The following is a 144179-nucleotide window of genomic DNA, read 5'->3' on the forward strand; positions in this document are numbered from 1 at the left end:
TCAAATGTTATGTTTATTTTCTACTTAAGAAGTAAGGTAGGGGCAGCTAGGTGGTGCAGTGGATAGAGCACTGGCCCTGGAGTCAGGAGTACCTGAGTTCAAATCCAGCCTCAGACACTTAACACTTACTAGTTGTGTGACCCTGGGCAAGTCACTTAACCCCAATTGCCTCACTAAAAAAAAAAAAAGTAAGGTGCCACCTCCTAGGGAAAGTCCTGATCCCTCTGTTTGCTAGAAGGGTATCTGAGTAGTGCAGTAGATAAAATGCTGGCCCCAGAGTCAGGAACACCTGAATTCAAATCTGGCCTTGGACACTAGCTGTGTGACCCTGGGCAAGTCACTTAACTCTACCTCAGTTTCTCATTTGTAAAATGAACTAGAGAAGGAAATGGCAAACCATTCCAGTATCTTTGCCAACAAAACCCCAAAAAGGGTCATAAAGAGTTAGACATGACTGAAAACAACTGAACAACAACAAACACTAGTTTTTTTTCTCTCCAAATCATCTTGAATTTACCTACCTGCGTAAATAAGCTAATCAAACAACAAGTATTTATTAAGTGCCTACTATGTGCTAGATAGACACTGGGGAAACAACAATAAGTGTCAGTTCCTGCCCCCAAGGAGCTTACATTCTATCCCCCCCCAACACAAACTTAAATTACAAAGTAAAAAAAAAAATTAACAGAATGTACCATAGTCTCTGTTGGGAGTGAGAAGGGAAGAATCAGAAGAGGTTTTGTGTGTAGTAAAATGTAAGCTCCATGAGGACAGACCATATGAGTTTCCCCAAGAGTTTTTCTTTTCTGGTCTTTCTATCCTTAATGCCTGGCATTGTGCACTGTACATAGTAGGTGCTTAATAAATCATTGCATTGAACTGAAATATAAAAGAGGACTGATGGCAAACAACATCTATCATAGGACCAGACTTACTTAGTTGAGTTCTAGTCTTGTGGGTTATATCTTCCAACAAATCTGCCCTTTCTGATCTCTGACCCTTGTTTCCCTTATTTCCTCCTTCATAGTTGTCTCCTAGATGTTCTAGTTTCCCTGGTCCACCACAGTGTCTGGGATGCTGATCCCCTAAACTCTTCACTTTGATCTATTTGCTTGTGAATCTTATGGTAGAGTCAACTTCTTCCTGACTCACTTCCAGGTCAGGAGAATGGGGTTAAAAGTCCCAACTCTGCCAGTAAGTAGCTATGTGAGTCACTTAACCATATCTGTTTCTTCATCCGAGAAATGAAGAGGTCGAATCAGATCACTTCTAAATCTCCCTTCAATGGCAACATTTCATGAGTCAATGGCTGCATATGAATTCAGTCAGCCTCTGGAAGCGGCTGAAGGGCTGCTGTAAGGGATGGCATGAGCAAAGTAGTGGAAGCGAGGAAACACAAGATGTGGGCAGGGAGGAGTGAATCCTCCGTTTTGTCTGGATTGTAGATTAAGTGGGACCTAATACCAAATGGAGATAGAGTACCAAAATTCATAATAAAGGTCTGTTAGACTGAATTAAATCAAGGTGTTCTCTCAAACTCGAACACTTCTCTTTATACTTTGATTTCCACAGAACAATGTTGAGGACTGAGTGATCCAACCAGATTTAGTGAATATAGCAGAATCCTCATGTTTATCTCTCTTGGCCTTGAAAGTCCCAGATGTCTCCCTGCAGCTGTGACAACAGCCACTAGATTTTCAAAACTCTGTAGCGGATGGGGAAACCACAACCTGTGTGGTTCCTCTGCTTGGGGCCCCTCATCCCCATCATTCTTGCTGAGCAAGCAAGAAGGCCGTTTCCCTGCCTCACCTCTTTCCTCTCAGTGGCACTTTGCCCTCTCTTTAGCAGGCCTTCCAGTTATCTGGGCCTTTTCACAAAGGGAAGTGGGTGCATGGTAGTGGGGCCTTATCACTATGCCCTACTTTTATATTTACTAAGTTTCCCCATGGACTCTGGAACTCTGCTAAGAGCTCTTTGCTCCTCCCAATTCCTCTCAGCTGTGATAAGTAGAATTATTGAATGTTAGAGCGGGAAGGAGCCTAAGAGACTGTCCAGTCAAAGGATCATAAGCTGATATAGGGCTGATAAGGACCTACAAGATCATTTACTTGTAAAACTATAGATTCCTATGATTTCCAGAACTGAAAGGAGTCTCAAAGGACATTTAGCTCAATCTTTCCTTGTATAAGAATTCTCTCCATTATACGGCTGACAAATGGTTATTGAATATTCTTTGAAGGATTCTAGTTGGGGGGAACTTACAATTTTTCAGGAGTATTCCCTAGCCAATTTTGGGTAGTTCTAAATATTAGTAAGCTTTCATTATTTTAACCCTAAATCTGCTTTTCTCCTAATTTCTCCCACTATTCCTCATTCTGCCACATGGTACTAAGCATAACAAGTCAATATGTCTTCTGTATGGCAACCCTTCAAATACTTTTTTTGGTTTGTTTTTGTTTTTGTGGGGCAATGAGGGTTAAGTGACTTGCCCAGGGTCACACAGCTAGTAAGTGTCATGTGTGTGAGTCTGGATTTGAACTCAGGTCCTCCTGAATCCAGGGCCTGTGCTTTATCCACTGCACCACCTACCTGCCCCACCCTTCAAATACTTTCAAATAGATATAATTTCTCTGTTCCATCCCCTTTGTTCCAAGTATTCTTTTCTCCTGGTTAAATGTCTCTGTTTTCTTCAACTGATGCTTATGTATCATGATCTCCAAGTACTTAACCATCCTGGTTAACCTCCATGGACACTCACTATCTATATTTTTCCTAAAATTTGGTTCCCAGAACTGAATATGATGCTCTTGATATGATCCGACCAGTACTTTCTGTTCCTTAATTCTGGATATTAGGCCTCTCTGAATGTAGCCCAAGAACACAGTGGCTTTTCTAGCTACTATATCACAACATTGATTTTTTATTGAATTTGTCTGTCAATAAAACATTTTTTTAAAAAAAATTCAATTTAGTCTTGTCCCCTTTTATTGGAAGAGAAACTGAGTCCAAGAAAGGTGAAGTGATTTGTGAGGGTCAAATGTCTGAGGCCGGATTTGAACTCAGGTCCTCCTGACTCCAGGACTAGTGCTCTATCCGATGCACCACCCAGCTGCTCCCTTTTTGTTTTGTTTTGCTTTGTTTTTTACTGGATCTGGATCTTTTAAATTCAAATTTATTGTTCTTCCTGCTAATTATTGGGGCAGCTAGGTGAAATAGTGGATGGAATTAGGAAGACTCACATTCATGAGTTCAAATTTGGCCTCAGGCCCTAACTAGCTGTGTAATCTTGTGTTTAAGGTTGTTTGTCTCATTTTAAAAGGAGCTAGAGAAGGAAATGGTCTAAAAATATTTTTGCCTAAAAAACTCCTAAACTGGTCATGAAGAGTTCAATACAACTGAAATAACTCACTAACAAGTACTGGTCAGGGGTTCTTAATCTATTTTTTCCCCATCAAAAACTGCTTTTCAGTGTGGTGAAGCCAATGGAATCCTCGTCATAAAATGTTTTGAAATGCATAACAAAATACATAGGACAATCAAATAAAACAATTATGTTGAAACATAGTTATCGATGTAATAAAATTTAAAAAAAATGTTTCACAGATCCTAGGTTAAGAAACCTTGGGCTTAGAACAAACTGCTTTGATTTAAAATCCTATCAATTTTTAGATGAGAAAACTGAGACTCTTAGAGGTGATTTTCTTCTTCCATAATGTTAGTGCTGTAAAGGGAATTTAGAAAACATCTAGCCTAATCCTTTTATTTTACAGATGAAGGACTTAAAGCCTTGAGAGGTGAGGTGACTTGTCTAAGGTCATCCAGGTAATAATGGAGTTGTAAGCAGACACCTGTCCTTCAGAATTTCATTTTTTTTAAAAGGTTTTTTATTGATGGATATCATTTTTTCAGATGAACATCGTTTTCCCCCAAATCCCTCCTTTTTCCCCTCCCAAAGAACTACCTTATATAACAAATAGTAATTTTTAAGGCAAAAAGAAAAGAAAAAGGAGAAAACACCAGCAACAGATGAATATTTTTCCATCTTTGCAGTTTTATTAATTTTTTTAATTTATGAAAGAAAACAAGCATTTCCATAAAATAGAATAAAAAAAAGATGATTGCATATGAAACTGCAAATCTATTATGAATTTGTTATTCTTTTTAAATATATAATAAAGTTACCATGTAATTTTTTTTCCTTTTTTCTTATTCCCCCATCCCGAGATGGCTACCATTCGACACAATTATATATATATATATATATATATGTGTGTGTGTGTGTGTGTGTATGTATATATCACATATATACATATGTGTGTATGTACATATATATACATACATAAATATATACATACTGTTTAAAATCTAAATTGTGTGGTGACCTTAAATTAGAAGCTTTAGCACTAGTCTTTGGGCATTAGGCATTTATTAAAACATACAGGTATTCACGTGGAGTTCAGAAAGTCAAGAAAAGGCCTATCTAGTCTAGAGTTCCAGCTTGGTTGGGTTCTTCCTCAAGTCATCCGCCATGAGCCTGCTTCAACCACCAACTCCCCCAAACTGAGTGTGGAAGCTTTTTTTATTGGTCCAGAGCATAGGAGGTCCTCACACACTGCTTCAAGCTGATTGGCTAGCGTCATCCAAATCCATTGGTTCACTGGACTTGAAGGCAGTCTTGAGTTAAATTCAAAGTTTTTAGCTTCTGAGAACAATAACTTCTTAAGGGCTAGCCAGATGTGCTTACAATCTAGTTAACTTGAAATAGGCTAATCAGCAGTCAATCACTCTCACTTAATTCAATCAGTTTAGATTAATCTCCAGGTGGGCCTTTGAGTACCTGCTAAATCCCATTATTTCATGACAATACACACATATATGTAAAATCACTCTATATATGCTTCTATTTATCAGTTTTTTCTCTGGATGGAGAAAAATTCAGGGATGGTTTAGTATGAAAAACACTATTAACATAATTGATCATATCAATAATAAGAGTAAAAATCATATGATTACTTCAATAGATTAATATTCTTTTTTTTTCTTTGTGCAGGGCATTGAGGATTAAGTGACTTTCCCAGGGGCACACAGCTAGTATGTGTCAAGTGGCTGAGGCCAGATTTAAACTCAGGTTCTCCTGAATCCAGGGCCTGTGCCTTATCCACTGCACCACCTAGCTGCCCTCCATTATTATTCTTTTAATGGTTCTTTAGCCTCTGGACATCCTATGGGGGCTGGGCTCCATAAATAGTCATGGAGCTCCTAGGAACATGCAACCCAAATCTATTTCTCTGTTCTAGGGTGTAAAAAAATATTAACTATAAATAATCTGAAAAATTATAACTATAGGCCATAGGAAAAATTATAATTATAGCTGAAAAATTATAATTGGGCCATAAGTCCCTTAATGGTCGCCATTCAATGTTAAAATTATATTAACTGTTGGGCCTAATCTGTGGACTCCTGGCTGGTTAATCTGACTGCTTTTAATTTAGTATGGGCCATTTATAAATTCCCCACTGCTTCTTCTAAATTAACAAGAAACAAGATTAAACAGCCTCCTTAATTAGAGCAAATGGGTTTATTTATGAGAATAAATGTAAGAGATAAGGGTAAAGAAATGCAAAGTATACGACCTGAAACACTTTCTCTCTGTCCTGTGCTTCTCCCCTTTCACTGTGTCCCCCCTGCTTCACTGTAGCAACCCTCTTCTATCATCCTCCCTGACTGTCTAACTACCCTGTATATAAAAGGCCTCTCTCCTTGGGAACCCCAGGGCCAAGCCTGCCCCCCCCCACCAAGGTAATTGGTTAGCCGCCTTAGGCCATGGCCAGGGTCTTAAGGGACACATGTCTAGCTCTCCTGGACTGGGTGAAGCAAGCTCCAGCGTCCCTGAGGCCTCCCTTGAGGGCCCGGGTTTTCCTTCCAGGTGTTTAGCCAGCTCAGAGGCACTTGCAGCTGAAATGGAGGGGGAGATGTGGCTCACACACACAAAAAAAACCCCTGAGGGCCTAAGGCTTTTTAATCTCAGCCCAAAGGCAGGGTCCCCAAATCACAATAAATTCCTACAAGGGAGATATATTGGCCCTACTTCTTAAACCCTCAAATGCAGGAAGAGTAAACATCTCTGAGACTCACTTGTAGTTTCTAAGAAGTAAATAATATTGCCCTACCTTTCTTATCGGATAGTTTTAAAAAGAAAATGAAATGTTTATAGGTGAATGCCTTTCGTTAAACATAATAAACGCAAGGGATTGTTATTATAGTTTTATTGTTCATTCCCTAAATATATTACTATCTTTCTCATTTTGTTTAATAGAGTTCACAGAAAGAATTATAGGACAAGGCACTTTCCTATTATTATTCTTATATGTTTAATATCCTGCAAGTAAGGTATTATGCAGGTAGATTTAATAATTGCTTTTTTTGGGGGGAAATGAATAAATGTATTGGGATGTCAGCTCCTTTCTGTAAATTCTGGTAGTAATGACTTTGTCTTGTGTCTTCGTTACAATCTTTCGGCATAGGAGACTGGAAAGGTGTTATCCAACTATAGAGAGGAAAGAGTACCCAGGAGAAGAGGCTGATCAAAAGTATTGGTCTGCAGAAAAGTCAAGAAGTATGAGGATTGAGAGAAGACCATGGCAATTAAGGGATCATTGGTAACTTTGGGTAGTGCAATTTCTCTTGAGTGATGAAGCCAGAAGCTTAAGGTTGCAGAGGGTTTAGAAGAGAGTGAAAGAAAATGAATTGGAGGCAATAAGTTTAGAAGCTTTTTTCAAGGAATTTGAGAAAGGCTGAAATTTAGAATGAACTTTAGCTGACGTGCATATTGGCTCAAGCGAGGGTTTTTCAGGATAAAGGAGATGGGCATATTTGACGGTAGCAGGGAAGGAACCAGGATACAATGAGATATTGAAGATCAGAAAAGGGTAGGGTGGGAATAATCTGCTGAATAATGCAAAAGGGGCTAGAATCCAGAGTGTAAGTAGAAGTGTTGGTTTTAGTGAGAATAAATTCCATCCCTTTATTAAAGACTGGATTAAAGTAGGAGATAGTAGGGGGAATTACATGAAGGAGCCATTAATTGAGGAGAAAAGGGGGAGCTTGGAACAAATGGCCCTAGAGTATATTAATTCATTCAGCTTCATTCAGTGCCTGTGAATACAACTGAAAGAGGTGGATTAAAGGAGAAATCCAGAGTTCGATTTAAATGATGTGTGAGTCTTGTGTATGGGTGGTTGTGGGCAGTAATTTTGGTTGTAAGAATTCCCTTGTAATATGTTTATGGAATGTTTATGGAAAGTTTACTGAATTCTCCTGGATATTTTGGACTTGTATTTTTCAATATAGAGATTGATCATCTTTTCATTTGTAAAAAAGAGCAAGCTTTTGGGATATCATTCTTACCATCTGATCATATCTTTTTAGGCATCTGGGAGATATTGAACTTTTTCAGCCTTTGGTAATTTATTGTTTATTTTCTTCCATTTGTTTGCATAATATGCTTCCATCAGTTACCCAAGGGTCCTTAGGGATAACCTTTTTGAAATTTCTTGTGACAATGACCTGATCCTGAATTACTATCATAAACACATCCATTTCTGGACTTCATTGTCAACACAATGTTGGTTGAGTTCAAAGGATTGTCATTTCCCTTTTGATTGACTTGGATCCTTGCCATTTCACAGGTTCTGTATAAACTGCTTTTATGTATATTTGACAAATTCAGTGCCATCTTCCTATTGTGAATCTTTATTATTACTTTGTGAATTAAGGTTGATTTGTTTTAACAGTATTTCTATACCTTTTAACATATTTATTATGTATTATGAAATACCTATGAGTCATTTTTTTCTTTTCTGACAGTGAGCTGCTAATCTTTCTGTAGATATCTTGGGGTGATGAATTCCATATTTCATTAACATTGTATAGTTCTTTGGGCACTTTCCAGATCTACTTATTTACATGTTTTCATGCTAAAATTACACAGTAAGACTGGTATAACAGAGGTGTTTACTGTTCTTTTTTTTTCCCAGGGCAATGAGGGTTAAGTGACTTGCCCAGGGTCACACAGCTAGTAAGTGTCAAGTGTGTGAGGCCGAATTTGAACTCAGGTCCTCCTGAATCCAGGGCCAGTGCTTTATCCACTGGACCACCTATGTTTACTGTTCTAAATGTATTGTCATTATTCTTTGACTTCAATGTGCTAAGTCTCTTATCATGCACAGCTTCAGCTTTCTTCTTGATAGTCCCATGATCAATGTGTTTTGCCAGGGTTTTTTGTAAGTATTGCCACAATCCACTGGTTCAATTTGACCTCCAGATTCAAGTTTAAAGCCTTATTTGTAACTCATTAAGAATTTTAAACTTATTGAATCTGTCATTTTGATATCTAGAGATATAAAATAGATATATCAGGAGACTGTGAACTCCTTCAGAACACATCGTAGGCATTTAATAAATACTTTTTGACTTGATGTCACTGGCAAAAATCTCCACGAGATAAATGTTTAATGTGTTGAAATCACCTAGTGTTCATCAAATGATACATATAATGCATTGGTACCAGTCCCCTTTGATTTGGAAACCATGCTAAATTCTATTCAAAAGTTGGGATAATGAATTCAAAGGTAGGCAAAACCACGACAGGCTTAAATGATTTTCCTGGAAGATTCCACACTCTATATCAATTATTCTTGATAATATTATGTTGGTTGAATCTTCTAAGTAGAGAACAGTTTTACACAAGCTGATTAGAGTATTAATAATAACATCGCGCCCACTTAAAATAGATTTTGCTCTTTGGTTTATTGTGTACACTGAAAGTACAGAAAAGCCACTTGGTTCAGAAGATGAAGAGGGAATCTTTCTCTATTCAAGTAGATGACTAAGCCATGAGTATAGAACTGAGACAAAATCTTTGTGCTACTCAATAAAGGTAATAAAAATGTTACAATGCTTTCAGGATTTGAGTTCAATAATCATCAATTCAACATTGAATTGTTTTTTGCATTCCAGGGACTTTTTTTTGGCATATTCATTTTAGTGCTCAACCAATATGTTGCTTTCTTATATCTATAGATTTTTGAGTAATAATAATTGTGAATACTTTCTGGAAAGTACACAAACACCCAATTGGTCTAGTTTTTAGGGATCATTGCTATTCTCATCTTCAGTAATAATTATGTGACTGAATAATTATTCAGTTAAGGAATGTGGGATCAAGTTTTAGTGACACAAGAAGCTGGTAAAATGCTTTTTAAGCAATTCACACACAATTGTGAGGCATCTAAGCAAATAATTAAAGGACATTACCCAACTCTCCTATTTTCATTTTTTTTTTTTACCCCAGAGAAGTGAGAGTTTTAGTCACATCCTTTGATGTAACTTCTGTTGTTTGTTATGTTGACAGAACACAAGCTTTCTGTTTCATGTTTGATCCAACCTACAGTTTTGTTGTGTTGGACTTCTTTTAACCATATAGATGGCCAGTAATTTTCTACATCTTCATTCATAGGTACCCTTTCTTCTCTAATTGCTTTTTGCTTTTTATGCTTCTATGGTATGGTTTTCGATGGTAATATTTTTCTTTATGCTGCTTTGACTCCTCTTATTGTTTTAAACTTTTATTTTTCATTTTAATTATTGATTGAGAAAATAAATGGTTTATGATATAACTTACATTCTGGATTGCATCCTCCATTTTTATTTTTCTTTTGGTCTCTGATCATGTGAAAAATTCAATTTTTCTACTGCATACAAGTTAGATATTGATGTCATCTCCTGATGCCTTTCACAGGTCCTCAATAGTTTTCTCAAGTTGTGTCTCTGATGGTAATGTTTCACTCTCATTCCTAGAAGTAACCCTAGATAGCTTGACTATTAGCATCATGGCAATGGCTGCAGTACATACTGTCATATGCAGGTCCCGACATGATTTTATACTCTCTCATAAATATAGTGTGAGAATTCATTCATTTCATGATGGTTATAGCAGATATAAACATTGCATTTAAAAATATTCCTTTTTTTGGGCATAGTTCAAAAACTAGCTGGATTTATGTCATTAAACTAAAACCGAGCTCTTTAACATTGCATTCCAAAAATGTTAATTCCTTTATGAAATTATTTGAAACACAGGTATTCTTTTTGCCTTCTGTTTCACCATTAGGTATCACTTCTGGAGTTAGTATTAGGTGGAGATTTTCCATGCCTTCAGGACCTTGAGCTTTTCCCTCTTTGGATTTAAGAAACCCCTTATTTCCTGCTCTTGTTCCACCTAATGTGGGTTTAGAAATGATGTCACTTCTATAATTGCCCTACATCGATAGGAAATGTGAAACTTGAAGCAGAGAACATAATTGATAAAAATCTGTATGAAGTTTCTGTCTATAACTGGCAAGAACTGTTTATTTTGTTATGATAAGGTACTGGCACCTAATAAAAGATTTCCTATCTTCAGTACATTTCACACACACTCATGGCTTGCTCCACATAGCGGTCAGTGTCGTATTCACCAAGACATTTCCACAAAGTCAGGTATTGATATCTCTCATTTGTTTGGATATATCTTTCCTTCTTTTGGCACTAGAACAAGAAAGAGTCCCATTTAATTTGCTGTCTTCGATGTTATGCTGATTATCATGATGGCTTGTGGTAGGGCTGCCTGACAATCTTATGCCATTTCATCTACTTTTTAGATTCATAAGAACAGTTAAACCAACAGAGGCAATAGCCCAACAAGTGGGATTATCAGAACCCAATTGTCTGATATTTCAAGATTTCTTACAGGTCTTCACAACTACTATAGAGGTCTTGGGGCTCAGAGAACCTGCTATCCATTAGCCTGTCTGACATTCACATACTTTGACATTCTTCTCCCCCAAGACCTGCAGTGTGTTGAACCTAGAAGATATTATTGTTGTTATTGTGGCTGTTGTTTTATTTTCATCTTCTTTAATGGGAATCAGAAAGAGTCAGCCCTAGGACAAATTGCTATCCTGACATCATTCTATTTTTTTGAACAGACTATCTCACAGATGAGTACTTTCATAATGGAATAAAATCATTAGGCCCTTATAAACTCTTCTGCTTCTGTCAACAAATATGTATTATAGTCACTTATTCTCTGCTATTTTGCTGCCTACTATTGGCTGAGCTAATGTTGATGAGCTCATATTTGAGTCTTTTCTTGGGTCTTTGCCATTTTTTGGAGGGTTCATCAGGTTAACAAACAGCACAGTGCCTAGCACATAGTAGGTATTTCATAAAAGTTCATTGACCATCTGATTATGTATTGGCATAGTTCAGAAATTAATTAGTTTCTATGATTAATTAGCATTAATTAGCTTCTATGATTGCCTGGTAAAGTGATATCTGTTTGTTCCAAAAATATGTCTGAAGGTTTTTGACCTGTTCTTCATATTCTCTAAAAATGTCTATCAATACCCTCCTTTTTGGTGAGCAAATATTTATCTTATTGTGGTTGCCTTAGAAATGTGGACTCTGTGTTTTCTTAATATTTTATAAATTTTTTTAGGATAATTTCCAAATTTATTAGTCCATTTTACACTCCTGATTATATATGTGAAGTTGATTATTCATTGAGTATTAATTATTTTAAATACATTTTCTTATTCAACTTTGATTTCAAGATGCCATCAAGTTTCTTATATTCAACAACTGTCTTCACATATATTTTGCCCAGAAGAAATCAAGTTATTTATAGATACCGCCTTCATCCATGGGTTCAATGTGACCTTGAATTCAAGTTTAAAGCCTTAGGTCTCCATCTTTCCTTAGTGTATGTTAGGGGCCTTATAGTAAATTCCAAATGACTTTTAAAGTTAATTGGAAAAATTCCAAAAGATACAAAACTTTTTTTATGGTGTTTTTTTCTTCACATTGGAGCCATAAGATTAAGATGGTGTATTCATTTCATTTCCTCTTTACTTTGGAAGCCATATTTAGTTCTATTTAGGAGAGATGATAGTGGATTTAAGGATAGGAAGAACCACAATATGCTTAAACTGTATCCCTGAAAAATATCACATTTTATATGAATTATCATTATTATTATTTTTGGTGGGGCAATAAGGGTTAAGTGACTTGCCCAGTGTCACACAGCTAGTAAGTGTCATGAATCTGAGGTCAAATTTGAACTCAAGTCCTCCTGAATCCAAGGCTGGTGCTTTATCCACTGTGCCACCTAGCTGCTCCCTATATGAATTATTCTTCACATTTTTGTGTTAGTGAAATAGTTTTTCCTACAGACATCAAATAATCTATTTTTCTCTTTCTACTTGGGCACATTTTATATATTTATGGTATATGAATAAATCATGAGTGAGGAACTGAATCAAAGGCTTTGTGATAATCAATAAAAGCAGTATAAATATAGCTGCTTTTGGGTAGCTTGTTCAATAATTACTGAATTAATGAATTGTTCTTTATACTGCTGGAACTACTTGCCATACCTTTCCCCCTCCTCAGCTAATATATTGTTTTATTTTAAATGTTTATTGTTTATAATGCTATGAATGAAACGACAATATATCTCATGTATATCACATACAATAATATTACTTATAATAATGGCAATAAAATATCATTTTTCTCTTGTATCCTTCATAGCACCTGGAATGATACTCACAACACTGAGTGAATTTCTAGATTAATTCTCTAAAATGTACATTTTCTTGTAGAATGACAGTGGTCAGCACATTGTAGATTCAAGTGTTTATTAGTGAATGGACAAAATACCTAAGGAGTCACTGTATGGATTAGCAGTACATATATGATAGCAAAATGCCACATGAAAAATGAAATCATTCATGTGATTGTAGAAGCATTACATCTTTTTTTTGGTAGTTTAGTTTTTATTTTATAATCATAAACTTTGTTTAGCCAACTTGTGGAAGGAAAAGGGAAATAAAATCCAAAGAGAATTGCAGCAAGTGAGAGCACAAGGATTATTAGGTATAAGAGTAGATGGGGTTCAGGGGTGCTCTCTCCAGCTACAGAGGAATGGTTGGATGGTTAAGACAAAAAACAAAACAAAAGAACCTATTAGAGTTGTCCACAGTCAGCAATGGTGATCTTCTTGCCATCCCGAGAACCAAAACGCTCCATGGCTTCCACAATATTCATGCCTTCTTTCACTTGGTGGAAGACAACATGCTTGCCATCGAACCAATCAGTCTTAGCAGTACAGATGAAAAACTGGGAGTCATTTGTTTCGGGTCCAGCATTTGTCATGGGCAAGATGCCAGGACCAGCATGCTTCAGGATGAAGTTCTCATCAGCAAATTTCTCCCCATAGATGGACTTGCCACCAGTGCCTTTATGGCGTGTGAAGTCACCACCCTGGCGCATGAACCCAGGAATGATTCTATGAAAGCAGAATCCCTTGTAACCAAATCCCTTCTCTCCGGTGCTCAGAGCACGGAAGTTTTCTGCTGTCTTTGGAGCCTTGTCTGCAAAGAGCTCGAAAGTAACCCGGCCCAGGGGCTCGTTATCCACGGGATTGGCCATGGCCACAGAAGCCTGGGCTGGGGGCGACTGTGGAGGCAGAGGCGGCAGGGATCAGCGTCCCTCAGGCGGAACCAAGACGAGGACTCCCCGTGGCGGTGTCTGCAAAGCGAAGCATTAAATCTTGAAATTCAATGAGACCTCAGAGCTCATTAAGTTTTAGCCATATTAACATCATAAATCACGTCTTCAACATCCTCAATGAGTAGTTGTCCATCCTCTGTTTTATGATACCAAGTGGAGAACTTACTTTCTGGCTTGAAGTTGCCCATGCCACTTTTTTTCTTTTCCTTTTCTTTTTCTTTTTCTTTTTATTGGGGGGTGAGGCAATTGGGGTTAAGTGACTTGTCCAGGGTCACACATCTAGTAAATGTCTGAGGCCAGATTTGAATTCAGGTACTCCTGAATCCAGGGCTGGTGCTCTATCCACTGCACCACCCTAGCTTCCTGCCCATGCCACTTTTGAAAAGCTTGGCTCCTCAGGATTTTTTCTTTTCTTTTTTTTTTTTTTTTTAGTCTATTGAACTTAGACTGATCTTCCTATTCTTGTTTCTGCTCTTCCTTGTTCATAAAATTGTGCTTCCCAGATTTAGAGCTGGATCTAATCCCTCAACCCCCCAAATTTGCAGATAAGAAAGCTGAGAACTAAAGGGGGTGAAGGTAAGGTCTTAATAAAGGCCACACAGGTATTAATTGGCAGAGCCTGGATTTAAGCACAGGTTCTTTGGTTCCGAATTCAGTATTTTTTCTACTAGATAGTATGTCCTGTAGTTAAGATATTTGGGCAACTAATGTCTCCTTTTGATTAGGTTGATAGGTAGATACAACTTGTATCAATAATGTCTGATATTGGGTGAATTGTTGTTTTCTGGTTAGATATGAAAAAGAAATATTGACTTGGTATATAGGAGAGAGTTTCTAAAAGGAAATAAAAATGAATGACCACATATCTAGGGCTTTGTACATAGGATTGATGCTTTGAGTAAGGCTTGGGATAGATGACCTATAGGAGATGTATAGTTCATATAGGATCACCATATTAAGATTGGGAAAGGTACAGCTAGGTGGCACAGTGGATAAAGCACTGGCCCTGGATTCAGGAGGACCTGAGTTCAAATCCAGCCTCAGACACTTGACACTTACTAGCTGTGTGACCCTGGGCAAGTCACTTAACCCTCATTGTCTGGCCAAAAAAAACAACCAAACAAAAAAAAAGATTGGGAAAGGAACTTGGAGATCAGTTTGCCTATTCCTCCCATTTTACAAATGTGGAAACTAAGGTCTCTAGAGGAGAAGTGATTCCCTTACAGGTAGTAAATATCAGAGTCAAGATATAATTAGCAGTTTTAGCTGTACAATTTTGTGACTCTGTGAATAAGGGAGGGAGCAAAGGTCGAAGTCCTAGCAGAATAAAGAGCGAAGGATTTGGTAAATAATTTTATTGTGTCATGATGAGTAGCATGGGAAAAATACTACCCTGATTAGAGATCTGATTCAAGTTTCATGTCTTTATTTTCCCATAGTTTTATAAAACATATTACAGATAATGTTCCTCAGATACGTATGTTTGTTGAGAAGCATCTGTGGAGAGAACTCAGGAGGATGGAATCTATGTGTAGCTGTTTTGCCCCCAGTCAGTGGGTTATCAGTGTCTGGAGGAAACCCACAATAACAGGGCCTCTTCACTCATATATGGTGCTATTTGGAGCCGATAACCCCATTGGCTGTTTGACTGCACAAATGACAGATGAAACCTCTGATAATTTCTGAAAAGGGAATTGGGGTTTCTAATGGCCTTCAACTCAAAGCTGTTGTTAGTATTTGTATCTATGTATTTGTTTCCCAGAATGTAATTTTCACTCATTACCCCAAGTGAAGTCTGTTGGAATCTGAAATCATAGACAGAGGAGGTCAGGTGGGCCATGAAAGTGGTTCTCTATATGCTGGGACTTGGGCCTCTTCTTCTTGCTCTCTGCACGGTTCCTGTTGGTAAGTATCTTCTTCATGGAGCATCTTGTTTATAGCTCTTGAATCCCCTTATTGTGTATTTTTATGTTTTATAGTTATTTGTGAATGGGGTGTGTCTTCTTTATTGTATATCTTTCTCAGACCTCCACCCCTCCACCTAATGTTATTTGGTGGTAAATATCTAATTCATGTTTGTTGAATTGAATGGAATCCATTGGTTCCAGTTTCATTTCCAGCATTCTTGTTGAGATCCAAAGGATGTCTTGAAGTCATCTAGGCTTTATTTAATGCAGTCTCTGAACACATCCTTCATTTTCTTGCTTCTGGGTCTTTGATCTTGGAGTTTCTTCATATGAGACTTATACCAAGGTTTTTCATTGCTTCATATGTATTTTCTTTATTTCCTCACATTCTTCTTGTTACTCATAATTGGAAAACATTTCCTTACATTAATACACCACAACTTATTCAGTCTCTTGCCTACTCTTGGATATAAAGTATTTCTAGTCTTTCACCATTAAAAATAAACTCTGTAATATATATATATATATATATATACATACATATACTTTTTCATGATATATTTAGAATCAAATCCCACATTAATTTCTATGATCATAAACTTTTACAGTTGAAATAGGTCATAAGACATAATCTAATCTAAGTATACTTTACGGAAAAGGAAACTAGAGCCCAAAGGAGTTAAATGACTTGCCCAAGGTTTTGTAGGTAGTAAGTGATGGAGGTGGGATTTGAACCCAGGGTTTTTGACTACAAAGTATCTATTATACTACATGGCTTCGTGATTCTAATTGTACTTTTCCACATTGTGCTTTACAAAGTTAATATTTGTTTCATCAGCAATATTATAGAATAACCATGTCCCCATAGCTCCACCTACATTGGATTTTATATGTTTTTAATTTGCTCTTTTGGCTAAATTAATGAAATATAATAACTTACTAAAGTCTTATTTCAGTGTTTCATGATGGCTTGGAGGTGAATCTAAGTTCTTGAAGGTTATGCTAGTGGATTTCACTTTGGCAGATTCCACCAAGACCTTTAATGTTGGTCAGATGGTAGGCAATATGTATGTTGATTATCTGAGGATCAGAATAACTAAGTTCTGAGAGGATTATTACCAGTTAGCCTACAGAGTTATATATTTTTTCCATAACAGCCTCTTAAGAAAATTGACTCGATATCGAAAAGTTGTATTCTTTTTCAGGGAAAGGAAATCCTTGATTCTTTAAGTACTGAAATGGAAGGTGGCATCTTAGGATTGCCCTAATTTTTTTTCTGATTATCAGAGAATTTAAAAATCTTTTAAAGTATTAATTAACAATTTGTACTTCATTCAAAAATTATTTATATCCCTTGACCATTTTTTCCTTTGTAGGGCATGGGAGTAGCAGAGTGAGTCCACGCCTTTAAATATTTTGCCAGATGCCTCATGCCAGACCACTGAATATTTACCCCAGTCTGTTTTTTTCCTTTTTATTTTAAACATTTGCTTTTTGTCATGGAAAATTCCGTCTTTCTAAAAATCAAATAGCTATTTTGTTATCAATAATCTCTTCCTTTGTTTAAAGACAAAGTTTCCACACAATTAATTCAAATATATTATTCTTTTTAGGCTATTGTTTTATATTTAGATCATTGGTTGAGTTTGAATTTGTTGTAACCTACAGTGTGAAATATAGATTTAAACCTACATTTTACCATAGAGCTGCCCAATTTTCTCCTAATTCCATTTCTCATGGTGTTGTATTCATGAATTTATCAGCCTTTAGTTTCCTATACCTTAATGTCTATTGATATGCTTTGTATTCTGTTGGGCTAGTTCTCTATTTTTTCCCTGTATAAGAAAAAAATTAAAAATGTGCTGCTTTATGATAACATTTGGAAATCTGGTCCTTTAATTATATTCTTCAGAATTCTTTTTCATATTCTTTCTATTTTTTCTTTTGATTTTAGTTATGATATTTTCCAATTGAATAAAATAGTCTATTGGTATTTCAATAGGCATTCCATTAAATTCATCAATTAACTTGGTGAGTATTAACATTTCCCACCCATTATCTGCTTGATCTAACTATTCCCTCAATTTGTTGTTATTTCTCATTTTTTGCTGCAATTGTTTGTGAATTGTTTTTGTAGAAGTCTTGTATATCTCTTGATAAGCTAATACTTAAATATTAGATTCATTTTATTGTTTTTGAAAATAGTAATACTCTAGAGATTTTTCATTGTTTTTTGATGGAAATACAGAAGATTTTACATTTGTATCAATTTGCTTATATATAAATAAGTTTTTATTAAATGTCTTGAGTTTTCCAGTTATAGATCCATATTTAAGTGTATAATTTATCTTCATTGTCCATGTTTATTGCTTTAACTTCCTCTCATTCCTATGCTGATGTCACTTTGACCACTTCTCGTATCGGTGACAATAATGGATACTCCTACTTTAAATTTAATTTTAGTAAAAATGTTTCTGATATATCTCACTTTTAAGTAACATTAGCTCATGGCTTCAGATGTATACTTTTTATATTAAGGAGAGCTCTTTTCCCCCTATTTTTAAAAACATAAATGAACATATTTTATCAAGAACTTTTGTTATATCTAATAATATTTCATGTGGTCTGTTTTTCTTTTTGTTGAGGTTTGTTATATTGTTTCTTTTTCTGATTTTAAATAAAACCCTTCCTAGTGCTTACAAAGTGCTTGGGACTTAATAAATGTTTTTTGACTGACTGATGCTTACATTACTTTTTCATAATTAGTATTTTAAGGAGTTTTGAGTCCAACTTTATATTATTTATAAGCATTTTATTTAATATTTTTGCATCATTTAGGGATCAAAATTCTATTCACTTTTTTTAGTGAGGCAATTGGGGTTAAGTGACTTGCCCAGGGTCACACAGCTAGTAAGTGTTAAGTGTCTGAGGCCGGATTTGAACTTAGGTACTCCTGACTCTAGGGCTGGTGCTCTATACACTGCACCATCTAACTGCCCCTATATTCACTTTTTGAAAGAATTAGGTTGTTCCACCATCATTCCTTGTTTTTAAAAGGTCTCTACTGCATAGATATTAAGTGCTTTTCCATCATGACACGGTGGAAGGTGTGCCACATTTTGCCTCAGAGAATCTGAGTTTCAATACAAGATATGCTACTTGCTCCCTATGTGACCTTTGGCAGCTCATTTTTTCCATTGCTTGGCAAAGCACCTGACACATAGTAAGGACTTCTTGTTGTTCCATCATTTTCAGTCATGTCTGACTCTCCGTGATCCCATTTGGGGTTTGGGGCAAAGATACTGGAGTGATTTGCCATATACTTCTCCAGTTCATTTGACAGATGAGGAAACTGAGGCAAACTGTTAAATGACTTGACCAGGGAAACACAGCTTCTAAATTTGAGGCTAGATTTCAATTCATTCCTGACTCCAGGGTGGGCACTCTATCCACTTCACCACTTAGCTGCCATAAGTAAGGGCTTATCAAGTGCTTACCAAGTGATTGATTAAAACGAATAGAATCCATTTTTTGATCTATCTGACCTGAGAGGATTTTCACAGGGTTTATCTTAGATGTCCTGTTATTTCTCCTTCTGAAACTGGTCTATTTATATTTTCTATTTCTTGGTTTTTTAACTTTTAACAATAACCTGTAAAGGAGCAATCATTTCTTTTAGATTCTAAAATTTAGTAGTGCAAAACCTAAGAAGAAATCTTTGATAACCTTTTTTTTTTTAAATGAGTTTTGCCCTTGTGATAATAACTTTCTCATTCCCGACCCTGGTAACATGGACTTTATTTACTTTTGACTAGGTTTGCTTACCAGATCTTGCTTTTATTTACCACTTCAATTGTCTTCTTAATTTAAGTCTTATTAGTCTCAGCTGTTATCTGAGGCTGAAGCAGCTAGGTGGCACAGTGGATGGAATGCTGAATTTGGCATTAGACACTAGCTGTGTGACCCTGGGCAAGTCGTTTAACATTCTGCCTGCCTCAGTTATTTTATTTGTAAAATGGGAATAACAGTAGCCTTAGCACCTAGGGTTATGATGAGATAATACTTGTTAAATACTTTGTCAATCTTTTTTTTTTTTTTTTTTTTTTTTGCTTTTTTAGTGAGGCAATTGGGGTTAAGTGACTTGCCCAGGGTCACACAGCTAGTAAGTATGTGTTAAGTGTCTGAGGCCGGATTTGAACTCAGGTACTCCTGACTTCAGGGCCGGTGCTCTATCCACTGCACCACCTAGCTGCCCCATACTTTGTCAATCTTAAAGTGAATATAAAAATGTTAGCCATTATGATTATTATTTTCATCTTTTTTCTTTTTTCTGTTGCTTATTTTCTTAATTTTTTAAAATGAAAAATTAAGTTACTATTTAAAAAAATAATATAGGATTATCTGTTGTAAAGTTACCTCTAAGTACTGCTTTCAGTTCATCTGACAGATTTGGAAACGTAGCAAACCTATTTTCATTGTCTTTGAATTAATCTTTTATATTTATAATCTAGTTTTTTTTACCCACGAGTTACTTAAATAACTGTTCTTTTGATTTTCACATGGGATTCTTTTATTTATGATATTATTATTTAGTGCTAACTTGATTGATTTATAAAACTAGCATACAAAATCTGTTTTTTTTGTATTTACCTAGGTCTTTATGACCAAGCATGGGATTATTTCTGTGTACATTTCATATATCCTTGAAAAATGTATATTTGCTTTTTTTACATTATGTTTTTTCTTTTATCCATCAGATCTATTAAATACTTTTTAAAAGCTTTGTAATTTCTCTCATTTATCTTTTTTTGGATATATCTTATGTGTCAGTTTCCCACTAATATTGCTTTTGATATAATTAGTTTTGGAAGTGTTTGAGTTTTTTACTGGTTAATCTAACTATAGAATTGTTAGTTGCATATTTTGATACTCCAATGGATCCATAATCTTATCACTATGGGCACTAACTCCATTTGTGGGCACTATGGGCATTCCTTCTGCATCTGTGATACATATCACAACAGCCTGGTTATTATACAAAGCTCTTGTCTATGCCACAGATGATATTTCCAACCCAGTGTCCTAGGAGCTTATCTCGAATTCTTTTGACATCATAAGGATGCTAAAAGAGTACATGAACTATATTATATGATGGCCTCATTTTCTTTTTTCATGGCACATTTCTTTAATGACATCCTTTATACCACTTTCTTTCATAATTTTTGAAATATTTTGCAGAAATTAGAGGACCTGGCTTACCATCCTTGGTTTGCCATTTTCTGCCTCTGTGAACTGGATCTTTGTGAGTCTCAATTTATAAATTAAGGGGACTGAACTAGGTGGCCTTTTAAGGGGCCTTCTAGTTCTAAATATAAAGCACTTTATTTATTTATTTACTTATTAATTCATTCATCTGTCTATCCATCATCTATCTATCTATCTATCTATCTATCTATCTATCTATCTATCTATCTATCTATCTATCTATCTATCTATCTATCTATCTGTCGCAGGGCAATGAGGGTTAAGTGACTTTCCCAGGGTCACACAGCTAGTAAGTGTCAAGCATCTGAGGTCAGATTTGAATTCAGGTCCTCCTGAATCCAGGGCCAATGCTTTATCCACTGTGCCACCTTGGTGTCCCCAATATAAAACACTTTAAAGTTAATCTGTACTTCCTTCTACCTTTTCCTTCCTGCCGCTGAGCAAATAAAAAAAATAATGCCCTCAATATAGAACTTCATTTTCCAACAAAACAAATTTTCATATTAGTTATATATGAAAATGTTTATCTCTTTTGGTATTTAACGCTCATCACCTCTGTCTAGAGGTGAGTAGCATTTTCAACATCATTCTTTTGGACTCATGGTTTATCAATTGCATTGATATTATCTTTAAAAATTGTTTTTCTCTATATGTTATCATGTGAATTGTTCTCCTGGGTGTTCTCTCTTTGCTCTGCCTAATTTCATTGAGATCTTACCAATTTGTTCTGAAATTTATAACTTTCTGGTAATATTTTCAAATTGTTTTCTAGAATGACCAAATCAATTCACAGTTTTATCAATAGTGTACTAGTGTACATGTTTTGCTACAACTCCTTCAATATTTGTCATTCTACTCTTATAATCTTTGACAGTCTGGTGAGTCTGAGGTAGAATATGAAAGTTCTTTATTTTGAATTTCTCCAATTATTAGTGATTTAGAGCATTTTAAAAATGATTGTTGATAGTTTGGATCTTTTCATTTGAAAAATTCTTGTTCTTGATATTATCACATTGACTCTTGGGGACTACTGCTTTCCTTTCTAAATGATTGTGAAATATCCCCTTAGTAATACAGACTAGAAATTTGCCAGGAAATAAAATCAAGTTCATTGGTCTATAAGCTAAACATTTCACCTTTTTCCATTTTCTGAAATGTAAAATAGCATTTTCCCATTTCAAATACTGTGGCACATTATATTCTTCATGATTTTTAAAAAAATCATTGACATTTGCTCATAATCACCTCTGCCAAAAGCTATAGAAAAAGATACGGGTAAAATTTATCTTTTTGTCACTAATAATATTTTAAAAATCATCTCAGAATGGCAACCAATTGATTGGATTTATAACACAGAAACTCTAAAAATCTGCACAAAATAAAATAAATAAAATATGGTCCAGAAGCCAATAGCCTGACACAGTATACTGTATAATAATTTTTTTTAAACCAAAACAAATATTTCTCCATATTGATCATTTTCCCCTTACTATGTTTCTGGATCTTAGAATCTTTAATTTCTAGCTTCAGTTCTTTATAGGATATTAAAAAAACTACATACTTTTATTTTCTCATCATTTTTGATCATCATTGATTATTGCTGCCATTCTTTAAGTGTCTCTATTATCTATTAAGGGTTTCTCTCAGGATATCTCATACCATCCTTTCTCCTTCTTCATTGTTACTGATGCTTTAACTGTCCTCACTTCATAATATTTTTATTATATTGTATTAGTAATCTTTGTCTATTTTCCTACTTTGTGATTTTTAATGATCATTTTTGGCTTTATTTTATTTTTCTTCTATTTGGCTTTAAAAAAATAGAATAAGAGATGACTGACTTCTATAGTCTCTCAATCCAACTTTGTGCAGGCTCCAATTCATTTTACAGATGTGGTAACTGAGGTTTAGAGAAGTTGTGACTTCTTCTAGGTTATACATTCAATAGGTGACAGAAACTCACACTCTTGATTCTTTTTTTTGGGGGGGGAGTGAGGCAATTGGGGTTAAGTGACGTGCCCAGGTTCACACAGCTAGTGTTAAGTGTCTGAGGCTGGATTTGAACTCAGGTACTCCTGAATCCAGTGCCGGTGCTTTATCCACTGCGTCATCTAGCTGCCCCCCACACTCTTGATTCTAAGCTAAATTTTCTTTCCTTCTTTTTTTTCATACTTTTCCCACCTTTATCATGTGATGAGTTGATGCTGCTCTAGGGACATGGCTCTGTTTTAACAGAAGTATTATAATTTGGGAAGGTCAAAGGGAAAATTCCAGAAAAGATGATTTTACAACAGATTTTTCATGCAATGGATATTTTATTCTAATTAATGTCTGTTTATTTCCAAAAGGGGAAGCTGTGGTGGAATTGAAACTGGCATTCAGGCCAAACCCCTGTGATGGTGTAGTGCTGATTAAACACCAAGAGTCTTGGGGTTTTGTGTGTAATGAAGTCTGGACTCTGGCGGAGGCCTCTGTGATCTGTCGGCAGTTGGGCTGTGGGAGTGCAATCGGCGCTCCCAAGTATGTCCCCTTGCCTGGAGAGAGCCTTAGGCCGTGGCTCCACGGAGTTTCCTGTAAAGGCAATGAGTCAACTTTCTGGGAGTGTGATCTTGGGGAATGGAGTCGGAAAAATTGTTCCCATGAATGGGTTGTCGTAGTTCTCTGTTCAAGTAAGTCTGCATGGCATTCATTTTTGTAAGAAGAAAAATTCCTTGGGTTAAAAAAAAATTCAATCTAATTCTTGAATTGTGTCTGTCTGTCCAGCTATCATCTATCTACCTATGATTTATCAGTAAGCCATTTTTACCACTTGGTTGTGGTACATGAAAAATCCAGTGGGGACTATCCCTAAAGAAAAAGAAACTGAAAGTCCTACGATCCACTTGCTCATCAGTCGAAATCAGATCATCCTTTCTCTTGATCCCAGTGAATGTGGTGGGAGTAGGAGTTAAGGATAGGTACGAAAAGAGTAGGCTCAGAAACAGTGAAGTTGAACAAGCAGAGGTCATGTGATAGGAATGAGGTAGATCCTTGTACTGAATAAGTATTTGTTAAATGAATAAATACATGAAGGAAGTAATGAACAAATAGATGAGTCAAGTAATGACCTTTGACACCATTTAAATAGAAATTCTCCATAAAGCCCTTTACCTCTCTGGCTCCCACCATCCCCCTACACAAAAGCAGAAACCACAGTAATAAATCAATTTGCACAATGTAGTTTGGGGTATGCCAGCACCACCTATTGCCTAAAAGTGACCTATCATTGAACCACTCAACTAGGTTCTTTTCAGAATCTCTTGATGGATGCTGAAGATGTTAGCATAAGAGGTTCTGTGAAGGTTGGGTTCCTAACTAATTATTTGACCAAAGCAGGTAAATGCAGAGGCCCAAAATATTGACAGAGCATGGTTTTAGACTAGAAAATTGCTCTGTGCTGTCTGTTCTCTCTTACCTGGACTGGTGTTTTTATAGATGGAACCTTTCGGGAAATCAGACTGCTGAAGGGGAACAGTCCCTGTGCCGGGCTTCCAGAGATAAGAAACGAGAAGGGAATAGATCGATTGTGTGGCCTCCACATGGAAGAGGCTACTGTGTTTTGCCAGGAGCTGGGATGTGGCCCAGCTGTTCAAGCTCCCAGAGAAGGTTTGGGTGTTACCCATAAATTCATGACTTGCAAAGGGACAGAGCCAACAATTCGAAATTGTAGGTTGAATAATAAGTTCCGGAGCGGCTGCCAGCTCCAGCTGGATTCTGAAGTGATCTGTGCAGGTAAGTTCAACCATTTATTCTCAGGGATTGTTCTCCTCCTCTCCCATTATGAAATGTGGTTCTATCAGTGTATGTCATTTAAGAAGAACAGAATAAACAAAAGGAAAAGAATAATAGAATAGCCTTTTATATTACAATTCTATAGTCGTGTTAGGAGATCTTGTTGCAGTTGTTTGTCCTTTCTTCTTGAAGACGACTGAGGACATCATGAGGGCAATGTCTTGACTTGTATATGAATTGGATTTGTGAGGAAGTCTCATTTTTCTCCTCCAGAGTCATTAAGTCCACTGTGAAGGAAAAGCACAGGATGATTGCCTTGTTAGGAAATCTATGAACCTAATCAAAACATGGTGACACATTTGGGTGAGGATCAATGGAAGGAAGATAGGAAAGTGACACTGTGCATTGCAGACCACCTGGACAGAAAGTGGAAATAGATGCAGACTTCAGGAAACAGTTCACGCACTTGGCACACAGAAGTGCGATTTTACATATATATATGTATATACTCATACATATACACATATTTATATACATATGTGTACATATATACATGTGTATGCATGTGTATGTATATTACACACACTTACATATATACACACAAACCTACACACATATTTGTATATATATGATAGTAATGAAAGACCGTTTTTTTCAGTATCTATTCAAACTTTCTTCTCTAGGCAGATGAACTAATACATTTTTAAGTTACTTTAATGACACAGTTATTTAATTCTCCAAAAGATGGAGACAATGACAAAGGAAATGATTATTATGGATCCAATTCTGATCAACAAAGGTGAATTAGCTGTGTCCAGTGAGTTCAAGTTGCCAAGATCAGATGAACTTGATCCCCCTTTACTTTTGGGCAGTGCTAATGGTTTAAGTGGTTTCTTTTTTACATCAGGCTGAGATCTATTCTCTGCATCTTCTGCTCATTGCTCCTCATCTGCTGCCTGGGACCAAGTAGAAGGCAAAGCCTCCCTGCTCCCAACATCCCCCCTGGCTCTTCAAATATTGGAACAGGACCATCATTTCCCACAGGGCTGGAATCCCTATTTTCTTCAAGTAGTCCCTGTATTTTCAAACAATAGAAGTTTCTGGTTCCCTCACCATTTTGGTCAACTTTATCTAAATCGTTCCAGTTTCTTAATAGATTTGGAAGAAGGAACAGTAAAGATTACAGTAATTCTGTCTTCCTCGCCTTTCTGTGGGGCACTTTGCATCTCACCTTTCTCCCGTTGTCGTTCTATTTTCTTTTATACTTTGAATATAAACTTTATTGACTTTTTAGAGTAGATAGTGCTGAATGACTGTACTCAAAAGGTCTGGCTATTCCTACAGTGCCTTGAACATACATAACAGGTGCTTAGTAGATGTTTGCTGAATTGAATCAAAAGAGGGAGAGACATAAATACGCCTATGGAAGCCCTCATATGCCAGGCACTGTGCTAAGAACTCTTTTGTTTGTTTTAAAGCAATAATATATAATTTGATCTTCACAATAACTTTGCCGGGTAGTAAATCCTCATTATATACTTGAGGAAACTAAGGCAAATAAAAGTTAAATGACTTGTCCAAGGTCATACAGTCAATGAGTGTATAAAATGCTGATTCTCTGTCCAGAACACACAGAAATCCGGCTTGTTGGAGGCGAACATCCCTGTGCAGGGCGCCTGGAGGTGAGACGAGGTCTGAAGTGGGGCACGGTCTGCGACTCGGACCTTGACCTCCAAACAGCCCACGTGGTCTGTCGGGAGTTAAAGTGTGGGGCAGCCGCTTCTACCCCGGGAGGAGCCCACTTTGGAGAGGGCTCTGGCGAGGTGTGGAGGGAAGTCTTCCAGTGTGTAGGGAACGAGTCCTTGCTGTTTCATTGTCCCCGGGGGGCCCGGCAGAAGGAGCTATGCGCACACAGTCGGGATGCTGGCATCAGGTGCTCAGGTGAGGCGACTCTCCGGGTTTACGACAGAAAAGCCCGCTTCTCGTCTGTTTATGCGATGTCTTCTTGCACTGGCCTTTGTATTTGTATTGTTTTCGGATTGTATCTGCACTTTGTCACCACCGCAAACTTCTTTAGCACTTCGCTTAACTGGGGCTGGGAGAGTGGACAGTGTGTTGGACTTCGAATCCCAAAGACCTCAGTTCAAATCCTGCCTCAGGCACTTCCTAGCGATGCAAGTTTACGCAAGTCTTCGTGGTTGTCATAGTTGTTTGTCCTTCGTTCTGAAAGAGGACTGTGACATTGGGTGATGTCTTGACGTGCAGTGAATTGGATTTAAGTGAGGCAAGGAAAGTCACCAGCCTCACTCTGACTTCCAGAGCCATCTGGGTCCAGTGGCAAGACATATATCAAGATGACTGGAGATGGCCCTGGATGTTTGAAGCAATCGGGGTTAAATGACTTGCACAGGGTCACACAGCTAATAGTATCAAGTGTTTGAGGCTGGATTTGAACTCGGGTCCTCCTGACTCGAGGGCCAGTGTGCCACATAGCTGCCCTTTTAGGGAAGTCACTTACATGTCAAAGCCCCAGTTCCCTCATCTGTAAAATGAAGACGATAATAACTCATACCCCTCAGGGTTATTGTGAGGATCAGGTGGGGTAACATATATAAAGTGCTTTGAAAACCTTTAAACACTATATAAATGCTAACTATGAAAACGAAATTATATAAGCACCATATAAATGTTATTGTTGATTATTGAACAAGGCTTCCGTGCAAGGCTTTGCACTATGTTCTGAGGATCAGTCTCCTGCCAGCTCCCTTATAGTATAGACCAGGGTTTCTTAAACTTTTTTTTTTTTGGTGAGGCAATTGGGGTTAAGTGACTTGCCCAGGGTCACACAGCCAGTAAGTGTTAAGTGTCTGAGGCTGGATTTGAACTCAGGTCCTCCTGACTCCAGGGCGGGTGCACCACCTAGCTGCCCCTTTTCTTAATCTTTTTCCACTTTTAGTCTATACTCCAGTTTCTTAAACTTTTTCCACCCTTTTTACCAGAGAAACTTTTAGGTGACCCCTGGTATATAGTTATATAAAATAGGTATACATAACCTTTTAGTGTTGCCACTTTTTTCATGACCACCACATTCAGTTACAGAACCTCATATGGGATCATGGCCCACAGTTTAAGAAGCTGGGATATAGACTAAAATATTTAACAAGAGGCAGTGAATGAGAAGCAAAGTTGGATTCAGGAACACCTGGTTTCCAGTTTTGTCTTTGGCACTTGATAGTAGAATGATCATGGGTTAATCACCTAACCCCTTGGTGTCCCAGGAAATGCTAACTATATATAAAGTACAGCCATGGCCAAGATGTATCCTCTGAAGGAAGCTGAGCTGCTTCTACTGGCGGGATCTTAGGTCCAAACTCCCTCAGTATAATGCAATGCCTTTTGTGGAATGCATATCTACTAAATAGAAATGAATTAAGTATGCTTTGTACATTTTAGAAGCTTAAGAAATATTCACTGGACATAATTGTTGAGGGAATGAAATAGCTTTGCAAGTAAGTTCAAAGAATCAAAACAATCAACCACTCCATCAATAAAAAAAACATTAAGTTGTTTCCCATCTAGGTATTGTGTTAAGTGCTTGGTATACAAACAAAGGTGAAAAAAAAAACAACAACATTCCCTAGCCTTCCAGGGTTCATAATCTGAGGGAGATATTTAAATTAAATGTAATTCCGTCCTTTTCTTGTGAGTACTGGTCTGAGCAGTGTATGTATGCCCATTTCCAAGATTTTGTTAAGAAAACCAATTTTGTTGCTCTTGATACCTCTAGGCAGGAGCATTGGGAGAAATAATAACGAATGTTAGCATTTATAAAAAGGTTTGCAAAAGGCTTTCTGACTCTGTCTACAATTGATTTAAGGATTAGAGAATGGAAAAAAGTCAGACTCTTGGTTTTTTTTAAAACTAACAAACATATATTATTTCTTTTCTTTCTTTTTTTTTGTGAGGCAATTGGGGTTAAGTGACTTGCCCAGGGTCACACAGCCAGTAAGTGTTATGTGTCTGAGGCCGAATTTGAACTCAGGTCCTCCTGACTCCAGGGCCAGTGCTCTATCCACTGCACCATCTAGCTGCCCCCAAGCATATAGTCTTTATATAGGTTTTTTTTAAAAAACAGGACAGAAATCTGTTGATGTCTTCTCCCTTTTCTATCTTTTAGCTAACAGTTACATGGAGCTTTTGTAAAACACTTTTACAACAACTACACAGAGAGGTAAATGCTGTCATTATCCCCATTTTACAAATGAAGAAACTGAAGCAGAGTTAAGTTGCTTGCTCTGGGTCACAAAACTAGTAAGCATCTAAAGCTGAATTTGAACTCAGATCTTTCTGACAGCAGATCTATTGCTCTATGCACTATACCACCAGTGTTACTGTTTAAGATAAAATATGCCTAGGGTTAATCAATATATTTTAAAACTCCTTTGTTAATCCTGCCCTCAATCGGCCTGTCCCGAGCAAAAAGTCTAATTCTTTTGTCCCAACAACTTTACTACTGACATTCATCAGATAAATTCCCCAGAGCTCACTTGATATTTAGGTTAGGGTGAGTAAATTCCTTTTAATTCTCATGCCCCAGGTATCTAATGTCAAGGCTATGCATATCTTTTAGCTTCATTTGCAACAGCACTGGAATGTTGAAGTGGAACTAGCTCCTTTCCTAAGTTCACTATCTCTCTAACATTTTCTTCTTTCATAATGTTTTTGGCTTTTTCCTTGCCCTTTTCTTCCCTTTCCCACTCTTCCCATATGAGGAAAGAGGAATGGGTAGAATCCCCAGTGCCCCAATCTCTGTATCTCTTTTAGATACAAGTTTAGGGATTATATTCTATTCTTTTGGGGCCACAGGAATACCTACACAGATTTTCCTGTTTCTGAGTCTATAAAATGTTTTACCACCTCTCATTTTCTATATTAGCCCCTTCAAATTGGCTTATATCAAACATTCAAACCAATACCGGTATGCCAGTGTTTAAAATCTGGGTACATAGAAATTTAGAATTACAACACAAATAAATTTGGTTGATTCACTTTACTGAACATTTGTTGCTTTGTGAAAACATTTACCATAAGATTCCTCTGAGTAGAATGATTCCCACAATGCATTTAAAATATACTTCAATTTTCCAAAATCTACACGCATATCTTTGCAGTGTCACACCTGTTGCACAGATCAAGATTTACCTGTGTTTTGAAAATAAAGCAATGAACAAATTTCAATTTGAAACATACTTGGTTCTATTTGCTCTTTTCCAGAAATAATTCTCTGATGCTTAGGGGAGGGCATCATTCCTGTAATCCTGTAGTGCCCTGACTAGAGTAGAGGATTGATAAATGCAACTTGTCTAGTGATATCGAATAAAATTGTATGTCATATTTTCTATTTATTTAATGTGTGCTGTCTTTGGATTATAAACCCAAATATATCTGTAACATTTGTGTTTAGTATAGATTTAGGATGTTTTCTGTGGTTAGTAGGTATTGATATTTCACCATGTCAGAAATGTAGTCCTCTGATGAAGTTTAACCAGCTGTTGACATCTCTTGCCACTTGTGGCCATGATCCCCCTAAGAAAAGTCCCCTTTTTATTTTCCCAGAATACAGGTTGGTGAATGGCAGCAACAGATGTTTAGGGAGAGTGGAACTCCAGATACAGGAGGTCTGGGCCCCCCTTTGTGCCACTCATTGGGATTTGCGAGATGCCACTGTCCTCTGTCACCAGCTCGATTGTGGCTATGCCATAGCAGCCCCAGGAGGAGGTTACTTCGGTGAAGGAGATGGTCTGATCTTGCCTGATCAATTTCACTGCACAGGGACAGAGCCCTATTTGTGGAACTGTCCAGTGAGCACACTGGGGGCATCCCCATGTGCCTCGGGGAATGTGGCCGGGGCCATCTGCTCAGGTGAGTGCCAAGGCAGAGACAGAGACAGACGATGGGTTCCTGATTGGGCAAATTGACAAGGCGATGGAATCAGCAGATAGGTGTCTGTCTATAGGGAAGTGAAGAGGCAGTGATGTGTGGTCCAGAGAGCACTGGATTTGCAATCAAAAGACCAGGATTTGAATTTTGACTCTAGCCCCTGGGTGACCATGGGCAAGTCTTTCCTAATCAAAGTGATTGAGTTGGAAGGGTTCTTGGAGGCCATCTTATCCAAAGCACAATAGACAAACATTATAGCTTAGCTCCAATGTGCCTTTGTTTGTATATCTCCAGTGGGGAATGGGAGGAGGTTCATACTGCCTCACAGGATAGCCCATCCCTTTTGGAATAGTTCTAATCATTAGGAAGCCTTTCCTTCTCTTTAAAACAATGGCTCCTAGTTCTGTCCTCTCATCTCCAAAGAGGGGGAGATAACTTCTAAAAATACTAGGTACTAACAAGGGATGTATTATTTTGGGGAGGCCGGGCAATGAGGGTTAAGCGACTTGCCCAAGGTCACACAGCTAGTAAATGTCAAATGTCTGAGGCCACATTTGAACTCAGGTCCTCCTGAATCCAGGGCCGATGCTTTATACACTGTGCCACCTAGCTGCCCCCCGACATACATTGTTAATGGGAGGTACCATACAGACATATATACTTACTGTCATACCTACACACACACACACACACACACACACACACACACACACACACACACACACACATTCCCCTATTAGAATGTGAACTTCTTGCTGCCAGAGGTTGTTTTTTCACCTTACTTCATATCCTCAGCACTTCACACAGTGCCTGGATTATAATGAGCCCTTAATAAATGTTTGTTAACTGAAAAAGAGGAATCCAAAACCTTTTCCCATAAGACAGCCTTTAAATGCTTGAAGATAACTGCCATGTCTCCCTTGAGCCTTCTTTTCTGCAGACTAACCATCTTTCTTTAATTTCTTCAACTGAGCCCCATGGGTGTGATGGATTCCAGTATCTTTGACATCTTGTTTGTCCTTCTCTTTAGGCTCGACAGCTTATCAATATTCTTCCTAAAAAAGTGTCACCCACTCAGAACTGAACACTCCAGACATGGGGGATAATGGCCAAGTATAATGGGATTAGGATTTTCTTATTTCTGCAAGCTAGGCCTCTTTGAATTTAAGCCAAGGTCATTGCCTTTTACAAAATTTGGCTGTCCAATTACATTGTTGAGTCATATTGAACTGTCAGTTCACTTAGACTCTCATGTTTTTAAAGATAAGCTTCCATGCAACCATTCTTCCCCCCTCTTGTATTTGTAGGGCCAATTTTGGGAACTCAGGTGTAATTCTTTTGTGTGTAGGCCAATGGGGCTTAAGTGAATTTCCCAAGGTCACACAGCTAGTAAGTGTCAAGTGTCTGAGTCTGGCTTTGAACTCAGGTCCTCCTGAATCCAGGGTCAGTGCTTTATCCACTGTGCCACCTAGCTACCCCGAGGGTGTAATTCTTTACATGTATCAGAAGAAACCAAGAACTAGTCCTCAAGTAGACACAAAAAAGACAATTTTGTTATTTGTACCATTAAATTTAATATCCACTTAAAAAACTTAAAACTATGTAAAAGAGTTCTAGTTTAATATAAAATCCTCTTATTTTGTTTTTTGTATATTAAGATATTTGAGTTTATTAAATTCATGATAAAAGTATAAATTAAAACGCTTTTCACATATTAAATTTCACCTCATTGGATTTGGTCCAATGTTCTGGCCTCTCAAGGTCCTTACTGTCTTCTACATTTTGTTAACGATTCCTCCCAGTTTTGTGTTATATATAGATTCGATAAGCATGCCATCTATACTTTCATTCAAGATATTGATAAAAAATGTTATACAATTCAGAGTCAAGCACTATTTGGAATCTAATTCATACAAACTAGGATTTCAGGAAATCTTTTCTTTTGTCCTCTTTTTATTTTGCAATAGTATTCTGCTACATTTGTATTCCACAATTTGTTCAGCTATTTACAAATGTCCGAGTCAATCTAAGTTATTCCCTTTGATTCTGGTTATTTGTTGAGTTTCCGAATGGTACTTGTTTCTCCTTATTAGAATGCCAGAACTATATGTATGCATGTATATATGTATTTGTGTGTATATATATTTATATATACATACATACATACATATATATATACATATATATATATATATACATATATATATATATATATATATACATACAACTCTTTCCAATTACTCAAATATATTTACCTTTCTAGGTTTTCTCAACTCTTGTGTTTCTATTTCAAAGTTTCTACTCAGCTCTGGTCTTTGCATAAGAAATGTTTGAAAGTCTTTTTTCCATTAAAGGTCCACCATTTCCTCCCTGTAGGGTTAAACTTAACTTTAGAGGGTAAGTTATATTTGATTGTAATGCCATCTCTTTTGTAATATTGTATTTCTAGTCTTCTTTTCATTTATAGCTGCCAGGTCTTGTATAATGCTGAGCAGAATTCCTTGGTACATGAATAACTTCTTTCCGGTTGAGAAACACACACACACACACACACACACACACACACACACACACACACACACACACACAGAGAGAGAGAGAGAGAGAGAGAGAGAGAGAGAGAGAGAGAGAGAGAGAGAGAGAGAGAGAAGGAACTTTGGATTTTGACGATGACATTCCTGGAATCTTTCCTTTGGGAGTTTTTTCCAGTAGATGATCAGTACATTCTTTCCATTTTCACTTTGCTGAGTGGTTCTAACAGATCTGGGTTGGGTAGTTTTTATTTATGAATTCCTTAAATATAGTCCAGTCTTTTTTAAAAACCCATGGTTTTTTGAGGAAGTCTAAAGATTCTTAAATGATTTCTCCTTGACTTTTTCCATGTCTGTTGTTGTGATATCATATATTTCAGAGCTTCTTCCATTTAAAAATTTTTTTCTAATATTTCTTGTCTCATGAAGTAATAGCTTTCTATTTGATTTGTTTTAGTTTTCAGGCAGTCCATTTTTGAGTAATGTTTACCTTTTTCTCTATTATGCTGTTTACTCTCTTTCCAATCATTCATTCAATTATTTATTTATTAATTCTTTTCTTCTAGGTACCATACTGTCCTTGTGGGAAATCTGTTATTTCCTTTGAGTTTCTGTTTGTGGTTATTTTGTCTTTTTTGAAGATCTCTAAATTTGGCACTGGTTTCTGTTCTCTTTGATTTATTTTTCTCTCCTTCTTTGCTTCCTGAATCGGGGCTTTGTCCTAGGGGTCAGACTCTGTCCCTTGCTATACTTTTGGGTGTGGTGATCAGCCCTGATAGTCTTTCCCTGGGTTCTTGTGCTGAACTCCATCTCTGGATTTTTGAGATTCAGAACACTATATACTCAGGACTTTTTGTGACATCTCAGGACAGATTATTATTGACTTCATTGTCCCTGAGCCTTGGGTGTCTGGGTCAGAGGCCTGTAGTGCTGTGTTGGTTTTTGCCTACCACTTGTCCCTGGGACTTCCACAGTCCCAGCCTGGGGCTTTCTGACCATTCTGGGACTTTCTTAGGGGGAGCCCTCTCCTCTTGTTGCTTCTGGACACAGAGCCTTGGAAGCTACTTTGGTTCCTTGCCAGTCTCTGATTGGATTTGTAGGCTCTGCTGTGTTGACATTGACTTTTTGGCAGCTCATTCCTATTTTCTGTTGGGTTCTGGCTGATCTCTTATGCAGTTCTGAAGTGGGAAAAATCACTGTAGATTTTCACTGAATTTCTTGATTATTATTTGGTCTGATGGGAACTTGAGGGTTTTGCTGAAATAGGCATGTGGGAGTGGGGATGGTCTGCCTCTTGTTCAAGCAGCGTCTTGACTGGATGCCTCTCCCTGCTTCCATCCCCTCACCCCAGTGCCCTTTCTACCTCAGTGGGCTAAATTTGGTTACAGTATTTTTTGTCTAGCCAAGTTCATTGACACTGAGGTTAAGGCTCCTTAGCCAGTGTCTATATGAGTAACGCAAAAAGGAGAATTATCCAAAGGATATCCTGGAGTATGTGTCTCTTCTCTTTTGACTCCAACTCATTGTGCTCCCACCTACTACTTTCTACATTCCACACCTCTTATGATCCTAAGCAGTATTCTAATAAATCGGTACCTTCAGTCAAAACAGGTTAATTTGCTTCTTATTCTCCAGGAATGTCTTTCCCTTCCCCTTAAACCCAAACAACAAATTGAAATTCAAATATTTGCTTCATTTTTTCCCTCTCCCTGAACTTAGATTCTCTACGTTTGAGGGACGGACAGAGTCGTTGTGATGGGAGATTGGAGATTTTTCAGCACGGAGTTTGGGGCCCAGTCCTGGGTGATGCTTGGGACCTTAATGGTACCCACGTGTTGTGTAGGCAGCTCCAATGTGGAAAGGCAGAGAGAGTCTATACCTCTCTTGTCTCAGACCTAGGGGTTGGCCCTGTGCATCTGAGCAGGTTGAAGTGTGTGGGCAATGAGACCCAGCTGAGCCAGTGTAACATCTCCATGTCTGCCTTGGCTCCAGTGGGGATCACTCAGGATGTTGGTGTCATCTGCTCAGGTGAGTACCTGCCCAATCCTTCAGAATCCTTTCTGGTCTCCCATTTTCATGCTTAGTTATGGACCTTGTCCCTCAGGGAGTAGAAGGATCCGCCTGGTGAACGGCACTGGTCGCTGTGCTGGGAGAGTGGAGATCTACCACAATGGCAGCTGGGGCACAGTGTGTGATGATGCCTGGGACCTCTCTGATGCCAGTGTGGTCTGCAGACAGCTGGACTGTGGTGTGGCCCTCAGTGCCATGGGGTCTGCTCACTATGGGGCAGGCACTGGGCCCATCTGGCTGGATGATCTGAGCTGCTCTGGAAATGAGTCTGAACTCTGGAAGTGCCCATCCCAAGGCTGGGGCCAGCATGACTGCAGACACAAGGAGGATGCTGGTGTTCTCTGCTCAGGTCAGTTCCATGGCTCTATTGCCCCTTAATCTTCAATTATTCAATTCCTTCTTTGGCTATTTCTTTCAAGGACTGAAAAGGTCTCCTTGCTATCAATAACACAAGAAGAAGGCATTTCCCTTGGAACTTAGACCCCTAAGTGTAGGGAATTGAGGATATAAACAAGATTAGAAGTTTGTAGTTCTTGTTGCTCTTCAATCATGTTTTACTCTTTGTGATTTCATTTGGGGTTTTCTTTTTTTTTTTTTTTTAAGTGAGGCCACTGGGGTTAAGTGACTTGCCCATGGTCACACAGCTAGTAAGTGTTAAGTGTCTAAGGCCGGATTCGAACTCAGGTACTCCTCACTCCAGGGCCGGTGCTCTATCCACTGGGCCACCTAGCTGCCCCATCATTTGGGGTTTTCTTGGCAAAGATATCAGAGTGCTTTGCCATTTCCTTCTCCAGCTCATTTGACAAATGAGGAAACTGAGACAAACAGGGTGAAGTGACCCACTCAGGGTCACGTAGCTGGTAAGTATCGGGACTGTATTTGAACTCAGGAAGATGAGTCTTCCTAACTTCAGGCCTGGCACTCTATCCACTACACCACCTAGCTGCCCAAGACTAGAAATACCTTGTTTCAAGTTGACTTTTCAACTCTCAATTAAGTTTACTTAAAATAGAACATTTATCTTGACATGCTGCCTATTTTCCTAAGGAATCTATCTGGAAAGGGATTTTAGATGAATGAAATGTTTATTTCTTGGTATTTCTGAAGACACTGAAAAACACGTTTTTCATATACTTCCACACCTATAGGAATGAAGACATTAATTTTATGAACTTATAGGACTTATCCCTTGAGAGCTTCTCATTACCTTTGTACTAAAGGCTTCTGGCTCTGACTTGTTCATAATTCAGAATGGTTCAAGCACACCCCAAGAGAGGAGTAACATAGAATAGGGGAAAGATTATTGAATCTGGAGTCACAGGACCTGAGTTCAAATCCTGGAATTGCCACTTAGTAGATGAGTAATCTTGGACAATTTCTCTCAGCCTCAGTTTTCTCATCTATAAAAATGAGGGAATTAGACTATTTAACCTCTAAGAATCATCCCAGGTGTAGATAAAATATCCTATGAAAAAGAGTTTTATCACAATTTCACTGCTGCCAATGGCCACTTTGCCAATTATTGCCATCAAAAATTATTCTGCAAGTTTTTCATGTATGGGCACCTTGCAAAAAGATATTACTAGATGAAGTTCCTGCCTTCCATTAACTTTTAGTCTTAACACATTTTTGATACTTTAAGTAAGGGATTTAACTGTGATTTGTGGATCACACTTCCAATCACTCATCTCTGTAGTTCCAATGCATAGCCTAAGTTTCAAGGATATTCAAAGAAAATCACACAAGATGATGTCCACTTGAAAATTCTGCTAGTCACTACTTCATTTCCAAACCACAGACTGAATCACAAGTGGAAGCCACTGGATCAAACGATTAGGAGTTAGAAACAGGGGTGTTTTGGTCAGTGTTTAACCACTGGCTCTCAAAATAACCAAAAAAAAAAGAAGAAAGAAAATCTATGCATGACACACTTTTATGTTTAATTTGCAATATTAACATTTTCTTCATCACTTTTTAAAGTATAGATGATAAAGAAACCAATAACGCAAGCTCTGGTTTATAATGTTTGCTGATTTCTACATGTAATAACAATCACTTTTCTCAAGCCAATTCAAGCTGGCTTTGGCACACACTTGGTTGGAAGGGACCTTAGAGATCATTTAAGTTCAGAGTTTCCTCACCTCAGGTCTTGATAATAGTTTTCTAATGTAATTCACTGTCTTGGAAATGCTATGTGTTTTATTTTTCTGCATTTAAAAACATTACTCTAAGTCCATGGGTTTCACCAGACATTCCCAAATGGTCATGTGGCACAAAAGGGGTTAAGATCACCTGATCTAGTCAAATTTTATCTTTTACCAGGTGTGAGTGTTGAAGTCAAATAAGTATAAATGACTTTCCAAAGACTTGACAGATGAGAAAAACCTTTGTTGTTCCTCTGCTTTCCTCTGTCATCTGTGAAATTCTCCATTGTAGACTAAAATTGGGGCTTTTTTGTTTGGCAACTTCCATAGTTTGCTTCTTTACCTGAACTTGGTTTTTAATAAGGGAAGAAGTGTGGTTTTGCTGTTGCTATTGTTGTTGCTATTGTTTTTCATTAGTTTCAGTTGTGCTCAACTGACCCCATTTGGGGTTTTCTTGGCAAAGATACTGGAATGGTTTGCCATTTCCTTCTCCAGCTCATTTTGCAGATGAGGAAACTGAGGTAAAAAAGGTTAAATGACTTACCCAGGGTCACACAGGCCAGATTAGAGTCAGGAAAATGAGTCTTCCAGACTTCAGGCATTCTCTAGCCACTTTACTACCTAGCTTCAGTGTGGTTTAGCACTTACTTAACTTGGGAGTCAGGGGACTTACGTTCTGGTCCCAGCACTAGGTTTATTGATTTTTTGGGGGGGTCTTGGGCTTTAGGTTCTACATTTGTTTTTTGTTTTAAAGATGATGAATGGGGGCAGTTAGGTGGCACAGGGGTTAAGGCACCAGCCCTGGATTCAGGAGGATCTTAGTTCAAATCTGACTTCAAACACTTGACACTTACTAGCTGTGTGACTCTGGGCAAGTCATTTAACCCTCATTGCCCTGCAAAACAAACAAATAAATAAAATAAAGATGATGGACTACATTTCTTTTTTGGCTTTATAATTTTGTGAACTATGAATTTATGATGATATAAAATAGTCCAGGACTGATTTATGTTTTTCTTTTAGACTTTACAGCCATGAGGCTGGTCAGTGAAGCCCACAACTGTGCTGGGTGGCTGGAAGTTTTCTACAATGGAACATGGGGAACTGTGTGTAGCAATTCCCTGAAGGAACTCTCCCTGGCAATTATATGCAAGCATTTGGAGTGTGGAAAACAGGGTTGGCTGGAGAATAAGCAAATGCCTGGCAGGGGCTCAGGAGTTAGCTGGCTGGACAAAATCGAATGCCGCAGCTTGCGTACTAACTCCTTGTGGCAGTGCCCGTCAGCCCCCTGGCATCCACATTCATGTTCCCGAGGAGATGAGGCCTGGATTACCTGTGAAGGTCTGATTTCTAATCCCTTTGAATTCTAATGCTGGAGGCTTGGGTCGCCTCAGTTTCTGATTTTCTTTGTATACCCGAGAAGTTGCTAAAACTGACTGGTCATAGGTCATAGTAGATTAAAGGGACCTGAGATGTGACTCTCCAATCCCTTTTCCCAAAGTCCTGACAAATCATCACCCAGTCTGTGCTTGAAGACCTCGAGTGATAGCTAATTCTCTGTGTGTCATTGAGTCCATTCCAGTGTTGGATAATCCTAACTGTTAGGAAGTCTTCTTATGCTATTGAGGTAACACCTGTTTCTCGGAAACTGCTACCCATTCTCCTAGTGTTGCCTTCTGAGGTTAAATAATTTAAAGCTAATTCCTCTGCCATAAGATAGCCTTTAAATTACCTATTTTTCCTTCCCCATCCCTTTGATCCCTTCACTCTACTGATCACCTCTCTCAATATATGCCCTGGCTTCTTAACACCCCCTCCTAAAATGTGGAGCCCAGAACACAATACTTCAAATATGGTTTGACCACAGCAGATACAGTGAGGACATTCACCTCTTTATTCTGTTAAAGATGATGTATTTGTCACTGTGGCTCTCAGAATGCAGCTTAAAATTGCATTACTTTTTAATTAATTTTTTTTTTGCCCCATGGCCTCAGATGATTATTTCCCACCCTTCTTTTTGAGAACTTTAAAGATATTATTTTTAACGTATGTAAAATAGTTATTCCCTGTGAGAATATTTTAAATGACTAGCTGGGCCTAATTTTGGGGGGACTAAACTGTGGTTGACTAATCTGGGGACTGTTGACTATTTGGCTATCTGACTGCTATTAATTTAATGTGGGCCATTTATAAAGTTCCACCACACTGCTCCACTCCCAAATTGATAAGCAAAATATTAAGAAGCCTCTTAACTAAATAATCAAAGCAGAGTTTATTTATGAGATGCTATTTAAAATTAAGAATACAGGGAAATAAAATGTACAACCTGACTGCATTGAGGCACTTCTCTTTCCACTGTCTCTTTGGAACTTCTTGAATACAATAGGGGCTGTAGTCGCTGCACTCAGTCCTTTATTCTAACTCCAAGCCCCTTTCACTTTGTAAATCCCCCTGCTTCTAACTTTCCTCTCCTTACTGCCACCGCTGAACCCCTGTGTTTCTCTCTCACCGACCTTCTGTCTGTCTGTCTGCTCTGTCAGTCTGCCCTCTGCCGCCTTTGCCGCCCCTCTAATCTTGTCCACCTTTCTTAATCTTGTCCGCTGGCCTTTCCTCCTTGCTCCTAGTCCTGCATTACTCTTCGTCTCTTCCCCATCTCCTTGTCCGAACGTCTTCTCAGCCTCTCTCGTCTGTCCATGTCCCTTTCTAATCTTGTCAACTTCCACTTGACCTCTTCTCCACCTCATCTCGTCCATCCAAACCCCTTCTCAGCCTCTCTCATCCTCCCCCTTCTCAGCCTCTCTCGTCAGTCCGAACCCCCTGCTGTCTAACTCCCAGGTCTATATATACCTTTTCTTCTCTCCACTCAAATCTCGGGGCTTCCTGCGCCCACACCAAGCTAATCTGCCAGTCAGGGTTGCAACTGGGGCTGAGGGGGGCGGTGCGCTTGAGCCTCATGTCCCTCAGCACAGGCTATCCAGGATCTTTTGGATAGCTCCGCTCAGGTCGGAGGGGGCTGGGGGCTTTTTTTCCCCCAGCTGTCTGACTTGGCGTCTTGTACAGCCCATGGGGCTTTTGGGCTCAGCTGAAGCAGAGGGGGAGGGACACCAGCACCTCCCACACAGAAGAGACCCTGAGGGCCTAAGGCTTTCTAATCTCAACCTAAAGGTAGGGTCCCCAAATCAAAATAAATTTCCACATCCCATAACATAATATAATAAAAGATTATTGTACATGAAACGGCAAATCTACTATGTGCAACATGCTATTCCTTTCAAATATAAAACAAAATTTTTATGTAAATTTCTTTTTTTCCCTTTTTCTCCCCCACTCTTAGAGATGGCTACTATTAGACACAAATAGGTATATATATATATATATATATATATATATTTTTTTTTGCGGGGCAATGGGGGTTAAGTGACTTGCCCAGGGTCACACAGCTAGTAAGTATCAAGTGTCAGAGGCTGGATTTGAACTCAGGTACTCCTGAATCCAGGGCCGGTGCTTTATCCACTGCGCCACCTAGCTGCCCCCAACAAATAGGTATATTTTAAATAAAATTATTCTACACATACTTCTATTTATCAATTCTTTCTTTGGATGCTGATAGCATCTTTCATCATATGTCCTTTATACTTAATTTGGGTATTTATAGGATGCCTTTTTTTTTTCTTCTTTTTTTGGTGAGGCAATTGGGGTTAAGTGACTTGCCCAGGGTCACACAGCTAGTACGTGTCAAGTGTCTGAGGCCGGATTTGAACTCAGGTCCTCCTGAATCCAGGGCTGGTGCTTTATCCATTGCATCATCTAGCTGCCCCGAATTAATAGACAAAACAACTTATTTGCTCAAAGTCATTCTTAATACAGTGTTCTCTTAGTTCTGCCCATTTTACTCTTCACTATTTTATGCCAGTCTTTCTATGTTTTCCTAAAACCATTGAGCTCATCAGTTCTTATAACACAGTCATATGTCACAACTTGGTCATCCATTCCCCAATTGAGGCATGCCTGCAATTTCCAGTTCTTTGCCACCACAAAGAGAGTGGCTATAATCATTTTAGAACAGATAGGTTCTCTGCCTTATTCCATAATCATCTTAGAGCTAATAGTATTGTTGGGTCAAAGAGTATATAGGCCATTTACTAACTCTTTGGGCATAATTCCAGATTGTGCTCCAAAATGGTTGGATCATTTTGCAATTCCACCAACAATGAATTAGTGTCCCAATTTTTCAACATCCTCCCCAACTTTTGTCACTTTTCTCTTCTATCATTTTAGCCAATATGACAGGTATAAAATGATATCTCAAGGTTGTTTTAATCTGTATTTTTCTACTCAATAATGATTTAAAACATTTTTAATTGTTTTGATTTCTTTATTGGAAAGCTGATTATTCAAATCCTTTGACCATTTATCAATTAGGGTATGACTTGTATTTTTATAGATTTGAAAAAGTTCTTTATATATTCTAGATATGAAATCTTTAGCCGATGAACTATAATTCCCCCCCAATTTTCTGCTTTCCTTCAAATCTAATAAAAATGACAATTTTACCCAGACTAATTTATATATTCAATGCCATTCCAATTAAATTACCAAAAATTTTACTGAATTAGAAAAAGTAATAACAAAATTCATTTGGAAAAACAAAAAGTCAAGAATATCAAAGGAAATAATAAAAAATGCAAAGGAAGGAGGCTTAGCAGTATCAGATCTTAAACTATATTATAAGGCAGTGATTTTCAAAACTATCTGGTACTGGCTAGAAAATAGACAGGTAGATTAATGGAATAGAATATATATATAATTTACAGCAGCAAATAAACATATTAAACTTGTATTTGACCACGTATAAAGACTTAAGATACTGGGAAAAGTATTCATTGGTAAAAAATGTGGTAAAAGTATAAAGCAGTATGGCAGAAACTAGGCATGTACCAATATTTCACACCCTTTACCAAGATAAGGTCAAAATGGATATATGACCTAGATATAAAGAGAGATTTTATAAGGAAATTAGAAAAACATGGAACATATTACTTATCAGACTTATGGATAGGTGAAAAATTTATGAATAAATACGAGATATCAAAGTTAGGTGTGGAATAGATAATTTTGATGACATTAAAAAGTTTTTGTACAAATAAAACAATTATGGCCAAGATTGGAAGGAAAACTAACCCCCTTTTGAGATTTTAGTTAAGCAATCCTATTCTTCACCATAGTAGGAATAACTCATTCTTTCTATACTACAATATCATTTATTCAGATATTTCCGCATACTTTATCCCTATAGGATGGACAAAGAAGACACCAGAGGTTCCAGGTGAGAGATTCAACTGTTCAGCTGACCAGGACTGCTCAGGTATCTGTTTGGTCACTTTGTTTGGTGACACTAAGGAGAGGCTGGGTCTGTCTGCTGGTTTGCCTCTCTCAGTAACAGCCAGTGGCTGTCTGTCTGCCTTTTAGGGGCTCTTGTTCCCTCAGTAACACCAGTGACTAATTTTCAGGAACGAACAGGCTGCGTGTCAGGGATGGAGAGGACAGCTGTTCTGGGCGAGTGGAAGTCTGGCATGGCGGCTCCTGGGGAACAGTGTGTGATGATTCCTGGGACCTGGAAGATGCTGAGGTTGTGTGCAGGCAGCTGGGCTGTGGCCCAGCTGTATCAGCTTTGGGAGAGGCTGCCTTTGGACCAGGGACAGGGACTGTTTGGCTGGATGAGGTGCAGTGTAAGGGGAGTGAACTGTCCCTATGGGACTGTCCTGCAGAGCTCTGGGGACGCAGTGACTGTGGCCACAAAGAAGATGCTGGTGTTAATTGCTCTGGTGAGTGGCACACCCTTAGTAGAGTGTGGGCCACATAGAGGGAGACTATCCCAGTGTGGATGTGGCTATCACTAACCATGTTGGGGACTATGAACTCTAGGGCAAAAAGTACAAGTAAGGAATAGCATGAATTGTATCATTAATGCCAAAGTTTGGATGGTGCAGAAGACTAGAGCAGCTTTCCGTATGATTCCTTCCTTAACTTTTTTTCTTTGATATAATTTTTATCTCTTTCTGCAGGTAGGAGAGAGAAGACAATATTACTGCCTGGAAGAGGTGAGCCTCCCCTTTGTAGCTCCAGTTTTCCTATTTGTTCTGTCCGTAAAGTAGGTGTTGGAGTATGAGCCAGAAGACCCGGATCCCACTTCCTACTCCAACATCTATACCTCAGTTTCCTCATCTCTACCATGAAGAAAAGATTACTTGCATGTCATCTCAGGGTTGTTACTGTGTGTGTGTGTGTGTGTGTGTGTGTGGAAGAGGGACATTTTGAAAATTATAAATGACTTAAAATGTGAGTGTGATACATATTCAAGCTAGTATTGCCAAGAGAACTTTTCTGAATCGGTGAACCAGCAGGACAACAACATACTGGGGACATCTGGAGAGAGCCAGCCTTGTAACACTGATTTCCTCAAAGAGAGTAGGAAAACAGCTGAGGATGTATGGGCCTGTGAGTGTGAGGAGGAGGAAGAACAAACTCACCTCATGGATTTTCTGGAATCTCTACTTTCTGTTAAGGTTCCCTGCCACCAGCCCAAGAAGGGGATAATATACTAAGGATCATCTGTTTTGTCCTTGGAACCCTTCTCTGCCTCGTCTTAATGCTCCTGGGAGCCCAGATGTGGAACAAGAAAGGGTTTTGCCAGGGTAAGTGGTTGGAGGGTACAGGCTATATTCGAGAATATCGATTAGTGAGAAAAAGGCTTCTAATGAAGAAATGTCTGGAATATTTGGGTATTGCTCCATTGTGTTTTAGAAGAACAACCTTCTGATGGCCCAGGGCTCCTGCTCAGAACCTTTGATCAAGGGTGTGAAGCATTTGAAACCGACATTATTGACTCTCTCTAGCCTGTGACTATTTCTCTTGGGAACAGCTGTGATTGCCTTAGAAGCCTGTGAAAGTGTGGTTTCTATTTCTTGGACTATGGCAGATACTGGGGCAATACACTCATGCCTCTGTTTTTTTTTTTGTAGGGCAATGAGGGTTAAGTGACTTGCCCAGGGTCACACAGCTAGTAAGTGTCAAGTGTCTGAGGCTGGATTTGAACTCAGGTCCCCCTGAATTCAGCGCCAGTACTTTATCCACTGTGCCACCTAGCTGCCCCTCTTTTTATGCCTCTGCTCTTGCATTAAGCCTTCTTTGCCTTGACAATATTTGCTTTAAAGTGAGAAGGATTGCTTATTATTTGGGGATATGTGGATGTCAATGGGTGTCTTGCTAAGTGCCATGAGCATGGTATATTTTTACTACCTTCTTTCACGACTTTTCTTGGAGGAGTAGGCTTAGATTTAGTTTCTCCTTGTATCCTTTGGGCTGGTTGAGCATGAACATCCCTTGCCTTGATAAGACCCCTTTTGTCCTCTATGTGCCATAGATCTCATCATTTAATGCTGTTTTAAGTGTGGTACTATGTTCAGTTCAATAATTCGACTAACACTTATTATGTGTCTAATAAATGCCAAGAACTATTAGGAACTGGGGCCGACTGGGGGAGAAAAGATTTAAATGAAGGCAGTCCCTGCCCTCAGGAAGTTTATATTCCACTGGGGAGAAACCATATATACAACTTGGATTAGCAGGATTCCATTAGATTAGGACACAGGTAGCTACATTGAACAGCTAACATCACTCAATCAACAAACATTGACTACTTTTGATAGCTAGTGCTTATAATGCACACACACACACACACACACACACACACATATATAACTTTTAGATTTGCAAAGCACTTCAAAATTTGTTTAATTTGATAATAATAACTAACATTTATATAGCACTTAATTATGTGCTAAGCACTTTATAATTTTCATCTCATTTTCTCCTCACAATACCCTTTGGGGGTAGGGACTGTTATTATCCTGATTTTATAGATGAGGAATCTGAGACATTCAGGGTAAGTGACTTACCCAGGGTTACACAGATAGTAAGTATCTGAGGTCATATTTGAATTAACATCTTCCTGATTCCAGGAAGAAATTGGGGAATAAACATAGGTAAAGTAGAGCAAATTTATCTCTATTTGCAATTTATGGATTATTTAGAGAATTTCTGGCCTTCAATAATAAAAAATAATAGCTTTTGTAAAGTACTAAGTTAAAAAACAAATTTACAAAATCAGATGCTTTTTTAAACTATTACTAATAGAACCCAATACGAATGGAAGAAAAAAAAGAATTGTGTTCAAAATATTTGGGTGTTTAACCAACCAAGAGATATTCAAGATTTTTATAACTCTGAATCCTTCTTTGTTTTGTTTTGTTTTTTTTTATGTGAGGCAATGGGGGTTAAGTGACTTGCCCAGGGTCACACAGCTAGTAAGTGTCAAGTGTCTGAGACAGGATTTGAACTCAGGTCCTCTTGAATCCAGGGCCAGTGCTTTATCCACTGCGCCACCTAGCCGCCCCCTCTGAATCCTTCTTTATAGAAATAAAGGAAGACTTAAATCTCAGGGGAAATATTTGGGCTCATTGCTTGTCCATTTTAGTAGAGTAATAATTACTATTATATATGTACATATATATTATATATGCACATGTATATATAACAAATCAAATTATAGAATGTTGAAGAGTTACTTTATTGAACTAGAAAAAATGATGTGAAATTCATTAGAAGAATAAAAGGTCAACATTTTTAAGTGAAATAAGGCCATCATTAACTGATGCATTGTGAGTACTAGTTTCCATATGGATAAAATGAAGGGGTTTGATTCAACAATATAGGCTCCTTCTAGCTCAATAGCCCATCATCCTTTGATAACTTGTCGACTGTTTCAAATATGGAAGAAAATATAGTGAATCTCTACATGATAATAACTGGACTGTCATCCAGTGGTTGAGAAAATCCTTGATGATGAGACAACTATTAAGTAGCTGCTTAACTCGGTTTGTATCTTATTAATTTCTATAACATCTCTGCACATTTGATATATGTATATAATTAAAGATAATATATTATGGATTAAGTAACAGGTTAATTTATATTTTGTTGATCTTTAAAATATGTATGTACATTTGGAAAAGAATTATATATATATTTATACATATATATGAAAAGCATTCAATCTATTGACAGCATTTACTTATCTTTTACATTCACTCTTGATGTATACATTGATGGAGCTAAATAAAGATCAAAAGGATAATTCTTGGTATGGTTCTGGATTCCAGGTCCCCTGAAATCACTCCTAGGAGTCAGTGGCTCATTGATTCAGAGATACTGAATGTATTTTGAATAGTATATTCTTTTCAAAGTGATCCCTCTGCAGAATGTATGCTCATAGTCTTTATTCTTCATGCAGAGCATTGATGTCACTCTCCACAATCAGAAGAGGAATTAGAATGTCTGATACAACCTGTAGATATTGTGGAACATACATTTCTTATGTTGCAGGTGGTCTCAATCAATAGAACTTTCTCTCAGGGTACCGTTCCCTTCATTAGGTGTAGTTCCTGGAGAGCACTGGTAGGGGGAGCTTAAGAACCAGACATGGCAGAAAGCTTTGTTAGTCAAATTTGAGATAATTCTCATTTGAGTCTGATAACTTTAGCAATATAAAAGTCTTACTTACGGTAGTGTCCTGGTTCTTTCTTGCTACCCAAATACAGGCAGAGAGGAGCAGACCAGGAATCTCTAGTCTCTGAGGTAGCAAAGGCAAGACAGGCCTCCTCAGGGCAATTCCAGATTAATATGCCACAAAGGAAGACACAAAAACTCATAGAGCAGGTCAAGAAGGGAAGAGTCTTAACACAACACAAGTGGAGAATACCTTGGATCACAAGATCTTATACAATTATACATCTTCTCATGAAAGAATTAATGCTTGGCAAACAGAGGTTGAGAAAAATGTCTAGAGATCACATCACCTACATCAGAGGGGAATTTAATGATGGTTTTACTTTTTGTCGTTCAGTCATTTGAGTCATGTCCACTCTTTATAAACCCATTTGAGTTTTCTTGGCAGAGATACTGGAGTGGTTTGTCATTTCCTTCTCCAGATCATTTTACAGATAAGGAAAATGAAGTAAACAGGGTTGAGTGACTTATCCAAGGTCACACATCTAGTAAGTGCCTGAGGCCAAGTTTAAACTCATGAAAAAGAGTCTTCCCAACTCCAGGTCTGGTACTCTAACTGCACAACCTAGCTGGACAACAGCTATTGAAAAGTTACTTCAGCTTTGCTATCTAAATGTTTACATTATTGTAATCCTTGTTTTTCTGTTTTGGGCAGCTACCTCCCATACATTGTGAATGCATGGTGAATGTGACTTTGGCTCAGTGCAGATAGCCTGATTTACTTCCTGTCTGTCTCATGGCAGTAAGGAATTCAAGTCATTAGCACCCTGCCTCTGTATTAAGTACTAGTTCTCTAATTTCAGTTACATGAGAGGATTCAGTTTCACCATGTAGGGTCTTATGTATATGAATATAAATGCAAATAGAATTGTGAATATTCAGCATGCATTTTATATCAAGACATCCACCAATTAGCACCAATAAAATACTACAATTTTAGTTCCTTCAAAATCTAAATCTTTCTTTGTTTGTTTTGTTTTTGTAAGGCAATTGGGGTTAAGTGACTTGCCCAGGGTCACACAGCTAGTTAAGTGTCAAGTGTCTGAGACTAGATTTGAACTCAGGTACTCCTGAATCCAGGGCTGGTGATTTATCCACTGAGCCATCTAGCTGCCCCTCAAAATCTAAATCTTAAGGAAAGTAATGGTCAGGAGGAATTTTGTTATGGTATATAACTGAGCACTGCAATCTTTATGTTGCACAACTCACTTTTATCTAGGATCCTCTTTCTGGTGTGGTTTATCATAGAAACATAATAGTATCATATTCTGTTTCTCTAAGAATCCCAAGAATGGGGTTTACTAAAGTAAAATTCTTCACCACAATCTCTAAACAGATATCTCCTCCAAGGTCTTGTAGAATGGATACAATTGCTCACCAAAAATATTTGGGAGTGGATTTATACTGCTTGCAATATCTATCATGGTCCTAGGTGGCACTGGGGATTGAGTGCTGTGCCTGGAATCTGGAAGACATGAGTTCAAATTCGGCCACAGATGATTAGTAGCTGTGCAACCCAGGGCAAGTCACTTTAATCTGTGTACCTCAGTTTCCTCAACTATAAAATAAGGATAATGACACCATCTACCTTGAAGAGTTGCTGTGAGGATCAAATGAGATAGAATTTGTAAATCACTTAGCATGCTTCTTCCCTTCTCACTATTCTCATTTTAGAGAATTTTTGTCTGTAATTGCAGAACCACTTTTGGGAAAAATGCAGGAGGTCCCAAATTGCCATATTTTAGGAGGTAGCACACTCTGAACTAAAATCAATCTAGAAAGAGTGTGATCAGGATGGAGAAAAGGGCTGGAAACTATGCCTTATGAAGGATGATTGAAAGAATTGAGTTGTTTACCCTGGAGAAGACAGGAATTATGAGAAACATCATAGCTGCCTTCAAATATTTGAAGAACTATCCTTTGGAAGCAGGACTGTATCTATTTCCTTTTTGCTTCTGGAGAAGAATAGGACCAATCAGTGAAAATTGAAGGGAAATGGATTTCAGTTTAACACACTGGAAAACTTTCTATCAGTAGAGGTGACCAAAAGTAGAATGGATCACCTTATGAGGGAATTAATTCTGTGCTAGTACAAGTGAACAAGTAATACTGATTCTATAGTATCTACTATATGCCAGATACCATGTTAAACACTTTACAGATATTATTTGTGTGATCCTCATAACAGTCCTGGGAGTTAGGTGTTCATATTATCCCCATTTTACAGTTAAAGAAACTGAGGCAAATGGGGATTGACTTGCTGAAGTTCCCAGAGCCAGCAAGTGTCTGATGCTGGACATGAAATCAGTTCTTCTTGATTTCAAGTCCAGTGCTTTATTCACTGTGCCACATAGCTGCATTGTAATCAAGTGAAAGTTGGGTGACTGGAGAAGGTATTCCTGTATTTGCTGGAGTTATTAACCTGAGGTCCATGAATTTTTTCTTTTCTATTCTGCCAACTGTAATTCAGTATATTTGGTTTCTTTTATAATCCTGCATATTTTATTTTATGAATTTAAAAACATTTGTCTGAGAAAGGCATCCATAGGCTTCTTCAGACTACTAACAGCTTCCATGACACATCCAAAGTTAAGAACCCTTCTTCTTTGAGTGGTAGATTGCACCAGCTGTACCTCTAGTCCCTTCTAAAATTTATGTTTCTGATGAATATAGCCTACCTCATTAGGTTATAAGAAGTTTCTTGTAGAGTAGGGTCATAGTATATCATGAGACATTGTTGACTCATTCTTATACTGAACAGCAAGGATAGGCTTAACCTGGAGAAAAAGAATTTTTATTGACATGAGAAATAATTTTTTTGCCTAACAAATCAATGAATTCAGAACAGAATAGTTGTAGAAATCATCTTAAAAATTTAATACGTGGTGAAAGCCAATTCATTTTAGATGCTTTATGGAGATTATCTCCCAAACCATAAGGTCTTTAATACCTCTCACTCATGTCATTTTTTTCCAGTTTGCAGGACAAGTCAGAATCTTCTTACTGATGGCATCTATGAGGACCTTGCTAATCCTACAGTGGGGGAGAAATATGAAGAGGTGGAAGAGAAAGATATCAGTCTGTCAGAAGAGTATGATGATATTAGAGAAAGTGAGGAACATTTGACTGAGAAAGAGGATGATGGAGAAGAGGAAGAGGAAGAGGAGAAAGTTGCTACTTCCTCAGGTCTTCACATTCATTTCTTATTTCCATTTCCCTTTCTTGCATGTGTAAGGAAGTTTTGTTACTTGATTACATGAATAGACAGTGGGGAAACCATGGACTCATTCTTTTAATAGTCAAAATTTCCCTTGCCAGCTATTTTAAGGATGTCCTTTTTTTTTTTTGGTGAGGCAATTGGGGTTAAGTGACTTGCCAAGGGTCACACAGCTAGTAAGTGTTAAGTGTTTGAAGTTGGATTTGAACTCCGTTACTCCTGAATCCAGGGCCAGTGCTCTATCCACTGTGCCAGTTAGCTGCCCCTTAAGGATGTCCTATTACTACAAACATTTTAGTAAAGGATGAATTTGGAGGGCTTTTATTTTGTTTGTTTGTTTTTTGGTGAGGCAATTGGGGTTAAGTGACTTGCCCAGGGTCACACAGCTAGTAAGTGTTAAGTGTCTGAGACAGGATTTGAACTCAGATACTCCTGACTCCAGGGTCGGTGCTTGGAGGGCTTTTTAAATGACCACATATTTGTTCATATTTCCATGGTCTTCTCATTTTTGCATGAAAACCAACTTTCTTATTTACAATGCAACACTTTGGAGTTAATTATTTTTTCCTCAGATAATATGATCTTCCACTCATTTTATCTTTTAAGTAAGGAGAGACCAAAAATTACCACCTAATCAGACAACCAACCTTGCGTGCTTATTCAGTTTTCTGAAGGTGAGAGAAATCAATGATAAAGGATAACAATATGCTTGGAAAGTTTGAACTCATAGCAATGTCCCTACCTTCAGGATTAATCCTCATATTAAAGGAACATTTCACACTGATACAAAAGGCATATTCAATATGTCTTCTGAGAACAAGTGCACAGGCAAGAAGGATATGATCACCATCACAAATGACAAAGGTCATCTGAGGAAAGAAGACATTGAGTGTATGGTTTAAGAAGCTGAGAAATATAAGGATGAAGACAAGAATCAGGGAGAGAAGCTGCCTTCCCAGAATTCACTTGAATCTTATGCTTTCCACATGAAAGCTATAGTAAAGGATGAGAAACTTCAAGGTAAAACTAATGATGAAGACAAACAGATGACCCTTGACAAATGTAATGAAACAATCAACTGCACTAGATAAATAGCAGACTTTTCAAAAAGAATAATTTGAGTGTCAGCAGAAAGAATTGGAGAAAGGTCAAGAACCCATTATTACTAAGATGTTCCAGAATTCAGGGGGCATGATTGGTGGGTTCCCAAGTGATGGAGCAAGTCCTCCAAGAGGTATTTCTCCAGGTCCCACCTTTGAAGAGGTTGACTAAATATACCAGAAGAAAGAACATTCCACACAGATTTCCAAAAAAGTTGTGTCCTGTGCCAAAGTTTCACTAAAATATCTCTTCCCTATATCCCATTCTCTTTTGATGATCCTATCAATTATCCCTGACAGTGGTAATTAGAGGGAGAAGCAGGTACGGGTTAGCAAAGACTAGAAAAGCATATCTAGAAGGGAAATAAAGCAGAGTAAAAAGAGAAGGATGGAGGGAAAGGATATAGGTGTCACAAAAATGGAATGGGGACATTTAGAAGTGGGTTATTGAGAGGAAGGAGAGAAAGATGGGTGAATAGAGGAGAAAGAATAAAAGAACAGAGAAAGGAAAAGAAGGAAATGAGGAAAGGAAAGGAAGAGAATGAAGAACAAAAGCATTAACATGCAAGTTCTGGAAATCATGAAGTCATGGAAAAAACCAATGTGGAGCAGAGGGATTGCCTGGAAAAAAGGAAATATGTGTAATATACTTGAATACATATATATATATATATATATATTATATATATATATATATATATATATATGAATCTATGCATATTTGTGAAACACCAATAAGTGATCAAAAGTAATTTTTCCAGCCTAGGAATATTAAAAATTCATAATCATATTTGGTTTAGTATACTTGGAAAATGTGGGATATTTATACTTGAGTCTTTCCATGCAAATCTTCTTTCTATTATACCAAAGCTTCTGAAAAGCTTTTCAAAGCAAATTCTGTTCTTATTCTGGAATAGTTTTGTCTTTTCCTGGTGTGGTACTAATATTTGATTGGAACCAAGGGATTATTGACTACCTAGAAGAATAGAGGCAGTTTCCTCTTCTTAGGTATTCTCATTGTGAAGAGTATCATAGAGTAATCAACCTCTCTCTCAAATTTTAGACTGGACACCTCATCCTATGAACACCAGTCAACTTCTTGTTGTGGAAGAAAGTGAGGAATCTTTGCCTCCTGGATATGATGATGTTGAACTGGATATTTTAGGGATGTCATTGCACAAAGAGACTTTTAAATAAAACATCTCATGAGACTATAAATATATTTCCCCCCTTCCTTGGATCTGGCACTTCAGGGAACATTGACATTGTTTCTATTTCTAATTTGCCTAAAATTGTCTTTAGCACCTAGTTTTTCTTTCCTATCAAATGAAGCCTGAATTGTATAAGTAATTATTGGCATCATGGGGATTGGAAAGGATTGACAATTGACTTGACTTTGCTCTTGGAGACATTTTAACTCCTAAAACAGTATCCTACACACAGCATTTTACTTATGAAAAAAGTTGAAACCCAGAGAAATTTAGCAATATGTCACAGGTCACACTGCTAGTGATTGTCTGGGCTGGGGTTTGAACCGAGGCATTCCTCATTTGAAATCTCATGTTCCATTCACCACTCTATGTTTTTTTGATAATGACTGAGATGAGCAATATCTTTTAAAAAACATATTTCCACATTAGTCATATTGTGAGAGAAGAATCAGAAAAAAAGGAAAAAAAAACCTCAAGAAAGAAGAAACAGCAACAACAAAAAACAGTAACAAAAGTGAAAATAGTATGCTTCAGCCTGCATTCAGACTCCACAGTTCTTTTTCTGAACGTGGAGAACATTTTCCATCATGAGTCTTTTGGCATTGTCTTAGATCATTGTTTTGCTGAGAAGAGCTAGGTCTATCACAGTTTATCATTACACAATGTTGTGGATACTGTGTACAATGTTCTTGTGGTTCTGCTCATTTCACCCAGCATCAATTCATGTAAGTCTTTCCAGGCTTTTCTGAAATCCACCTGCAATGAGCAATATCTTAACCAAGTAAAGTAAATACACTATACAATGCCCAGGATAGCCAGTAGGACATAAGCTTCTTAAGGACAGAGACTCTTTCATTTTTGCCTTTGTATCTCCAGATGCTTGCACTGTATCTTGCATATGTCTTCTTAATAAATAACTATAAAAATAATTTTTTCTCTTATTTTTAGTGGGGTATAAACATGATAATGAGAGTTTGGTTTCAACAAAAAAGACAATGGGATAGGTGAGAACATCTAGTTGGGTATTAAACATGACAATAAGAAATTTTGGTTTTTAGGGGGCTGCTAGGTGGTGCAGTGGATAAAGCACCAGTCTTGGATTCAGGAGGACCTGAGTTCAAATCTGGTCTCAGACACTTGACACTTACTAGCTGTGTGACCTTGGGCAAGTCACTTAACCCTCATTGCCCTGAAAAAAAAAAAGTTTGGTTTTAATGAAAAGGAAGGATAGCTGAGAATATCTGAAACCCATATGGAAGCAAAATCTTGTTCACAATTTTAAAGGTATTCTAGGGGGTTAATGGAATGTGTTTTTGAGATTTACACAGATACAATTATTTGTCATCTTGGTGTCTTACTGGGTTGAAGTACATCAAATCTGAATGTCAATCTTGTCCTCAATCACTTATTCTCTATTCTTCCAAATAAACTCAAAGACTGATTAGATGTTATCTAATCAAATGAATGAACACCGATTAAGTGAAAAAAAAGAAGCATTGCTTCATAAACTCAGGCTGAATAGTTTCACTATTAATAACTTTTTAAAATAGGATAATGCCAAATTGCTTCCCAGAATATTTGGACTGATTTACAACTCATATTAGTGAATCACTGATACTTATGAATGAATTGATAAAAATCTTAAAGGGCCATTGTCTTGATGGCCTGTATCTACCTGATTAAAAAAAAAAAAGATGGTGTGCCTTTATCTCACCCTGGCCCATAGTACAGTAGTCACTCATGGGTTGATCCCATTCTGATCCACATGGGAAACACTGTTTTTCACTTGGGCTGGCTCACCCCTTCTTAGATATCCTGATAGACTCCTGCCAACCATTTTAATGCTGAACTCAGTGTAGACACCCAACTAATTTAGCCCACTCTACCTCAAAACTCCTTAGTTTAGGAAATCCATCAGCCTCAGCCTCTCCAGTTGCTATGATAACAGTTGTATGCCACCATACCTAGTTTAGTGTTTACATGGTACCAAGTATCCAGATGGAAATACAAAAACCTTAATTATATAATAGAATCTCAGGGATGGGAGGGGACTCCATTACATAAAGAAATAATGAATCCACTCTAAAGTTCTTTCATAGGCAGTCAGCATCTATTTGAAGATCTACAGTTATAGGGAGTTCACTACCTCTCAAAGGCTCAGTCCATTTGAATTTTGGACAAATACATTTGTAAGTAGATTTTTTTCCTTCTATTGAACTCAAAGCTGTTTGTGACTTAGATATTTCCAATTATGCAGTGTTCTGAAGATAAAACATTTGAGTGCTAAAATACCTCATTTTTCCTACATATTTTCTGATAAGTAAGTACAACTCATACGTCTGCTATTGGGGGATTGTGTATTTTCTGTTGAGATATGAAGAAGAAAATTTTATAGGTAGGGTCAAAAGGGAAAATGTTCTTGAAATAAATGGGTAACCCCTTGTCTAGGGTATTGCAGATGGGATTAATGTTTTGTTAAGGTGACCATTTGGGTCATAAAGGATCACAGGACATGGATTAGGATGGACTATAGAGATCATTGAATGAAACTTAGTCATTAAAAAATGAAGAAACATACTCAGAGAGGTGAAGGTCACAGAGGCAGCATTATAGCCAAGATATAATTTTTTAGTTTCTTCTGACCAATGTCTATGATTCTATGACTTTATTAGTAAGGGGAATGGAAAACTAAGATAGCAACCTGGTGAAAGCTTAAAAAAAAGAAAAAAAGGAGGCATTGGTTATTTTTGTCATGACTGGCAGCACTTACAAATTACTACCATGACTAGTAACTAATTCAAAGGAGAATAAATCCTATGGTCCCTGCTCTGTGGAGTTATATGCTTTTATTTTCTTGGGGAATTTTTGCCATTGTACATTGTTAATGTTGTTCATAGAAGACATGTTTGTGGAGAAGCATAGTTTGAGACCCAAACACAACTAAATGACTGAACAGCAATATACAGTGAATTAGTGTTAGAATAAATACTTGAACTCCAAGTTCTGTGTTTGCTTCACATGAAGGGCTGATGCAGGTATGAGGATGTGTCTATACTCTGGTGGAATATTTGGTGTTAATTCAGTTGTAAGGGAGATTCTAGAAAATAATTTACATAAGAATGGTGTCTACCTTCCCTCCTCTAATTAATGTCCATTAACTTTCAGAAGGTGAAGCTACAGAAGAATTGAAACAGTATATGGACCAAATCCCTGTGTTGGAGTGGTAATGGTTAAGCATCAGGACTCATGGGGGTTGGTGTGCAATGAAGTCTGGACTTTGGCAGAGGTATCTGTGATCTGTCACCAGGTCAGATTTGGAGATGGAGTTGGGTCTCCAAAGTATGTCCCCTTACCTGGAGAAGCTCTTCAGCCCTGGATCCATGATGTTTCCTGTGCAGGCAATGAGTCATCCCTCTGGGACTGCAACATTGGGGAATCGAGTCAGAAAAATTGTTCCTATGAATGGATTGGGGTAGCTCTTTAAGTCAACATACTTCCTAGTTTGTAAGCAGGAACTCTCCTTTGCTAAGGAAGGTATCCTGCTATTTTTTGTAGTTGAAAGCTTCACCTTTTTGGGGCAGCTTCATTCAGAAATGTGCTTGCTGGCACATCAAACCCAAGAGTCTCCTTATGAGGGTTTACATTGAGAATTTACTTAGTGTGGACACTCATGGCCTAAGATCAGAAGGTCCAGTTTACTTTTATAAAACAAAGGATAAAATGTAAAAGGCCCTTGTCAGATGGAGTTGTTTCAAACAGGAAGAGAGGAGGTCTACAGGTTACTCCAGCTCTTTGTACCCAGAGATGATGGGAAAAAAGTCATTAGGAGAGAGTGCCTCTCAATCAGGACAGAGCCTAGGCAAATGCTCTCTAAACTGTGTCCAGACTAATTCCTACACGCTATTGGTACTTTGTCCATTTTAACTGCTGTTGGTGGTACTAATAGTGATAGAAAAAACCCCATAAAGATTAAAGGCTCAGAAATGGCTCTTTGCCAGCCCCACCCTCACAATCTTTTGGCTTTATATGTCACTGTTATGGGCCATATATTTTTGGCATAGAAAACAAAGATCAGGTGCAGAATGGTGGGCAGAAAAAAAGCAAATGTCAAATGCTGACAACCTTTGACAGATCTAGTAATTTTTAGAAGTCAAAAATTTCCTGAGAATTCATTCTAGGCAGGAATATACAAATTATACATAACTACAATGAATTTAATTATAGGATCTTATATTGAAAATTGGAAGGGATTATAGAGTTTATTGAGTTCAATTTCTTTATGTTATAGATGAGGAAACTGAGGTACAGAGAGATGTGACTTACCTGGGGTTACATGGCAAATTAGTGTCTGAGGTAGGATTCAAACTCAGATCTTCCTGAGTCCAAGTCCAGTATTCACACCATAATACTGCATAGCTGCCTCTGGTTTAACAGAAGGGCTCTGTGACATAAATCTAAATAAATCCATGTTCTGATATCAATTTATGCCAAATTGTAATTTGACTTAGATTTTATCTATCATCCTTCTATTTATCTGTCCTTTAAGTCTATCTACCTATCATCTCTTTCATCTCTCTTTATCTGTTCTTTCTTCCTTCCTCTCCCTCTCTCTCCCTTTCCCTTCCTTCCTCTCTCCCTCCTTCACTCTTTCCTCCCTTCCTTCCTCCCTTCCTTCCTTCCTCTGTTCTTTCCTCCCTCCTTCCCTCCCTCCCTTTCTTTCTTCCATCTGTTTTGTCTCTGTATCTCTACTTATCATCTACCCATCCTTGCAATAGGTCTTCACAAAAATACTAGCCTGATTACTTACACAATATGGAAATAACTTGGCATTCTCAAAAGCTATCCAAATGGAACATATAGCAAGCAGGCAGGACTCAATAGATTTGAAAGACTTTGACTATAGATCAGTGATGAACTCTTGAGTTTTTGCTGTTCTAGGGCCTTGCCTATCTAAGTACAGAGAGGCTTATCACTAAGATCTGGGTCACTAGGTGATACATTTTTTGGGCAGTAGCAATTCATAAAGCCTCTATACTAATGCATGAAGCATTTTACTACTGTAAAGAAAGAGTTGCAAGTTGCATTGGTAGAATAGCCATATTGGTGAAATGGCGAGTCCTTTGTACTACTGTTGGATAGTCATTTTTCCCACTCTGTGTCTGTCATTTCATGGATTTTCAGACCTCTGTGTGAGGAAACTTCTCCTACCCACACAGATTGGTGAATATTCTGTAACTTGTTGCTTTAGAGCAGGGGTTCTTAACTTTTTTTTCATCATGGACCCTTTCAGTAGCCTATAATAATGTTTTTAAGTGCATCAAATTAAATTAATAGGATTGCAAAGGCAATCAATTATAATGAAATACATTTGCAGAAATATTTATAGATTTTTAAAAGTTCATGGGTCCTCAGGTTAAAAACTCTGACTTAGAGTGTTCCCTGACTCTCTGAGAGAGTTATTTAGTTGAAATACATAACCCCATGAAGCTGGGACCAGGTCTTTGACATTATCCAAAAAGCACTCCAATGCTAACTTTTTGATGGCTGTCCAGACTGTTAGCATGGAAGATTCAGTGACATTTGGTTTCAAATCTCTTTGACTCCCCCCCCCTTCCAAAAGCAGATGAATGTAGAAATCTCAAGTATTCATGTTAGAATATTTCTTTGAATCTGCTATGGTCTCCGTGCTTTCTGATCTCTCTCACTCTATGATCTCTCAAGGACTTGGTTTCTTTTGGCCTGTTGCTTTTGCAGATAGAATCTTTGACGGAATCAGACTGGTCAATGGGAAAAGTCCCTGGGCAGGACTGGCCGAGATCAGAATGAAAAAGCCTGACTGCTTCATTGCTGGATGCTGCCTTCTAAACTGGCTCTTGATTTTATGCATAACTCCACAGGGAATGACTGGTTCTCTTGAAAAAGTCACAAAATATTTTCAGTGTGGTTGTCATCTTCTTTAATCTAATGATCAAAGCATTTCATATCTTGCAAATTGACTAAGGAATTATTTGCATCTACTTTATACCTTGGATTGATTCAATGGAGAAGTCTGAACCTTCTATATTTAGCTGGGGTAAAGTGCATCCCCACCCTTAAATCTTTTTTTTTTCAGGGCAATGAGGGTTAAGTGACTTGCCCAGGGTCACACAGCTAGTAAGTGTCAAGTGTCTGAGGCCAGATTTGAACTCAGGTCCTCCTGAATCCAGGGCCGGTGCTCTATCAACTGTGCCACCTAGCTGCCCCCACCCTTAAATCTTTATAAAATTTTAGATCTCTTTTTTTAAAACATTTTTTCTTGAACCTTATTCTTCCCTGTGCCCAATTCTACCATTTACCTTTGTAGCAAGATGAGGAGTGGGTAGACTCTCCTGTGATCTATCCCACATTTCTCCTGGGGAAGAATTTCATGAATTTAGATCCTAATTTTCTTTGATCTTACAATTAGTTGCACACAATTCTCTGTCCCTTAGCTTAAGAGAGGCCTTCCCATATCAGTTTCTTTCGAAGCACATAGTGTTAATTTAAACTTTATCCCTACTAGATAATCAAGGATATTATTATTAAAAATAATAAAAATAAAAATAACTAGCATTTACACAGTACTTTAAGGTTTACAAGGTCCTTTTACAACATGTGATCTCATTTGATCCTCACAATAACTCTGTGAAGTGGGTGTTATTATTATCCCCATTTATCGAAGAGGGAACTGGGACAGATTAAATGAGCTGCCTAGCTTCACATAGCTACTAAGTGTCTGAGGTTCACACAGTGCCTAGGTTCACACAGCTATTAAGTGTCTGAGGCAGGATATGAACTCAGGTCTTTCTGATTCCAAGTTGAAACACTATCCACTGTGCTATGTACATGCAAAAGAGGAAGTATGGATATATGAAAATATAGATTTAAAAGATTTTTCTATCCCTAGTACTTAGCACAGTGCCTGACATATAGTAGGTACTTAATAAAATGCTACATAAACTGGGAGGGGCAATTATTCATTTTGTGCTCTGGTTGTTCTCCCCTGGAAGCCTTCTGACTTATAATATCCTTTCTCAAATGTGGCATCCATAGCTACATATAGTACTTGGATGTGGTCTGCATACTACATTTTAGGAAGGATATACTGGTTCATTTTCTTTCCATCCCTAAAATATTCCATGGTGCTTCAAGAAGTATATCACTTCCTATGTCCCATGAAGTATCCTATGTATACTAGGGAACTAATGAATACTTATCACATTACATTGGCTAGAATTATCCGAATGATATATTGCCTATGTGCTTTCTCTGTGCTATATATATGTGGCTCAAAAGACTCAAGGGATGGGGTTTGTGTCTGTATGATTTGCATTTGGTAAAAAATATAACATGTTTTCTGTGCTGTGACAATCGGTGTTTCACTCCATCAGAAACAGAGTCCTATGTTGAACCTTCTTAGCTATTGGAATCTCTTGTCATTTGAAGGTAATATCCCTATGAAAAGTTCCTTTTTTGTCTCCCCAGAGTCCAGGCTGGTGAATGGCAGCAACAGATGTTTAGGGAGAGTGGATGTCCAGTTGAAGGGGGTCTGGGCTAGTCTGTGCCAGTCATTGGGATTTACAAGATGCCACCGTCCTCTGCCATCATCTCAACAGTGGCCAAGCAGTGGCAGCTCCAAGAGGAGGCTATTTTGGGGAAGGAGTTGACTTGGCTTGCCTGATGGATTTCATTGCATAGGGACAGATCTTTACTTGTGAAATTGCCCAGTGAGCATGCTGGGAGCATCTGTGTGTGCCACAGGGAATGTAGCCAGGGCCATCTGCTCAGGTGAGTGCCAAGGCCAAGACAAATAGAAACAGAGACAGAGACAAAGACAGATACAGAGAGATGGGGCTGCTCGTGTGAGGATCCTTAGGGAAGGAGATACCAGGATGAGCGAACAAGTTCATACAGGGAAATGCAGAGGAAGTGTGGCATGATAGAAAGGGCATTACATTTGTAGTCAGAAGATCTGGGTTGGAATTGTGGCTGTATTATCTGTGTGACCCTGGGCCAGTCACTTGTCTTTTCTGAGGTTTGACCTATGTGATAATTGAGGTCTAAATCCCAGATTTCCTCCAGACCTACTCTAGCCCAGTTGGAATCATATTGGTGGAGGTGGTCTGATATACAATATATAAACCTTTTCACAAAAACACCAGAGTTATAGTTGAATTTAAGAGTGATTATATTTCTAGGTTGGTTATATCTGTCTATCCTGTGGTACATTTAATCACAAGGTCCATAATATGGTAAGAGGTAGCTTTTATAGCTTTTAGAAATGGATTTCAGATGGAAAAAGTGGCTGATCTCTTCCCCTATTTCATTCAGTCCACCAAAATAAAAAAAAATACTAAACTCCCTTCATGCTGGTTTGTTTGTTAGTAATATGTCTTAGTGTGGTTTTATACTTAACTACTATAGACATTCTAAGAATTCTTCATTTTTATCACACTTTTGCATTTATAAAGCACTTCCTTAGAAACAGACACAGAGTAGGAAGAGAGAATATTATCCCCACTTTATAGATGAAGAAACAGAATTTTATTGAGATGAAGTGACTTGTTTTTCTTTGGCTATACAAGTAATATATGTCTGAATCAGTAATTAAACATGCGTCTTTGAACTTTGTTTACTATACATTGATTGGTTACTGAGCTAGGGTCATTCGGCTATGGTCATGTCCCCACATTGCCAAAACAATTTCCCAGTGGCTTTTATCGTTACGAAAGATCCCTGCTTTCTGCTAACAATGAAGAGTCTTATCTTTGAATGCCTGCTCCATGTTTCTGCTCCCCTCTATTGCTTTCTGCATGCCCACCTTTCTAGCATACATTTGGTGTTGTTCAGTCATTTTTTTTCAGTTGTGTCTAACTTTTTCTTGTCCCATTTGGGATTTTCTTGGCAGAGATACTGGAGTACTTTGCCCTTTTCTTCTCCAGCTCATTTTATGGATGAGGAAACTGAGGCAAACAGGGTTAAATGACTTGCCTGGAATGAGACAGCTACTAAGAGTATGTGTCTGAGGTTAGATTTGAACTCAGGTCTTCCTGACTCCAGGTCTGACACAATATCCACTGTGCCACCTAGCTGCCCCTAAGATACATAGAATTCTATTAAACTATTGTCAGTGGCAACAGTTTAATCTCCTTATTCCTGAGGAAGAGTTCTTCACTCTTCTCCCCCATTACCTACAATACACACCAGATCGATCTCCTTTTAGATTTGCTGTATTTATTATTTCCCTGCATTAGATTCTCTTACCTTTAGGATGGACACAGCCACTGTGATGGGAGAGTAGAGATTTCCTTGCATGGAGTCTAGGGCTGAGTCATGGATGCTGCTTGGGAACTTAATGGAGCCAGGTGGAGTGGAGGCAGCTCTATTGTGGAAAGGCATAGAGATCCTCTATCCCTCCTGCATCCCATGGGTCTTAGCATTGTGAGGTGTGTGTACACTGAGACCCAGCTGAACCAGTGTAATGTCTCCACATCTTCCTTGGCTCCAGTGGGGATCACTCAGGATGCTGGTGTCATCTGCTCAGGTGAGTACATACCCAATCCTTCAGAATCCTTCTCAGCTTATAAATTTTCTTAAAAATTAATTTTTTTTCAATTTTTCAATTAACATTAATTGTTTCTTTTGCCCATCTCCCCCTACCACTCCACTGAGAAGGAAAAAAGGGACAAGATCCTAGAAACATATTCAGTCAAGAAAAACAAGTCTCCAGTGCTTACATTGGCCTAAACATAATGTAGCATTAAAAACACTTTCATTCTGCATAATTAGTGTATCAACTAAGTGCCAGGATGTGGGTAATATGATGCATCTTCTATCCTCTGGTTGATCATCGCATGGATGAGAGTTCCTAAGGTTTTTAGTTTCTTTTGCTCACTTTATTCTGCATCAGTTCATAGAAATCTTCCCTTCATTTCTGCTAATACAGTAGTATTTTATGACACCTATATACTATTATTTTTTTCAGTCACCCACCAACTGATGCTCACTCCTCAATTTTCAGTTCTTTGCCACTACAAATAGCTGCTATAAATATTTTTGTACAGATAAGTCCTTTTCCTCTTTTTAAAAAAATATTTTTTGGGCATGGGCTGAGTCGTGATATTGTTGGGTCAAAGGGCATATAGTTAAGTGACTTTTTGGGCATAGTTCTAAATTACTTTCTGAAATGACTGTACTAGTTCATTGCCCCACCAACAGTGTGTTAAAATGCCTGTTTTCCCATAGCTCCTCAAGCACTTGTCATTTTCCTGTTTTTTAGGTCAATTTGAGGTCAGAGTTGCTTTAATTTACATTTTTCTATTTTTTTGTGACCTGGTATCTCCTATTTATGCAAATTATGGTTTTGTCCCTCAGGAAGCAGAAGAATCCACCTGGTGATCGGCAATGGTCACTGTGCTGGGAGAGTGGAGATCTATCACAATGGCAGCTGGGGCATGGCGTGTGATGATGCCTGGGACCTCTCTGATGCCAGTGTGGTCTGCAGACAGCTGTACTGTGGTGTGGTCCTCAGCGCCATGGGGGCTGCTCACTATGGGGCAGGTGCTGAGCCCATCTGGCTAGATGAGCTGAACTGCTCTGGAAATGAGTCTGAACTCTGGCAGTGCCCATCCCAAAGCTGGGGCCAGCATGACTGCAGACACAAAGAGGATGCTGTTCTGGTCTGTCTATGGTTCTCTGGGATAGTTTGGGAGGTACTGACTTTTAGTTCATAACTTCTAATGATGCTTGCATTGAAATTATTTCGGTCTATCTTTGATGAATTCTGTAAAACACAGTCAGAAATGTAATTTCATTTTCAGAGTATTTATTTCCATAATATAAAAGCCATGTAGAAACTTATTGAGTACCATAACATGTCAGGGTAGATTAATGCTCCCAAGTCCCTATTTCTGTTGTTGGTACCTCTATTTTCTAAGTTATTTAGACTTCAGAGTAATCTTTGTCATAAAAAGTATTAAAATCTTAAAAATACTTCTTAAAAGTGTTAACTCCTTGTCCCAAACCCTTAATGACTCAATCAGCAGAACTCACTTGTGCTTTCTTATTAATGCTTTCTTTCTCTGTCATATAATTAACACCAGGGCAGCCACATCTTGCCTCATGCAAGAATACACTCAAAGTACCAGAAACTGCTTCAAAATGATGCTAGTCCACGTACAAAAAGGTCCTCTTCTTTTTCAGAGGATGCTTCCCGATCTAGAATTTTTTCATTTCCTCAGTTTGCCCATATAAACTACTTTAACCAGGTTTGTTTCAAAAGTTTGGTCCTGGGTTTTCAAAGTTAGCTTATATCAACTAAGGAATACCATTGCCTATTTCATTAGTCAGGTCACTTGTACACAATACTCTTCCTATAACATGGCATATGCAACCACTCCTTGTGTTTCCCCAAACTGCTACCCTGGGACCCATATAACCTTCCCAGACTCTCCAGTGACAAATTGTGAGTGTTTCATAATCTCAGATGCAGGCATGCCCAGGTGAATAGGGAAGGGATCAGAAGAAGTTGTCACAGATAATGATGTCTTGATCTTAGGCACCAAGAGCACCAAAGAGATGAACTATAATGGTTCTATGTCACAAGACCTCAGGCAGTATAGAGCCCAGCCCAGCCTAATAATTAAGATTACCCCAAAGATACACATGATACAGGGAAAAAGCAAACACAGATACTTCTTTTTTCTTTCCCAAGAAAGGTAAAATCTTTTTCCTCAAAATCATTATTCTTTTCAGCAAGGTATCAATAAAAATAGCAATAGCAATCCTAACAATAGCTAGTATTTATATAGCTCCTTAAATTTTGCAAAGCACTTGTTGCTCACAGCAATCCTGTGAAGTAGATGTTATTGTCTTCATTCTATGGATGAGTAAACTGAGTAAAACAAAGATTAATTGACTTGCCTAGGGTCCCATAACCATCAAGTGTCTAAGACAGGATTCAAATTCAGTTATTCCTAATTCCAATTCCAACTGTGCCACCACCCAGATGCCAAGTCTAGCCATAAATATAGCTAGTATGGTGTAGTAGGTAGAACACTGGACTTGGAGTCAGAAGACTTGGATTCAAATCCTACCCAATACACTAGCTATATGACCCCGGGCAAGTCACCTCCATCCCCATGCTTACACTTTAAAAACTATTTTTTATAATTATATGTAAAACACTTTTTTTTTTTTTTAGTGAGGCAATTGGGGTTAAGTGACTTGCCCAGGGTCACACAGCTAGTAAGTGTTAAGTGTCTGAGGCCAGGTTTGAACTCAGGTACTCCTGACTCCAGGGCCGGTGCTCTATCCACTGCGCCATCTAGCTGCCCCCAAAACACTTTTTAACATTTAAAAAAATGTTGAATTCAAACCGTCTCCCTCCATCCCTGCCCTCCTCCCCATTGAGAAGGCAATTTGATACAGGTTTGATATATGTGAGCAATCATTCTCTCACTGATTTCCAATCTCTTCCTTTTGGCTATGTTCTAGAGTACAAAGTAAGAACTCCAAAAGGCTCTGAGTATAAATGGACAGCTTCTCTTATGGACAATGATGTTCTGTTCTGGGTCCAGCTACTGTTAGGGCAAGCCAAAAACAGAATAAGCCCTTTCCTCTGCCCCATTTGCAATCCTGCTTTCTCTGACTCCCTGTATATGTCACATTGCCTGAAGCAATTTACTTTTGATGTCACGGCAACCTAGTTTCCACCCTGTGACACTGCTTGGACCTTTTTACAGTGTCGACTCTTCGATGGTACAGGAACCCTCAGAGCGTCAATATTTTGTTACAAAACATACTGCGTAAAACATGCAGTTTTCAATGAATTTAGTTTGCAAAAGAAAACTCGTGTGTGTATGTGTGTGTATTTAGTTAAACATATGTTTTTATCTTTGAAGTCTGGTCAAATGTCTCTGAAACGCCTCCCTTAGGATCCAAGGACACTTTTAATATTTCTATCAAAAATGACTTTTAATCAAAGACACCTTACTCATCTTAGGTTCCTTGTGAATCTTTTTACCCTGCACTTTAATGAACCATTTTTTGGAAAACTTCACAAAACATACTTTCAAATCAATTTTTAAAGTCCAATATCATCTTGGGGAGAGGGGCTAAAGAGACTCGAGATACAAGATACTTTGTACTTGTTACACTGACTACCCTGGTCCCCACTGTCAGGCCAGATAGGTTACATTTCATCCCTCCCCCAGGGTTCTTCAGGATTCTTAAGGGGATTTATATCAAGGGGCGTTATCTAGGCTGTCCTGCAATTACTCCAGTTCCCACTGATGGTGTTCCCTTATTGTAAAGGAATGATTCCCTGTATGTCAGTTCCATCTGTAATGTCAGATTAACTTTTACAAAGGAATATTTACTTCAAAAATATAGCAATAATTATACATACATACTTCCCCACCACATGGAAAACATAATCCTTTCTCCACAATCTCAATCTCTGGAGAAGAGAAGGGATCTAAGATTAATTTGATTTCTGTAGAGCACAGTCCCAAGTTCCAAATCCAAAGGCTCCCTCAGACTTGAGTCCAAGACTCCCTGCCTTCTCAGGGCTTCCCCGTTGGCTCGCTCGGTGCAACATCTTGCCTGGAATTCTGAGTCGAAGGTCATCACGGCTCAAACCTCTCAGTTACCAACATTGAAAAAAGGAAAATGACACGGACAAAGACAAACATCCCCAGACCTAATTTTTGGAATCAGGGTGAAGGTGAGAAGCACTTCCTTCCTCTCTCACTCAGTGGGTGAACATTTTTTTCTTCATCCCCTGAACACAGCAGGCAATCTTTAGGAAAGAATTTGAGCCAGGAAAAAGTGAGTGTCTCACCATGGCTGGTGATGAATCCCGTTCTGACTAAGCAGCAGGAGAGGAGGCTATTCCCATCCATATGGTCAGGGATGCAGAGTACCTCATGTTAGGAGATCTGCACGTGTCCAGGAGTCTCCACGCTATGGGAACTGGGCCTGTTCCAAAGGTCTGTCACACATGGAAACAGCCAAGGAAAACATCTTGTGGTAGGAGATAGAGCCCCTCATGCAATAGATTCATTGAAGGGAGACGGGTACATTAGAAAGCTATCGCCGGAGAGGGAAGGTCAGGTTAGAGATCTCTTGGTAGGCTTCTCTTGGAAAGAGAGCAAGCCTATAATCTGGTTATTTCCTCATTTAACTAATTAGCCTTTCTACTGAAGTGCTAAGCTCAGCTGTTTCTAATCTTCTGGAGTTGTATCTAAATTCTTTCTATCAGTCTGATAACTCCTTGGCTTCCTTTGTCATATTTTTATTCACGTTGTGCCTACAAACCTTGGGTGTCCCCTAGGGATCTTAGACTCTCTTTATATTATTTTCCTTGTTGGTATCATAATTTCCCGTGGATTTAATTAGTCTCCATGTAGATAACTTTCAGGTCTATTTATCCAGCCCAAACCTTTCTCCTGACCCCCCAACCTTTTCCTACCGAATTCTATTTTTTTTTAGAATCACCCCCTCACATACAACTCAGCCCCAACCTTTCTTTCAAACTACCTTAGTAATGATGATAGTTTTAAGAATACTGATAACATTTTCATATATATATGTTTGTCCTTAATGAGTACATTATAGTCTTTAATATTTTCCTTATATTTCTTCTAGATCTTTTATATCATATTTTCCATTGTGTTCTGGCCTTTTTGTTACAAGTACCTGAAAGTCTTTCAGTTCATCAAATTTCCATTTGTTTTAATTCAGGATTATATTCAGTTTTGCTGGGTAAATTATTCTGGAACACAATCCCAGCTTTCCTTCTCTTCAAAATACAATGTTCTAAGATCTATAGATTTTTAGAGTAGAAGCTGATAGGTCTTGTGAAATCCTGACTGTATTACCCCAGTATTTAAATTGTTTTTTTCTTATTTCTTTCAATATTTTGAAACTTGGCTATGACATTCCTGTAAATTTTCTTCCTGGGATCTCTTTCCAGTGGTGAATTTTTTTCTATTTCTATTTTACCTTCTAGTTTTAGAACTTCAGGGAAACTTTCCTTAATAATTATTTGTAATATTGCATCTAGATTATTTTCTTTTGATCATAACCTTCAGGTTGTCCAACTGTTCTTATATTTTCTCTCCTCAATCTGGTCTCCAGAAGACTTGTTTTTCTAATGATATGTTTCAGATTCTCTTCTATTTTTTCTAGCTTTATCATCATTTGGTGCATTATAATGTCATTCTTCTTGCCAAATTTTAGTTTTCAATGAATTATTTTCTTCCTTAAGACTTTGGACCTCCTTTTCCAATTGTTTAACTTTCTTTTCATCATTTTATTGGATTGCTTTCATTTCTTCTCTGTTTTCCCCTAAATATGTCTTATTTGATGTTTGAATTCTTTTTAAATTTCTTCCAAGAACTCTTTTTGAGCTTGTGGCCATTTTATGTTACTCTTTGGGCTAGGAGTGACTTATTTTTAACCTCACTATCTTCCTTTGAATATGAACCAAGATCTTCTTTTTTATACCTAAATAGCTATCTATGGTCAGGTTCTTTTTCCTTTGCTTATGATTTTTTTATTTTATTTAATTTTTAGAAGTTTATTATATTAATCATCTTTTAATACCAATTTGTGGGTAATAAAGCCCTAGGCCTCGGGTCTTCCTTACTGTTATTTTCTGAATTCTGTCTGGTGTGTGTGTGTGTGTGTGTGTGTGTGTGGTCAAGCTTAGAAATTCACCTCCTTAAGTCTGAGGGACCCCAGCCACACTGTCCCCAAAATGTTCTTGCTCCCTGTGGCACTGCACTCACTGGCCGTGTGCTCACTCCTCTTCACCCACAGCCACAGCCCCAAATCACTTCTGATCAGCATGATTAGGCTTGGCTTCAGGAAACAGTGAGGAGTCCTTCAATCTTCCCCCAATTAGCTGTCAGCTCTTCCTTAGATGAAAGTTGACAAAAGTTAGGTAAAAACTTAGATAAAAGTTCATGAGGTTAAAGTTGAGGTGAAATTTCTTGAGGTCTATTCCACTTCTCAGCAGAGCTACTCCAGGGCCTACTGTTTGTTGATTCAGTGGAGTTGGCTTGGAGGTATCTACACTTCACTTAGGCCAAAGCTCAGCCCCTGGGGGTCTTGTCTTTAATGAGGTCCTCTCAAGATGTCTTAGGAGGGCAACAGCTTTCTTTACCTCTTGATTTTTGCTGCCCTATGTTCATTTCTTGGTGATTTTCTGTCTGTGGAGGAAATATGGAGAGCCTGGACACTTTTGATCTACTCTGTCCTCTTCCCAGAATGTCCCCTCAAAAATACATACTTAAGGAAAACCATCCACCCAACCAAGCTCTTCAGATTTGTACTTTTCTGCTATGATGAAGTCTCATCGGGCTCTCTTGCTCACTCTCACTTTAGTACACTCTACTTTGTCAGTTTAGAATCATCAGTTCAGAAGTCTAGAATTTATAACTGCCACCAATAGGGAGTCCAAAACTGGAAGAGAGCTCTTGGCAGAAGCTGTTGTCTTCTTGATTTCATAACTCAAGCTTCTTTTCTCTCTGTGGTAACACTATGGCTTTCCACTGCCTAAAGATAAAATACAAATGATTTAGGTATTTTAAAAAAGCTACTATTTCTCTGTGTGCTCTTGTCATTTGTAAATTTTCCAATTTGACATTTGAAATTGGGGTTTGGGGCAATCTCTTGGCAATTTTCATGGATATCTTCTATAGTCTTCACCATTACCTGACCTTAATAAGGGAGAAAATATAAATTCATGAAATGAACATACACTTGGGAGTCAAGAAACTTGGATTCTCATCCTGGTACCACCTTTAATAAGTTGTGAGACCTTAGGCAAGTCACTTTGAACCAAACCCTACTGTAAATTAGTATATCTATGGTGCTCAAATGGAACACAGGACTCTAGATGTGATCCTGCCAGGGCATGAGACTGTTACTTTTCAGTGGAGGTCTTTGTCTTTCATCCTGATATCTCTCAACACTTTATTCCTATAGGACAGGCCAAGAAAAAAATCAAATGAAAATGAAGAGAGTCTCAACTGTTCAGCCTATGAGGAATGCACAAGGATCTATTACTGTGCCTTTGTCTGTGAGTCTGTCTGTCTGGCCCTCAGGGATTCTTGTCCTTTCAGTAACACCAGTGACTAATTTTCAGGGATGAACAGGTTGCATGTCAGGGATGGAGAGGACAGCTGCTCTGGGCGAGTGGAAGTCTGGCATGGCGGCTCCTGGGGAACAGTGTGTGATGATTCCTGGGACCTGGAAGATTCTGAGGTTATGTGCAGGCAGCTGGGCTGTGGCTCAGCTGCATCAGCTTTGGGAGAGACTGACTTTGGACCAGGGACAGGGACTGTTGGGCTGGATGAGGTACAGTGTAAGGGGAGTGAACTGTCTCTATGGGACTGTCCTGCAGAGCACTGGGGACACAGTGATTGTTACCACAAGGAAGATGCTGGTGTGAATTGCTCTGATGAGAGCCAAGTCCCTGAGAAGAGTGTGCATTGCATAAAGGGTGACAACAGCAGAGTTGTAAGGGGGGGGAGTTGAGTTTTTACCCAGGGTGCATACACATGAAGAAGGTCCCAATATCACCTTGCAAGAAGACTCTGACTTCCTACTTCCTTGTAGCTCTACTCCAGCTGAACTCCTCTCGACTGGACATTTAACCTCAATGACAGTGGCTTCATCCCTGGAAAATTTCCTTTTACAACAGCCCCCCTTCCCATCCCCTTAGGTAAGATTCTCACATGTATTTCCCTGCTAGCTGCCAGTTTTTTTTTAAAGAATATAGAAATACACAGTCATCTGTGGATTCCTTCCTCTTCATCATGTGACTAGATGTCAGTCTAACATCCCCAGCCCTGTGCTTTTCTACCCAATTTCCTTATGTGCAAACTTTTCTAATTATGTCTTCCACCATGAATGCAGCTTTGGGTGTCTGTCAAGTCACAGAACTATAAACTCAGGGCAATCAATCAGCATTTATATAGCACCTACTATGTGCCAGGCTCTGTGCTAAGCAATAGGGATACAAAAAGAGGCAAAAGAGTGTCTTTGCTTTCAAGGATTTTATAATCTATTAGGGAGAAAAATCCAAGTCAGAAATAGCACGGATTATAGCATTAAAGGAAGAATTTGGGTGACAGAGGGTACTGTGGCAGCTTAACATACAGTTCTCAATAGAAAATGGTGTAGACTTCTATATTCAGTGTGAGGACAGAGTTAGACTGGGGTTAGCTGTTGAAAATAATCTTGACAAGGGTAGTCACCCTTTTAAGATATCATCATAATGGCAATAATGGTATTCAGCTGCTTTGGGCACTATTCCTACTCTCTCCTGAAGCATGCAGGAGCTTATGGCTTATATCGCAAGTACAACATTTTAATAAGGGGCTTAATACTGTAAACAACAGCACAGTGGTTCATAAATCCCAGGAGTGAAGGGTATGAGACCTATAGACCCAAGAGAGGCTGCTCACAATGAATCAGTCCCAGAGAGCCTCCCCTTCTTACTAGAGAAACAAAGGGGATTTGAGAAACTGCTTGGGGAGGAGGTGGACTGAGAAAGAGGCACCATTTTATTCTTGCACCAAGGATCTCTCTTGGCACTTTCTCATCTTCCTCAGGCAAAATTGTCATCTCATCCTTAGCCTTGTGTTGTCAAATGAATATTGAACTTGGAGCCAGAAGACTTGGGTTTCAATTGTGGCTCAGATACCTATTGACTAACAATGTCCAACTTCCTTAACTTCTCCAAGTCTGTTTTCCCTTCACTAAAGACAAATAATAAGCCTTGCACTAGCAACCCCTTCTTGTTGTTATTGTGAGGAAAGTGTTTTATAAAGCATACAGTAAGGGGCAGCTAGGTGGTGCAGTGGATAGAGCACCGGCCCTGGAGTCAGGAGGACCTGAGTTCAAATCCGGCCTCAGACACTTAACACTTACTAGCTGTGTGACCCTGGGGAAGTCACTTAACCCCAATTGCCTCACTAAAAATAATAATAATAATAAAGCATACAGTATTTCATAAATGTGAACTATTATTACTGAGAATTCTTTGGAATCAGTGACCCAGATAGAATATCCCAAGAACATGTGCAAGAAGGAAGCCCTTCACTGTTGGCTTTCCCATCAGAGGGATGTGAAAGGAGTTGAGTACATGCAGTTTGCTGATATCTGTAGCTATGGTGAGGCCCATGCACTCATCACTCTGGATTCCCTTGATTTCTCATCCCTATTAAGGTATCCTGCTGCTCCATCAGAAGGGAATTACACTTCCTGTTGTCATTAGTTTTCTCCTTGGAACTCTTTTCTGCCTCATCTTACTTTTTCTGGGTGCTCTGAAAAGATCCTGCCAATGTAAGTGGTTGCTGTGCACAGGATGAATTGGGTAATCTTAGTGGCTAAGGAAAGGGCTTTTATTAAAACATATCTGGAATCTTCTGAATTTGGGAAAAATCTTCTGAGTACAATTATGTAATGATCATCTTAAAGGGCCTGAAGTATCTTAGATGATCTCGTTGTACTTTATATAATCATTATTTCATTCTGAAGTTTTTGTGTTTTTGTGATTGTTGTGGTGAACTGTGAAGACATTAGGATTTATGGTTTCTATGTTTTGAATTGATTTGGATATTGGGAGAATGTACTTATTTCTCTGTGAGCTCATTAAACCTTCTTGAGGGTAAGAATATTTGCTTTGCAGAAGGGGTTTTAAAGTTTGCTAATTATTTATATGTATTTGGAGGTCACCAGAAACCCTTAGATATGTTTTCATATTGCTTCTTGGATCAATTACCTATTAGAATCACACAACAGTTATGTTAGGTCTTCTGGGCAGACTTGGTATTTCCCTGATAAGATTCTCTCACTTCTCTCTCACAGGTTTCTATAGTTATGAGGTTTTAAAACTTTTTTGGTCAGTGGGCATTTTTGGCAGTTTGGGGAAGCCTTTGGATACATTCTCACAACAAAGTTATAAAATAAAATACATAAGATGAGAATGGAAACCAATTCTTTTAAAGTACAGTTGTCAAAATATTTGTAAAAATCATGGACCAATTGAAATCTATCCATACACCCATGACCCTGGTTAAGAAACCAGCTTTGGGTGAATGGCAATTCTAGAGTACTTTCTCCAGTCCCATGTTTCTCAAATAGGAGTCAAGACCTCTTGGAGACCATTGGTGAGGATTTATAGAGGAATTATTAAATATGAATCAGAAAGTGCCAAAAGAAACAGACACTTTTATTGGGAATATGTAAGGAAAGACCATGTAGCTTAACTAAAGATGGGAAAACTAAAAGTGATAAAAGAGAGAGCCTTGGAAAATTCATGGAAATTCTGTCTCTAGTGGAGAAGTATTAAGATAGGGTGAACAACCATCTAGTTTTGATTGTATTTGCATGTGTAAATATATGGAATGCATATGTACATATACATGCATATACACATATACATAATACACATACATATGTATGTATGCTGGGGCCAGCTTGAACTGGCTTGTGAGAGCTGATTGTTAAATTTTCACAGTGAGCATTTACACCTTGCAAATTAGCAAATGCTATAGATCAGAGCTTGATTTGTTATTTTGTAGATTGTCTGGACATAAGAAAGTGATGGAGAAAATGTTAATGATACAGATTAAATTAAAAGTGTGTTGTGTATACATTTTTTATAGAGAGTTGGTTGTTAAAAATTTTCAGCAAACCCTGCACAGCATGAAAAAGAATAAACATAAATGTATAATACACAGACACACAAACACACACATATAGATAGGTTTATATGTATATATGGGTATACATTCATTCTCAGTCTTTGTCTCTCCTTTTAGCCACAGTATCTACTATCTTAAGAAGTAGGAAGCTTTTGGAATATTTTACATTTATGTTCTCCCCTCAGATTCCAGCCTGAATGCAAATTCTTCCCTGAGGTCATCTATGAAGATGTTTCACACATTGAATTGGGAGAGGAGAATGAAGAAATGAAAGAGAACCATAGCAGTTTGCTGGAAGATCTTATATCATTCAGAAGAAGAAAGAAGAGAAGGAAAGGAAGTAGAATACCTTTTCCTCAGATCTTCATTTTCAGTCCTTATTTCAATTTCCTATTCTATAGCTACACAGAAGTTTGGCTCTAGTTTGCAGATATGGATAGAAACGGGAAGCAAGGGACTCCATATTTTTATAGGCTTTATAGCTGCATTGTCAGCTTTTTTGAGGATTTCCTCCCTGAAAACCCATATTGAGCTACTCCTTACATTAGAAGGACTGCAGTACATTTTTGGGTACAATGATATAGCTGTTCACATATTCATCTATTTCTTTTTCTTTTTCTTTTTTTTTTTTTTGCGGGGCAGTGAGGGTTAAGTGACTGCCCAAGGTCACACAGCTAATAAGTGTCAAGTGTCTGAGGCCGGATTGGAACTCAGATCCTCCTGAATCCAGGGCCGGTGCTTTGTCCACTGCACCACTTAGCTGCCCACCACCTATTTTTTACTGCTGCATGAAAGTCATCTTATCTTTACTCAAAATAAATTCTAATAAAATTTCAGACTTTTTTAAACCACAGAACAGATCATCTACTTATAGTTTTGTTTTCTGTTCCTTATAGCTCTTCATTTTCTTGGCGGAGAGCACTGTTGGGGTGGTTCCTGATATAATTTTCCTGTACAAGACCTCCCTAGGAAAGGAAATCCTGGTAATCTAAAACCAGGAAATTCTTTTTTTAAATCAGGTGATATGAAGCCTAAGATAGGAGTCATGACATCTAGCTTATGGTCTGGGCTCCACCAAAAACTAGCAATATGACTTTGGGCCAGTCACGTTAGAGTTTTTCTGGGCCTGGTTCTCCTCCATAAAATAAGAAGATTATGTTGCATGATTCCTAAGTTCCTCATGAAATGTACAGTTCTAACGTTCCATGGTAATATTTGCTTCTCACTCTGACCCCATCTTTCTCTCATCTTCTCCAAGGAGGGTAAAAAATGGGGTCAGATTTCTTGGGAGGGCAAGGTGATGCTATTGCTACTTTAGGGGGCATAGAAAATAGCCCCCATGTTCTACAACTTCCAGGCTCTTCTCACTTTCAAACTCTACCATTTTTGTGTCCTGAGTCAAAGCCTGCCTATGCTCACAAATTCCTTTTCTCCATGCCTCTCCATCTTGATCATCCCATCAGACCTCTCTAACACTAGCATATCAGAATTGAGAACAGGTGTTGGTGTGCAAAGTCCGGAAAAGGGCACTGATGGTAGAACATATAGAAATATAAACATATACATATATATCAAAAACATGTAGCTAAAGAGAGGGTGAAGGGAAATGGGAACAGTGTGAAGAAAGGAGGGACCACTGTGTGGGAGTATAGGGCAAAGGAGAAAGAGTTGTAAGTGTGAAGAAGTGACTAGGCACAGTGAGGAGAAGGAAAGTCACTGAATAAGAAGGAAACAAAAAGTAGGAGATGGACAGAGGAAGAGAGAAGGAAGTGACAAGGGAAGAGATATACTTTTTTTGTAATTTTGAAGCCATGATGAATAAAATCACGAGGGACATAAATTTGGCAGAAAATGGAATTATATACAGGGGGTAAGGTGAGGTTCTAAATTAAATATAACCCAAGGTATGTAGAGGCATAGGCTGAAGGCTCTTCCTGCTTCACCTGGCCTTCTTTGAACCCACCTGGGTAGAGCAATCAAGTGAAGGGTACACAACTAGGGACATGTGTGTCTGGGGCACATGCATGGCCAGGACAACTCAAATTGTAAAAGCCACAGAGCTGGGGATATGCTGGTCTCTGCTGCTTTCTAAAAGGCATAAATCTTTTACCTTCTGATCATTTCTTCTGGGTGTCTTCTCTTTTAATTATGTCATCTATGCTAGGTTTCTCTCTAGGTCTTATGGTTGGCAAGTTGCTTTCTGCTACCATCTGCTGGGCTTCAACCATTCCCCTTTTGTGGGGATATTTATCCTCTCCCTCTGTTTTTTGATATTATCCATTTGGATGTTGCAACTAGAGAGTTTCCTCCTGGCAGGCAAGACTGAGGCCAATTTAGAGTATAGACAGTGCTATGAGCTGCTACACACAGCTAGGAAGTCAAGAAAAAAGTGAGTAGAATGCTTTGGGTAAAATTTAGCCTATTCTTTTGATCGTCACTCGATTGATGCTGACTCAGCTCATGGCACTGGGCAACTTTCTAACAGGATTAAAACATTCTTTTTAAACTAATTTAAATCCTGAATATGAATCTGTAACCTCCAAGACCATTTTTGAGGAATCTATCTGCCAAATCCACACAGGAGCTATGTGGAAGCTAGTGCCCCTCACTCCTAGGACCACCTGGGAAGTAAAGGAAACCAGAAGGAATAACAAAAGCCTGGGTAATTCAAGCAGAACTACCAGCCTCTGCTCCTTCCCCTCATCCCTGCCTTCATTATGCACTCACTGATAATGCTTGTGGATCATATCACCTAGCACAAACCTTGCTGCTGCTCTCTCTGCCTTTTTTGGGTTATTGTTTAAGATCTCCAGAAATGTAATATAAAGTCATCTTATTGTTTTAGAAAAGTTAAAATAGTTTGCTTATAAAACCTCATCTGGCTTCTTCTGTTTAGAGAAATGAAGGGCCACAGAATATTGAAAAACCAACAAAATCTAATATTTTCCTTTTTTCCTATCAATATATTTTTTAAAGTTCTGAGAATTCCTTTTTTATATGTATATTTCCCTTTCTCTCTTTTGTCCCTTTGGCAGAGATGACAACAGAACTAGAAATGTGAGAAGCAGTGCCTAAGCTTAGGATCACGGCCATGGGGCCATGAGCCATGGCGCCACTTATGGAGGCTGTAACATCCACATATAGAAATAGCATATGAAACATTTTTAAAAAAGCAAATCCTATCAAATCCAGCCTCAGACACTTGACACTTACTAGCTGTGTGACCTTGGGCAAGTCACTTAACCCTCATTGCCCTGCAAAAAAAAAAGAGTAAATTCCATTCTAATTCTTAAATTAACTTTGTTTAACATTTCTGTTTCCTTATTTTACTACCAGGTCCAAAACAAAATACCTACTACCTGTGTGGATATAGAAGTTCTTGGTTATACTGTCTCTGAAAGTTACCATGTCTTTCTCTCTTAGATGGTCTAAGGTTGGGTTCCACACCCCATAAGGATCAATGACCCATCTTGGATGGAAGAAGGTGACCAGTCTCAGTCTCCTGGATATGATAACATTGAATTGAATGTTTTAGGGATACCATTGTAGTAAGACAAAATTCAAAATAAAACCTCTTAGGGTAAATATATATCAATTCCCCTCATTACTTGGGTATGACCTATTTTGGAGAGTAATGAAGTAGTACATTTTTCTAATTTCCTTTAAAAATAACCAGAAGTAAATAATGGTTTTCTCTTTCATGCGCAGTTTGTGGTTTTGTTCTTAAATGGTGATTGATTTCTTAAGAACTTCCTGCCAGTGTGGGGAGTAGATGGCAGAGTTAGCTTGATTTTATCTATGGCGACTTTTGAGCATCTGCAATGGTGCCTTGTGCACAGCAGGCAAAAATGTGGCAGAGGTAATGTGCGGATGAGTGTGATGATAATGTATGTATATATTAATAATAATAAACTGACCATTGAATGAACTTGGCATCCAGTAGAATGTGATCTTCCTAAGATAATTTCATTTTTGGTTTGTATAAAAGTTTGTTTATTCTGTTTGTCGCGAAAAAATTTTAAGTCCGACGGAAGAATGAAAATAACAAAGTTTCCAGGCTGTAGCAAATAGGTTTATTGAGAAAGGGGCCTGTCCCTTAACAAAGCCGGTCAACCAGGCTTTGGGCCTGAAAGACCCAGAAGTACAAAATACACGAGTTTATATACCCTTGGGGGAACATTTCTAAAATTAGAACATATTCTTGAGAAATAACAGCGGATCAGCATTTTGATATCAATAGGGTGGATCGTTGGTAGGTCAGTGGACAGCAGCATGAACAGGATTGCTGACCACCTCCAGACCCTGTGATATTTCCCAATGTGGATATCACAAGATCAACTACACTATGTCATAGGAAAATTGAGAAATATGGGAAAAGGACTTGACCTTCTAACCTTATGCAATCTATGTGAATCACAATTTTTTTGTTAATATATTGATCATTATTTTAATCAAATCACTTAAAACTATAGTAAATCTCTTATAACTACGGGATGGGGAAAATCTCACTGACATGTTGACCTCTTTGTTGGATGTAAACATCAGAATGAAGAAATTTTGTCTGAATGAAAAAGGGAATGGGAAAATGGGAAGGATGAGAACACTGAAAGTTATTCTTGATCTCCCCAAGAATGTTATCCCCACTGGTCTACAATCATATATTGTCTGGTTGAAGAGGAAGGAGGATAGTTAAATATAAACAGTTTTAATCCATAATTCCTTTGGGAACTGGAAAAGCAACAGGTAAAAGAAGTAATGTCTTGTCTCTTCATGGCATCACAAAATGACAGAAGTATGTGGGAGGCAGAGGCTGATCAGAGGGATGGGAGGGAGGTACCTGACTCTGTTTTCCTTTCATATGCATGTGTATGTAGAGGAATATAAACTAGACTAGCTTCAGAAGTCTGAAAACCATCTTGCAGGCATCTTGCAGAGAATGCAGTGCTCACCAGAAGGGATTCTTTTCCTTGATTCAATAGCCACCCTGAGTGTTTTACTAGCTTTTCTGAAGAGTGAGGCTCAGAAGAAAAGATGTGCAATTTGAGAAGACAGGAGTGAGCTCAGAGAGGCAAAGACCCACTAGAAAAGGAAAGGGAGTTTTCTAAAAGGCTTAGGTGCTAGCTCTTTATACTTTGTTGGGTAACGAAAAACCCTTTCTCAATTCAATGTCATATTAACCTTAATGCTTGCAAATACAGGTGGACACTCTTTGTATGGCAGGTGTGAGCTCAAAGCTGTGATTCTAGACATAGGTTAGATGATTTTTATCATCCTGTATGTGCAAATCACTCTGTTAATAGGAACATGTGAACTAGAAGCTGGGGTGCAAGGGGGAATCAACACTGGGGATGTAGTATAAGTGACCTTTGTCAGGTCCAAAGTAGCAAAGTCATATAACATGGAAGGCATGTGTAATGGTGGTTTGAAGAATGCCTGGACCATCTAAGATTGCATTATTCATGTGGTAGAAACTAGGAACCTGTTTCCTGGAGACTGGAACATGGGTGAACATTCTATGTTGGCCTACCATGTGGTTAGGAGACAATGTTTCCATTGGCTATGTAGCTGGTTTAAAATGTTCCAACCCAGCATCTCAGCTTTTTCTGGTTTCTCATTTGAGGGAGAAGAATTCCTTCACTAACAACCAAGCAGCAATTGAGGAGGCCCCGAGAGCTGTGTTCTTCCAACTTTAGCCACATGTCCTAGAGAAACTGGCCTGAGGTTTTGATCAGTACTTTGTACTTTTCCATTCTAGATGTGGGGAATGGAGTATTTGCTTGAGAACCGCAGGTCTCTGGGAGTCCCCTGGTGACACGGTGGTGGTAGTGGGGATTATGTCCCCAAAGTGTTGAGGAAAAATATTTGTCTGTTTGTTCTCACTGTATCTTCTTCGAAGTTAATGTCCTTTTGCTAATGCTAAGCAGAAGTTAAATGGCAAAATTGAATGAGGGTGTTAGTGGACTCCTAAAATGTGGAGATCATAATTTGTGGGTGTTAGAACTGATGGCAAAGAAGACAACACCCCCCCGCCTTGGCATACTAGAGAACCCTTCAGGGGGAGTAAAGGGCAACTGTTCTGACCTTTAGACAGTGATCCTAGAGTCAATCCATGTGTATAACATTCTCACTTAGGTTGCAGTGGGGTGAAGGCATGTACTCCTTCTGCAGCTAGGTACTGAAGTGGGAGGTGTACAGGCATGCTTCCCTTTGGGTATGTATGTCAAATGAGAGTTTATGTTGGTAATAAGATGATCACAGGCTTATATTTCATAATTTCTAGTTTGTGACACCCAGAAGCTAAATACAGTTTCTTCTCTTTGTTTGCTTGATATAAATGCATACTAATAACTCTAATATAATAATAAGCTCTATACGTTTTTTCAAAGCACTAATTTTATTCTTCCAACAACATGGGAGGTAGGTGTTGTTATTGTCCTCATTTTAAAGATAAGGAAACGTTGGCAAACAAAATTGAAATGAATTTCCCAGGGTCACATAACTAGTAAATGTTTGAAGTCAGGTTTGAACTCTGGACTCCCTGACTCCAAGTCCAGTGATCTATCTACTATGCCACCTATCTGCCTATTGAAGATATTGAGGATTTATGTATTAGTGTAAGATTTCCTACACATGGAGATTATTTGATCAGAATATTTGTTTTAGAGCTAATATGTCTACATAAGGCAGTCTATTAATATCTTAATTGGGAGTGAGTTGATCAGTGATCACTTTGTATCAAGTGAAAAGCAAAACAGGCAAAGATGTTTGGAGCTGATGTGTGGAGCACCTTTAATAAACTCAGGGTCTAAATTCCACAAGAATTCACAAGAAGATGGTTAGATCCTCTAAATACTTTAGGGGGATAACAATGTCCCCAGATAATCTTGAGCATTTGGAGCCTTATCTGGGTCACTGATTCAGTTAATAAGTAATTTCCTAAGATGGAACTTATTTGCCTGAATATGCCTGTCTTCTTGTGCTTCTGGGGCATGGTGAATTTATACATTCTCCACTTACTCCTCTGCTGCCTTATCACTGTATGGGAGATTAGCTTTGCTTACTCTTTGGAGTTCATAACTCTTTCTTTTGTGCGGCAATGAGGGTTAAGTGACTTGCCCAAGGTCACACAGCTAGCAAGTGTCAAGTGTCTGAGGCCGGATTTGAATTCAGGTCCTCCTGAATCCAGGGCTGGTGCTTTATCCCTTAACTCTTTTAAAACTTTTTTTTTTCTGTCTGTATTTTTATAATGAATTTTGTCTTCAGATAAAGGTAAAATTATTTTTTATCAAATTATGAATTAGTGTTCACTATGGAGGAGAGAATGAATGGGAAACCCAAATGATGGGAAAGACAAAAATGAATCCATGAAACCAGTCATCCTAGATGTTAAAACAAAACCAAAAGTCTATCTCAAGTTCTCTGAAAACAGAGTAGAACTTACAAAAGCACCAGAGCTGGGATTTGAGCCTTGGTCCTCTGACTCAATAGTCAGAATTATTTTCATTTTATTTCTTCTAACATAAAGCTGTTATGAAAAAAACTTCATATAGATAAACTCTCCCTCCTCAACTTTAAAGAAAATAACACTTTCAAATGTTTTCTCAACAATATAATTATAGGGTCAAATAGCAGGGCTATCTCTGTAGCTTTTAGTGCAAACTGACAAATTGCTTGCCCAAAAGATTAGCCAAGTTCATAATTCCACCAGCCATGATCTGGTGGATCTCTTTCTCCACAGTATACCAACTATTTCATGACCTTTAATTATGTTTGTCAATTTTGAGCCATGAAGTAGTACTTCAGAGTGATTTTTATTTACATTCTTTGATTATTAGTAAGGTTAAACATTTTTTTCTGATGGATTAATAAAAAAAGTCATATTCACACAGTTTGTACATTCCAGGAAATTACATTTCCATCCCCAAATGAACCTTATATAAAGGAAAACCATGTAAACAAAAGCAACCAACACAATGACTACATCTAACAGTCTATGCAAGATACCTCTGGTACCCCATCACTGTAATATAAGGAAAGAAGTACTTCCACATCTCTTTTGAGGGGCCAACATTAATCAATGAATCCATGTTTTACCCCATTTTAGTGTCATTTACATTATTATTATTATTTTTTTTTGGTGAGGCAATTGGGGTTAAGTGACTTGCCTAAGGTCACACAGCTAGTAAGTGTTAATTGTCTGAGGCCGGATTTGAACTCAGGTCCTCCTGACTCCAGGGCTGGTGCTCTATCTCACTGCGCCACCTAGCTGCCCCCGTCATTTACATTATTGAAGTAATTATGTATATATTCCTCCTAGTTCTGCTTACATCATTCTGCACAAGTTCATAAAACTCTTACAACCTTTCTCTGAATTCTTCTTGTTCATTTCTTATGGCACCACCAAAATACTTGATGTCACAAAACAAATTGTTCGGTCATTACTCAATCTTTAGGATACCACTCTGTTTCCAGATTTTTGATAATAAAATTGCTGCTATGAATATTTTGGTAACTATGAGACCTTTCTGTGTTTGACCTTCTTGGGTTATATGCACAGGAGTAAGATTTCAAGGTCAAAGGAAATGAACAGCTTAATGAATGTCCTCCCATAATTCCAAATAATTTTTAGAATGGTTGGACCAATTGATAGCTCTTCTGTCAATGTACTTGTTTGCCTGTCCTTCCATAGACTTCCCTATGTTGATTATTTTTGATTTTTGTCATATTTTCCAACTCTCACTCACTTCAGGGTTGCTTCAACTTTTAATTCTCTTATTATTAGTGACTTGGAGCAATCTTTCATGTGAAAAATTAAAATTCAGTGAAAAAAAAAACACCTATTGCTTCATCTTGGTGAACTGTTGCAAGCCATAGTCCCTGGTATTGGGGTGGGTGAGGCTGGTGGATCACTCAAGTTTGGGTGTTCTAAGCTTCAGTAGAGACAAAACTCATAGGGTGTTCACTCTAAGTCTGTCATTAATATATAGGAGTCACCAGACTACCTAGGTAGGAGTGAATCAACCTACATCAGAAAAACAGAGCAGATCAGTCAATCACTAACATTTATTAAGTGATTACTATATGCTAGGCACTGCGCTAGGTGATGGGGAGCCACCAGAGGATATTGAGTAGGGAAGTGACATGGTCAAACCTGTGCTTTAGGAATATCTGAATTTTAGGAAGATCACTTCAACAGCTGAATGGAGAACAAACTGGAGTGGGACGAATTTGTGGCAGGACAAACAACCAGTAAGTTAGAGCTTCTGTACATTCTTTGCAATCAGGTCATGAGTCGCTGCTGCACTTTTAGCTTGGAAGAGACAGGGAATTCCTGTTTCAAATACCACCACCACCAAATTGTTGAGTCACATGATCAAAAAGAGGGTGGAATTGTTTTTCTTCAGATACTGTTCCAATCTAGCAATCTCAAGAGAAAAAGGATACATGCTCAGTCTAGAGTGATTGGAGTTAAATCCACAAGATGACAGAAACACCTATAAAATTTGTAAAGTTCTGTGAAATAACATCAGAAAACTAACATAACTTGGAGCCCCCAATCAGTATTCTTACACTCAGCGTCTGTGTGTGCATGCATGTGTGCATATGTGTGTGTGTGTGTATACTTAGTTTGGACTTGCAATTTCGAAGGTGTGAGGAACTTCTGGTATGACAATTTCTTTTGATTTTTTTTTTTTTGCAGGGCAATGAGGGTTAAGTGACTTGCCCAGGGTCACACAGCTAGTAAGTGTCAAGTGTCTGAGACTGGATTTGAACTCAGGTCCTCCTGAATCCAAGGCCAGTGCTTTATCTACTGCGCCACCTAGCTGCCCTGACAATTTCTTTTTATCAATGATTACTGGAAATTTATGACTTATAGAATTTGAGAGTGGCTCAGAGCCCTGGAAAGTGAAGTGACTTGCCCATGTTCACACATCTTGCATGTGTCACTGGTAATACTTGAACTCTTAGGCTTCCTGACTCCAAGGTCAATGTCCATCTATTATGTCAGGCTGCTTTTCAAGATTATTGTATTAATCATATTGTTCTACTCATAGTTTTCAATGAGATCCAGATAGAAGTGATATTAGGACAAGTTGGTAGCCCACTATTATTATTATTTTAATATTTAATTTTTCTTAGAGACTGTGGTTTTTTTTTTTGGTTTTGTTTTTTTGTTTTTTTTTGGAAAGAACAGAAGACTTGGAGTCAGGAAGACATGAGTTTGAATTTTTCCTTAGGACATGCAGAAGTCACTAAACTTCTCACAGCCTCCGTTTCCTCATACATTAAACAGTAATAACCAGTATTTATTTACCTTACAGCATTGTCATGAGGATCAACTGAAAGGTAGTATGGCATAGTGAATAAAGTACTGTCCCTACAGCCAAGAAGACCAGGAATCAAGTTAGTTCTTTTTTTTTTTTTAAGTGAGGCAATTGGGGTTAAGTGACTTGCCCAGGGTCACACAGCTAGTAAGTGTTAATTAAGTGTCTCAGGCCGATTTGAACTCAGGTACTCCTGACTCCAGGGCCGGTGCTCTATCCACTGTGCCACCTAGCTGCCCCAAGTTGGTTCTTTACACATACTTTTTGCCAAGACAAATCCCCTTATATTCATTTTTGATTCCATTCCCTCTATCTTCACCAGAAGATCGCCTCCTCTATCATCCCCACTATCTTATAAATCTTCAATTTTTCCTACCTACTAGATGCTCCTTTGATATCTATAAGCATAGCAATGTTTCCCTCATCCTTCATAAATCCTTGATCTAACTCTCCTTACTAGCTATCATCTTATATCTCTTTTACTTTTAACAATTCAAGCCCTTGAGAAAGCCATGTACAACTTGTGCCTGTACTTCCTCTTCTCTCCTCTTCTGAACCCTCTGCAGTATGTCTTCCAACCTCATCATTGAACTGAAACTGCTTTTTCTGTACCTACCAATGATCTCTCTCTCTCTCTCTCTCTCTCTCTCTCTCTCTCTCTCTCTCTCTCTCTCTCTCTCTCTCTCTCTCTCTCTCGGCAATGAGGGTGCAGTGATTTGCCCAGGGTCACACTTCTAGTAAGTGTCAAGTGTCTGAGGTCAGATTTGAACTCAGGTCCTCCTGAATGCAGGACCGGTGCTTTATCCACTGCACCACCTAGCTGCCTGTTTTTGACTTTTTTTGGCAGACTCTGACCCTGTCGATTTACAGTAATAGGGAATTTAAGAAGCGGAGTGGGTTTCGGAGGAAAAGAATGAATTATTTTATAGATATACTGAATTTCAAATGTCTTTGGGATATAGTTTGAGATCCAATAGTTTGGCTGGTGATCAAGAAGGATTTTTACTATTATCATTGTAGTCTATTGTAAGGTAAATATAATAAGCACTAGTTTATTGCTAATAATTAATCAATCTCCTATTTTGCTCTTACACGAGAGCTCTACTGTAGTGTCCCAGTGTTATATGTGTAAATAAATGACCCTGAATTCTCTAAGGCTGTGTCATTGGAAAGCAAATTCTGGGTCCTATTAAGACTGAAAGTCTTCAAGTATGAACCCATAGGTGGTCTGTATGTCTTCTGTCTGAGGATCAACCTTATTCAGCTTCCAAAAGGCTCCTCTTCAGTTTGGCCATTGAGTGATTTTTCCCCCTGGTGCCAGATTAAGTTAGAGAAGAGTTGACTCTGTAGAAGAAATTCTCACAATGATATTACATGTCCTCAATATATCAAATTCTTATTGTTGATATTAAATAATAGCAATGGACAGCTGAGAACCCAAGGGGAATGAGGAGCTTTAAATATTCAGAATTGGAGAAACTGGATTTAGGTAGACTACAAGTGAAAGGATTATTGTCACCCAGGAGAGAAACTGTCATATTGTCATAGCAGTTTCTATCTAAGGAAGTCACCTTGAGAGTTTCTAGAATGCTTTAATGGGTAGGGAGTTAGTTATGTCATTATTATCATCAACATTATCATGCTTTGGATTTTTAAGCTTTCCCTTTTTTCTCCTTGGAACAATGCTGAGGGGTTGACAACGTCAATACTATTGCCCTCATTTTGCAAATGAAGTAATTGATGTAAATATATGTTAAGTGGCTTGCCCAGGGCCACAGAGCTAGTATCATATTTGGAACTCAAGCTCATATGTTCCACTGCCAAGGACAGTGTCCATTCCACTATACTATAGTGGAGAAAATTCAATTCAATGTACTGCCACAAACAACTGTTGAGAGTCCATTATATTCTAAGTACACTAGATGTTTGTTGAAGTATGAAAGATGGCAATGGGAGATTCTGTCCCAAAGAAGTGTCTTATTATTCACACTACAAGGACATATTCCGCCTCATTCTCTTGTCACCCAGATACTATTTGAGACTGATAATTCCCCATTGGGTGCTCAACTTCAGAAAATCTCTGATCAAATCTCTGATAATTTCTCAAAAGTGATTTTCATTGGTTTCCCTTCAGTGACAGAGTCTATGAATTTCCCTCCAGTTTTTCTCTTGCCATTTGTCAATAGAGGAGTTCTGGGTACGTGTCAGTGTGTGAGCAGAGTACATAGCAGATAGGGGAGCTACGTTCAAGATGACCAAGATGGCAACTCTCTGGTCTCTCATCCTTTTCTTCTTTGTCTTCCTTGCAGGTGAGTATCTCTTATCTTCAGGAATCAAGTCTCTAGGGCAGCCAGATGCAGGGCTCCTGACTAGAAGCTTATTTTGTTTGTTGCAGAGCAGATCAAGGATGTTAGAATAAGCATGGAGATGCCATAAATATTTACTTTACAAGAAGTGAAGTTCTCAAGTATAGATCTAAGCCCCTGATAGTCACCTTCTACTGCGTACAGGTGACTCCATATCTCTTTTTATCCCACAGGCTTAAAAACACCCCACAGTATCTCAGAATCTGTGGCCCATTACACTTGTAAGGTACAGCTGTTAGTGATGTGGGAAGGAGGTTCTCATTCAACAAAGAAGAATTTCTTTTCTTATATGTATAATTTTCTGCTTAACTGGTTCCTTTTAAAATTAAAATCAAATTTTTTAAAATTAATAAGCATTTATTTTTACTCCCACCCACCCCACCCTCTGGGGGGGATTAAAAACAAACTCCTTGTAGCAAATATATGTATAGTCAAGAAAAATAAATTCCCTCATTGGCCACATTGTAAAATGCATGTTTCATTCTGCTTATTGAAATCTTTGTTTTTCAGCTGAACAAAGTAGGCAATATGAATGGAATGGCATACTACCACGCTGTTAGGAATGCAAAAAGGGACAGTTTCAGAATAACCTGCTCCTTTCCATCTTTATTTGTTGCAAGATAATTTATGCCGAAATCATATAGACTTTGACTTAAATGAGTGGGTAGAAGGAAAATCCATGAAGGTGAAGGGAAAATGAATTTAGTCATCATCCAGTAGACCACTACAGATTCTTGTAGTGCTCTGAAAATCCAAAGTCCTATTTCCTCTTTGGCCATTTTGAATAGACAGGTCAGAATTAGTAAGAAACACACCATCCAAGTATCTCCCTGTAGATTGTCACTCTGGTTTCCTTGCCATAATATGAAGTGTCTCATTGAAATTGTTCTTGGTTTGTTCCATGTTTGAAAGGGCACACCGAGAATGAGCATGTGCCCTGTCATAGCAGAGTTGAATGAAGACAAAGCAAGTCAGGTAGATGGTAAGAATAATCCTCATTCCTAGATTCCATAAGGACACAGACACAAGATCTCTTTGTAGCTATGAAAGCCACCCATTGAACTTTGTACTTTCATGCAGGCATAGCCATAGTTCTACTAAATCAGTATTTTGATTAAAGATATTGAGTTTAATTATTCTTTCAACCTTATTAAACTAGAGTTTAATAAAGAAAAATCTATGGCTGGTTGAACCTTTCCTCAGTTGTTTTGAATCACATGCAAGACATCTAGGTGGTCCAGGGCATGAGAGAAAGCAGTTGTAAAAAAGAAGATAGGGTGCATTCTATGGGGGACATGCATTCTGAAAGGGCTCATTTTCCTGGTTGGAGTGTATAGAAAGGGAGGAGATAGCAGCCTCTCCAATGTATATCCATTCCTAATCCATTCCACTCATCCTTTCTCTTCATAAAAATGCAAAAGTCACCGATTTGGTTCTTCAGTTAACAAACATGATCCATATCCAAACCCTCATATTTAGTACTTTTAGGGGTGATCTATCTATCTATCTATCTATCTATCTATCTATCTATCTATCTATCTATCTATCTATCTATCTTTCTATCTATCTATCTATTTATCTATCATCTATCTATAATGCATTTCGAGATAAGAGGACTCTTAGTGGTCAACCAACTCAATCTCTTCATTTTATAGCTGAGGAAAACTGAGGCCCATCGAAGTTGTGACATACAAAATCACACATGGAGTGACAGTGAAGATTCATTCTCTGTAATTTCTTTTAAATTACTCTAAATTGCCTCAAAAAGAAAACAAAAATGACTCTGTTATAGCTACTGCCCTCAAGGATTTTATAGTCCAGGAGAAATACAAGATAAAGGGAATTTGAAGAGTGGTTAAGGAGAAAGGTACAAAGGATTTCAAGGCAAAACTTGGACCCCTACCTGTTTAGGGAATGTTATAGAGAGATTTCTTGTACAGCTACCTCCTGGATTCGATACCTCCTCAAGTCACTTCCAGCCCTGAATTTGTCATTCTTTCACCATATGATGCCATTTTAAAGGAAAGAGAACTTACCTCTAGGTGCAGGGCTCAGAGAAGGTATCATGATGATGAAGACCTTTTCACATTTGGGGTGAAGATGCTGATCTGGATTGATGGGAGTGGAAACATTGATTTTTCATGCTACCTGTGGGGTGGGAGCAGGGGTATGTGCGTGTGTCTGTGTGTGCATGTGCGTGATATCTCTCTGTGTTATGTCAGGGACAATATGCAATAGTTCACCTAATCTCACATAACATAAAACTAATCCTGGCTTCTCTGGGGCATGTTTATTTCCTTTCTATTAATATCTACATATCTTTGAAGTAGGAACTTCCATGAGATTGAAGATTCAGAGTATTAAAGGATTTCACTGTAGTGGTTTTGTCTTAGTGCAAGACCAAGGGGACTGGGGGTTTGTGTGCAGTGACAGCTGGACTTTGGCAGAAGCGACTTTTGTCTGCAAACAAATGGATTGTGGTTCAGTCTTTGGAGCTCCTAGGATAGTGGCATTTTCACAGCAATATGTCCCACCCATCCTCCATGGACTGTCTTGCCATGGCAATGAATCCTCAATCTGGGAGTGCACCCTTGGAGTATGGGGCCACAACAACTGCTCTCAAGACTGGTTTCCCTTCGTGCTTTGTTCAGGTAATATAACTACCCTTGTCAACACTGTGAAGTTGGACAATTTTGTTTAGTACCTTTGGTGTCCCCTTTCTGTTCTCTTCAAAGAGAACTCCTCTGACTCTTCCTGGAATTAAAAGTGACTTTAAATGCCCTGTTTAGTCTCCCTTTATTTAACATTCTTTTATTCTGAGGTGATGGATTGGCTACACAGAAGGAGTATGAGTTAGCAGGCAAAGACTTATGTTTCAGCTCTTCATGCAAATCCTTGCTTTGCTACTTAGGAGAAATCACTTTGGCAGCTGAATGGAGGATGGACTGGTGTAGGGAGGTATTCTCAACATCAAACCCAGTTGAAAGGCTGTTTCAATAGTTCACATGAGACCTGATTAAGGTCTGAACTAGACCTGAGACTCTGTAAGTGGAGAGAAGGGAGACTATTCAAGAGTTATGAGGACAGAAATGGCAAGATTTGATAACAGGTTTGATATGTAGGATAAATGAGAGTGAAAAGTCAAGGACGACACAGAAGTTGTGAGTCTGAAAGCTTGGTAGGATGAGTGGGACTCTTTATAGTAATAGTGAAGTTTAGAAGATGGGAATGACTTTCTCAAAGTCCTTTGTGGAAAACTAAGAATTTAGTTTCTGAGTTGGCGATTAAACCTAAATAGAAATGCATCTTATAGATTTGCCATGGTGACTTAAACTAAATTCATTTTGAGGTTCAAATAGCCATTGATGGATTCTTTTTAATGAGAGCAGGTTTTTAAAGGGGAAGAAGTTGCAAATATGAGCACATGGGATATTGAGGAACTTAAGGAAGAATGGAAGGAGACCAAATAAGGGTTAAAGGCTACAGAAACGATGTGCTGACAAGCTTCATACTTTTTTCCATAGGAGATGCTCTGCTTCCTAAACCTAGACCTTCTACTTTTTAGACTCAAGGAGGAGAAGTAAGACATTCCGTATGTTGCATAATATTCCTTGTCCCAGGATGAGGCTGCCCTATATGGCAATCACTTATTTTGTGGCTAGTTGAGTGATCCGGTCTTTTCTTGGAGGGAGAGTAAAGAGGAGAGATAGGTAGCTTCCAGAACCTGCTGTGGAGCTCATCCAACCACGATGAACTATTGACTTTAAGAGTCCTCATGTGAACTATTGATTTTAAGAGCCTTCAGGGGTTGAAGGAATGATGTTGGGGAAAAAAAAACCAACCTCTAGAGTATTTTCCCTTCTGAATTCTAAGGCTCTAGAAAAATTCAATTTGTTGCTAGCAATGAGTAATATTTAAACTCTGAGTTATATTGGAAGGAAAACCCTGTAAAACTCAGTGGTCTGTATTTCAGATGATACCATATCCATATCAAAGCCATATTTGAAGAATTTGGGCAGTCCCTGTGCAGGGATACCAGAGATCCAAGCCTTAGGACTCACGTTTCAGATATGTGGGGTCTATAAGAATGAGGCAGCTGTTCTGTGCAAGGAGCTGGGCTGTGGCTTAGTCATTCAAGCTCCCAACGAAAGACACAGAAAAACAAAGGACAAACTCTTTCAATGTAATGGAACGGAGTCTACCATCTTTGATTGCAAAATCAATAGAAATGTTAAAGATCCATGTGACAAAGAAGCTGAAGTGTTATTTTCAGGTAAGATATGCTCCCAGTTCTTTTGATATATCTCTCAAAGGATCAATAGGATGGAATCCAGTGCTCCATAGCATTTTTATTGACTTTATATAAGAACAACAAATTAGAGCCTTGTTCAAACATCTTATTCTGGTTCATCATCATGGTGTGGATAGGACTTGGGGGTCTTGAAGGCTGAGACAAGGGAGTACAAGCTCTTACAGATCCTACAAATTGGACCATTCTATCAATGGCCTCTTTATCAACCAAGATGGCTGCCCAAAAGTTGATGGATTTTAAAAATCCATGGCAACCCACAAAGACCACTTGTTTTTTTTAAAGACCACTTGTTAAGACATTAAGAGGTAGTAAAAATGATTGGTGGAGTCACATGGTTGTAGTCATTGTCTCTAAAATTTCTCTGATCCTGTTTATTTTGTGCCTAATAAGTTTATTTAGCTCTTCTAATTATTCTCAATATCCAATTGCATCATGTAGATATTTTGTTTAGAAAATCTATGGACACCTAATTTTTTTTAGTTCTTTGCTACCCCCTACGATGCTGGTATAAATATTTTGCTTCATATCAGGCCCTTCTATTATTGGTCTCCTTGGGGTATATGCATAGCAGTAGAATCTGTGGGCCAAAGGTTATTCCTATTTTAGTTATTTTCTTGGTGGGACACATATTTTAAACTCTGTTGTCTGTTTATATGACACCTGTTCAATGAGGCCTGTGAAAGTTACTTTCCATCACATTAAAAGGTGTTAGAGGGTATGGCTTGGGAAGAAATTATTGATTTCCTTTGAGTTTAAATCTAGCCCTGGACAAATCACTTCCCTCAGCCTTAATTTTCTCATCTCTAAAATGGGAATAATAATAGTACCTACCTTCCAGGGTTGTTCAGAGGATTAAATTGGATCCTGTTTGTAAAGCACGTTGCAGATCTTGAAGTGCTATATAAATGCTAGCTATTGTTATTTCGAGGGACAATAAGGATCTTGCCCTGGTTGCTTGAAAGGGGAGAAACTGAGCCAAGTCCTCTTTTGTCCATCTTGCCCCCATAGTCTTAGAAACTTGACTGGAGGATTCTACTCTGAAGAGTATAGGTTAAAGGATGTAAAGATATTTAACAAGGAAAGAAAGCAAGGGGAATATTATGGATCTGTTTAAGTATTTAGAGATTCATAAAGAAGACAGATTCAGTGGCTTAGAGGACAATAATAAGAACTATGGGTATAATAGGCTGCATCTCATTGAAAGTCTTAAGTTAGGGGCAGCTAGGTGGCGCAGTGGATAGAGCACTGGCCCTGGCTTTAGGAGGACCTGAGTTCAAATCCAGCCTCAGATACTTGACACTAGCTGTGTGACCCTGGGCAAGTCACTTAACCCCAATTGCCTCACCAAAAAAAAAAGAAAAAAAAAGAAAGTCTTAAGCTGAGGTTGGTTGACCCCTTGTTAACAGCAATGTAAGAAAGGACTTTTGGTCAGATACAGGCTGGCCATTTTGGCCTTGGATGTCCCTCCTGGTTCTGAAATGCTGTAATTTCATGATTTCTCAGGACACAGAGAGGTCCGACTGGTAGAAGGGGAACATCGATGTGAGAGACGTCTGGAAGTGAAGCGAGGCCTGACTTGGGGCACTGCCCATGATTCTGATCCTGATCTTCAAACAGCTAATGTTGTCTGTCGAGAAATCGAATGTGGAGTAGCTGTCTCCATCCTGGGGGGAGCTCACTTTGGAGAGGGCCCTGGAGAAGTGTGGAGAGAGAGCTTCCAGTGTGGGGGGAATGAATCCCACCTGCTCCATTGTCCCTCGAAGTTGAGGCAGAAGGACCAATGTACTCATCGACAGGATGCAGGAGTCAGGTGCTCAGGTGAGGGCCTTGTGCAGGACTTGGGATGTCTGTCATCATTTCTACCTTCCTTCATCTTCTTGAACAGTTTCTTCTTCCAAATCTATCAGGAAAGAATCTGACAAAAGTCCATGTTATTTCTATGGGATTATTTGGATTTTTTAACAAAGTCCTTATTTGGCTAAACCCTATGGCTTTAACTCTGGGATATGTCTGTTTGTGATTCTATTTTGCCTGATACCCTCCAAGAATCATTTCTTGAAGACGACCACATATTTCATCTAGCCATGAGAACAATCTCAGCCTCTCTGGAACAAAATTGGGGACTAGGAGGAGAGAAACAAAGTAAAGGAGTATTGGGTTATTCTTGCCACTTAGTGAGTGTTCAAAGCAAGTCAGTAGCAGAGTGTTAATAGCCGACGGGTCCCCTGGGTCTGTGCCTAGAAGGCGTCTATGAAGAAACCCTTTTGTTCTTCCTCAGAATATGGACTGGTGAATGGAAGCAGCAGATGTGCGGGGACAGTGGAGCTTCAGGTTCAAGGGCTCTGGGCCCCTCTCTGTGCTTCCCACTGGGATATAGAAGATGCCAGTGTCCTCTGCCACCAGCTCAACTGTGGCAGTGTGCTGGCTACCCTGAGAACGGATTATTTTGAGGAAGGCATTCATTCCATCTGGACTGATGAATTTCATTGCATGGGGACCGAGCCCCATTTGTGGAAGTGCCCAGTAAGCACCTTGGGGGCATCTCCCTGTACCTCTGGGCATGTGGCAGTGACCATCTGTTCAGGTGAGTGCTGAGTGCGAAAGAGATGGCCCCCACATGGGGCAACCCTGCATTTCGATAGGGTTGCCATTTCTGTATAGCCCTTTTATCTTTAAATGCACCATTTCTATCGGTGCTCTATGTCTGTTATGTCTCTGACCCCAGGCCTGCCAGGATCTGTGCAGCTGAGGGATGGACACAGCCACCGTGATGGGAGAGTAGAGATTTCCTTGCATGGAGTCTGGGGCCAGGTCATGGATTCTACTTGGGATCTTAATGGTGCCCAGGTGGTGTGCAGGCAGCTCCATTGTGGAAAGGCAGAGAGAGCCACTATCCCTCCTGCATCCCACCACAGAAGAGGTCCTGTGGGCCTAAGCAGTGTAAGGTGTGTGGGTAATGAGACCCAGCTGAGCCAGTGTAACATCTCCATGTCTGCCTTGGCTCCAGTGGGGATCACTCAGGATGTTGGTGTCATCTGCTCAGGTGAGTACCTGCCCAATCCTTCAGAATCCTTCCTGGTCTCCCATTTTCATGCTTAATGATGGACCTTGTCCCTCAGGGAGTAGAAGGATCCGCCTGGTGAACGGCACTGGTCGCTGTGCTGGGAGAGTGGAGATCTACCACAATGGCAGCTGGGACACGGTGTGTGATGATGCCTGGGACCTCTCTGATGCCAGTGTGGTCTGCAGACAGCTGGACTGTGGTGTGGCCCTCAGTGCCATGGGGTCGGCTCACTATGGGGCAGGCGCTGGGCCCATCTGGCTGGATGATCTGAGCTGCTCTGGAAATGAGTCTGAACTCTGGAAGTGCCCATCCCAAGGCTGGGGCCAGCATGACTGCAGACACAAGGAGGATGCTGGTGTTCTCTGCTCAGGTCAGTTCCATAGCACTAAATGCATTTCAAATCTTCTTCTGTGACTTCTACTCATTGCTCCAAATCCTGGCCCTTGGGTCAAACAGAACAAATCTAATCTTTGATCTGCATGGCAAATACTTCAGAACAGATTTAATTGTCCCTGAGACTCTGATTATATAGGCTAAACATCACCAGTTTCCTGAATTGTTCCTTATATAGTATAGACTTGATGCACTTTATCACTCTGACTCTTCCTCTGGACATTTTCTTTTGCTTTTTTTTGTTGTTGTTGTTTTAGTTTTTGTCCAGGGCAATGAGGGTTAAGTGACTTGCCCAGGGTCATACAGCTAGTAAGTGTCAAGTGTCTGAGATCGGATTTGAACTCAGTTCCTCCTGAATCCAGGGCTCATGCTTAATCCACCTAGCTGCACTGCTTATCTAAGACATGCTTATACTCTGTCACCACAAATTGAACATGATACCCCAGATTTACTCTGACCAGGACAAAAAGTATAATATTACTGTCACTTCCTGCCTAATATCGCATCAGGATGTTTTTGTTTTTGTATCCATATTATACCACTGACTCATATTGAACTTCCAGGTACCCCCATGAGATCTTTTTTGGACAAACCATTTTCCTGATCATTTTGAAATTAATTTTTTGGACCCAAGTATAAGAATTTCTATTTATTCCTATGAAATTTCATATTAAATTCAGTCCAATGTTCTCACTTGTCAAGATCTTTTTCAACCAGGGTAATATAAGTTTTCTAAATTTTTGTAGAAAACTCACACTGGACTATACTTGATAAAGAGTGCTGACTGTTAGTGCCAAAAGCTACTAATCAGTAGCATATCTAACTGATGGCCACAGAGTGTGCAGGGGTAGAGCACCTATCTCTGGCTTGACCCACAAATGGGATCATGGAGGATCAGAACAGCAAGATCACCCAGACTACATTCACATGGGGCCTCCATCAGGGCATACATTCTTGTAGGCCCTGGTTCAGCAGTATCCATGGAAGTGACACTGGGATTTTTCCTCTGACACGATTCAAATGAGATCACTCACTGGACATTTCAATTAGATCTCCTAAGGTAGATAGGACTTACTTCTGGTTATAATTGCTGGTGGCAGAGAGGAGAGGGGCTTTGACATTAGAAATATGAGACACTGTAGGACTTCTTAACCCGCCTTTGGTACATATTAGGTGCTCAATAGAATTTTGTTGATCATTGAGGCTTCACTTATGTTCTCTGACTTTTGAAAGATGCTGAAGAGAATACAAATTATTAGACATGGCCCTTTAATTAATCCACTAAATATGTATTAAGCACTAAATGCATTTAAAACAGTATACTAAACACTGGTGAAGCAAAATTTTAAAGTGGCATTATCTCTGACCTTGAGAAGCTTACATTCTATTTGTGTTGGGAGAGTGATAGAGGGTACTATTATATATACACAGATAAGCATAATAGCACTCAGGGAACTGATGGGGGCAATGGAGATATCCAGAAAACAATAAACTTGTTGTTTTTATGGAAGAAGAGAACCCTCTTAGCTGGAGAACAGTGGAAGGACAATAAGAAAAAGTCTCACAATGAGGATGGCACCTACCTAAGCAGATTCTTTTTTTTTTTGGTGAGGCAATGGGGGTTAAGTGACTTGCCTAGGGTCACACAGCTAGTAAGTGTTAAGTGTCTGATACCAGATTTAAACTCAGGTCCTCTTGACTCCAGGGCCGGTGCTCTATCCACTGCACCAACTAGCTGCCCCTCCTAAGCAAATTCTTAAGGGAAAAGAAGGATTCTGAAAAGTGCAGATGAAAAGGTCATTCATTCTAGTTATGGTAATGGACTATGCCAATGAAAAATGGAAGCTGGAGCTCATTTAATAGCTATTAATTTGCCTAAGGTGAATTGCAGAATGCATAAATGGGAGGCCAGAAATATGACTGGGAGCTAGATTGTGGCAGGCCTTAAGTACAAGGTGAAGGCGATTATATTTTATCCTAGAGGCAACAAAGACCCTCTAAATGTTTTTGATCTTTGGAGTAACATGATGAATACTCTGCCTTGGATTATTTTGGTAACTATCTGGCTGATTGAAGACTTTTTTAAGATTCTAAAATCTATTTGGAGAGTGGGCTGTTCAGTATAGCTTACCTTAGATTTTGGAGACTTTGTTGAGATAGTGGGCTAACATATAGGAATTAGGAATATACCATGGCTAGACTTTGGGATACATGTTCCTAGTCAAGAACTTATCCATGAATGCTTATTTGTAAAGTCAATTATACCTTGGTTTTTCTCCACTATACTATTTTTAGTTCCAGAAGATTTCTATACCTCTCATGTATGGGCATATGCAGTTCTTTAATAAGCTTCCATAATCTAATTTTTATAAGCAGTTAGCTATATAGACTTTGTGTAGATAGATTCTGCCCTCTTTTGGATTTTTAGATTTATAAATATATGATATTATTTAGTTCTAGGGCAGTCCATTGACTTTGTAAATACGATGATCTGGCACATTGGAAGAAAATAATGAGAGTCATTATTTTCACTAACCAAATTGGAAGTAATCATTTCCTTCAATTATTTTAAAACATTATTATGAGAATAGGCCCATGGGCTTCATCAAAGGGACCCACAGCACAAAAATGGTTGTTTAGATCTCTCCCTCCAGTGTGACTATAACAGGGATGGGCAACAAAGTGAGAAATGTATACTTGATTTTTACCTTTCCCAACTGACAAGCCAGCTGTGTACCAGAGAGATAAGCATCCAGTCCAGGAATGGCTACTTGTTTAGTGGAATATAGACTATTTGTGTATTTGTTTATATTTATGCATCTTTTCTCTATTCTATTTAATGTTTCAAACTTTCTAGGGTGTGTGGTGTAGTAGTAGTAGTAGAAGTGGTAGTAATAGTAATAGTAGTATAGTAGTAGTACTAGAAGTAGTAATAATAGTAATAGTAGTGTAGTAGTAGTAGTAGTAGTTGTAATAGTTCTTTCCCTCAAATATTAAAAGAATCCAAACTCTCCTAGACATATACAGGGGTATGAGTTAGACACATAAAAAATAGAACATAGAGGGGATATATAGCACAAAGCGGCAAAAATTCAGTGGCTAACCTGTGTATTGACTTGTGTCTTCCTTCCCAGAGTTCACTGCACTGAGACTGGTCAATGGTCTCCACCACTGTGCTGGAAGACTGGAGATTTTTCACAATGTCACATGGGTAAGTGTCTGTAACACAACCCTGAGTGACGTCTCCCTGACCACCATATGCAAACATCTGGAGTGTGGAGACAAAGGATGGCAGGAGTGGAAACAGCAACTTACAGGCAACTTACGAATGTCTTGGCTGGATAATATCCAGTGTCAGAAGCAGCCCAACACCTCTCTCTGGCATTATCCATCTGGACCTTGGCAACAGCATCCCTGTCATCCTGAACATGAGGTCTGGCTCACTTGTGAAGGTGATTTCTCTGCAAAAAAGGCTCTGAGCTGGGGTAACCAGAATAGGGTAGGGGAAAATGAGGCACATACTCATTTGAGCACATATACAGGACCCCAGAATTCCAATGTGTAAATGACCTGAGGTAATTCCTCCCCTGATAGAGTTATTTTCATGAAGACTGTCAGTCTGTGAGATATTCTAAGGTAAACAGTAGTTCTACCTAAAAAGTACCATTTATATCTCTTGTGTCATAGCAAGATATGGGTTGGGGGCAGCTAGGTAGCGCAGTGGATAAAGCACTGACCCTGGATTCAGGAGGACCTGAGTTCAAATCCAGCTTCAGACACTTGACACTTACTAGCTGTGCGACCCTGGGCAAGTCACTTAACCCTCATTGCCCCACAAAAAAGATATGGGTTGGCATCTTTGCTTTTGATTCCTCCTACAGGGAAAGGAGGAAGGATATTCCAAGAAAATCCATGTCAGGAGATAAGAGGAAGCTATAATCTTCTGAGAGAACTAACTCAGGAAAGGATTACAGTGAGAGAAAGGGGGAGATAAAATTGAGGATAAAGCCCATTTCCAGTAGATTTACTTAAAAACTGACATTCCTATAGTGCTATAAAGTTTTCAAAATGCATTGTCTATTTTATCTTGTCTAAATCTAACAATAACTCTGCACCAGGGGATTTTTGAAAATCATTTTGCAGAAGAGTAAACAGACTCAGAGAGATCAAGAGACTTGACTGAGGTCACACAGTGAGTGAGGATGAGTTAAAAGTTGAGTTTGAACCCAGGTCTTCCTGACTCAAAGTCTGACTACACCAAATAAAGCATAATAGCTGAAATTTAGCTAATGCTTCACAATGTGTCATATGCTTTACACAATCATATCATTTGAATCCCACAATAACTCAGTCATGTTGGTAGGAGAAGCAGCAGAATTAATAGCTAGAAAACCCATAACACCCCAGATGTTCCACAAAATCTTATTGTCCAACTCAAAGCTGTATAATAATGTCTTCAATAAGATATTGGATGAATGGTCAGCCAGCCTTGGATTGAAGACCTCCAATGACTGGACATCATGGTAGCCTAAAGAAGGCTTTTTCATTTTGAGGCAAGTTTATTCTATTTATTTATTTAACTACTTATTTGTTTATTCAATCATTCATCTACTTTTTTTGGGGGGGGCAAGTTTATTTTTTAGGAAAATTTTCACACTGAGACATCATCTATCTCTGAAACTTCTGTCCATGCTTCCTACTTTTTCCTCTGATCTTTCTTTCATGTGACAGTATTTTGAATACTTGAAGAAAGTGAGCCTGTGTCTTCTCCAGAATAAGCATTCCTAGTCCCCTAATCCAATTTTCCCATGATATAGAATTTACTTTTCTCATAGTTGTGTTCATAGATTCAGGTTTGTCCATGTCCTTCCTACAATGTAGTCCCCACTACTTGACCCAGTACTCTAGATATGGGCTGACCATCAGATCACCATTCAATATATGAGACCTATGATGACCTCCTTTTAAAACTCCTACAACCATACTGTGAACTCATATTTCACCAAAATATGAGAATATTAAGCCCCAGATGTTTTTCATATGACCATAATATCTCTATCCTATGCCCGGCTGTTGATTTTCTGGATTATTGTAGGAACTGACATTTATCCTTATTAAACTTTATCATGTAGATTTGTACCAACATTTTATACATCTTCCCTGTAGCACATGGTGAATACTTGAATGCAGTAGTGGATTAATGATCTTCTGAATGAACTGTCAATTATTTATGAAGTAGCTACTAAGTGCTAGGCACTGTGTTAAATGCTTGGGTTATAAAAGTACAATGGAAGCAATCTCTGTTCTCAAGAAACTTGCCTTTCACTTGGGAGAGTCAATATTTACATAAATAAGTATATACAGTAATCAGTATAGTTTGGAGAGGGGGTGTGTATGCACAAATAGAGGAGTCAGGAAAGAGTTACTATAGATACTAAGGATACAAGGAAAGATACAAGGAATTCCAATTTAGATTTTACCATAACCATGCCTTCTCGTCCCATGTAAATCTTGTCCATGTCCTAAACATTTTCTACCCAATTTGCTGGAGAACTTTCTGTAGGGCAGTGGTGTAAACTGAAATAGAAATGGATACCTATGGGTCATTAACTTAGAGAACAATAAATTAACATTATATATGCAGTATTGTATTTTTGTTTATTTTGTTACACATTTCCTAATTACATTTAATATGTTTTCATCCACACTGGGAAGTTTTGTAGGTCAATAGCCTATGGGCTGACATGCTTTAGAAAAATCTTTTAATAGTTAATAAATAACAGCGTAACAACTGGACTGTTTATATTTCATCGTTTGATCTCACAAAGCCCTCTTCGTCTGCCATTCATACCTGTCCTGGAGGATACCTTTTCACTTCCCTTCTCATGTATAGCCCTTCTCACATATTCTTTTTCAGAGATGTAAAAAGTAGGCACACTCTACCAAATATGAGGAAAAGACAGACCTTTAAAACAAAAAGCTGAGGATGTAGAGGAGTTCAGGGGGCTGAGAAAGAGAAGCCACATCTTTCTCTAAAGGTGGCTGGAACCAAGGGACCCTGACATTTCAGGAAAGGCAGTGGCAGTTCCAAGCCTTAAAGGGGTGCACTTGTGAGTGTAGACACCTTGACTTGTATGATGAAAGAAAGAATGGGATAAAAGAGAAATGTTCTTTGTAGGAAATCCAGAGGAAACACTCAAGAGGATGACAAACACACACAACTGCTCAGCTTCCCACAATTGCACAGGTATCTACAGTTCCAAGCTTTGCCTTTTCTTTCTGTTGACACCTCTTCTCTCAGTAACACCCAGTGGATGCTTTTTCAGAGGACAGGCTGCGGGTCAAGGGTGGAAAGGATGGCTGCTCTGGGCGAGTGGAGATCTTGCATGGTGGCTCCTGGGGAACTGTGTGTGATGACTCATGGGACTTGGCAGATGCTGAAGTTGTGTGTCGGCAGCTGGGCTGTGGCCCAGCTATATCTGCTCCAGGAGAAGCTGCCTTTGGACAAGGGACAGGGACTGTCTGGTTGGATGAGGTGCAGTGTAAGGGGAGCGAATTGTCTCTATGGGACTGTCCTGCAGAGCTCTGGGGACATAGCAATTGTGGTCACAAAGAAGATGCATCTGTGAACTGCTCTGGTGAGTGAAGGGTTCTTGAGAAGGATGTGGGGTCAAGAGAAGGAGACTGCTGAGAGCACCATAGACACAATGTCTTCTGAGATGATCATGGGCTGTGACTCTTCCTGATCATACTGACACATTCTCCTTTTTCTCTGCAGGTGAGAGACAATTTACTGCATCACCACCTGAAACAGGTAACCCTCTGCCCTTCTCTCTTCTTATGGGCTTCATTCATTGTGTCATCCTCAAAGGAAATTCCCCTTGAGTCACAGAACACATGCTGTATCAAAAGTCAACTCACTGATGTTCCCTGGGCAATGAGGGTACGAACAAATCCCACATTCTCTACAAATATGGGTGGAGGGCTCAGACTTGCCCTAGCCAGCCATCTTCATCCCCGAGTATTTTGGGGTCTGGATAATAAGTCAATGAGGATGATCCCCACTGGGGTGATTAATTGTCCTTTAAGATTTTTCTTCCTCCAGCCTGTCTCCCACAACTGCCTCAGAGAGATTCACAGTGCCTGTAATTGTTTCCATCATCCAGGGGACTCTTGTCTGTCTGCTTCTCATATTCATGGCAGTTCAACTAAGTCGCAAGAGGAACCAGAGAAAAGGTAAGTGACCAAGGACATTTAGTGTATGGTATTTGTTGAGCTATTTGAATGAGCAATGAGATCTGTGAGGGAAAGGGAAAAGTAAACAAAATGTCCAATGGGTAACTTTTTTGTTGTTGCAACAATTGATTTAGGAAGAAATAGCTCAGGCAAGAACCTATTTTCGAAAAGGAACTGTGATTTACATTTCCCTCAACTGAATTCATGATTTGGGAAGCTGTACTCTGACAATTTTACTACTCTTAGCACTTCTGGGGAGTATTATACCCTGATCCCCTCTTACCCTTTGTTGAAGGGAACTCAGACCCCTTCTCTTCGTTCAGTTGAGGAAAGTTGGACTTTTTCATAGAAGACATTATTTCTCCATAAGCTTCTAGAAAAAATGTTCTGTTCCAAGATGTACTTGCATATATATGCTTGAAGGATCCTTTTGTAAGCTGCATGGCTACTCTGTAGAGAACATTTTGATGTCACTTATTAAGGAAGAGGGTTTTAGAAAGAATTTCAAGACTACTTTGATCAACGTTTGCTCTTCTGAATAGAGCTTGTCTTTTGAGTAGGTTGAGAGGTTATGAGATATGATTTTTAAGAAAGTCTGGGATGGTATTTTTCTTCCCTTTATATCTTCTTCTTATTCCTACTAATGTACTATTAATACAGAAATCACTTAATTGTTTGTTGAATGAATTACCACCTCTCCCAACTATCTCCCCACTTGGACTTATTGACACCCAATTTCACTGTTAGTGATTAATTAATTTACTTTTTTTTAGTGAGGCAATTGGGGTTAAGTGGCTTGCCCAGGGTCACACAGCTAGTAAGTGTTAAGTGTCTGAGGCCAGATTTGAACTCAGGTACTCCTGACTCCAGGGCCGGTGCTCTATCCACTGTGCCACCCAGCTGCCCCTAATTTACTTTTTGTTAAGTGTTATTACTCCTCGCATGGGGAGCCTATTAAGCTTTATTAATTGATTATAAGGAATGTTAATTTTTTCACTCTGAGACCCAATTTTATTAAGTAAAAATATGGAGAAAAATGGTTGTAGTAAGGAAGAGGAAAGGATAGATACACACTTTACTTACCTTGAAATTTTGCTGAGGGATCAGCCTGTGGTAATAACTTTGTTTCACCTGTTTCTACAAGTAGAAAATTTCAATTAATAATCTTCCTACATACATATACTCATGAATCCTATTTTCTTCCTAGACTTCAGTACCTCGGTAAGAAATCCCAGAGAGGACTTCTGTATTGAGGCAAACATTTCTTCTGAAAATATATTTGTCTTTCATGTATTTTGGGGTATTGAAACGGAATAATCTTAAGGTATAAACTCACAGACTCATGGATTCATAGACCAAGAGAGCTAAGATTTAAGAAATCATCTAATACAAACCCCTCATTTTGCAGGTGAGGAAATGGAAGTCCAGCAAGGTAAAGAGAGTTGCATAAGATCACAGATTGGCAGAGCTAAGCCAGAAATCTAGGTCTCCTAACTTCAGTTCCAGCATGCTCTCTATTATATTACATAGTCTCATTCAATTCAATTGAATTGAATCAAGATTTTAAAAAAATGAACCATACTATGTTAGGTAATGAGGATATAAAAGGTGAAATTAGATATGGTCTTTTAGTTACCAGACTGTAAACCACTTAAAAGAAAGTATAGATATTAATGTAAAATGGTATAGTAGAATGATAACCATGAAGTCAGAGAAAGATTTGGAACCTGGCTCTGCTGCTTGCTATCTCTGTGACCTTGGACAAACCACTTCTTTTTTATCCTCATCTGTTATCTACAAAATTAGGGGGTAGGTCAATCCAGTGTTGTTTCCCGCTTGTAATCTATAATCATCAATATTAGAATGGGAGAAGTACTGTAGGACTGGAAAAATGAAATTATCTTGTTTTTGTTTTTACGAAAGGATCATAGAATAGGGTTTAAAAGTCATAGGCCAATGAACTTGACTTCAGTTACTGGCAAAATTCTAGAAACATACTATTAAAAAAGATGTTTACTGAACAACTACAAAAAGAAGCACTGAATAAGAAAGAGACAGTGAAGTGCCATCTACAAAAGGTCACATCAGATTAATCTCTCTCTCTCTCTCTCTCTCTCTCTCTCTCTCTCTCTCTCTCTCTCTCTCTCTCTCCCCCATGAGGGGAAGAGTGCAGAGACTTGCTAGGATTTTTAGTATTTAATGAACTATTTTATGCTACTCAGTGCTAAAATTTATTTTCCTATTTCTTTGTCAACTTTTAAATACCAAAAGTCTGACCCTCACTTGAGGAAAAACTTCCCAACTTTCCAAACAATTTTCAAATTATGTAAGTCTTAATCAGCACCATGGACAGCAAACACCATACTTCCCAGTTTGCTGTACTTTTTCTGACAAGTTCCGTAAAACCTCCTAATCAACTCATCAATATTATTACCAAAGGAAATAGCCATAGTATTTAGTACTTCCCTTTCCAGTTTCATGCTGTTTTGTTATCACAGGCCATGCTCCTGGAAAATAAATCCCTCTTTTTTAGTAACACCTCTATATCTGGATGTTCACCACAGCATCAAATTTCTTTAATTTGTATTTTATCAGAATCAATAAGGAGCCACTAGAGCTTTTTGAGACTGGGAGTGTTATGGTCATACCTTTGTTTTAGGAATATTACTTTGGCAAGTATATGAAGGATGTGTTGAGGAGGGGAAAATCTCAGGTGGGGATACTGATTAAGAATTTATTTCAGTAGGGCATAAGGGCCTGAATTAGAGTGTTGGATACTTGAGTGGAGAGAAGAAGATGGATATATAGAATGTTGTGGTTATGAAAATGTCAAAATCTGTCAACTAATTTGCTACAGATTGTGAAGAAGAGTGAAGAATTAAGGATTATTCTGAGTTTGTATAACTGAGTGACCATAAAGATGGTGGTGACCTCAACAGAAATAGGGTAATTACAAAAAGCAGTGCATATGGATGAAGAGAACGTAAATTTTGAACATATTGAGTTCAATATTCCTACAGGAAATTTAGTTAGAAATTTTAAATTCTCAGCTCAAGAAAGAAATTAGGGCTAGATATCTAGATCTGAGAGTTATTTGCAGAGAATAACAATTTAATTTATGGAAGTTGATGAGATGGTGAGAAACAGGGTATAGAGAAAGAAGAGAGTACTGCCAACATTAGAAAGTGCAAGAAACTTATATTAACAATTTTTAAACAATTTTTACTGCCTTCAAGATAAAATCCAAACTGCTCAATTTAAGTTATATTCATTCACCTTTATGCAGTCTATAGACATTTCACTAAAATACCTCCTCTGAATTTGGCAATCCAACTTCTTTCTTTGTATTGAAACTAAGCAATACACCCTCCTCTTTTTGCCTCTTAGAATTGCTAGTTCCCTTAAAAGCAGGTGCCATCTCCTATTCCAATAATGTACTGTACAGAAAGCATAGTACATATTGGGAGAGATACTAAGTATAGACAAGAGCTAGTCCCTGAACCCATGAAGCTTATGAATTAGTATTGTATGTTATTGACTAGGGGTACTAGAGAAGCTTCATGGGAAAAGCAACATTTGACTTGTATTTTAAAACCTAGGTTGGAGTTTATTAGGCTTAGAGCTAAAAGGAAGCTATTCCGGGCAGATAGAGTATTTACAAACTGAGACCTGAGAAAGACCTTAGCTTAAAAAGGCCAAGTTCTCGCATGGCATCTGGGGTCATTGTCCTGACCTGTGTCTTGCCATTGGACTCTCAATGACTCTGGAGGAGAGATTGAAGCTGATGACTTTGCATGGCTCTGTCTCATTTAAATCCAATTCACTTGCAAGTCAAGACATCACCCTCCTGATGTCACTGGTCCTCTTCAAGAATGGTGCACAAACAACAACAACAACAACAACAGCAGCAGCAGCAGAAGCAACAGCAACAACAGCCAAACAAACACATATATGGAAATAACGAAATATAGGCTTTATTTTTAGCATATAGAGTTTATGTGTTTGACTGGATAATAGACCTCTTGGGGAGAAATCATGAAATTAATCTGGAAATGTCACATGCCAGATTGCAAAAGAGCCTTGAATATGAGTAATCTTTATAAATATATTCTTATAAGTAAGGAATGGGTTCTCTTTTTAGCCTCCACAAAGAAACAGGAAGGTGCCTGTGAAATTGTCTATGAGGTCATTGGTGAAAATTCACCAGATGATAATTATGAAGAAATTGAGGAGACTGAACTGAAGAGTGCGGATAATGCAGAGGTGGCGATGTATGATGATGCTGCCAAAATTGAGAATACAGAAAAAGGAGAAGAGGGATAGCTTCTTGCTCAGCTTTGTATAGTAATAATAATAATCTTCCATTCACACTGCACAAGGTATTTTTCTAAGCATTTACACATATACGACTTCCTTTGTTCATCAAAACATTCCTATTAGGGGTACCTTACCAAACAGGGCAGCCCTACATATAGGAAAAGCACTGAATTTGGAGTCAATTGACCTGAGTTTGAATCCCAACCCTGTTATTTGACTGCTCTGTGGACTCAGACATGTAGTTTCTTCAACACCTCAAAGAGAAGTTTGGACCTCTGGGACTTTCTTATTCTAAATTCTGTGATACAATGAATCTCCGAAACATCCCTGCATAGAAGCCTCCAGCAGCTGCTTGCTTTGGGGAAACAGCTATTGCTATTATCCTATGGGGATAAGAAAGTCTTCTTCTATGACTGTGTTCTCAGGATTAACTAAGATTATTGTCAATCTTTGGCAGCAGGCCTGACCTGCTCACTGTAGCTCATAGTATCTCAAATTCCACCTAAATACAAAATAAACTTTTACTACAGGGGGAAGGAACTTAGAAATACAGACTATACATTAATTTTGAATAGACTGATTGAAAACTTGTTAAGTTTCCAGTAATCTTGAACTAATCAATTAAGTTCCTAAGCACACTTAAATGGTGAATTGTTTTCTTAAAAAGGAAGAAATGAAGGGAAATAGCTTGTTTGCTTTCCCTTCTTACTCTCACATACATTAACAACCCAAAAATGTATGGAAACTTTTCAGAAAAAAGTTCATGCCTCTGTCCCATTGTATCTGATCAGACTCATTCACATGCTCCTTACTTGTCAGTCCTCATGATAAAGGAGAGTATATGTTCTGAGACTTGTATAAAATCATACAGGTTAGGGTCTGGGAAGCCATCTATTTGAACTCATACCTAGGGAAAAATTCTCTTTAAATTGTTCTGATTATCGACACTGCACTTAAAGACCACAGTGCTAAAGAACTCACAACTCCCTAAGGCAGTTCATACTACTTTGGAGAACTCTAGTTAGGATAGGCAGCTAGATGGCTTAGTAGATGGAGTACCAGGCCTGGAGTCAGGGAAGACTCATCTTCATGAGTTCAAATCTGACTTCAGACACTACTAGCTGTGCAACCCTGGGCAGGTCACCTAATCCTGTTTGCATCAGTTTCCTTATTTGCAAATTGAGTGGGAAAAGGAAATGCCAATCCACTCCAGTGCCTTTGCCAAGAAAACCCCCATAACATGGTCACAAAGGGTTGGACACAACTAAAAATAATGACTGGTGTTATCAGAAGGTTTTTTCTCACATCCAACCAAAATCTGTGTCCCAGTAACTTACACCCAGTGTTCTTAGTTCTGACACTCATTGCCGACTGTGTGTGAAGTAAGTATTCAAAGAAACTAATTACTCCCCATAATATTTCTCAGGGAGTCAAATAGACTAGAGTTTGAGACCTGCCACAGACAGTAGCTATGTTACTACTGGTATATCACTTAGCCTCTCTAAGCCTCTATTTTCTCAGGTATAAAATGGGAATAATAATAGCACCTGCCTTGCAGGGTTATTGTGAGCATCCAGTGAGATAACTCCTACAAAACACTTCATGAACTTTCAAGTGCTATACAAGGGTTGCTTGATGCTTTTAAATATACCTATTTCCTTGACTGATTTTGAACAGCATGATTTTGAATGTATTCAATGTCCTTATTACATTTTCTGGAGGGCATAGATGGAGAGATGCTCATTTCTCATTCATTTTCAGGAAAGATTCAATTCTTTACAGGTCCAGAATCAGTCTCTGGGACCGAAAATGACATACAGTCTTTGGTACCCTCAGAACTTGGTTATGATGATGTGGACACCTCTGCTATTGTCCTATCTGTGTGACACATGCATGGAAGATCTTGCGTGGAGAAATGCAGTTTCCAGTCATTCATGTTTTCTATTTTAATATATCTTCTCATATGAGTTTTGTGCTTTTCCATAAATATTCTTGGAAAATCCCTCCTCTAGCATTTAAGAAAGCTTTTCTGATTTTCCACAGTCATTTCTTGATTCTTCCCCTCTCCATCACTCCCAGTAACTTGTAATTTATTTTTTATGCAGTATGTCCTGTACTTGCTTCTCTATGAAAATGTTGTACCCTTTATAGAATGAATGCTATTTAAAGGCAGGGGCCATCATGCTTTTTAAAATTTGTATCACTAATTTATAGTGAAGTACCTGACATATACTACATGTTTAATAAATGATTGTTGAATTGTCTATTATTTTGTTCAATTTTGTCTCAAAATTGGATGAAGAGGCCGATTAGGTTCCTATATAACATTATATCCCACCATGGGTGAAATGGAGTGAGGTATAAAGATGTTCAAGCCAATGAAAGAGAAAGAAACTAAGCAAGAGGTAAGGGCATGAACAAAGAAAGATTAAAATCTTGTACATAGTTCTAGTTTAGCTTCTTGTTACAATGAGCTCATTGAGTGTAAGACTTTTTTCAGAACCTCCCCAACCCAGCAACTTATTTGTTTTAATCATTCATGAACCCTTTACATGTGTAAGATATGTGAATGCTCACTTTAGATATATACATGGAGACATGTGCTATCTTAATGTATAGGGAGGCATGGATGCATACAGTCTGATATGTGGACTATACCTAAGGAGAGAAGAATCAACATGACAGCTGCAAGGAATGGGAAGGACCGCAAACCCAGGAACTACATAAATAAAATTATTTAAAAACACCACCTTTTATACAAATAAAATCAGATTCAAATAATTATAGAAATATTAATTGTTCATGGGTAGGCAGGACCAATATAATAAAAATGACTATTTTACCTAAATGAATTCATATATTCAATGGCATCCCAATTAAATTGCCTTTTTTACTGAATTAGAAAAATAATAACAAAATTATTTGGATGAAGAAAAAGTCAAGAATATCAAAGGAACCAAGGAAACATATATAAAGGAAAGAAGTTTAGTGGTACCAGATCTTAAGCTTTATTATAAAACAGCAATTATCAGAACTATATGGAATTGGCTAAGAAATACAAAGGTAGATCAGTGGAAGAGAGTAGACATACAATTTACAGCAGCAAATAAAAATAATAACCTTGTATTTGACAAATGGAAAGATGTTTTTGGGATAAGAATTCATTTTTTGGTAACAATTGTTGAGAAAACTGGAAATCAGTGTGGCAGAAACTAGGCCTAGACTAGTATCTTACATCATTTACCAAGATAAGGTCAAAATGGATATAAGACCTAGAAATAAAGAGAGATATTACAAGAAAATTAAAAGAATCTGGAGTACTGTGAAGCTGAGTACTTAATGCTTGGTACTACAGTTTCCAAGAAGGGTACAATCCTAGAATTATGTCTGTCATGCATCCAAAATATTGCTGATCCAGGGGTGTGTGTATGCATACATACATACACATATATATATATATGTATATATATATATATATATATATATATATATACACACACACATATATTCAGAACTATCCCTTAAAGAAAGAGGGCTATCTCAAACTTATACCTGCAAGCTTAACACCTTCTCACCAAATGCTTGTTATACAAAAGGTCAAACAAATAGCAAATGGTGAGTAAATCTATTTTTCCCAAGCAAAACAGCAAACAGAAATTGGAGTTTTACAAATTAGAATTAGCTACCGTACTGTGAACTAGCAAGCAACAACCAGGGCTGTTTTACTCATGACTTCCCATAGGGTAAATGTTTAGTCAGATGGGGAGCTCCCTACTGCTTTTCCTTGATTATCATTCTATTACAGTCCATAGCCTCATCTTGGCACTCTTCACTCACTGTCTGCCCTTTGTAAACCTCTCTTTCCTTCCTGCTTACTCATTGCTAATGAAGCTATAAACATGGTGTGAAGTTGTGGATGAAGACCTTTCCCATTGACATCTTTCCATTATCTTATCTTGAACTTTAATTATCCATGATGTGACTACTCTTAGGGAACTTTTAGCCCTAGATTGATCATCCACTTCTATGATCGTATTATAAGTTTTGTGAGCATTATCTTCTTTAACAATCCTATGTGCTTTATGGGTGGGTTAAATCAAGGTATGGGGCTGACATTTATTCCTCCCCTGATCCTCTGTAAAAGAATGAAGATGGCTATACTTGAAAAAAAATGTAATTAAGATGGAATCCTTTATGTCCTTTTGACATTTCTCTGGAGAGAGGGGTTTGCCTCATTCACATCTTAAGGCGACTTGGGTTAGATTAGACTTCAGATTCAGATTTTTGTAATGCCAGGCTATCACATTTGTAATAGTTCTCGACTACCATTGTCTGTAACTGTACTTTAGTCAAGATCATAATTCCTAAAAAGTATTTATCAGTGGAGGAAATGTTATTGAGAAGGTCTAGTTTTCCCTTTGGATTATAAATTCTTTGAGAGTAGAACCACATCTTCATAGCAATCCAGACAAAAAGCCTATCTTCCAACCATCATTGCTTCAAATGCAAATATATGAAGAAACCAGACTTTTTCCTTAGGGAGGAATGGCATTAACAGATTGGTTTTTGGCTTGAAAAGCAATTATATGAACACCTATTACAAATGGGTTTTTTACATGGAAATACTTTAAAATATTTTCCAGCTAATTCCCTAAGAAGTGTCAAGGACATTTAGCTAGTGTTTCTGTAGTGCACTCAAAGTATACTCAAAGACAGAAAAAGTTGTTTGCTCAGTATTCTTAGTCCTAGTTCTCAAACCTAAGTCAATTATGTAGAGTTGAAGGTTCCTTTTTTGATCACTATAATTTTTATAGCTTTTAACAATCTATGATGTCAATTTCATATAGAGGAACTCATGAAGAAATTCTCTAGACATAGAACCTTGTTTATTTTATGAGAATAAAGCAACCACACTTGAACTTAATTGATCCTTCAGGAGCTTTTAGGAGAAGTTCCTTGAGGAATATTTCCCAGATGACCTCACTAAAAATACAAAGAGCTGGCCATTCTGTGACAATTTCAGCCATTTTCATTTTAAAGGCCAAAATAAGAAAGGAACAGGGTAGAGGCAAAGCCACTTTAATAATATCATATCCCACTATTTCTAAGAGAGTGAGAAGTTCATTTCTTATTCCTTCAAGAAGGTAAGTTTTTCACTTGTAGAGACAAAACGGTTAGGAAAAATACATCTTAATAGTAAGTGACAAGAACACTTGATTTGGAGTGGGGAGACCTGAGTTCAAATCCTGACTCTGCTGTTTATGACCTTTGTTATCTTGGGCAAGTTCCTTGGCCTCCCTGGGCATAACTTTTGTCATCTGTAAAAGGAATGAAAGCTTCCAAGGTCCCTTCCAGATCAAGATCCTGTGACCATTCACCTATATTTCTGTTTTATGATAAAAAAAATAAAAGGCAGCAACAACCCCTTTGGTTTATTTTTTTAAGCAGAATTATGTGCTTTAATTTAATTTAATTTAATTTAAGCAGAAGTAAGATTTCACTGCTGTCTGTTAAATGATTTTTTTTTTAGTGAGGCAATTGGGATTAAGTGACTTGCCCAGGGTCACACAGCCAGCAAGTGTTAAGTGTCTGAGGCCGGATTTGAACTCAGGTACTCCTGACTCCAGGGCCGGTGCTCTATCCACTGTGCCATCTAGCTGCCCCTGTTAAATGATTTTTTAAAAGCTCCTGTTCTTAAATTAATTATAGTATTCTTCATCCCCCATACCAGAAAGTAACCAAAGAGTAATCTCTACCCACACCTGCTACTAATTGTACAACAAATATTTGCACTTGATCTCAGGAGGAAATGAGAGGGACCCCAGTACAATGTGCTTTGGGTTTTTAATATAGGCCATGGAGCAGCAAATCCTGTACTGGTCTGTTAGCCTGCTGATTCAGCAAGGAAACCTCCTTTCTGCATTTCCTGTAGAAATCTGGTGCAACTCAGATTTGAGCTCTTATTAACTCAACAGCTGCTATTCTAAGTAGTTGCAATTACTTTTCTCAGCATTTCTAAGACCCAAGTAGAAGGAGGATATCACAGGGTCACGAATCTAAGACTGGACGGGACCTCATAGACCCTCTATCCCAATCTGTTCATTTTACATTTGATGGAAACTGAGGCTCAGGGAGACAATGGTCATATATGCAGGAAGAGTCATGGGTGGGATTTGAACTCAGGTCCTCTGACTTCAAGGTCAGCATATTCTTCACTCTACCACAATAAGAATGAAAGAGTAATAAGCAAACACAGGAATGGTCTTGGGGGCTTTATTTCCTCTCTATGGTGGTAGTATATTCCAGTTTGAAGACAGGAGATTGTCATCAATGGCATGATACTGACATTCTCTAGTTCACAAATTCATTATTTCCCCAAAATTCAGGTTGTTTAGACAAATACTTTCCTATAGAAGTGATATTAGCCATGGTGGTCAGATTCCCAGACCAGTGCACAAAAGCCTATTTAACTTGTCATGCATCAGAGATAGCTATGCCTTCAACTTATTCTCAAAGAATTATGGAACCAAAGCACCTTTTGTAACCATGTTTCCATGGAATGTCCGGGGTTCTAACACCAGGAACATATACCCTCTCTGCCCTTCCCTGAATGGAACTGGGGGTAACCCCAGTTCAAAATGTGTTTGTTGTAGTGGAAATAACACTAGAGTTAGAGGACCTGAATCACAAACCAATTTTATTAGTTTACCCTCAAGCAAATCTTTTTGTTTATTTTGGCCTCAGTTTCCTCATCTGTAAAATGAAAAGCAAATCTTATCCTACAGGTAACTAGCTTTAAAACAATATATCGATAACTGTATTTGATAGAATTGGCTCCTTTCACTACCCTGTGTGTTTTATTTTGTGCATTGAAAACATTACTCTAAGGAGGGGTCCTTAGATTCTATCATTTGCTGCCAAAGGGGTCCATGTCTTAAAAAGGTTAAGGTCCAAGGGATTTATAAACTCCCTTTCAGCTCAAAATTCGATTATAGTCCAGGGGACATCTAGGTGGCACAGTGGATAAAGTACTGGTCCTGGATTCAGGAGGACCTGAGTTCAAATCCGGCCCCAGACACTTGACATTTACTAGCTGTGTGACCCTGGGCAAGTCACTTAACCCTAATTGCCCCGCAAAAAAAAAAGAAAGAAAAGAAAAAAAGAAAACAAAAGAAAGAAAATTTTCTTATAGTTCAGATGAAAACAGGAGTTTCAGCTAATTGGGGATTAGAGGATGAGGTTTTTTTGGTGATTTTGACTCATCTGCAATTTATAGTCCCAGGGAACCATCAAGGGGTTACTGAGAGATTTGCATGCTGTCATATTCCTTGCTACTCTTCATAGTTCCTATTGGGCAGAGTGGGTTATGTTGGGACAATCTGTAATTAATTAATCATAATAGCTCCCACATCCTATGCTTTAAAGTTTGCAAAGTGCTTAACACATATTATCTCTTTACCAATATCCCAGGAGCCTTTTATATCTCTATTTTACAGATTAGGAAATTGAGGCAAATAGAGGTTAAGTGTCTTTTTTACCTATAGTTATATAGCTAGTAAGTATCTGAGGCCATATCTGAATGCAGGTCTTTCTGACTCCAGGTCTAGATATACATCCACTCCACCATCTAAGTGCCTCCAAAAATTAAAAGGAAAAGAACAAGCAAATTACTTGGAAGCAGAGGATCCAAATTTTGGTTATGGCTCCACCATTGCTATCTATGTGACCTTGGGAAAGTCATTCAGTAGCTGATGTGAGTCAATCAACCAACATTTATTAAGCACCTACTATATTCTGGATACTGTGTTAAGTGTTGGAGATACAAACAAAGAGAAATGACAATCCCCAGGGACTAAAGAGCTCACATTTTAATGGGGGTTCAATGTGTAAAAAACTGTGAACCAACATGATCTAGACAGAATAAACTGGAGAAAATCAAAAGAGGAAAAGAGATATAGTTAGCAAGGGGACTGTATCAGGAACCAGAATCAGAAAACCTAGGTTATAGTTTGACTGTTATTCTTTAGGTACAAGGCCTTGAGGAAGTAATTTAATACAGATCCCCATTTTCTCATCTGTAAAATGGGGACAATAATAGTACCTACCTCTCAGAATTGTGAATGTCAAATGAAATAATATAATAGCTGCAGAGATCAGAAGTAAGTTGGCTAACAGCTATGTGTGAATGTTATTCTTGGTCAGCTTTATGGTATGGAGGTGAATGTATTTAACTAAAGAACAAGAGCTTAAAAACAATATTATGTTTTACAGTGTTTAAAGTGTAATGTAAACTTCAGCTATTTTAAATGCACTGAGACTTCTTGGAGTTTGGCCCTCTCAGGTTTCTGAATAGGCTCACTCACACTGAATATTTTGGGTGGGGCTTTACAGACATCTCAGGGGCAGCTAGGCAGTTCAGTGGATAATGTGTTGAGCCTGGAGTCAGGAAGACTCATCTTCCTGAGTTCGAATTTGGCCTGATACACTAGCTGAGTGACCCTGGGCAAGTCAGTTCATGCTATTTGCCTCAGTTTCCTCATATGTCAAATGAGCTAGAGAAGAAAATGGTAAACTGATCCAATCTTTGCAGAAAAATCCCACATAAGGTCACAATGAGTCATATATGACTGAACTGAACTTATAGACATTTCATATCCTTCACTCTTTCTGAATTCAGTACATTATTCCTTGGTAAAATAAGAAAAAACTTAGAATACAGTTTTGACTTTGAATTAGTATAGTTACCTTAAACCTCTAAAAGAGTTTGTCTTTAACTTCCATTTTCTTTTTCTTTTTTGGGGGGGGCATTGGAAGAGGAAGGAGAAAGACAATTGTTGCTGTTTTTTGGTAGCTTACAGAATAGTTGAATGTCTTCTGAGAGAAAACTAAAAGAAGTTTACATTGAATCTTTTTTTTTTTTACATTGAATCTTTAGTAATATTGAGCTAGATTAATGTAGTATTTTAAGGTATACCAAACACTTTGTTTTAAATAATTCTGTGAGGTACGTATTACAATTGTTATTATCTTTATTTTGCTGATGTGAAAACCAAAGCTCAGAGAAGCAAAAATATGTTGTCCAAGGCCACTTCGCTAGTATGAGTCAGAGATAAATTTAGGCCCTAGACTCTGGATTCTACAGCCTGTGTCCTTTCCACTATACTGTGATAGAAAGGAGACCTACAAGATATTGAAGATATGGACTCTTCCCTTGAAGAGAATACTACTACTACTACTACTACTACTACCACCACCACCACCACCATTACTACTACTACCTGACTAACATTTATACAGTACTTTAAGGTTTACAAAGTACTTTACAAATAGTATCTCATTTGATCCTCAAGACTAACCCTGAGAGATAGATACTATTGTTAGCCCCATTTTACAGTTGAGGAAAATGAGGCAGAGAGAGGTTATGTGATTTGACTACAGTTGCACAGCTAGAAAATGTATGAGTCAGGATTTGAACGCCAGTCTTCCCATCTCCAGGCTCAGTGTTCTATCTACTTCACTATTTAGCTGCCTCCTGAGGAATGAAATACAAAACAATAAGAACAAAGCAAAATAAAACAATGGGGCAGAAGAAAAGTGAGAGGGTAAAGAAAGGAATTTGGGAAAGGCCAGTGAGTGTGGAAAGTGCTAGGGAAGAGACTGAACCTTTTGATAATCTCATTTGGACCATAGATCAGTGTCATTGTTTTATTAAGTGATTCTTGGGGTGAATTGCTAACAATTACACATTTTCTTTTTTACAATTACACTTTCTAACTCAGACATGATAACATTTTTCAGCTTTAATTCAAACTTCTTCCTCATTTCTCTGCTAAAACTCAGCTGAATTATCCGGTCCTCTGTGAGGAAGCCTCCACTGTGTCACTTTCTCTGGATGATTCAAGAGGAATCTCTGCATCAAATGGAGCTGAGCAACCAAACACTGGTGACAGAATTCATTCTACAGGGGTTTTCAGAGACACCTCAACTCCAGCTGTTTCTATTTATCTCTTTCCTCTTTCTTTACCTCATGGCCCTCACTGGCAACATGCTCATTGTCATGGCTATCTGTCTGGACTCAAATCTCCATACTCCCATGTATTTTTTCCTTGCCAACTTGGCTATCATAGACATAGGCTGCACATCGACAGTTCTGCCAAAGTTGTTGGAAAACCTTGCTGTGGAGAAGCAATCCATTTCATTTCATGGTTGCATGACTCAGTTATATTTCTTCTCTTGTTTTTTGGGGACTGAGCTCCTCCTCTTCACAGCCATGGCTTATGATAGGTATGTGGCCATCTGTCACCCCTTACATTATAGTACCATGATGAACAAGATGGTTTGCATGCTCCTAGTGGGCAGCGTGTGGGCCACCGGCACTCTCAGCTCATCATTACAAACTGGCCTGATGGTACGATTAACTTTCTGTGGTCCCAATCAAATTAATCACTTCCTGTGTGAAGTCCCCACTTTGCTATTGCTCTCTTGCAGCTCCACACACCTGAACAACATCATGATAGTCATTGCAGATGTGTACTTTGGTGTTGTCAGTTTTGTGCTCACTATGGTATCCTATGGTTTCATCATCTCCAACATCCTGAAGATCCGTACCACAGAAGGCAAGAAGAAAGCCTTCTCCACCTGCTCCTCCCACCTCATTGTTGTCACCATATATTATACCACAATCACGTACACGTATATGCTTCCAGGCTCCAGTTCTTCAATGGATAATGGCAAAGTGGTGGCTCTTTTGTACACCACAGTCAGTCCCACTTTAAACCCTCTCATCTACACACTGAGGAATAAGGATTTCCAAACAGCCCTCAAAAAAATATTTCCATCGATTCGGTAAATTATTAGAATTGTGCAAGATGATTTCCTTGGAATGTTATTCCTAAAGACTATTATGAAATCTAGATACAAGAGAAAGTGTTTTTAAGAATGTCTTCATTTAAATTTATATAATGTTTTCTTTGTCTTGTAAATGCATTGTCATTGAAAGTCTTTCATTACCTAGTACCTAATCTCTCCCACCTTTCTAGGCTTCTTATACCTTGTTGTGTTATTTACTTGTGTCCAACTTTTCATGATTCCGTGGACCCTACTGTCCATGAGGTTTTCTTGTAAAAGGTACTGAAGTGGTTTGCCATTTCCTTTTCCAGTGGATTAAGGCAAACCACAGTTAAATAGTTTACCCAGGGTTATACAGCTAGTAATACTTGTCTGAGGCTGGATATGAACTTAGTTCTTCCTGACTCCAGGCCCAGTCCTTTCTCCACTGAACCACTTCTGTTCCTTGAAAAACAGAGGTCAAATGACTTGCCAAATTTGAACTCAGGTCTTCCTAACTCCTGACCTAGCATTCTATCTACTGAGTCATCTAGCTGCCCCTTCTACCTTGATCCCTACCAAATACTCTTTGATCCAGTGACACTGACCTCCTTGCTGTTCCATCAATAAACACTCATCTTTTGGCTGTGAGTATTTTATCTGGATGACGTCTGTGCCTTTAATGTGCTTCCTCCTAATCTCTACCACCTGACTTCCTTGGATTCCTTCAAGTTCCAATGGAAGTTCTACCTTCTCCAGGAAGTATTGCCCAACCATCCTTAATTCAAATGCCTTCCTTCTGTTAATTATTTCCTATTTATCCTGTAGGGCAATGAGGTGGTACAGTGGATAGAGGGTTGGACCTGGAGATAGGACTCCTTTTTATAAGTTCAAATATGGTCTCAGGTACTTACTACATGTGTGACCCTGAGCAAGTCATTTAACCTTGTTTGCCTTGCTTTCCTTTTCTGTAAAATTAGCTTGAGAAGGAAATGGCAAACCATTTCAGTATCTTTGTCAAGAAAATCCTAAATGGGGTCACAAAAAATTGGCATGACTGAAATGACTTAACAACAATATTCATCCCATTCATAGCTTATTTATTCATAGTTGTTTATTTTCTCCCTCCCTCCTTGTGGAAGGGACTGTCATTTCCATTTTTTTGGTATTCTTAGTCCTTAGTACAGTGACTGGCACATAGTAGGTGCTTAGCAAATATTTATTGACTGATAAACTCTGAGTATTATGCTTGGATGTTTACCTAATGTCTTCAAACAACACACCATTCACTACTTACCTGTAGGGAACCATAGTAAACATATCATCATTGTCTACAAAGTTGCCTTGAGAGGTAATGGACTCCTGATCTTTGGGGGCCTTCAAGTAGAGACTTGATGACCACGTGTGAGGGACATTGCAGAGTAGGTTATGGCCTTAGGGATGGGTTGGGTGGAATAGCTTCTGATTTCACCAACTTTCTTTCCAAATATATCATTTTCTTTAACCTACTCAAAGAAACTTTTCATGAAGATCTACTTTGTTTCCAGTTCTTTACTATCACAAAAAATACTGTTATGGATATTTTGGTGTAAATGAAACTTTTATTCTCATTGATGGCCTCTGGTCCTTATTTTATAATGTTCAGTTGTTGCCTAATTCATATGTTGCTGTTATTCTTACTCATTGTAGCCATTGGGCATATATGTTGTTTCCCTGAATATGTTTCCTTTATAATTCAATGGTTCATATGTCTTCCCATTCTTTTCTGTATTCCTTGTATTTTTATAATAGAATAATACATTCATTTAGCACAACTTGTTTAGTAATTGCTCAGTAGGTGGCCATGTACCTTGCTTCTAGTTATTATTATTATTTTTTGTATTATAGAAAATATTGCTGTAAACATGTTTTTGGGGGGAGGCATATGAGACCTTTATAAAAATAATAGACTTCTTTTGGCTTTTTATTTAGCAGTGGGACTTCTGAATCAAAGCATATAGTTATTTTATTCCTATTCTTAACATTAGTCTAAATTACTTTCCAAAATGATTGGTTCAATTAAAGTTCCAACAGCCATACATAAATGTGTACCACTCCTTCAACATTTGCTGAATGAGAAGTGAAACCTCAGGTTTGTTTTTCCAACTAGAAGGACTAGAATTTGAGAATACCATAGAAGACCAAACACATGTTTTTGTTTCAATAGATGCATCTGGTGCTTTGCGTTTATCTTATTATAAGGGATTTGGAATATTTCTTTCATTTAGCTGTTAATAATGTACAGTTCTTTTTTAGAGAACTATTCCTTTGACTACTTTTCTACTGGAGAATGGCTTTGGGTCTTGTGTGTCTGTTAGTTACCTATAGAACTTGGATATCTGACTCTTATCATAGATGTGTGATAAAATATTTCCCCCAGTTTCCCTTCTTATCCTTGTAACATTAATATTCTTGGTGCAAATGCTTTCATTTTCATATAGTCAATTAAAAATTACCTTGCAATAATTGGATCTATTTTACTGACCAACAGGTAAAGGAGTGATTGTTGCTTCCCTTTTCCTCACAAAGACACCACAATCCTTTCCAAATTCTAATGCCTTTGATGAATAGGAAATAAGTTTACTTTGATTCTAGAGTTTATACAAAAACCCTATAAACTAGAAATATTTTGGAGCTGGTTCACTGCTGTTCTGTTGAGCAAATGTTTTTTTAAAATTCTGTATAACTCAATTTACACATCTGGAGAACAAGAAATTGTTGTTTTTCTATAATAGTAGAATGAATTGCATACATTACCAGAAAATGATTTAAAGTATTTGGGAGGGATAGCTAAAAGATAAAATTGTAGTCATATAAAATTGTGATCCCTTAATTGCCAATTCAAATAAATCAAATTTACCTCCACATTTTAGTCAACTTAAGTCAGATGAATTATGGTTGCTAGCCAGGTAAATATTATGCCCATATGGTGGCATAATGAAGGGTCATTCTCTTTGCCTGAGGAGAGGTATTGAGCTTCCTACCCCTGAAGGGAAGTCTTTAATCAGAGATTTTATGGTGGTTTATATACTGATTTTGCAAACTGGATTGCTGCTTTAGCTATCACAGGAGATGACCTTTGAACTCTCTTTGAACTCTGAGCTTCTATGATTCTGCCCTGACTTCAGGGTCCATTTACACCCACAGATGTATAGGGAGAGATTTTCAGCTATGATGGCATAACCAGTGATTTGTTTTAGGTTTCTCTCTGCCTTTTCACATCATAACAGGGAAAAAAGTACATTAAATCATGTGAAAGGTAACCATCATAAGAAGAATAGGAAAGGGGTCTCTCCTTGAAGGTAAATACAGCCAAATACCATTAAAAGTATGCATTATTTTTCATTGAATTGCAACATATGAAAGTACAAAGTAGAAGAGAATATGGATGTCCTAATGGCATGTCCCATTTCTATTCCCCAAACTTGTTCTAAAGACTCCAAGCCTGGGACACTGTATAATGCCAGCTCCAGGTCTAGCTCCATGCAGAATAAAGCTACCTAGCCTACTGCTATCCCCAGGATTCCCATGTGACATATGTTACTGACTGGCTAAGACCTCTTCATCATGGGAAGATTTGTACATTCAACACAATCCTATCCACACCCAGACTCCATGTGGAACCTACTAATACCTCTGATCTGGCACTAGCAATTCCTGAGGCCTCTACCTCTCCCCAGTCCAAATATCCAACCTGTTCCTTGAATGCCACACAATGCCTGATGTTAACATCCAGCCCAAAGTTGAAGGGACCAAAGGAGGAGATCAACAGGGATTAGCCTACTTTGTTCCTACCTGAAACCAAAAAAAGAACATATTTATACTGAGGACTGATTAAAGGAAGGGACACATGGAAAAGTCAACAAAAGAACTGATAAAATTATAAGAGATGAATAATCATGAAAAGGAACCAAAATAATGAATAAATATTATTGCAAAAAGGAAATAATTTTGAAAATCCACAATAAAGGGGGAAATTTTGTAATGAATCCATGTCCCAGAAATGATAGTGGAACAGGTAAAAAAAAGTCCAGAGAGAATTAAATAAGAAATAAGCATGCAAACCTGAATTCAATTTGAGCTCTCAAAACCAAAATTGGTAATCTAAAGAACCATTTCAAGAATTTAGAAAAAAAGAAAAAAAATCCTGCAATAGTATTTCTTTTTGACAAAGAGATCAGTGGATTCCGAATGCAAATATTTTTGGATAAACTCAAAAGACAAGAAGGTTTGAAAAATACATGACCTTTCCACATTCCATGGGAACTGAACTAGGAGAGTGCAAAGATGTATTGTAACTGAATAAATCTTCACAATCTATGTCCCATTCTATGGGACCTCTCTTATTATCCATAATCTTTCAGAGATGACTGAAAGTCTCTCAAAACCCAGTTATAACAGAGCTTTTCCCCAACATATGAAGATGAAGTTCATCTAAACCCGGCAATGACTTCATTAGGACACCCACATGTTCTATTCTATCCTTTTATACCTTCTACTTCAACTCTCTATTAATGGCCTTTCTTCCTTCTCAGTCCTTTCTAGTCCAAATATCATCTTCCTTGTTGTGGAAAACCTATGCAAAATATGAGTTCAGTAGCTCCACCTTTATTCCCTATTGGTTACAGTATCCTGTCCACTCCAACCCACATTCATAACCTCTGCTGAATTTCTTCTTTTCTCCAATATGCTAACAAAACAAACAGAACACCCTTTTTCATTTCCTTGGATTTCCATGAAACTTTGGCTCATCATGAGCTCTTGCTACTCTTCTTTTTTTGGCAGGGCGGGACAATGAGAGCTAAGTGACTTGCCCAGGGTCACACAGCTAGTAAGTGTCAAGTGTCTGAGGCCGGATTTGAACTCAGGTCCTCCTGAATCCAGGGCCAGTTCTTTATCCACTGCGCCACCTAGCTGCCCCTCTTGCTACTATTCTTTTTTTTTATTTAAAAATTTTTTTTTTTTAGCAACAAACGTTTATTTTATTTTCCAGTTACATGTAAGGGTAGTTTTCAACATTCATTTTCATAAGATTTCGAGTTCCAAATATTTTCTCCCTCCCTCCCTCCTCCACAAGATTGCAACCAGGTTATATATGTACAATCCACAAGTGTTCTTTTTTATCAGTTCTTTCTATGGGGGTGGATAGTAAGCTTCCTTATTAGTTCCTTCAGATTGTCTTGGATCATTGCACTGCTGAGAGTAGTTAAGTCATTCACAATTGCTCATTGAACAATATTGCTGTCACTACACACAATGTCCTCCCAGCTCTGCTCACTTCACTATACATTGATGTTCATCAGTCTTTCCAGGTTTTTCGGGGATCATCTTGTTTGTCATTTCCTGTAGCACAAGACCATTCCACTTCAATCATATAGCACAGCTTTTTCCATCATTCCTCAATTGATGGACATTCCCTTGATTCTCAATTCTTAGCCTCCACCAAGAGTTGCTATAAATATTTTTTGTACAATTTTCCCCCTTTTCTCTTTTTCATGATTACTATTGTTAACTGTTTCCCTTCCATCCTATTCTCTTCCCCATGATATTTATTCTATTATCCATCTTCTTTCATCCTGTCACTCTTCAATAGGGATTTGCTTCTGTCTGTCCCCTCTCCCACTCTGCCCTTCCTTCTTTTGCCCCTCTCTCTTTATCCCCTTCCCCTCCTATTTTCCTGCAGGGTTAGAGAGATTACTCTACCCAATTGAGTGTGTACATTATTCCCTCCTTGAGCCAATTCTGATGAGATTGAGGTCTTTGAGCCAATTCTGATGAGTGTTAGGCTCATTTACTGCCCAGATTAAACAGATTACTACACCCAGTTGGGTGTGTCTGTTAGTCCCTCCTTGAGGCTCTTGCTACTATTCTTATAGGCCCATGTCATATCTTTTAAAAAGTGTCTTCACTCTCCTTCTTTCCTTCTTCTTTATCTATCTTTTAAAAAGTCAATATTGGTTGGCAAAGCCCTTGTTCTTTCACCCCAGGAAGTTTCTTTCAACAATACTCCTTTCTCCACCTCACAAAATGTTTTTCTCTTTGTGTCCTAGATTTATTTTGAGATGTGACTCCAACATTATAAATCAATAATTTCCTGTTTTTTAAAGTCATAGTCAGTTGTTTTTTCTTTGTAATATTGTTCAGTGGCCACCTGGACCAGTGTCTTTCAGCTGTCTTCTATAAGAAATTATTGATGAAATATTGTAAGATGCTTCTGAGTAGTTTATAAAGTTTTGGGGTTTTTCATTTCTGCAAACTTAATAAGTGCTTTATAACATATATTATGCTAACTTTCTTTGTGCCCACCTTCATATTGAACTTGTTGATGAACAAATATATTGATGTGGTTGGGAAGAACTTTTCAAACTCTTTCCTCAGGATGTGATGGCTCATAATTTGCAGTTATCTATGTAGGCATATTTTGACTTAAACTCACAAATATTACATAAGGTATCCAGGTGTCATATGAAAATACTGCTTCACATTGACTTTATGACATTTCATGTTTACAACATGAAATATTTCATGTTGAATTGTTCTTTATACAATAGAACTGTTTGATGTATTTTATTTGCCTCTCCATGGAAAACCAATGAAACATCCTTCCCTTTGTTTGCAACTTCCTTTTTCCTTAGGTTGCATTTATTGTGAGGATAACAATATTGATACAGTTTGGTTATCCCTATGGTATGCCAATTCCATGGTAATTAAAAAGAGGCCTATTAGTTTAAGTATCCTGTCAAAAAGGGAAATGAGATCAGCATACCATGATTTACTTTTCATGAATATACCACGTCTCATTGTGATCACTGCTTCTATTTCCAATTGCTCCAAACCATACCTATAATGATATGTACTAGATCTTGTCTATAATTAAAGTCAAGCCGAACACTCTTGAATTTTTAGTCAATCAACAAACATATATTAAGCATATACTATGTGCTAGGCAGTGACCTAGGTGCTAAGGGTACAAAGACAAAAATAATCCCTACCATTAAGGAACTTTTTTGGTGCAAGACAATAGGGTACACATATACACACATATATAGTAGCTAGCATTTATGTGGTACTTTAAGATTTGCATTGTCTTTACAAACGTTATAAATATAAGGTAGTTAGTGAGGAAGGGACCTAGCAGTTGGAGAAAAGAGGAAGTGCTTTGTATTAAGGGGGTGTTGGGGGTATATTTGAAGGAAATGAAGTATTTTATGAGGAGGAATTGAAGATGGAGTGCATTTCAGGCATTCATGATGGCCAGTGGAAAGACATACAGATAGTCATGTCATGTTTAAGGAAAAGAAAGAAAGATAGTTTGGCTGGACTATGAATGCAGGAAAGAGAATAATGGATAATGAGGCTGAAAAAGGTAGATTGAGGCTAAGTTGTGTAGGGCTTTAAAAGCACAACAGAGGAATTCTATTTCATCATAGCAAAAATAGGGACTCATTGATATCCCTCCTGTGTGCTTTAGAAAGATAACTATAGCAGCTCTGTGAGGAGTCAGTTAGAATGGAGAGAAAATTGAGACAGGAAGAATATTTAAGAAGGCATTGAAATAGTCTAGGTAATGAATAATGAGGGCTTGGAATAAGGTAGTGACTCTGTGAGTGGAATAAAACGAATGAGTGTGAGGGATTTTGTGAAGGTAAGGTGATTTGAGAAAGAGTGAAGAGTAGAGGATAATATTGAGGTTATAAACTGGGAAGTTTGTGAGAATGACAGAGCGAAGGGATTGGAAGGGCAGATGATAGGTTCTATTTCAGACATGTTGAATTTCAGATGTTTCTGGGAGATATCTAATAGGTAATCAGTGATGTGGGACCATAACTCAATTCAAGAAGGTGACTTCTGGGGAAGAGGTAGGGCAGAGGCTGATATACAGATCTGAGAGTCATCTATGTAGACATGATAGTTAAACTTAAAGAAATGATGAGGATGATAAAGAGAGAGGGCAAGGGGCAAGGGATCAAAGACAAGGACTTTGAGTACATTCACAGTCTGAGGATGATGTCAATGATCTTCTAGAATAGTAGCCAAAGAAACATTTAGAAAGTAGGAGAGAGAAAAGAGAGTAGAAGAAGAGGGTGGTTACCAGTGTTCAAAAAATTGGAAAGTCCAGGAGGAGAGAGAAAAGATCATCAGATTTGGCAATCAAGTGTTTATTAGTGTCTTTGGAGCTAGAAATTTTAATTGAATGATGATATCAAAGGGCTGAAGAGTGAATGAGAGAAGTAGAAGCAAAGAGTGAAGAGTTTTTCTAGTAGTTGCTGAGAAAAAGAAGTGAGATATAGGTTGGCTCAACTGTGATGAATCATAAAACCACAACCTGTCCAGGCTATTTAGCAAATCTGAGTGTGGGCTGTGGTATGTGCCACTTTAAGTTAGTGGACCAGCAAGATTTGCAATTAGCACACCAATTCTTGCATGGACTCTGGTACTTCTAAAAGACATCAAGATGTTTCTGTAATTTTTACTTCATTGGTTGAATGTCCCCTTCTTTTCTCAGCTCCTGTTTAAATTTTCCTGTTCACTTTTCATATCTAATAAACTGAGGCATTTGGACTAGATGGAGGCTCGGGTCCTTCCAGTTTTGAATCTACGTTCCCTCCAAAAATGTGGCAATAGGAATACTTGGATTATTATTTTATTACTTTAGATAAATTACTTTAATTTCCTAGATCTGTTACTTCCTTTCTAATATGAGGGGCTTGGATTTTATAATTCTCAAGATCACTTTCATATCTATGGTTTGATGAATACCTCTGTGAATTTTCCCCAAGGGTCCTGCCCTGGAAGCGACTTCTATGTCCCTGTAGTAGTGATGGTACAAACACCACCGACTAATTACTCCATAAACTTCCTGTGGAACTAGGCCTGACAGAATCCCATGATAAAACTCACAAACTAACCCCTTCAGAGCCTTTCTGCCTGTCTCCTTAAAAACTCACTCATTTTTTACTTCTTTGAAAGATTACTGTGAAGGTAGCAAGAATTCTTAATGCCATTATATTCTTGGATATCATAAAGAATGAATACACTGCTGTCTTTTCCTCACCTTTCTCAAGGGCAGAGCTAAATTTTGGCATCCAGGATACTGTAAGTGAAATTTGTGCATTTGATAGCATTTATGTAAGAGTAATTGGGCATCAGTCTTTATGGATACTGGCCTTTATGGAATTTACTGTTTAAAAATGGATGTCAGCAAAAGGGATAGTAGAATTAAAGGTAGACTAAGGAAATCTGTGTTTTAGTCTTATGTCTAGCACTAACTCTATGTCTTTAAGAAGGTCATTTGACCTTTCTGAGCTTCAGTTTCCTCTTTTCTAAAACAAATCAACTCGGGGTAGATTATCTCCAAGGTTCCTTCCAACTTTGATATTCTTTGGTTAAATATATGTTGTTTTTTCTTTGATGGTGGATGTGGCGATTAAGGAAAAAAACATTGTTCAGGATCCCTGTGTTTCTTATCAAATAGATTCTTATCTGGAGATTGTAATAAAGTGATTGAACACTCCTGTCTAACCATCCTTCTTTCACTGTGTGTCAATGTGTATGTATATACTAAGGAATGCAATCTTAAGTAAGATAACACCTCTGGCCTTTTCTCATGTGTAAACTGAAGGAGTTGGACTACATAGCATCTAGCATCTTCTCTAGCTCTCATGCTCTCTCCTATGACTCCTATGACTGCCCCTGCTGGGATAGCAATGTCTAGTTATTTGGGCTGTTACGGAGTCATTGCCCCAGAGGTTCCTCTCTCAAACACTAGGCACAAGGGAGACTGGAAAGACAGCAATTAACTAAGTGAAAACCCATCCTTACTCCTGGGGGAGCATAAGCCATGCTGATAGTAAGCTTTTCTTATATGAAGATGTCATGTAAAGAATCTTTATTGAAAGCATGATATATATACCTTGTTCTAGTTGCGGTGCCTCTTTCGAACTACTCTTTGGATAAACTAGACTTTTTTTTCCCAAAACATCTATGATTTTTCCACCATGAAACTTTTGTTTATACTATTTTCTCCATTTTGAAACCCAGATCACATGATTCCTCCTCCATGATGTCTTGTCTAGTCCACCCTGGAATAATTGATCTCTCAATATCACATTATTTGTTCCTCTCCCAAGAAGTACTGTGTTGTAGATTTAAAAAAAATCATTGAACACAATCATCCTGTGCATATCTCTACTACTATTGAAAGTCCCATGGGGGTAAATAACTGAAGTTTATTGATCTTTGGATGAAACCTTATCATGGGATCATGGTGTTGATTTTCAGAGGCATTTTAGAGTTCTATGAGTTAGATATATTGGGGAATCAATCCAGGCCATGTGAAGCCAGTATCTAGATGAGCTCATCCTTCTTTCTCTTCATATCACCTAAACTCTATAGTGATTGAGTAGTCAGGAGGCTACATTAACACTCTTCTACAGGGAAACACTGTGAATCTCAAGAAAGTTATATGGCAGATATACCAGCAAAGGAGTGGTCAAGGAGGTTCCAGAGGTAAGAACTTCCCACTTTAATTATGCCATCCAAGGTAATAGGCTTATCTGCTTCTTTCTGTGAGGTCCTAGAAGCTTCTCAATGCTTTCCTGGGGAAGTATCTGCTTCTTTATTGTAGTAGTAGTAGTAGTAGTAGTAGTAGTAGTAGTAGTAGTAGTAGTAGTATAGTAAAGACTTAGGTCTTAAAGAAAATATTTTCTCTTCCAAACACTTGATTTAAGGTCACTGAGAACAGCAATTCCTGGTCCAAGAGCAGAGAGGTTAGTATGAGCATGCTGAGGATTTTCTATGTCTGGGTGCCTTTGGCTTCAGAGTGGGTACACTCATCTCGGCATATTTTGGGTGCAACCTTACAGGGATCTCATATCCCCTATTGTTTGTGAATTTTTTTTTCTAGCAAGTCAAGAGAATTCTGGGAAGCACTGCTTTGGTTCAGGAATTGCCATGGTTACCCTGAACTACTAATAGCAATATGGTTTCTCCTTAGACTTAGAATACAGCATCAAAAAGGGAGGAATCTTTTGATGTGAATTATCATCAACCCTGCCTCCTTGGGAAGGTTAGTGAGAAAACTATGCTGGTAAGCTGTTTAAATGATTTCTTTTGGTCCAAGGAGAGGAGAGTTGAAAATGGGTGAAGGATCCATAATGATCTCCAAATATCCCCTTTATATTTTCAGTGACTGGGAGGAATAATAATCATTAGGTAGTTATTATTAATAATTATTCATAAGTGTCATCATTGCCATTAGATATTTAAGGTAACCAAGGAAAACTAGGCCAAATCTGACTTGTTTATGATTATTTATTTTTTTTTAGTGAGGCAATTGGGGTTAAGTGACCTGCCCAGGGTCACACAGCTAGTAAGTGTTAAGTGTCTGAGGCCAGATTTGAACTCAGGTCCTCCTGAATCCAGGGCCAGTGCTTTATCCACTGCGCCATCTACTTGCCCCTTATTTTTTGTAACAAATATTTATATCGATTTTAATTGAGATATGAAAAATGATAGTATATTTATGTCACATTTTCTGGTTTAGTGCTTTTGTCACAACAGCTGTGTGAAAGAGAGAAATCCTGGAATACTCCATACTGTCTGACTGAAAGTCAAGGGCTAAGGTTTTGCCTGTGATGAGTGGGGAAAAAATCACTCCCTCTTGAATGTGATAAAAACATTTCAAAGTAGTGAACTCTTTCTTCCTGATAGGACTGTTTTGCCAAATTTAGTGGCCAACTTTCCAATGTAGTTGGAAAAATCATACTTTGATCTGATGAACTGACATTGGTAATAACTAGGAATAGAAGGTATGTCTTACTTAGTGGTTAAAGGATACATATGATGACTTTCCTTGTGTGGTTGTAAGCTAGTTCTTTCTGTTTCTTATAGGGAAGGGGAACATTGGAAAATACAGAAGATATTAAAACTAAAGGTAAAAGTTCAAATGAATGTGAAATAACAGTAATTTACATAGGCAGAGGATTTTAGGATTTATAAGCACTTAGCCTCACAAGGCCCTTAAGAAGTAGAGATGCTAATAGTCTTACTCGAATTTTTCAAGAGGGAATACTGAGATTGAGAGAGGTGTGTGACACATAGTAGGCAAATATTAAAATGTTCTGGGATTGATATTAGCACAGGGAACTCCCGGTAAAAAACGTCCAAGGTTATGAATCTTGGTTTTATCCAGATTTACTTAGTTTATAACTGTAAGAGAAAGGATTGGAATTGAAGGGTTAAGGAATTTATCAACTTCTCCCCACATCCTTAATTTTTTAGTGCTAATAAAAACATTCATACTGTGATCTACATTTTAGGCCCAATACTACCAGTAGCAATTTTTATTTAAGTTAACATTATTCTACATTTAAGCCATTTCTAGGGTAAAGAGACAGACATATCCAAACTGCTATAGTCCCCTCCTCCACCCCCCTACGCCCATACCCAGCTACGTGCCTCTATCACAAGACAGTCTGAGGTAATATTTATAGGAATCTTGAAGCAGGAAAGTGACAATGTGTATAAAAGATACTTTGGGAATAACTAGTTAAGTAACAAAAGTTGTTGTATAATTACTCTCTGTAACATTCACTTCAAGGTGAATCGAAGTGACTCCTCTCAGAAATCAATATTAAGGATATAGTCAGGATAATAAAAAAGAGTTTCCCTTTGCTTAGAATAGAAGATATTTCTCTTGTGTGGGTAATAAGTCAATCCCTCCAAAGGACAGGGAGGGCAAGACCCAAAAGAAAAAAAAGAGGTCTTCTTTGTTCAACCCTTAATTTTTGTCCCACCTTTCCTGGGATTGGAGGAAAGTCTAAAATTTTAGGAACATAGAAAATATTTTATTTTAAAATCTTTTAGATTTACTAAAAAGGGAGCTTTTAATATACTTCCACAATAGATATAAGGTATATATTAGATGAAGTAGATACAGTCCCTGATTTCATGTAGGAAAACTAATCAAAGTAAAAATTAATGAGAAAAATACACTATGAAATGGAAGAAAGTAAAGATTATGGGAAAAGGAAGTGACTATTATTGGGAAGAGATGATGTGGATGAAGGGAACAGGTGAATGTATTGAATTTTCTATCTTCACATTTTCAACCAATGCCCCTGGTATTATTTGTATTATGTGATCCTTACTAAGCCAGTCAATAAGTGTTAAGTGTCTGAGGCCGGACCTGAACTCAGGTACTCCTGACTCCAGGGCCGATGCTCCATCCACTGTGCCACCTAGCTGCCCCAATAAACATTTATTAAGGATATAATCTGGGCCAGGCACTGGGCTAATTGCTGGATTCCCTCATAACAAACATTTTATCCATGACTGAAATCTGTTTTAAACTTTGATGTAATCATTTACATTTTGTCTTTGTTAAAACTCAGCTGATTCATCCACAAATCCCAGGAGGAGCCCATACTGTGTAACATTTCCTCTGAGTGATAGAAGAGACGTTGTCTTGTTGAATGGCACTGAATAATCAAACTCTGGTGACAGAGTTTGTTCTACAAAGTTTCTCAGTGACACCTCAACTGCAAATATTCTTATTTAGCTCCTTCTTATTTCTTTATCTCACAGCCCTCACAGGCAACATTCTCATTGTCATGGCCATCAGTCTGGACTCAGCTCTCCATACCCCCATGTATTTTTTTCTTGCTAACTTGGCCATTTTAGATATTGGCTGCACCACCACAGTTCTGCCCAAATTGCTGGAGAACCTTGTTGTGGAGAAGAAATCCATCTCCTATGGTGGCTGCATGACACAGCTGTATTTCCTCAATTGTTTTTTGGGAACAGAGCTTCTGCTTTTCACAGCCATGGCTTATGACAGATATGTGGCCATCTGCCATCCCTTACATTATAGTACTATGATGAGTAGGATAGTTTGCATACTTTTAATGAGCACTGTGTGGGGCATTGGTGCCCTCAGCTCATTGTTACTCACTGGTCTAATGTTGCGATTAACCTTTTGTGGTCCTAATGAAATTAAGCACTTTCTGTGTGAAATGCCTTCTTTGTTGCTGCTCTCCTGCAGTTCCACATATGTGAACAACATCATGATAGTCCTTGCAGATGTGTACTTCGGGGTGATCAATTTTGTGCTCACTATGGTGTCCTATGGCTTCATCATCTCCAACATCTTAAAGATTCGCACCAGAGAGGGGAAGAAGAAAGCCTTCTCCACTTGCTCTTCCCACCTCATAGTTGTCAGCATATATTATACCACAGTCATATATACTTACATTTTTCCAGGCTCTGGTTCCTCAATGGATAATGGTAAAGTAGTGGCTCTCTTGTACACCACAGTTACTCCCACCTTAAACCCCCTTATATATACTCTGAGGAATAAGGATTTTAAAGCTGCCCTAAAGAAAATATTCCCATTCACCCATTAAATAATTGGAATTTATAAAGATAAGTTGCTTGAAATATTATTTTTGTAGTTCTATTTTGGGACCTGAATGCAAGATTTCTTAATTTCTTTAGTTCAATTCATAGAAGTGTTTTTCCCCCTGTAATTAATTAGGATGCTATACTTGGATGGAATGGCTAGGTGGGGCAGTGGATAGAGTCCTAAGTCAGAAGACCTGAGTTTAAATCTGGTTTCAAACTATGTGACCTTGATTAAGTCACTTAACCCTATAAGCAAATTGGAGTATTTTCTTCATTTATTTGTTAATAATGTAGAGTTCTTTTGAGAATTATTTCTTTCCTTTCATTATTTTCTATAGGGGAATGGCTTTTGGTATCATGTGTTTCTGTTAGTGTGTGACCCTGGGTATATAATATTTAAACTAGGTATATATAACCTTTTACTATTGCCAAATTTATCACAACCCCCCACATTCAGTTACCTGACTCCATATGTGGTTGCAACCCACAGTTTAAGAGGCTTTGACCTATAGAACTTGGATATCTGTTTCTTATTAAAGGTATGTGGTAAAACATTTCCCCCAGTTTCCCTTCTCATCCTTGTTATAGTAATATTCTTGATGCAATTTCATATAATCAATTAAAAAATATTTATTTGGATAATTAGATCCATTTTAATGGCCTTCAGTAAAGGAGTGGTTGTTCCTTTTCTTTTCCTCACAAAGACACCACAATCTTTCCTCAACCCCAATGCCTTTGTTGAATAGGAAATATGTTTACTTTTATTCCAGAATTTATACAAAATCCCCAATGAATTGGAAATTCTTAGATGTTCTATAGAGAAAATAATTTCTTAAATTCTATGCAACTTTCTTTACACATATGTAGAATAACAAATTATTAATTTTCTACGATAATGGAATATGTTATTGCACATACACACGTGACAGGAAAATGATTTAAAATATTTGGGAGGAACAGCTGAAAGATAGAATGGTAGTCATATAAAACTACATTCCCCCAATTGCCAATCCAAATGAATCAAAATGAGTACCTCCACATTTTAGTCAACTTAAGTCTGATGAATTATGATTGTGAGCAATGTCAAATATTATGCCCAAATCATGGCATAATGAAGGGTAATTCTTTACGACTGAGAGAGATATTTGGGGGCTTGTATTGTTGTTGCAAAGTGACTTTCTGTTTTAGATATGGGAGGAGATCTACTCTGATTTCTCTTCCAACCATGAACTTCTATGATTCTGCCTTGACTTTAGGGTCCATTTTTACCCACAGAAGTATGGGATAAGATTTCCAGCTATGGGGGCATAACCAGTGATTTGTTTTAGGTTTCTCTTCCCCTTTTCACATCAAAACAGAAAAAGGTGAATTAAATCATGTACATAGTGTGAACAGGCAATCACAACTTCATGAGACTTATGTGAAAACCAGATTGATTATAAGAGAAATGCACATGCAAGGAAACCCAGTAAGCTTACAGTTTTTATAGAACTTTACACTTTTATAACAGCAGAAAAAAGGGAGGAGGGGATATCAGGAAGGAGCATAACATGAAAATCACTCCCCATGTGGAGACAGCTAATCACCAAAATCACTCCCCATGTGGAGACAGCAAAAGCCACATTCTTTCCCCTTGGGAACTGCTAAAATATGAAGATAGGAGTGCTCCACTTTCTCCCAAAGACCCAGCTGCACAAGCAGTATCCCAGACTGGCACATTTTGGTGGCGTCTGTCTTGCCTCCCAAGGACATACTGGGAGTTGAGCTTGGGGTAAAACAGCAAATTTTGTTAGTCAAGGGGGAGGTTGGTACTTGACATATTCAGGGCCACCTGTATGCTCTGAGTACCATGTTTCTGAAATATATGGCAACTCAAAAAGACAAATTCAGGGGAGCCTCTTGACAGCCCTAACAGTGGTAATCATTGTAAAACGAATGGGAAAAAGGTCCCTGAGGACCTGAGGAAAATACTGCCAAACACCATTGAAAGTGAACTATTTGATCACCTCTTTCTATTCTTGTTCTAAAGACTCAAAGCTTGGGATACTAGTATCAAACATAAAGGCTATCCCTATTTTAGAGATCCAAGTGTGAAGATATATGCTTCCCAGACCCAAAGTGCAATGCTCTTAAGCTAAGGTCTCTGAGCAAGGGAAACTACTCATTGTGCCACCTCAACCCCAGGCCTAGCTGCATTCATTGTAAAGTCATCTGGGCTACTGCTATAGCTAGATCTCCCATGTTCCATGGGTTACTCACTGGCTAAGACCTCTCCATCAGGGAAGGTCTGTATATCCAACACAATCCTACCCATATCCAGACTACATGAAGCATAGTTACCTGCTTATACCTCTGATCTGGTCCTAGCAATACCAGAGTCCTCTCCCTCCACACAATCCAATTCTTCACGGCACTCTGTGCCGTGAATGCAACACAATGCCTGAAGCTAACAATCAGCCCAAAATTGAAGGGGCTGAAGGAGGAGATCAACAATTTTGACCCCACCCCCACCCGCAGCCCCAGTGCAGAGGGCAAACTGTAAGCTGGAGACAGGAGTGATCAAGCCAGGCCACCACAACAAAGAGAACAAACCCAAAGTGGTGAGGAATTTGTGAGCCCCAGAAGACTCAAAGTAGAAAGCCATTGATCAGGCACCTGGCCCCCAACACAAGAAGCTTGGATCAGTGCCTTCTGTGCTCCAGGAGCAGAGTTCAACTTTAAAAGTCACAAAATAGGCTAAAATGTGACTAAGAAACAGAAAAGATCCCTGATCATAGAGAGCTACTATGGCAACAGGAAGACCAAAACACAATCTCAGAAGAGGACAACACTGTCAAAATGCCTACATGTGAAGCCTCAAAGAGGCAGATTCAATGGTCTCAAAACCAAAAAGCCTTCTTGGCAGAGTTCAAAAAGGATTTAAAAAATCGAATAAGAGAAGTAAAAGAAAAGAGAGAAATGAGTTTTATGTAAGAAATTTTTTTTTTGCAGGGCAATGAGGGTTAACTGACTTGCCCAGAGTCACGTAGCTAGTAAGTATCAAATGCCCGAGACCAGATTTGAACTCAGGTCCTCCTGAATTCAGGGCCGGTGCTTTATCCACTGTGCAACCTAGCTGCCCCCAAGAAAATTATTAAAAAGGAGTCAAGATCTTGGAAAAAGAAGCACAAAAATTGACTGAAGAAAACACTTCCTCAAAAATGCAATTGGTTAAATGGAAAAAAATCCATTAAAGAAAACAGTTCTTTAAAAAGTATAATTGGCTAAATGGAAAAAAGGAGGTGCAAAAGCTGAATGAAGAAAATACCTTAAAATTAGAATTGGACAGTCGCAAGCTAATGACTCTATTAAACACCATGAGTCAGTCAAACAGAATCAAAATAATGAAAAAAATAGAAGAAAATGTGAAATGCCTCATCAGAAAGACAACTGACCTGGAAAATAGATCTAGGAAGGATAGTTTAAGCATTATTAGACTACATGAAAGCCATGAGCAATAAAAGAGCTTACATAGCATATTCCAGGAAATTATCAAGAAGAACTGCTCTAGGAGGATTTCAGAGAAACCTGGAAGGACTTGCATGAACTCATGATGAGTGAGATGAGCAAAACCAGAACACAGTATCAACAACATTATGTGTTGATCAACTGTGATAGACTTAATTCTTCTCAGCAATACAATGGTCCAAGATAGTTCCAAAGGACTCATGATGGAAAATGCTCTCCAAATCCAGAAAAAAAGAACTGTGGAATCTAGATGCAGATTGAACCATACTATTTCTATTGTTTTTGTTGTTGTTGTTGTTTTTATTTTTTGAGTTTTTTCCTTTTTGCTCTGATTCTTCTCTCATAACATGACTAATGCAGAAATGTGTTTAATGCGATTATACATATATGAACTGTGATTGATTTAGTATTGTTTGAATTGGGTGAGAATGAGAAACTGACTAAGTACCTATTTAAGGATTATTGGATGGAAGCCACACCTGGCTGGCCCTGAGTGATGTGTTGTTTTCAGAGGCGTTGCACTACTGACATCAACAAGAGACCACTCTCAACCAATATGCTTGAAGGGCCTCTCCTTTTGGGGAGGGAGAGAGGAAATAGGAAGTGGACACTCGCACTTGGAAGGGTCCACTCTTTTTGGTGAGGAGGAATCAGCATGGTGGCAGACAGAGAACAGGGTGGCCCCTTTTAGTCATTTGGACACCAGCTTGGTGGTGAGAGATTTCACATTGGCTGCTAGGAAAGGAAATTGATTTCTTTCTCTCTGGCTATACCAAATTAGATCTAAGTTAGGATTTCCATGCTATAAGGAGTCTGTTCTCAATCTCTCTCTCTCTCTTCACTAACTTATAATATATATTTTAATAAATCTTTAAAAGCCTAAACTCTTACTGAATTTATCAGTGATTTTAGCCAGCTTCTCCCCCCAAGACTGGGGGGGAGGGCAGATTAGGACCTACAATTTAGATTTTTGTTTTTGTTTTTTTACAGGGCAATGGGGGTTAAGTGACTTGCCCAGGGTCACACAGCTAGTAAGTGTCAAGTCTCTGAGGCCGGATTTGAACTCAGGTCCTCCTGAATCCAGGGCCGATGCGTTATCCACTGCACCACCTAGCCGCCCCTACTATTTAGATTTTAAACAACACAAAACCTATATCAGATTACTTGCTGTCTTGGGGAGTGGGGAGGGAGGGAGAAAAATTTGAAATTAGAAATCTTAAAAAAACAAATGTTGAAAACTATCTCAAAATGTAACTGGAAAATAATAAAATATTTATATGGAAAAAACAAAAAAAAACCCAAAACAAACAAACAAAAGAACTTCTCTGATATCCCAGAATAAGAGTATAAAATAGTCATTGAAAGGATTTACAGATCATCTCCTGAAAGAGATTCCAAAATGAAAACTCTAAGGAATATTGCAGCCAAATTCCAGAATTATCAGGTGAAGGAGAAAATATTGCAAACATCCAGAAAGAAAAAAAAAATATCATGAAGACACAGTCAGGATTACAGAGGACCTGGCAGCTTCAATATTAAAGGATTGAAGGGTTTGGATTATGATATTCTAGAAGGCATTCAAAGTCTACAAAAAAATATGAATTTGTATTAGGCCATGGAAGAGCTCAAAAAAGATTTTGAAAATCAAGTAAGAGAAGTAGAGGAAAAATTGGGAAGAGAAATGAGAGTAATACAAGAAAATAATGAAGAAAGTCAACAGTTTGGTAAAGAAGACAAATATTCACTGAAGAAAAAACTCCCTAAAAAGTAAAATTGGCCAAATGGAAAAGGAGGTACAAAAGCTCACTGAAGAAAATAATCTCTTAAAAATTAGAATTGAGCAAATGTAAGCTAATGACTTAATGAGAAATCAACAAACAATAAAACAAAAGAAAAAAATAGAAGACAATGTAAAATATCTCATTGGAAAAAACTGACCTGAATAATAGAACCAAGAGAGATAATTTAATAATTATTGTACTACCTGAAAGGCACAATAATAAAAAACAAAAACAAAACCAAAAACTCAGACCTCATCTTTCAAGAAATTATCAAGGAGAGGGCAGCTAGGTGGCACAGTGGATAAAACACCAGCCCTGGATTCAGGAGGTCCTGAGTTCAAATCCTGCCTCAGACACTTGACACTTACTAGCTGTATGACCGTAGGCAAGTCACTTAACCCTCATTGCCCTGCCCCCACACCCCAAATTAAGAAATTATCAAGGAAAACTGCTCTGATATTCTAAAACTTGAGGATAAAATATAAATTGAAAGAAACTCCTAATCACCTCCTGAAAGGATTCATAAAATGAAAACTCCCAGGAATATTATGGACAAATGCCTGTGTTTCCATGTCAAAGAGAAAATATTGCAAGCAGCCAGAAAAACAACAATAACAACAACAAAACAATTCAAGTATTGTGGAGCCACAGTCAGAATAACACAATATTTAGCAACTTCTATAGTAAAAGATTGGAGGGCTTGTAACATGATATTCTGGAGGGCAAAGTAATTGGGATTACAAGCAAGAATCACCTACCCAGCAGAAATGAATATAGTTCTTTTGAGGAAAAATGTGCATTCAGTGAAAGAGAGGACTTTCAGGTATTCTTAATGAAAAGACCAGAGCTGAATAGAAAAATCTGACTTTCAAAAATAAGACTGGAGAGGCTAATAGGAACATAAACACAAAAGAAAGCCAAAAGGGATTTGATAAGGTTAAACTGTTGACACTCACACTTAGGAAGATGTTACTTCTAACCTGAGAAATTTCTCATTATTAGAACAGTTGGAAGGAGTATGTACAGACAGAGGACATGGATATGAGTTGAATAAAAAGGGATAATGTTTCAAAAGATAAAATTAAAGTGTAAGTTATGAATATGCTAGGAAAAAGGGAAAGGGAGAGGTGGAATGGGGATAAATTATCCCACATAAAAGAGGCAACAAAAGTTTTTAAATGGAGAGGACAATGGGGGGGTGAGGGGGAGTGAGTGAACTTTACTCTCATCAGAATTGGCTCAAAGAGGGAGTAATATGCACATTCAATTGGGTATAGAAATCTATCTTACCTTGTAAGAAAGTAGGAGGAGAAAGGATAAGAGGGGGTGGGATGGTTGATAGAAAGGAGGGCAGATTGGGGGAGTGGGTAGTCAGAAGCAAAACACTTTTGAGGAAGGACAGGGTGAAAGGAGAGATACTACAATAAATGAAGGGCATAGGATGGAGAGAAATATGGTTAGTAACAGTAACTTTGAAAAAATATTTTGAAGCAAATTTCTCTGAATACAAATCATTCCCCAATTGATAAATGATCAAAAGATATGAACAGTTTTCAGATGAAATAATCAAAGCTATCAATAGTCATATGGAAAAATGCACTAACTTACAATTGACTGGAGATATGCAAATCAAAACAATTCTGGGGTACTACCTCATACCTATTAGATTGATTAATAGAAGAAGAGGAAACTGACAAATATTGGAGGGGATGTGGGGAAAATGAGACATTAATACTCTGTTGGCGGAGTTGTATACTGATTCAACCATTCTTTAGAGTAATTGGGAACTATGCCAAAAGGTGTAGAAAACCATGCATACTTTTTGAACTAGCAATATGACTAATAGGTCTGCATTTAAAAAGAGATAAAAAACAAAAAGGAAAAGAAGCTACATGTATAAAAATATTTATAGCAGCTCTTTGTTGGTGACAAAGAATTGGAAATTGAGTGGATGGCCTTTAATTCGAGAACAGCTGAACAAATTGTGGTATGTGCTTATGATGGAATATTATTGTGTTATAAGAAATGATGAGCAGCATGCTCTCAGAAAAATCTGGAAAGACTTATATGAGATGATGCAAAGTAAAATGTACTGTTTCCAAAGTAACAGCAATATTTTAAGATGATTTAAGGTATTCTCAGCAGCATAATGACCCAAGGAAACTCTGAAAGACTTATGATGAAAAATGCTATCCATTTCCAGAGAAAGAAGTGATGGTGTCTGAATATAGATTTAAGCATTTTTAAACTTTATTTTACTTTAGTTTTTGTCTATGTTTTCCTTTATAATATGCCTAATATGGAAATGTTTTCTGTGACTAAACATATTTAACCTATATCGAATTGCATGCATTCTTAATGGGGGGGGAAGAGAAAGAATTTGGAAATCAAAGTTTCAAATTAATGTCAAACAATTTTACATGTAATTGGGGAAAATAAAATACTAAATAAAAATAATTAAAGAGAATGATTTAGATATAGGATGTAGGGCAGAGGTTGATATACAGAACTGGGAGTCATCTATATAGAAATAATAGTTACACTAAAGAACTGATAAGAATGATGAGGGGGAAGAGAATGGTCAATAAATCTAAGACAGAAACTTTGGGCAAATTTCTAGCCTGAGGATAATATGGATGATGATCCAGAAAAGTAGCCAGAGAAGAAGCATTTAGAAAGTAGAAGGAGAAAGAAAAGAGAGTAGGAGGAAAGGGTGGTTGTTAGTTTCCAAAGAATTGGGGAGACCAGGAGGATGGAGAGAAGACCACCAGATTTTGAAATCAAGTGATTAATAGTGGCTTTGGAGAGAGAAGTTTTAGTTGAATGATGATAGCAAAAGTTGAAGAGTGAGTGAAAGGAGAAGTAGAAACAAAGAGTGAAGAAAGTTTTTTCTAGTACTTGTTGAGGAAGCAAAGTGAGATATAGGATGGCTCAACTATGAAGAACCATTAAACCACAACAACTCACCAAGACCATTTATCAGATCTGAGTGTGGGCTGTGGTATGTGCCAATGAAGTAATGGACAAGCAAGATTTGCAATTAGCATGTCAATTGCTTGCATGGACTCTGGTACTTCTAAAAGGCATCAAGATGTTTCTGGAATTTTTACATCATAGGCTAAATGGTCCCTTCCTCTTTCAGCTAGTTTTGTTTTTGTTTTTGTTTTTAATTTTTTTTTTAGTGAGGCAATTGGGGTTAAGTGACTTGCCCAGGGTCATACAGCTAGTAAGTGTTAAGTGTCTGAGGCCAGATTTGAACTCAGGTCCTCCTAATTCCAGAACCAGTGCTCTATCCACTGTGCCACCTAGCTGCCCCCTCTCTTTTCTTATCTAATAAAATGAGGCATTTGGACAAGATGGACTCTCAGTTTCCTTCCAGCTCTGAATCTGTGATCCAATAAAGTTGTAGCATTAATATCGGAAGATCTGGATTTTATTTTATTTTATTTTATTTTTGTGAGGCAATGAGGGTTAAGTGACTTATCCAGGGTCACATAGCTAGTAAGTGTTAAGTGTCTGAGGCCAGATTTGAATTCAGGTTCTCTTGAATTCAGGGCCGGTGCTCTATCCACTGTGCCACCTAGCTGCTCCCAGATCTGGATTTTAAAGATTTTAAAATACTGGTACTAATTTGTATTATTACTTTGGAATTAATGATTTCAAATTTGTGAATCTAGTCCTTCCTCTCTAATATAAAGGGGTTATACTCTATGACTCTCAAGATCCCTTTCATATCTTAATGTTTGATGAATGCCTCTGAACTTTCCCCAAGAGCTCTGCCCTGGAAGCAACTTCTGTGTCCCTGTAGAAGTGATGGTACAAACACCATCTAATTACTACTTCAGATACTTCCTGTGGAACTAGGCCTGCTGGGATCCCATGAGAAAACTCTCAAAATAACCCCTTCAGAGCCTTGCTGCCTTTCTCCTTAAAAACTGGCTTATTGTTTACTTCTTTGAAACACTACTGTGAAGACGGTAAGAATTCTTAATACCATTATATCCTTAGATGTTATAAGGAATGAATATACTGTCTTTCCTCCAATTTTCCCAAGGGCAGAGCTAAATGTTAGCATCCAGGATGCTATAAGTGAAATTGGTGCATTTGATAGCATTTATATAAGCACCCATTGGGTATCAATCTTTTTTTTTTTTTTTTTTAGTGAGGCAATTGTGGTTAAGTGACTTGCCCAGGGTTGCACAACTAGTAAGTGTTAAGTGTCTGAGGCCGGATTTGAACTCAGGTACTCCTGACTCCAGGGCTGGTGCTCTATCCACTGCACCACCTAGCTGCCCCTGGGTATCAGTCTTTATGGATACTGGCCTTTATTGAATTTACTGCTTAAAAATGGATGGCGAAAGGGATAGCAGAATTACATGTGGACCAAAATTTAGGAGATCTGGGTTTTAGTCTTATGTCTTGCACTAACTCCCTTTATGTCTTTAAGAAAGTAACTTGACCTTTCTGAGTTTTACTTTCCTCCTTTCTTTTTTTTTTTTCGTTTGTTTTTTTTTGTTTGTTTTTTGCAGGGCAATGGGGGTTAAGTGACTTGCCCAGGGTCACACAGCTAGTAAGTGTCAAGTGTCTGAGGCCGGATTTGAACTCAGGAACTCCTGAATCCAGGGCCGGTGCTTTATCCACTGCGCAACCTAGCCGCCCCCACTTTCCTCCTTTCTTAAACAAATTAGCTGGGAGTAGATTATCTCCTAACTTTGATATTCTTTGGTTAAATATATGTTGTTTTTTCTTTGATGGTGGAGATGGTGAATAAGGAAAAATCATCATGCAGGATCCCTGTGTTTCTTATCAAGTAGATTAGTATCTGGAGATTGTTCTAAAGTGATTGAACACTCCTGTCTAACCATCCTTCCTTCACTGTGTGTCAATGTGTATGTACATACTAAGGAATGAGATCTTAAGTAAGATAACACCTCTGGCCTTTACTTTTCTCATGTGCAAGTTGAAGAAGTTGGAGTCTATAGCATCTAGCATCTTCTCCAGCTCTCATATCCTATAATTTACCCTGCTGGGATAGCAATGTCTAGTTATTTGGGCTGTTATGCAGTCACTGTCCCAAAGACTCCTCTCACAAAGAAGCTCAAGGGGGACTGGGAAGATAGCAATTAACTAAGTGAAAAGCCATCCTTACTCCTGGGGGAGCATAAGCCATGCTGATAGTAAACTTGTTTTCCTATATGAAGATGTCATGTAAGGAATCTTTATTGAAAGCATGTTATATATACCTTGTTCTAGTTGTGCTGCCCTTCTTGAACTACTCTTTGGATAAATAGACTTTTTCTTTCAAAACATGCATAATTTTCCTACCATTGAACTTTTGTTCATACTATTTTCACCATTTTGAAGTCCAGATCACATGATTCCTCCTCCATGATGTCATGTCTAGTTCACCCTGGAATAATCTACCTCTCAATGGGACTCTTATATCACTTTATTTGTTCCTTTCCTAAGCAGTACTCTGTTGTAGATTAAAAAAAAAACATTGAACTTAATCATCTTGTACATATCTCTACTACTATTGAAAGTTCCAGGTGATCAGTAACTGAAGTTTATTCATCTTTGGATGAAACCTTATCATGGGATCATGGTGTTGATTTTCAGAGGCATTTTAGAGTTTTATGAGTTAGATATGTTGGGGAGTCAGTCCAGGTCATGTGAAGCTCATCCCTCTTTCTGTTCATGTCAATCAGCACACCTAGAATCTATAGTGATTGAGTAGTCAGGGGGCTACATTAACCCTCTTCTACAGAGGAACACTGAAGAAAGTTATATGGCAGATATACTGGCAAAGGAGTGGCCAAGGAGGTTCCAGAGGTAAGAACTTCCCACTTTAATTATGCCATCCAAGGCAATAGGCCTATCTGCTTCTTTCTGTGAGCTCCTAGAAGCTTCTCAATGCTTTCCTGGGGAAGTGCCTGCTTCTTTATTGTAGTAGTAGTAGTAGTAGTAGTAGTAGTAGTAGTAGTAGTAGTATAGTAAAGACTTAGGTCTTAAAGAAAATATTCTCTCTTCCAAACACTTGATTTAAGGTCACTGAGCACATCAATTCCTGGTCCAAGAGCAGAAAGGTTAGTATGAGCATGCTGAGGATTTTTTTATGTCTGGATGCCTTTGGCTTCAGAGTGGGTACACTCATCTCAGCATATTTTGGTTACAGGGATCTCATATCCCCTATTGTTTGTGATTTTTTTTTCTAGCAAAGCAAGAGAATTCTGGGAAGCACTGCTTTGGTTCAGGAATTGCCATGGTTACCCTGAACTACTAATATAGCAATATGGTTTCTCCTTAGATTTGGAATACAGCATCAAAAAGGGAGGAGTTTATTGATGTGAATTATCATCAACCCTGCCTCCTTGGGAAGGCTAGAGAGAAAACTATGCTGGTAAGCTGTTTAAATGATTTCTTTTGGTCCAAGGAGAGGAGAGTTGAAAATGGATGAAGGATCCATAATGATTTCCAAATATCCCCTTTATATTTTCAGCGACTGGGGAGAATAATGATCATTAGTTATTATTAATAATTATTCATAAGTGTCATCATTGCCATTAGATATTTAAGGTAACCAAGGAAAACTAGGCCAAATCTGGCTTGTTTATGATTATTTTTGTAACAAATATTTATATCGATTTTAATTGAGATATGAAAAATGATAGTATATTTATGTCACATTTTCTGGTTTAGTGCTTTTGTCACAACAGATCTGTGTGGAAGAGAGAAATCCTGGAATACCCCATACTGTCTGACTGAAAGTCAAGGGCTAAGGTTTTGCCTGTGGTGAGTGGGGAAAAATCACTCCCTCTTGAATGTGAATAGGGAACTCTTTCTTGCTGATAGGAATGTTTTTTCCAAATCTAGTGGCCAACTTTCCAATGTATTTGGAAAAATCATACTTTGATCTGATGAACCGACATTGGTAATAACTAGGAATAGAATGTCTGTCTTACTTAGTGGTTAAAGGGCACATATGGTGACTTTTCTTGTGTGGTTGTAAGCTAGTTCTTTCTATTTCTTATAGGGAAGGAGAACATTGGAAAATACAGAATATATTAAAACTAAAGGTAAAAGTTCAAATGAATGTAAAATAATGGTAATTTACATAGGCAGAGGATTTTAGGATTTATAAGCACTTAGCCTCACAAGGCCCTTGAGAAGTAGAGATGCTAATAGTCTTACTTGAATTTTTCAGGAGGGAATACTGAGATTGAGAGAGGTGTGTGACACATATGTAGGCAAATATTAAAATGGTCTGGGATTGATATTAGCACAGGGAACTCCCAGTAAAAAAAAGTCCAAGGTAATTACCTTATGAATCTATGGTTTTGTCCAAGAGTTACTTAGTTTTTTACTGTTAGAGGAAGGATTAGAATCGAAGGGTTCCGGCATTTATCAACGTCTCCCCACATCCTTAATGTTTTGGTGCCAAACAGCATATTCATACTATAGTATAAATGTTAGGCCCAAGACAACAAGTATCAATTTTTATTTAATTTAATATTATTATATATATAAGCCATTTCTACTTAAGCTGAGAGAGAAGGAGAGGGAGAGAGAGAGGGAGAGGGAGAGAGAGAGAGGGAGAGGGAGGGAGGGAGGGAGAGAGAGAGAGAGAGAGAGAGAGAGAGAGAGAATATGTCCAAACTAGTATATTCCCCACACACCCACATACTTGGCACTATCCCAAGACAATTTGAGGTAACATTTATAGGAATCTTGAAGAAGGAAAATCCCAATATGCATATAAGATAGTTTTGGAGTAACATTCCAAACAGGTAATGAAAATTATCATCTAATTCGTCCCTGTAACATTCATTTCAAGGATTGAAAATGACTTCTTTCAAAGATCAATATTAAGAATATGTTTTGGGGGCAGCTAGGTGGTTCAGTGGATAGAGCAATGGCCCTGGAGTCAGGAAGACCTGAGTTCAAATCTGGCATCAGACACTTAACACTTACTAGCTGTGGGACCCTAAGCAAGCCACTTAACCTCAGTTGACTCACTAAAAAAGAATGTTCTGGATAATTAAAAAAAAAAGTATTTCCATTTGATTGGAATAGACGACACTTATCTTCTCTGGATCATAGGCCAATCCCTTCAAAGGACAGGGAGGGCAAGATCCAAAAGAAGAGAAGTCTTCTTTGTTCAACCCTCAGTTTTTATCCCATATTTCTGGGATTGGAGGAAAGTCTAAAAAGGGCTTTTAGATCATAGACAATATCTTATCTCAACATTTTTAGATTTACTAAAAAGTGAGCTACAAATATACTTCCACAATAGATATAAGGTATATATTAGGTGAAGAAGATGCAATCCCTGTTCTCATGTAGGAGAAAGAAGCAAAGCCAAAAATTATGAAAAAAATAAGTTCAGAATGAAACAGAAAAAGTAAAGAGGATGGACAAAAGGAAGTGACTATTATTGGGAAGAGATGATGTGGGTGAAGGGAAATAGGGAA

The 144179-nt window shown here is 38.2% G+C and overlaps 4 protein-coding genes across 4 annotated transcripts; 3 read left to right on the forward strand and 1 right to left on the reverse strand.

The window, feature by feature from the left end:
• Positions 1–13068: 13068 nt before the first annotated feature.
• Positions 13069–13533, reverse strand: LOC122738233 (peptidyl-prolyl cis-trans isomerase A-like). Its single transcript, XM_043980291.1, has one exon. It carries the CDS (start codon positions 13531–13533, stop codon positions 13069–13071), a length of 465 nt encoding a protein of 154 aa, XP_043836226.1.
• A 1919-nt stretch (positions 13534–15452) lies between these two features.
• Positions 15453–105157, forward strand: LOC122738234. The gene is given in 36 exon segments (XM_043980292.1): positions 15453–15519; positions 23135–23455; positions 24261–24557; positions 26184–26498; positions 30174–30479; positions 34748–35056; positions 35133–35447; positions 38266–38583; positions 42539–42607; positions 42753–43067; positions 43308–43343; positions 43809–43937; positions 49846–50055; positions 52250–52381; positions 59862–59970; positions 59972–60084; positions 60087–60207; positions 61670–61959; positions 62790–63127; positions 69411–69477; positions 69568–69944; positions 85492–85660; positions 86003–86055; positions 86742–86811; positions 88223–88480; positions 89803–90102; positions 91645–91959; positions 92420–92725; positions 92876–93184; positions 93261–93575; positions 96733–97097; positions 99927–100236; positions 100377–100412; positions 100802–100834; positions 102243–102266; positions 104976–105157. Coding segments are annotated over 36 exon segments (7599 nt in total).
• Positions 105158–115070: 9913 nt separating this feature from the next.
• LOC122743027 (olfactory receptor 13A1-like) lies at positions 115071–116000 on the forward strand. The gene has a single exon (XM_043987671.1). The coding sequence runs from the start codon at positions 115071–115073 to the stop codon at positions 115998–116000; it is 930 nt and encodes a 309-aa protein (XP_043843606.1).
• A 13492-nt stretch (positions 116001–129492) lies between these two features.
• Positions 129493–130422, forward strand: LOC122742824 (olfactory receptor 13A1-like). Its single transcript, XM_043987354.1, has one exon. The coding sequence runs from the start codon at positions 129493–129495 to the stop codon at positions 130420–130422; it is 930 nt and encodes a 309-aa protein (XP_043843289.1).
• The last annotated feature ends 13757 nt before the right edge of the window (positions 130423–144179 follow it).

This window comes from Dromiciops gliroides, chromosome 2, assembly GCF_019393635.1.
Source record: "Dromiciops gliroides isolate mDroGli1 chromosome 2, mDroGli1.pri, whole genome shotgun sequence".
In the NCBI taxonomy this organism is placed as follows: domain Eukaryota; kingdom Metazoa; phylum Chordata; class Mammalia; order Microbiotheria; family Microbiotheriidae; genus Dromiciops; species Dromiciops gliroides.

Bases quoted from the DNA above. Each gene is read 5' to 3' on its own strand.
- LOC122738233 (XM_043980291.1), bottom strand. From the start codon at position 13,533: ATGGCCAATCCCGTGGATAACGAGCCCCTGGGCCGGGTTACTTTCGAG.
- LOC122743027 (XM_043987671.1), top strand. From the start codon at position 115,071: ATGGAGCTGAGCAACCAAACACTGGTGACAGAATTCATTCTACAGGGG.
- LOC122742824 (XM_043987354.1), top strand. From the start codon at position 129,493: ATGGCACTGAATAATCAAACTCTGGTGACAGAGTTTGTTCTACAAAGT.